The sequence below is a fragment of the Liolophura sinensis genome, chromosome 6 (genome assembly GCF_032854445.1).
Source record: "Liolophura sinensis isolate JHLJ2023 chromosome 6, CUHK_Ljap_v2, whole genome shotgun sequence".
Lineage (NCBI taxonomy): Eukaryota > Metazoa > Mollusca > Polyplacophora > Chitonida > Chitonidae > Liolophura > Liolophura sinensis.
Genome location: NC_088300.1, coordinates 74683136 through 74806192, shown reverse-complemented (window position 1 = coordinate 74806192; position 123057 = coordinate 74683136). Strand labels below are relative to the sequence as shown.

General features: G+C 41.4%; 10 protein-coding genes across 13 annotated transcripts; 4 read left to right on the top strand and 6 right to left on the bottom strand.

The window, feature by feature from the left end:
- The first annotated feature begins 35587 nt into the window (after window positions 1-35587).
- On the top strand, window positions 35588-36157 carry LOC135467554 (sarcoplasmic calcium-binding protein-like). The gene has a single exon (XM_064745325.1). It carries the CDS (start codon window positions 35588-35590, stop codon window positions 36155-36157), a length of 570 nt encoding a protein of 189 aa, XP_064601395.1.
- Window positions 36158-45209: 9052 nt separating this feature from the next.
- Window positions 45210-47005, top strand: LOC135467733 (tubulin alpha-1A chain-like). Its single transcript, XM_064745558.1, has 2 exons — window positions 45210-45438; window positions 45876-47005. The coding sequence occupies exons 1-2, from the start codon at window positions 45318-45320 to the stop codon at window positions 47003-47005; spliced, it is 1251 nt and encodes a 416-aa protein (XP_064601628.1). The 5' UTR covers window positions 45210-45317.
- Window positions 47006-51324: 4319 nt separating this feature from the next.
- Window positions 51325-53122, top strand: LOC135469403 (tubulin alpha-1A chain-like). Its single transcript, XM_064748040.1, has 2 exons — window positions 51325-51577; window positions 51993-53122. The coding sequence occupies exons 1-2, from the start codon at window positions 51457-51459 to the stop codon at window positions 53120-53122; spliced, it is 1251 nt and encodes a 416-aa protein (XP_064604110.1). The 5' UTR covers window positions 51325-51456.
- A 3620-nt stretch (window positions 53123-56742) lies between these two features.
- Window positions 56743-58508, top strand: LOC135466533 (tubulin alpha-1A chain-like). The gene is made up of 2 exons (XM_064744072.1): window positions 56743-56959; window positions 57379-58508. The coding sequence occupies exons 1-2, from the start codon at window positions 56839-56841 to the stop codon at window positions 58506-58508; spliced, it is 1251 nt and encodes a 416-aa protein (XP_064600142.1). The 5' UTR covers window positions 56743-56838.
- A 3935-nt stretch (window positions 58509-62443) lies between these two features.
- Window positions 62444-64242, bottom strand: LOC135469225 (tubulin alpha-1A chain-like). Its single transcript, XM_064747805.1, has 2 exons — window positions 63990-64242; window positions 62444-63573 (listed from the first exon to the last, which is right to left on the bottom strand). The coding sequence occupies exons 1-2, from the start codon at window positions 64108-64110 to the stop codon at window positions 62444-62446; spliced, it is 1251 nt and encodes a 416-aa protein (XP_064603875.1). The 5' UTR covers window positions 64111-64242.
- A 4561-nt stretch (window positions 64243-68803) lies between these two features.
- LOC135466797 (tubulin alpha-1A chain-like) lies at window positions 68804-70694 on the bottom strand. The gene is made up of 2 exons (XM_064744489.1): window positions 70445-70694; window positions 68804-69933 (listed from the first exon to the last, which is right to left on the bottom strand). Exons 1-2 carry the CDS (start codon window positions 70563-70565, stop codon window positions 68804-68806), a joined length of 1251 nt encoding a protein of 416 aa, XP_064600559.1. The 5' UTR covers window positions 70566-70694.
- A 12499-nt stretch (window positions 70695-83193) lies between these two features.
- Window positions 83194-90193, bottom strand: LOC135467764 (tubulin alpha-1A chain-like). The gene is made up of 4 exons (XM_064745603.1): window positions 90123-90193; window positions 85353-85567; window positions 84630-84852; window positions 83194-84323 (listed from the first exon to the last, which is right to left on the bottom strand). The coding sequence occupies exons 2-4, from the start codon at window positions 85353-85355 to the stop codon at window positions 83194-83196; spliced, it is 1356 nt and encodes a 451-aa protein (XP_064601673.1). The 5' UTR covers window positions 85356-85567; window positions 90123-90193.
- Window positions 90194-94626: 4433 nt separating this feature from the next.
- Window positions 94627-98525, bottom strand: LOC135466829 (tubulin alpha-1A chain-like). Its single transcript, XM_064744544.1, has 3 exons — window positions 98492-98525; window positions 96272-96496; window positions 94627-95756 (listed from the first exon to the last, which is right to left on the bottom strand). The coding sequence occupies exons 2-3, from the start codon at window positions 96390-96392 to the stop codon at window positions 94627-94629; spliced, it is 1251 nt and encodes a 416-aa protein (XP_064600614.1). The 5' UTR covers window positions 96393-96496; window positions 98492-98525.
- A 4010-nt stretch (window positions 98526-102535) lies between these two features.
- On the bottom strand, window positions 102536-104683 carry LOC135466820 (tubulin alpha-1A chain-like). Its single transcript, XM_064744524.1, has 2 exons — window positions 104443-104683; window positions 102536-103665 (listed from the first exon to the last, which is right to left on the bottom strand). The coding sequence occupies exons 1-2, from the start codon at window positions 104561-104563 to the stop codon at window positions 102536-102538; spliced, it is 1251 nt and encodes a 416-aa protein (XP_064600594.1). The 5' UTR covers window positions 104564-104683.
- Window positions 104684-107829: 3146 nt separating this feature from the next.
- Window positions 107830-122555, bottom strand: LOC135468232 (prestin-like). Of its 4 annotated transcripts, none has more exons than XM_064746368.1 (3): window positions 122522-122555; window positions 109001-111113; window positions 107830-108233 (listed from the first exon to the last, which is right to left on the bottom strand). In XM_064746368.1, exons 2-3 carry the CDS (start codon window positions 111071-111073, stop codon window positions 108192-108194), a joined length of 2115 nt encoding a protein of 704 aa, XP_064602438.1. In that variant the 5' UTR covers window positions 111074-111113; window positions 122522-122555; the 3' UTR covers window positions 107830-108191. The 4 variants fall into 4 exon arrangements, with proteins under 4 accessions (XP_064602438.1, XP_064602435.1, XP_064602437.1 ...); XM_064746365.1 differs by lacking the exon at window positions 122522-122555 and adding an exon at window positions 117224-117312 and having other exon boundaries at window positions 107831-108233; XM_064746367.1 differs by lacking the exon at window positions 122522-122555 and adding an exon at window positions 116470-116577 and having other exon boundaries at window positions 107831-108233.
- Window positions 122556-123057: the final 502 nt, after the last annotated feature.

The window sequence follows — 123057 nt, the reverse complement described above, 5'->3', positions numbered from 1 at the left end:
TTCGGACTGTGAGAGCATTGCATTTCACGATGGCCTGTCGGGTTGGGCGTGTGAAACCAGCGAACAGCATGCTGGTTTTTCAGCTTTGTTAGGTTGGGCGTGTAGGAGCAGTGCGTGTCCGCTGGTTTATGGGGTGGGGCTTCTGAGAGCAGTGCGCAGCCTTCTGGTTAATCGTGTTGAACGTGTGGGAGCAGAGTGCAGCATGCTGGTTCTTGAGGCTGAGACTATGGGGGCAATATGTGTGCGTTGGTGGATCTGGATGGGCGTGTGAGAGCTGAGAATAGCATGGTGGTTTTTCAAGTTGGTCAGGTTGGGCGTGTAGAAGCAGTGCCTCTACTCTGTTCAATCGGGTTAAGCGTGTGAAAGCAGTGCACAGCCTGCTGGTTGGTCGGGTTGCGCTTGTGGGAGCAGTGAACGGCTTGCTACTTGGTTGGGCAACAGCGTGAATAGCATACTGGCTGGTCAGGTTGGGCTGGTGAGAGCAGTGTGCTGCATGCTGGTTAGTTGGATTGCCAGTGTGAGAGCAATGCACACAGCATGCTTTTTGGTCAGGTTGGGCATGTGGAAGCAGTGAACAGCATCCTGGTTGTTCAGGTTGGGAGTGTGAGAGCAGTGCTTCTTTGCTGGTCGATCGGGTTGGGCGTGTAGAAGTAATGCTTTTGCGCTGGTTGATCGGATTGGGCGTGAAGAGCAGTGAGCAGTTTGGGAGCAGTGAACCGCATGCTGATTGGTCAGGTAGGGCGTGTGGGAGCAGTGCTTGTGCGCTGGTTGATCGGGCTGGGCGTGTGGGAGCACTGAAGAGCAGGGTAGTAGGTCAGGTTGGGCGTGTGGAAGCAGTGAACTGTATGCTGCTTGGTCAGGTTGGGAGTGTGGGAGCAGTGCTTGTGCGCTGGTTGATCGGGTTGGGCGCGTGGAAGTACTGTTTGTGCACTGGTTGATCGGATTGGGCGTGTAATAGCATTGATCAGCATTCTGGTTTATCAGGTAGGGCGTCTGAGAGTGGTAAACAGCATGCTGGTTGGTCGGGTTGGGAGTGTGAGAGCAGTGAACAGCATGCTGGTTGGTCAGGTTGGGAGTGTGGGAGCAGTGCTTGTGCGCTGGTTGATCGGGTTGGGCGTGTAATAGCATTGATCAGCATTCTGGTTTATCAGGTAGGGCGTCTGAGAGTGGTAAACAGCATGCTGGTTGGTCGGGTTGGGAGTGTGAGAGCAGTGAACAGCATGCTGGTTGGTCAGGTTGGGAGTGTGGGAGCAGTGCTTGTGCACTGGTTGATCGGATTGGGCGTGTAATAGCCTTGAACAGCATTCTGGTTTATCAGGTAGGGCGTTTGAGAGCAGTGAACAGCATGCTGGTTGGTCGGGTAAGGCGTTTGGGAGCAGTGAACCGCATGCTAGTTGCTTAGTTTGCCGTGCACGGCACATTGGCTGGTTAGTTTCGGACTGTGGGAGCATTCCATTTCGCCATGACTGGTCGCGTTGGGCGCGTGAGAGCAGTGCACATCATGCTGGCTAGTCAGGTTGAGTATGGCGTGTGAGAGCAGTGAACGGCATGGTGATTGGTCAGGTAGGGCGTGTGGTAACCGTTCTTGTGCGCTGGAGGATCGGGTTGGGCGTTTGGGAGCACTGAATAACATGGTGGTTGGTCAAGTTCGGCGTGCGGTAGCAGTGCACAGCATGGTTGTTGGTCGGGTTGGCGTGAGAGAGGAGTGAACAGCATGGTGATTGGTCAGATAGAGCGTGAGGAACCAGAGAACAGCATGCTGGTTTTTGAGGTTGGTTAGGTTGGGCGTGAAGGCGCAGTGCGTGTCGGCTGGTTGATCGGGTTAAGCGTGTGAGGGCAGTGTAAAGCCTGCTGTTTGGTCGGGTTGTGCGTGTGGGAACAGAGTGCAGCATACTGGTTGTAGCAGTTGGGCGTGTTGGAGGAGTGCAAAGCCTGTTGGTTGGTTGGCATGCTGACTGGTCAAGTAGGGCATGTAGAAGTTGTGCTAGTGCGCTGGGTGATCGGGCTATGCGTGTAGGAGCACTGAACAGCATGCTTGTTGGTCGGGTTGTGTGTGTGAGAGCAGTGCCTGTACGTTGGTTGATCGAGTGCAGTATGCTGTTTGTAGATTTTGGACGTGTGGGAGCAGTGCGCAGCATGCGGTTTGTCAGGCATGACATGTGGGAGCAGTGCACAGCATGCTGGTTGGTCAGGCTGGGCGCGTTGGGGCAGTTAACAGCATCTTGACCAACAGTTGGTTGGTCAAGATGGGCGTGTGAGAGCAGTGCACAACAGGATGCTGATTGGTCGGTTCCGGCGTGTAAAAGCAGTCAACAGCATGCTCGTTGGTCACGTTGGGCGTGTGAGAGCAGTGTGCAGCATGCTGGTTAGTCGGGTTGGGAATGTGGGAGCATTGCATTTTACGATGGCTGGCGGGGTTGGGCATGTGGAAACACCGAACAGTATGCTGGATTTTGAGGCTGGTTAAGTTGGGCGTGTAGGAGAAGTGCGTGTACGCTGGATGATCGGGTTGGGCGTGTGAGAGCCGTGAACAACCTACTAGTTGGTCGCTTTGTACCTGGGGGAACAGAGTGCAGAATGCTGGTTGTACATGTTTGGCGTGTGGGAGCACTGCACAGCATCCTGAGTGGTTAGGTTGGGCATTTGGGAGCAATGCACAGCATGCTGCCTTGCTTAGTTAGGTGTGTCGGAGCAGTGAACAACATCAGATTGATCAGGTTGTTCGTGAAAGAGCAGTGAACAGCATTGTGGTTGATCAGGCCAGATGTATGAAAGCAGTGAACAGCATACTGGTTGGGCGGGTTGGGCGTGTGAAAGCAGTGAACAGCATGCTCGTTGGTCACGTTGGGCGTATGAGCGCAGGGCACAGCATGCTGGTTAACTAGGTTGGGCGTGTGGGAGCAGTGCACAGCCTGTTGGTTGGTCGGGTTGTGAGTGTGGGAACAGAGTGCAGCATGCTAGTTGTAGATGTTGGGCGTGTGGGAGCAGCGCAATGCATTCTGGTTTGTCAGGCATAGCATGTGGGAGCAGTGCACAGCATGCTGGTTGGTTGGTTTTGGTGCGCGGGAGAAGTAAACAGCATGCTGGTTAATCGGATTGGCCGTGTGAGAACAGCGCACAGGATGCTGGTTGTTCAGGTTGAGAGTGTGGTAGCAGTGCTTGTGCGCTGGTTTTTCGGGTTGGGCGTGTGAGAGCAGTGCACAACATGCTGGTTGTTCGGGTTGTTCGGGTTGTGCGTGTGGGAAAAGAGTGCAGCATGCTGGTTGTAGAGGTTGGGCGTGTGGGAGAAATGCAAAGCCTATTGGTTTGATGGGTTGGGCGTGTGAGAGAAGTGAACAGCCTGCTCGTTGGTAAGGTTGGGCGTGTGAGAGCAGGGAACAACATGCTGGTTGGTCAAGTTGGACGTGTGGAATCAGTGCACAGCATGGTTGTTGGTCGGGTTGGCCGTGTGAGAGGAGTGAACAGCGAGCTGGTTGGTCATAGGGCGTGAGGAACCAGCGAACAGCATGCTGACTTTTGAGGTTGGTTAGGTTGGGTGTGAAGGCGCAGTGCGTGTCGAGTGGTTGATTGGGTTAAGCGTATGAGAGCAGTGTAAAGCCTGCTGGTTGGTCGGGTTGGCCGTGTGGGAACAGTGTGCAGCATGCTGGTTGTAGAGGTTGGTCGTTTGGGAGCAGCGCACAGCGTGCTGGTTAGTCAGGCTGGGAGTGTGGGAGCGTTGCATTTTTACGATGACTGGCGGGGTCGGGCGTGTGGAAACACCGAACAGCATGCTGGATTTTGAGGCTGGTTAAGTTAGGCGTGTAGGAGTAGTGCGTGTACGCTGGTTTATCGGGTTGGGCGTACAAAGCCTATTGGTTTGTTGGGTTGGGCGTGTGAGAGCAATAAACAACATGCTGATTGGTCAGGTAGGGCGTGTGGGAATTGTGCTTGTGCGCTAGTTGATCGGGCTTGGCGTGTGGGAGCACTGAACAGCATGCTGGATTTTGAGGCTGGTTAAGTTAGGCGTGTTGAAGAAGTGCTTGTACGCTGGTTGATCGGGTTGGGCGTGTGAGAGCAGTGCACAGCATGCTTGGCGTGTCGGAGGAGCATGGAGCACACTGATTGGTTGAGCTGGGCGTGTGTGAACGTGGTGCGCTGCATGCACGCATGAGCCGGCTTCACTGACATTGTTGACATTGTAGGTTTAGCAATGTCATGTAATGCTTTTACAGTTTGGCAGTTTCTCATAGCTGTTTCAATTCAAAAATTTTATCTACAGTACACAAATAATCTCGTATGTCTGATATTAATTAATGTTTAACAAAAACATAACACTTCCCTCTTTCTAAAATTATTTGTTTGATAATGGTCGCACAGTTTGGGAAATTTCTCCGGGATATTCTCAAACACATTGTCCATGATTTTTTTTTCACGAACTCTTCTCGGCTGATCGTTCCGTCCTTATTCAGACCCATTTGATGAAAGATATGTTCTACGCAACCCTGGTTGTGGATACCGAAACTCTTCTGGTAGAGGGTTATTGTCACTGACACTGAATCACTCGTGCAACCCTTCTTTTCTGTTACTTTAAATTATATTTTTTATGACTGTAATATGCGAGAGTCCCAGAGCGCAGCAATGATCTAGGATCCTCTCACCAATGCGCGCTGGACCTTCAACTCTTTCTTTCCTTGCCGCCGTAGGTGGGAAAGTCTACAGTAAACTGCAAACTCCAATCATAATGCTGACCGTCGTCGTATAAGTGAACTATTCTTGGGTACGGCGCAAACCCCAATCAAGTCAATAAATATGAACTTTTTGTAACTTTTTGCACCACCGTCATAGTAAATATCCTTTGTTGCCCGCAGACTGCCCAGTTTATGCGACAAAACAACTAGATTCACCACCCTTTTCTATGTTCAAATTAATGTGTTGCTGAACACAGGAAAGAGATCATCGATTGAGTGTCGAAATTGTCGCCTCTTTTCAACATATTTTGAGACATACAACTGAAAGTGTTCTTTGTTGAACGTTGTAATCTTACACATTGTATAAAATAGTCTTTGAAGATTGAGTCTTGCGTATGAAACTTTCATTGATTGTTGACTTTCCAAAAGAGGCTCTCGCTTCACAGTGGCATAAGGGTATCTGGTTGACACAGAGACAAATAAGAGTCTCTAGCTAGCACAGTAACAAATAAGAGTCTCTCGCCAGCATGGTGGCAAATAAGAGTCTCTAGCTGATATAGTAACAAATAAGAGTCCCTAGATAGCATAGTGGCAAATAAGAGTCCCTAGCTAGCATAATGGCAAATAAGAGTCTCTAGGTAGCAAAGTGGCATATAAGAGTCTCTAGCTAGCATAGTGGCCAATAAAAGTCTCTCTCGGGCACAGTGGCATAGCAGTCTCTTGCTGGAAACAAACAACTCTTATAATCAAATCCAGTTCTTGCTTATTGAGGTTTGTCTTTATGATATCTGAGCGGGTTTTCACCAGGTGTTGCGTGTATTTTTCTACTTCGAGCTTTGTTAATTTTTACCATCCCATGATGTGGCCGATTTCTGTCCTCAAAACCATCCCCCCCCCCTTCTAAAATAAAATTTAAATAGACAGTTGTTTAGGTATATGTTTATTACCGAAGGAAAACATTCCACTATATTCTGAACTAGTTACATGATAAAGCCATGTGCAAGACATCTCTTTACTAAAAGGTTTGTTTTCACGCGCAAACGTACTATGCATATTGTATAGGCTTATATGCAGAATGAGAAATCCGTGTGAATTGTGGGCATGAAGTATTGCTCAAAGCCTTGTCTCTTAGTTTTTTCAATTGAATCTTATATTATACCTTACATGCATAATCTCGTATGTCTGCTAGCAATTAATATTCAACAAAAACATTACAATTCCTTCTTTCTAAATTTCTTTGCTTGATAATGGTCGTACAATTCAGGAATTTTCTCCGGAATATTCTCAAACACATAGTCCATGATTTCCTTCACGAACTCTTCACGGCTGATCGCTCCGTCCTTATTCAGATCCATTTGGTGAAAGATATGTTCTATGTAATCCCGGTTGTAGATGCCGAAACTGTTCTGGTAGACGCTGTACTCAGTCAGGGATATCTCCCCATCGCCGTTGGCGTCAATGGCGTCAAAACTAAGATTACAGTACTTCTCGATCTTGTCTTTAAAGCCCGGCAAATCATGGTGGTACAGGTAGGTGTAGTTGTCAACGAGCTCTTGTTCCGTCACCTGGGGTTGGTAACCTCGAGGGCAATGGGTATCCCAGATCAGTTTGGCGATTTGCCTGGCTGGTTTCGCCCGATCCCCGTACATCTGTACAAGGTGTTCCGAGTAGCTGATATAGTCCTGCTCGGTGACAATCCCGTCATTGTCCGTGTCACGATAATGGAACAGTTTGCGCCATTTATTTTTAAGTAGTTCAGTAACAGTCATTTTTATCTTGAGAAGATTCGTTTCTGAAATTATACATACATAAATCATAAGTTATTATATATTTTACAGATGACTGAGATTTTGTAATTACAGGAATGATCGGCATGGCGTCTGTTTCATGACTGCCATTGTGCGCATGTCCACAACGTTTCTTAACAGAGTTGTAGTTGTGTCAAGGGTTTAAGAAGAACAGAGAGTGTTTAGCTGATACCTGGACGCCTCAGATTATATCTTGGGGGGATAGAGCTGGGTATTGAAGAGATAAAAAGGGGCTGTCTGCACAGCTGTTACAATTGGCGTTATGCTATATTTTTTTTTGCAGCGCTACTGTGTGGGAAATTGGAAGGTCGTGGGAAGTCATGAAAGCGAGACTTAGAGTTGACTATTCGGTGGACCGAGACGTGACATTCCACTGGTGTCTTTAATTACGGTTGTGCTTAAAAATTCTGACATTTTTCATCAATATGCATTGTTACTTATTATTATTATGTCGTACGTAGGAAGGTCTGCCAGCAGCCTGGGATCGTGGCATGTTTACCCCGAGATCTGCCCGGTTTCCTGCCACAGATCGCCGTTGTACAAGTAAAATAATCTTACGTACAGCCAAACACCAAAACAAATAAATAAATAAATTTAAGTGAATTTATATTAATGATTTAAAAACATATTTGTCTACATCACTCACAGCTTACCTAGTACACAAGACTAGGTCCATGCAACATATGTCGTCTAACCACTTGTGCTATATATAAATGGAAAAGAACGATCAAATTGGTGCTAATGCACGGCCTTCTAATCAATTTGTCACTGCTACCCCCGTCTAAGAGATATATAGCTCACATCCATCTTACACTTCGTACATGATGTGCAAGTTATCTTGGTCTCTTGGTGTTATTTTGAATAAAACTTAAAACTTAGTTTCTTGTCTTTATGTTATCGCTATTTGTTTGTTTTTTACTTTGTTCCACTAAGTCTCTCTATCTGAGAGAAAAGTTAGACTGTATTCAGTACGGGGAGAACTGCCTTACCTTGTTTATAAAGCCTGGCCGTCAATCCGGTCTGCTCAGCGTAAGACGTATGTCTAAACCCTTGTGGTCAGCCGCTTCTGTCTGCTCAAACATCGATGTCTAAACTATATGCTTAACTGCTTTATGAATATTCATGAAGTGCTCACTACTAACAAAATGCATCTGACAAGTGAGGATTTGCCCTGCATATTCATTCAGGTGTACAATCAGTTTTCTTAGTTTACTTGAAATCGAACATAATGTTTATAACCAATCCTTGTATAACAAGAAAAATATCATTATAAAGGAATACAACTCTTCTGGGTGGCAGGATTTTCATGATATTCTCCTGTTTTGTCACACTACAACCTGGATATTTCTATTCCCGAGCGATACGCTATTGTCGTTGTAATCATCTAGTGAAATTATGGTTTCTGGCTTAAAGTAGCCACTCAAAGCAAAGCCTTCGATATGGGGAGTAATATTCTGACCTAGATTATCTACAAATTGAGACTATTTTATGCTAAACCTTTCCTGGACCTTTCCACTCTGTCACCACCTCGGTAATTCCTTTTATGGTAACTGGTTTCACACGCTGTATTCCTTGTGCCTGAGTCCAGTGCTGTCGAGTAAAACTTAAACATTGTTTATGTTTTCCCCACTGATTTCGGAGGACTGAAAATTCCTTATCCGAAATATTGTGGATTTTAAAAAGAAAATTCTAAACTTTAAGAAGATAACAGGTGTTCATAGTGAACGAATAATGGATTGTTTTCAAAGACATAGATCTGAGTTGACAAAAAATGGACAGACGAAAAACAACTTTTTGGTTATTAGCTGGTGTGTTATTCATTGACAGTATTTAAAACTACTTTTAACCGAAAAAAACCTTTAGAAATAAAGCTTACAAAATACTTTTTGAAGGATTCTCTCTTTTTGAAAAAAATGCATTAAATCTGTATTGATATTTATTTTTCTTTAGATATACCGAGGTAATCGAGATGTTGGAATTTCCAAGAGCCTGTGAGGTGTGAAATCACCGAAAATTTACAGAAATATTTCACCTCTGAATTTGGTTATTATGAAATTTATTGGAATTACCCAAAACAACATTACTTTGCATAAGAAATTATGTTGATAAACGCAACTCAAAGGTAACTGAGATTATTATCAGTGAATATGTGAACAAATCCGAAGACCATATGTCAATTGGATAAAAAGTTTATTATACACTATACATTCATTCAATAAAGCAGATTTCATGAGAAAAAATGAACCTCATTTAGTAGCCACCCCTTCCCCACCCCGTGTTATGCTTTTAACCTTATTTATTAAATTATTATAAATAAAATTGTCAGAAATGACTTCTTCAGTAAGTTTTGTATGTTGTTAACATGGTTATAATTATATAATTATATAACCAAGTTATAATTACGTAAAAGTTTAAATTTACATTCACTGCTTTTTTTAAATAACTCATACATCATGATATCCTCGTCAAAATTTAGAAGTATGTATTTACTATCAAAGTATTTTTTCAATAAAACATTTTAAATAAAATATTAATCTACTGCACGGGCATACTTGTATGTATCCAAGCAAAAATTTCACATCCGACCACCTACATCTGTGTCTTGTATGCTATTCATGTTATTACCTTAAGGATATACATGTGTTTGACAAAAACAGGTCAGACACAGTATCAAAATTATCAAATTACAATCACAATGTACAATATACATGTATGTAAAGGGGAATAAGATGAAAGTCACATTAGTATTAGACCAACCAGCATGCTGTTTACTGCTCTCACACGTCCAGCCTGACCAACCAGCATGCTGTTCACTGCTCTCACACGCTCAGCCTGACCAACCAGCATGCTGTTCACTGCTCTCACACGCTCAGCCTGACCAACCAGCATGCTGTTCACTGCTCTCACACGCTCAGCCTGACCAACTAGCATGCTGTTCACTGCTCTCACACGCCCTGTCTGATCACATTAACAGTTCAATTAGCTTTAAAGGATTAATAAACTAATGTTCACTCTAAAAATCTTACAAACAGGTACTAAGTTCCAATGTATACGTAAAGGTGATCGTAGCTTCCATTCTTGTTACTTTTGAAATCTGTATAAATGAAGCAAAAGCTATAGAAGAAATTAAAATTTTGAACAAAGCTAAAAACACGTAGTGCAGAAGCTGAAGTAAAACAATTTACCTGGATGGACTGGCTATAAACAATATTTACAATGCCTGGATTGAGCAAATCATGCACAGACTACAACAATAGGCCTACTGGATCAGTGGAATGTTTGGAAGCTGGTTCATCAACAAACTGCTTTTCATGGATGTTTACAGGCCAATATTGTTAATTTTTGACTCCCTGATTTGTCAGATAACGATAATGATTATTCTAATTGCGATCAAAGTATTTAGCCGAGGCCAACTGTAAGTGTTAGTTCAGAGCACGGCATGCTGGTTGGTCAGGTTGGGCGTTATACAGCAATGCACTGCATGCTGGTTGGTCAGGTTGGGCGCGTGACAGCAATGCACGGCATGCTGGTTGGTCTGGTTAAGCGTAATAGGGCAGTGCACTGCATGCTGGTTGATCAGGTTGGGCGTGATAGAGCTGTGCACTGCATGCTGGTTGGTCAAGTTGGGCGTGATAGAACACTGCACGGCATGCTGGTTGGTCAGGTTAAGCGTGTGAGAGCAAAGCCTGGCATGCTGGCTGGTCAAGTTGAGCGTGTAAGAGCACTGCACTGGATGTTGGTTGGTGAAGCTGGGCGTGATAGAGCAGTGCACGGCATGCTGGTTTGTAAAGTTGGGCTTGATAGAGCAGTGAACGGCATGATGGTTGGTCAAGTTCGGCATGATAGAGCAAAGCACGGGGTGCTGGTTGGTCAGGCGTGATAAAGCAAAGCAATGCCTGCTGGTTGGCCAAGTTTGGCTTGATAGAGCAGTGCACGGCATGATGGCTGGTCAAGTTGGGCGTGATAGAGCAGTGCACTGCATGCTGGTTGGTCAAGTTGGGCGTGATAGAGCAGTGCATGGCATGATGGTTGGTCAGGTTGGGCGTGATAGAGCAATGCACTGCATGCTGGTTGGTCAGGTTGGGCGTGATAGTGCTGTGCACTGCATGATGGCTGGACAAGTTGGGCGTGAAAGAGCAGTACGCGGCATGCTGGTTGGTCAGGTTGGACGTGATAGAGCTGTGCACTGTATGCTGGTTGGTCATGTTGGGCGCGATAGAGCAATGCACGGCATGCTGGTTGGTTAGGTTGAACGTTTGAGAGCAAAGCATGGCATGTTGGTTGGTCAGGTTGGGCGTGATAAAGCAATGCAATGCATGCTGGTTGGTCAAGGTGGGCGTGATAGAGCAGTGCACTGCATGATGGTTGGTCAAGGAGGGCGTAAAAGAGCAGTGCACTGCCTGCTGGTTGGTCAGGTTGGGCGTGTAGGAGCAGTGAGGAGCATGCTGGTTGATCAAGTTGGGCGTGTCAGAGTAATCCACAGCTTGCTGGTTGGTCAAGTTGGGCGTGATAGAGCAGAGCACTGCATAAAAGTTCGTCAAGTTGGGCGTGATAGAGCAGTGCACGGCATTCTGGTTGGTCAGGTTAGACGTGTAGGAGCAGTGACAAGCATGCTGGTTGGTCAGGTTGGACTACAACAATAGGCCTACTGAATCAGTTGAATGTTTGGAAGCTGGTTCATCAACGAACTGACTTGCGGGGATGTTTACAGGCCAATATTGTTAATTTTTCACTCCCTGATTTGTCAGATAGCAATTATGATTATTCTAATTGCGATCAAAGTATTTAGCCGAGGCCCACTGTAACTCAGTGTTAGTTCAGAGCACTGCATGCTGGTTAATCAGGTTGGGCGTGATACCTCAATGCACTGCATTTTGGTTGGTCAGGATGGGCGTGTGAAAGCAATGCACGACATGCTGGTTGGTCAGGTTGAGCGTGTGAGAGCTAAGCATAGCATGCTGGCTGGTCAGGGTGAGCGTGTGAGAGCAGTGCACGGTATGTTGGTTGGTCAGGTCGGGCGTGATAGAGCAGTGCACTGCATAATTGTTGGTCAAGTTCGGCGTAATAGAGCAGTGCACGGTATGCTGGTTGATGAGGTTGGAAGTAATAAAGCACTGCACTGTATGTTGGTTGGTCAGGTTGGGCGCGAAAGAGCAGTGCACGGCATGCTGGTTGGTCAAGTTGGGCGTGATAGAGCAGTGAACTGCATGATGGTTGGTCAGGTTGGGCGTGATAGAGCAGTGCACGGCATGCTGGTTGGTCAGGTTAGGCGTGTAGGAGCAGTGACAAGCATGTTAGTTTTCAGGTTGGGCGTAAGGGAATAATGCACAACATGCTGGTTGATCAGGTTGGGCGTGTGGTAGCAGTGGGCAGCACATTGGTTGGTCAGGTTTGGCGTATGGGATTAGTGCGTGGCACGCTGGTTAATAGAGTTGGGAATGTGATAGCAGTGGACGGCATGCTGTTTGTTTGAGCTGGGCGTGTGTGAACAGGGTGCGCTGCATGCACGCATAAGCCGAATTCACTGACTTTGAGGCAAAGACCGGGATCAACCAGTTGTGTGTATGGTTGAAAAAAAAATTGGGTTTGCTTGGTCGAATAAGCACGCTGACAAGCCTCATTCAAATAGTTTCATGGTTTTTTTCCACTGCCTAGAAGTGTACGTACATGTATCACTAGTGTCACTGAGACTCAGTCACTCATGTGAGACAGTTTCCTGTGTGGCAGTTCATATCTATATGCTGGTGACCCCGGCGGCTAATTGTGGCCCGAGTATAACTTTTACTTGATCGTCACAGCAAATACCTGCATTTTACCCTAAGGCTCTCTTCTTTTTCCTGGACTGAAATTCACACACGTACATTCGTGTGCAGCTGAAAACTGGAGAGAAAAGGACATTATCCCAGGATAGAAATTATCACCTCTTTTCAACCTTATTTAAGGCGCACAGTTGAATGTGTTTTTGTTGAACGTTGTACAACGTTGTAGTGTTAGCAATATCATGGGATGTTTTTACAGTTTGGCAGTTTCTCATAGCTGTTTTAAATTTAAAATTTTTAACTACAGTACACAAATAATCTCGTATGTCTGCTAGCAATTAATATTCAACAAAAACATAACACTTAACTCTTTCTAAAATTCTTTGCTTGATAATGGTCGCACAATTCGGGAATTTTCTCCAGAAAATTCTCAAACACATAGTCCATGATTTCCTTCACGAACTCTTCCCGGCTGATCGTTCTTGTCTTTATTCAGACCCATTTGGTGAAAAATATGTTCTACGTAACCCTGGTTGTGGATACCGAAACTGTTCTGGTAGAGAGTTATTGTTATTGACATTCAACCACTCGTGTGAGACACTTTCTTTTCTGTTACTTTAAATTATATTTTATGTGACTGTAACATACGAGAGCTCCAGGGCGCAGCAATGGCACAGGATCCTTTCACCAATGCAGGCGTTGCGAGTCCAGCTCACGCTGTCTTTCTTTCCCGTCGTATGTGGGAAGGTCTGCAGTAACTTGCAAACTCCAATTATAATGCTGACCGTCGTTGTATAAGTGAACTATTCTTGAGTGCGGCGCAAACCCCAATTAAGTAGGTAAATATGAACGCGACTAAAGTAACTTTTTGCACCACGGTCATAGTAAATATCCCTTGTTGCCCGCAGACTGCCCAGTTTATGCGACAAAACAACTAGATTCACCATCCTTTTCTATGTTCAAATTAATGTGTTGGTAAACACAGGAAAAGAGATCATCGATTGAATCGCCTCTTTTCAACATATTTTAAGGCATACAATTGAAAGTGTTCTTTGTTGAACGTTGTAATCTTACACATTGTATAAAATAGTCTTTGAAGATTGAGTTTTGCGCATGAAATTTTCATTGACTGTTGCCCTACCGAAAGAGGCTCTCGCTTCCCAGTGGCATAAAAGTATCTGGTTGACACAGAGACAAATAAGTCTCTAGCTAGCATAGTAACAAATAAGAGTCTGTCGCTAGCATGGTGGCAAATAAGAGCCTGTAGCTAGCATAGTAACAAAGAAGAGTCTCTCGCTAGCATGGTGGCAAATAAGAGTTTGTAGCTAGCATATTGGCAAATAAGAGTCCCTAGCTAGCATAGTGGCAAATAAGAGTCTCTAGCTAGCAAAGTGGCAAATAAGAGTCTGTAGCTAGCATAGTGGCAAATGCGAGTCTCTAGTTAGCAAAGTGGCAAATAAGAGTCTCTAGCTAGCATAGTGGTAAATAAGAGTCTGTAGATAGCATAGTGGCAAATAAAAGTCTCTAGCTAGCAAAGTGGCAAATAAGAGTCTCTCGCTAGCAAAGTGGCAAATAAGAGTCTCTAGCTAGCAAAGTGGCAAATAAGAGTCTCTAGCTAGCAAAGTGACAGATAAGAGTCTCTAGCTAGGATAGTGGCAAATACGAGTCTCTAACTAGCAAAGTGGCAAATAAGAGTCTGTAGCTAGCATAGTGGAATATAAGGGTCTCTAGAAAGCATAGTGGCAAATAAGAGTCTGTAGCTAGCATAGTGGCAAATAAGAGTCTGTAGCTAGCATAGTGGCAAATAAGAGTCTCTAGCTAGCATAGTGGCAAATAAGAGTCTCTCGCTAGCATAGTGGTAAATAAGAGTCTGTAGATAGCATAGTGGCAAATAAAAGTCTCTAGCTAGCATAGAGGCAAATAAGAGTCTGTAGCTAGCAAAGTGGCAAAAAAGAGTCTCTAGCTAGCATAGTGGAATATCAGGGTCTCTAGAAAGCATAGTGGCAAATGAGAGTCTCTCTCGGGCACAGTGACACAGCAGTCTTTTGCTGGAAACAAGCAGCCCTCATAATCAAATCCAGTTCTTGCTTGTTGAGGTTTGGCTTTATGATACCTTTTTTTCAATCAGGTGTCACATGTATTTGTCTGCTTCGAGCGTTGTTAATTTTTACCATTTGTGGTCGATTTCTGCCCTCACCCCCCCCCCTCCCCCACCTTCCTTTCCTCCATACTAAAATTAAAAATAAAGAAAAGCAGTTGTTGAGATATTTGTTTATTACGGAAGGGAAACATTCGCAAACGTACTATGCATATTGTGTGTTTGTCAGACTATATGCAGAATGAGAAATCTATGTGAATGGTGGGCATGAAGTATTGCTCAAAGCCTTGTCTCTTAGTTGTTTCAGTTGTAAATCTTATATTATCTCTTACATGTATTATCTCGTTTGTCTGCTAGCAATTATTATTCAACAAAAACATTACAATTCCTTCTTTCTAAAATTCTTTGCTTGATAATGGTCGTACAATTCAGGAATTTTCTCCGGAATATTCTCAAACACATAGTCCATGATTTCCTTCACGAACTCTTCTCGGCTGATCGCTCCGTCCTTATTCAGATCCATTTGGTGAAAGATATGTTCTATGTAATCCCGGTTGTAGATGCCGAAACTGTTCTGGTAGACGCTGTACTCAGTCAGGGATATCTCCCCATCGCCGTTGGCGTCAATGGCGTCAAAACTAAGATTACAGTACTTCTCGATCTTGTCTTTAAAGCCCGGCAAATCATGGTGGTACAGGTAGGTGTAGTTGTCAACGAGCTCTTGTTCCGTCACCTGGGGTTGGTAACCTCGAGGGCAATGGGTATCCCAGATCAGTTTGGCGATTTGCCTGGCTGGTTTCGCCCGATCCCCGTACATCTGTACAAGGTGTTCCGAGTAGCTGATATAGTCCTGCTCGGTGACAATCCCGTCATTGTCCGTGTCACGATAATGGAACAGTTTGCGCCATTTATTTTTAAGTAGTTCAGTAACAGTCATTTTTATCTTGAGAAGATTCGTTTCTGAAATTATACATACATAAATCATAAGTTATTATATATTTTACAGATGACTGAGATTTTGTAATTACAGGAATGATCGGCATGGCGTCTGTTTCATGACTGCCATTGTGCGTATGTCCACAACGTTTCTTAACCAAGTTGTAGTTGTGTCAAGGGTTTAAGAAGAACAGAGAGTTTTTAGCTGATACCTGGACGCCTCAGATTATAACTTGCGGGGATAGAGCTGTGTATTCAAGAGATAAATAGGGGTTCTCTGCACAGCTGTTACAATTGGCGTTATACTATAGTTTTTTTTTAGCAGCGCTACTGTGTGGGAAATTGGAAGGTCGTGGGAAGTTATGAAAGCGAGACTTAGACTTGATTATTCGGTGGACCGAAACGTGACATTTCACCTGTGCCTTTAATCATGGTTGTGCTTAAAAATTCTGAAATTTTTTATCAATATGTATTATTTTGTCATACGTAGGAAGGTCTGCCAGCAGCCTGGGATCGTGGCATGTTTATCCCGACATCTGCCCGGTTTCCTCTCACAGATCGCCGTTGTACAATAAAATAATCATACGTACCGCCAAACACCAAAACAAATGAACAAAAAAAATTAAGTGAATTTATATTAGTGATTTAAAAGCATATTTGTCTACATCACTCACAGCTTACCTAGTACACAAGACTAGGTCCATGCAACATATGTCGTCTAACCACTTGTGCTATATATAAAGGAAAATAAACCGATCAAATTGGTGCTAATGCACGGCCTTCTAATCAATTTATCACTGCTAGCCCCCTCTAAGAGATATATAGCTCACATCCATCTTACACTTCGTACATGATGTGCAAGTTGTCTTGGTCTCTTGGTATCATTTTGAATAAAACTTAAAACGTTTGTTTCTTGTCTTTATGTTATCGCTATTTGTTTGTTTTTTACTTTGTTCCACTAAGTCTCTCTATCTGAGAGAAAAGTTAGACTGTATTCAGTACGGGGAGAACTGCCTTACCTTGTTTATAAAGCCAGGCCGTCAATCCGGTCTGCTCAGCGTAAGACGTATGTCTAAACCCTTGTGGTCAGCCGCTTCTGTCTGCTCAAACATCGATGTCTAAACTATATGCTTAACTGCTTTATGAATATTCATGAAGTGCTCACTACTAACAAAATGCATCTGACAAGTGAGGATTTGCCCTGCATATTCATTCAGGTGTACAATCAGTTTTCTTAGTTTACTTGAAATCGAACATAATGTTTATAACCAATCCTTGTATAACAAGAAAAATATCATTATAAAGGAATACAACTCTTCTGGGTGGCAGGATTTTCATGATATTCTCCGGTTTTGTCACGACACAGTCTCGATATTTCTATTCCCGAGCGATACGCTATTGTTGTCGTAATCATCTAGTGAAATTATGGTTTCTGGCTTAAAGTAGCCACTCAAAGCAAAGCCTTCGATGTGGGGAGTAATATTCTGACCTAGATTATCTACAAATTGAGACTATTTTATGCTAAACCTTTCCTGGACCTTTCCACTCTGTCACCACCTCGGTGATTCCTTTTATGGTAACTGGTTTCACAAGCTGTATTCCTTGTGCTTGAGTCCAGTGCGGTCAAGTAAAACTTAAACATTGTTTATGTTTTCCCCACTGATTTCGGAGGACTAAAAATTCCTTATCCGAAATATTGTGGATTTTAAAAAGAAAATTCTAAACTTTAAGAAGATAACAGGTGTTCATAGTGAACGAATAATGGATTGTTTTCAAAGACATAGATCTGAGTTGACAAAAAATGGACAGACGAAAAACAACTTTTTGGTTATTAGCTGGTGTGTTATTCATTGACAGTATTTAAAACTACTTTTAACCGAAAAAAACCTTTAGAAATAAAGCTTACAAAATACTTTTTGAAGGATTCTCTCTTTTTTTTAAAAAATACATTAAATCTGTATTGATATTTATTTTTCTTTAGATATACCGAGGTAATCGAGATGTTGAAATTTCCAAGAGCCTGTGAGGTGTGAAATCACCGAAAATTTACAGAAATATTTCACCTCTGAATTTGGTTATTATGAAATTTATTGGAATTACCCAAAACAACATTACTTTGCATAAGAAATTATGTTGATAAACGCAACTCAAAGGTAACTGAGATTATTATCAGTGAATATGTGAACAAATCCGAAGACCATATGTCAATTGGAAAAAAAGTTTATTATACACTATACATTCATTCAATAAAGCAGATTTCATGAGAAAAATTGAACCTCATTTAGTAGCCACCCCTTCCCCACCCCGTGTTATGCTTTTAACCTTATTTATTAAATTATTATAAATACAATTGTCAGAAATGACTCCTTCAGTAAGTTTTGTATGTTGTTAACATGGTTATAATTATATAATTATATAACCAAGTTATAATTACGTAAAAGTATAAATTTACATTCACTGCTTTTTTAAATAACTCATACATCATGATATCCTCGTCAAAATTTAGAAGTATGTAGTTACTATCAAAGTATTTTTTCAATAAAACATTTTAAATAAAATACTCGTATGTATCCAAGTAAAAATTTCACATCCGACTACCTACATCTGTGTCTTATATGCTATTTATGTTATTACCTTAAGGATATACATGTGTTTGACAAAAACAGGTCAGACACAGTATCAAAATTATAAAATTACAATCACAATGTACAATATACATGTATGTAAAGGGGAATAAGATGAAAGTCACATTAGTATTAGACCAACCAGCATGTTGTTCACTGCTCTCACACGCTCAGCCTGACCAACCAGCATGCTGTTCACTGCTCTCACACGCTCAGCCTGACCAACCAGCATGCTGTTCACTGCTCTCACACGCCCAGCCTGACCAACCAGCATGCTGTTCACAGCTCTCAGAGGCCCTGTCTGATCACATTAACAGTTCAATTAGCTTTAAAGGATTAATAAACTAATGTTCACTCTAAAAATCTCACAAACAGGTACTAAGTTCTAATGTCTCTGTAAAGGTGATCGTAGCTTCCATTCTTGTTACTTTTGAAGTCTGTATAAATGAAGCAAAAGCTATTGAAGAAATTAAAATTTTGAACAAAGCTAAAAATGTTAAGAAAGGCAAACATTTATTTTACATGTAACCTATGTTGATTCTTTGTTCAGGCAGAAAACACGAGGTGCAGAAGCTGAAGTAAAACAATTTACCTGGATGGACTGGCTATAAACAATATTTACAATGCCTGGATTGAGCAAATCATGCACAGACTACAACAATAGGCCTACTGGATCAGTGGAATGTTTGAAAACTAGTTCATCAACAAACTGCTTTTCATAGATGTTTACAGGCCAATATTGTTAATTTTTGACTCCCTGATTTGTCAGATAACGATAATGATTATTCTAATTGCGATCAAAGTATTTAGCCGAGGCCCACTGTAACTCAGTGTTAGTTCAGAGCACGGCATGCTGGATGGTCAGGTTGGGCGTGATACAGCAATGCAATGCATGTTGGTCAGGCTGGGCGTGATAGAGCAGTGCACTGCATGCTGGTTTGGGCGTGATAGAGCGTGAAGTTGGGCGTGATAGAGCGGTGCCCTGCATGATGGTTGGTCACGCTGGGCGTGATAGAGCAGTGCACGGCATGCTGGTTGGTTAGGTTGAACGTGTGAGAGCAAAGCACGGCATGCTGGTTGGTCAGGTTGGGCGTGATAGTGCAGTGCACTGCATGATTGTTGGTCAAGGTGGGCGTAATAGAGCAATGCACGGCATGCTGGTTGGTTAGGTTGAACATGTGAGGGCAAAGGGCTGCATGCTGGTTGGTCGGGTTGGGAGTGATAGAGCAAGGCAATGCATGCTGTTTGGTCAAGTTCGGCGTGATAGAGCAGAGCATGACATGATGGTTGGTCAGGTTGGGCGTGATAGAGCAGTACGCTGCATGCTGGTTGGTGAGGTTGGACGTGATAGAGCAGTGGATGGTATGCTCGATGGTCAGGTTGGGCATGATAGAGCAGTGCACGGCATGCTGGTTGGTCAAGTTCGGCGTGATACAGCAATGCAATGCTTGCTGGTTGGTTAGGTTGAACGTTTGAGAGCAAAGCACGGCATGCTGGTTGATCAGGTTGGGCGTGATAAAGCAAGGCAATGCATGCTGGTTGGTCAAGGTGTGCGTGATGGAGCAGTGCACTGCTTAATGGTTGGTCAAGGTGGGCGTGATAGAGCAGTGCACTGCATGATTGTTGGTCAATGTGGGCGTGATAGAGCAGTGCACTGCATGATTGTTGGTCAAGTTGGGCGTGATAAAGCAGTGCACGGTATGCTGGTTGGTGAGGTGGGACGTGATAGAGCAATGCACTGTATGTTCGTTGGTCAGGTTGGGCATGATAGAGCAGTGCACTGCCTGCTTGTTTGTCAGGTTGGTTTGTCAGGTTGTCGTGCTTGTTGGTTAGGTTGAACGTGTGAGAGCAAAGCACGGCATGCTGGCTGGTCAGGTTGAGCGTGATACAGCAATGCAATGGATGCTGGTTGTTCAAGTTGGGCGTGATAGAGCAGTGCAGGGCATGATGGTTGGTCAAGTATGGCGTGTGAGAGGAAAGCACGGCATGCTGGTTGGTCAGGTTGGGCGTGATAGAGCACTGCACCGCATGATGGTTGGTTAAGTTGGGCGTGATAGAGCAAGGCAATGCATGCTGGTTGGTCAATTTGGGCGTGATAGAGCAGTGCACGGCATGCTGGTTGATCAGGGTAGGCGTGTAGGAGCAGTGACAAGCATGCTGGTTGGTCAGGTTGGGCGTAAGGGAACAATGCACAACGTGCTGGTTGATCAGGTTGGGCATGTGGTAGCAGTGGGCAGTACATTGGTTGGTCAGGTTTGTCGTACGGGATTAGTGCGTGGCACGCTGGTTAATAGGGTTGGGAATGTGATAGCAGTGGACGGCATGCTGTTTGTTTGAGCTGGGCGTGTGTGAACAGGGTGCGCTGCATGCACGCATAAGCCGAATTCACTGACTTTGAGGCAAAGACCGGGATCAACCAGTTGTGTGTACGGTTGAAAAAAAATTGGGTTTTGTTGGTCGAATAAGCACGCTGACAAGCCTCATTCAAATAGTTTCATGGTTTTTTTCCACTGCCTAGAAGTGTACGTACATGTATCACTAGTGTCACTGAGACTCAGTCACTCATGTGAGACAGTTTCCTGTGTGGCAGTTCATGTCTATATGCTGGTGACCCCGGTGGCTACTTGTGGCCCGAGTATAACAATTACTTGATCGTCACAGCAAATACCTGCATTTTACCCTAAGGCTCTCTTCTTTTCCCTGCTGAAAACTGGAGAGAAAAGGACATTATCCCAGGATAGAAATTATCACCTCTTTTCAACCTTATTTAAGGCGCACAGTTGAATGTGTTTGTGCTAACGTTGTACAACGTTGTAGTGTTAGCAATATCATGTTTTTACGGTTTGGCAGTTTCTCATAGCTGTTTTAAATTTAAAATTTTTAACTACAGTACACAAATAATCTCGTATGTCTGCTAGCAATTAATATTTAACAAAAACATAACACTTAACTCTTTCTAAAATTCTTTGCTTGATAATGGTCGCACAATTCGGGAATTTTCTCCAGAAAATTCTCAAACACATAGTCCATGATTTCCTTCACGACTCTTCCCGGCTGATCGTTCTTGTCTTTATTCAGACCCATTTGGTGAAAAATATGTTCTACGTAACCCTGGTTGTGGATAACGAAACTGTTCTGGTAGAGAGTTATTGTTATTGACATTCAACCACTCGTGTGAGACACTTTCTTTTCTGTTACTTTAAATTATATTTTATGTGACTGTAACATACGAGAGCTCCAGGGCGCAGCAATGGCACAGGATCCTTTCACCAATGCAGGCGTTGCGAGTCCAGCTCACGCTGTCTTTCTTTCCCGTCGTATGTGGGAAGGTCTGCAGTAACTTGCAAACTCCAATTATAATGCTGACCGTCGTTGTATAAGTGAACTATTCTTGAGTGCGGCGCAAACCCCAATCAAGTAGGTAAATATGAACGCAACTAAAGTCACTTTTTGCACCACCGTCATAGTAAATATCCCTTGTTGCCCGCAGACTGCCCAGTTTATGCGACAAAACAACTAGATTCACCATCCTTTTCTATGTTCAAATTAATGTGTTGGTAAACACAGGAGAGAGATCATCGATTGAATCGCCTCTTTTCAACATATTTTAAGACATACGATTGAAAGTGTTCTTTGTTGAACGTTGTAATCTTACACATTGTATAAAATAGTCTTTGAAGATTGAGTCTTGCGCATGAAATTTTCATTGACTGTTGCCCTACCGAAAGAGGCTCTCGCTTCCCAGTGGCATAAGAGTATCTGGTTGACACAGAGACACAGAGTCTCTCGCTAGCATAGTAACAAATAAGAGTCTCTCGCTAGCATGGTGGCAAATAGGAGTCTCTAGCTAGCATAGTGGCAAATAAGAGTCCCTAGCTAGCATGGTGGCAAATAAGAGTCTCTAGCTAGCATAGTGGCAAATAAGAGCCTCTAGCTAGCATAATGGCAAATAAGAGTCTCTAGCTAGCATATTGGCAAATAAGAGTCTGTAGCTAGCATAGTAGCAAATAAGAGTCTCTAGACATCATAGTGGAATATAAGGGTCTCCAGAAAGCATAGTGGCAAATAAGAGTCTGTAGCTAGCATAGTGGCAAATAAGAGTCTCTAGCTAGCATAGTGGCAAATAAGAGTCTCTCGCTAGCATAGTGGCAAATAAGAGTCTCTAGCTAGCATAGTGGAATATAAGGGTCTCTAGAAAGCATAGTGGCAAATGAGAGTCTCTCTCGGGCACAGTGACACAGCAGTCTTTCGCTGGAAACAAGCAGCCTTCATAATCAAATCCAGTTCTTGCTTGTTGAGGTTTGGCTTTATGATACCTGAGCGGTTTTTTATCAGGTGTCACATGTATTTGTCTGCTTCGAGCTTTGTTATTTTTTACCATCTGTGGTCGATTTCTGTCCTCAAAACCACCACCCCCCTTCCTTTCCTCCAAACTAAAATTAAAAATAAAGAAAAGCAGTTGTTGAGGTATTTGTTTATTACGGAAGGGAAACATTCCACTATATTCTGAACTAGTTACATGATGAAGCTACATGTATGTGCTAGACGCCTCTTTACTGAAAGGTTTGTTTTCACTCGCAAACGTACTGTGCATATTGTATCAACCTAGTGTGTTTGTCAGACTATATGCAGAATGAGAAATCTATGTGAATGGTGGGCATGAAGTATTGCTCAAAGCCTTGTCTCTTAGTTGTTTCAATTGTAAATCTTATATTATCTCTTACATGTATTATCTCGTTTGTCTGATAGCAATTAATTTTCAACAAAACATTACACTTCCTTCTTTCTAAAATTCTTTGCTTGATAATGGTCGTACAATTCAGGAATTTTCTCCGGAATATTCTCAAACACATAGTCCATGATTTCCTTCACGAACTCTTCTCGGCTGATCGTTCCGTCCTTATTCAGATCCATTTGGTGAAAGATATGTTCTATGTAATCCCGGTTGTAGATGCCGAAACTGTTCTGGTAGACGCTGTACTCGGCCAGGGATATCTCCCCATCGCCGTTGGCGTCAATGGCGTCAAAACTAAGATTACAGTACTTCTCGATCTTGTCTTTAAAGCCCGGCAAATCATGGTGGTACAGGTAGGTGTAGTTGTCAACGAGCTCTTGTTCCGTCACCTGGGGTTGGTAACCTCGAGGGCAAAAGGTATCCCAGATCAGTTTGGTAATTTGCCTGGCTGGTTTTGCCCGATCCCCATAAATCTTTACAAAGTGTTCCGAATAGCCGATATAGTCTTGTTCGGTGACAATCCCGTCATTGTCCGTGTCACGATAATGGAACAGTTTGCGCCATTTATTTTTAAGTATTTCAGAAACAGTCATTTTTATCTTGAGAAGATTCGTTTCTGAAATTATACATACATAAATCATAAGTATATGTCAAATATATTATTTATTTAAGAGATGACTACGATTTTGTAATTACAGGAATGACAGGCATGGCGTTTGCTTCATGACTGCCATTGTGCGTATGTCCACAACGTTTCTTAACCAAGTTGTAGTTGTGTCAAGGGTTTAAGAAGAACAGAGAGTGTTTAGCTGATACCTGGACGCCTCAGATTATAACTTGCGGGGATAGAGCTGTGTATTCAAGAGATAAATAGGGGTTCTCTGCACAGCTGTTACAATTGGCGTTATACTAAAGTTTTCTTGCAGCGCTACTGTGTGGGAAATTGGAAGGTCGTGGGAAGTCATGAAAGCGAGACTTAGAGTTGACTATTCGGTGGACCGAGACGTGACATTCCACTGGTGTCTTTAATTACGGTTGTGCTTAAAAATTCTGACATTTTTCATCAATATGCATTGTTACTTATTATTATTATGTCGTACGTAGGAAGGTCTGCCAGCAGCCTGGGATCGTGGCATGTTTACCCCGAGATCTGCCCGGTTTCCTGCCACAGATCGCCGTTGTACAAGTAAAATAATTTACGTACAGCCAAACACCAAAACAAATAAATAAATAAATTTAAGTGAATTTATATTAATGATTTAAAAACATATTTGTCTAAATCACTCGCAACTTACCTAGTACACAAGACTAGGCCCATGCAACATGTGTCCTCTGACCACTCGTGCTATGTATAAAAGAAAATAAACCGATCAAATTGGTGCTGATGAACCGGCCTCCTGATAAATTTATCACTGCTACCCCCCTCTATGAGATTTATATCTCACGTCCATCTTACACTTCGTAGATGATGTGCAAGTTGTCTTGATCTCTTGGTATCATTTTGAATAAAACTTAAAACTTCGTTTCTTGTCTTTATGCTATCGCTATTTGTTTGTTTTTTACTTTGTTCCACTAAGTCTCTCTATCTGAGAGAAAAGTTAGACTGTATTCAGTACGGGGAGAACTGCCTTACCTTGTTTATAAAGCCTGGCCGTCAATCCGGTCTGCTCAGCGTAAGACGTATGTCTAAACCCTTGTGGTCAGCCGCTTCTGTCTGCTCAAACATCGATGTCTAAACTATATGCTTAACTGCTTTATGAATATTCATGAAGTGCTCACTACTAACAAAATGCATCTGACAAGTGGGGATTTGCCCTGCATATTCATTCAGGTGTACAATCGGTTTTCTTAGTTTACTTGAAATCGAACATAATGTTTATAACCAATCCTTGTATAACAAGAAAAATATCATTATAAAGGAATACAACTCTTCTGGGTGGCAGGATTTTCATGATATTCTCCGGTTTTGTCACGACACAGCCTCGATATTTCTATTCCCGAGCGATACGCTATTGCCGTTGTAATCATCTAGTGAAATTATGGTTTCTGGCTTAAAGTAGCCAATCAAAACAAAGCCTTTGATGTGGGGCAGTAATATTCTGACCTAGATTATGTCCTGAATTCCACAAAGCAAAGCTAGTCGGTAATGGTCATGGTCATTAACCAATAAAAATCAAGTGTACAAACTGAGACCACTTTTATGCAAAACAGCAGGCCTGGACCTTTCCACCTAGTCACCACCTCGGTGAGTCCTTTTATGGTAACTGGTTTCACACGCTTTATTTTTTTTTTGTGAACGAGTCCAACACTGTCGAGTAAAACTTAAACATTGTTTGTGTTTTCCTCACTGATTTCAGAGGACTGAAAACACTACTTTATCGGAAATTTGTGGATTTTAAAAAGAAAATTGTTAACTTCAAGAAGATATTAGGTGTTCACAATGAATGGATGATCAGACATAGATCTGAGTTGACAAAGAATGAACAGATGGATAATAACTTTCTGATTAATAGCTGATGTGTTATTCATTGACAGTGTTTAAAACTATTTTTAACCGAAAAAAACCTTTAGAAATAAAGCTTGCAAAAATAACTTTTGAGGGATTCTTCTTTCATAAAAAAATTCATTAAATCTATACTGGTATTCATGTTTCTTTAATATATCGAGGTAACTCAGATGTTGCAAGATCTATTAGCCTGTGTGAATTGAAATCATAGTAAATATATAGAAATATTCCACCTCTGAATTTGGTTATTATCAAATTTAATGGAATTATCCAAAACAACATTACTTTGCATAAGAAATTATGCAGATAAAAGCAACTCAATGGTAACTGAGATTATTATCAGTGAATATCTGAACAAATCCGTAGGCGATATATCACTGTACATTCATTCAATAAAGCAGACTTCATGAGACAAAAGTGAACCTCATTCAGTAGCCGATCCTCCCCCCAACCACCCCGTGTTTTTAACCTAATTCATTAAATTATTATAATTAAAATTGACTACCTGCAGTAAGTCTTATATATTGTTACCATGGGGATGTTCATAAATTACAATTATGTAAATGTATAAATTTACATTGACTACTGTGTTTCTTGATCACTCATACATAATGATATCTTCATCATAATTTACATTGACTGCTGTGTTTTTGATCACTCATACATGGTGATATCCTCATCATAATTTACATTGACTGCTTTGTTTTTTGATCACTCATACATGGTGATATCCTCATCATAATTTACATTGACTGCTTTGTTTTTTGATCACTCATACATGGTGATATCCTCATCATAATTTACATTGACTGCTTTGTTTTTTGATCACTCATACACGGTGGTATCCTCATCATAATTTAAATGTGTGTAATTACTGTGAATGTATTCTTTCACTGAAATATTTTAAATAAAATATTGATCTGCAGCATGGGCGTGTGTGGGAACAAGATAAAAATCCCATAAATTTAATTTAATTTTTTCCAAATAAAAATGTCACAACCAAATACCTGCAGTGTGTCTTGTAGGCTATTCCTGTTATTACCTTAAGGATAAACACGTGTTTGACAAAAACAGGTCGGACACAGTATCAAAGTTATAAAATTACAATCACAATGTACAATATACATGTATGTAAAGGGGAATAAGATGAAAGTCACATCAGTATTTGACCAACCAGCATGCTGTTCACTGCTCTCACACGCCCAGCCTGACCAACTAGCATGCTGTTCACTGCTCTCACACGCCCAGCCTGACCAACCAGCATGCTGTTCACTGCTCTCACACGCCCAGCCTGACCAACCAGCATGCTGTTCACTGCTCTCACACGCTCAGCCTGACCAACCAGCACCCTGTTCACTGCTCTCACAGCCTCAGGATGTACATGTGTTTGACAAAAAGAGGTCAGACACAGTATCAAAATTATAAAATTACAATCACTGGTGTTTTTCTTTTTTTTGTGCATACATTTATCCGTGATGATATCCTAATGGGTATTTTGAAGTGGGTATTTAGTATCAATCGTTGAATTGTGAATAAACTTATGACATGTTCGAGTCGCTATCATTATCCTTTTTTCAATAAAATCGTTTAAAAAACATACTTATCTGCTGTGTGGACATTTGTGAATGCACGTGCATGTAAAGCGGATCAAGATAAAAGTCACATTAGTGTATTAACGTCACAGTGTACATGTATGTATAAGGGAACCAGATGAAAGTCACATTATTGTAGTAACTTCAGAATCTACGTGTATGTATAGGGGAACAAGATGAAAGTCACATTAGTGTAGTAACTTCACAATGTACATGTATGTATAGGGAACAAGATGAAAGTCACATTAGTGTAGTAATTTCACAATGTACCGGTATGTATAGGGGAACAGGATGAAAGTCACATTAGTGTAGTAACTTTACAGTGTACATGTATGTATAGGGGAACAAGATAAAAGTCACATTAGTGTATTAACGTCACAGTGTACATGTATGTATAGGGGAACAAGATGAAAGTCACATTAGTGTAGCAACGTCACAATGTACATGTATGTATAGGGGAACAAGATAAAAGTCACATTAGTGTAGTAACTTCACAATGTACATGTATGTATAGGGGAACAAGATAAAAGTCACATTAGTGTAGTAACTTCACAATGTACATGTATGTATAGGGGAACAGGATGAAAGTCACATTAGTGTAGTAACTTTACAGTGTACATGTATGTATAGGGGAACAAGATAAAAGTCACATTAGGGTAGTAACTTTACAGTGTACATGTATGTATAGGGGAACAAGATGGAAGTCACATTAGTGTAGCAACGTCACAATGTACATGTATTTATAGGGGAACAGGATGAAAGTCACATTAGTGTAGTAACTTCACAATGTACATGTATGTATAGGGAACAAGATGGAAGTCACATTAGGGTAGTGACGTCACAATGTACATGTATGTATAGGGGAACAAGATAAAAGTCACATTAGTGTAGTAACTTCACAATGTACATGTATGTATAGGGGAACAAGATAAAAGTCACATTAGTGTAGTAACTTCACAATGTACATGTATGTATAGGGGAACAAGATGGAAGTCACATTAGTGTAGTAACTTTACAGTGTACATGTATGTATAGGGGAACAAGATGGAAGTCACATTAGTGTAGTAACGTCACAATGTACATGTATGTATAGGGGAACAAGATAAAAGTCACATTAGTGTAGTAACTTCACAATGTACATGTATGTATAGGGGAACAAGATAAAAGTCACATTAGTGTAGTAACTTCACAATGTACATGTATTTATAGGGGAACAGGATGAAAGTCACATTAGTGTAGCAGCGTCAAAATGTACATGTATAGGGGAACAGGATGAAAGTCACATTAGTGTGGTAACTTCGCAATGTACATGTATGTATAGGGGAACAGGATGAAAGTCACATTAGTGTGGTAACTTCGCAATGTACCGGTATGTATAGGGGAACAGGATGAAAGTCACATTAGGGTAGTAACTTCACAGTGTACATGTATGTATAGGGGAACAAGATGAAAGTCACATTAGTGTAGTAACTTCACAATGTACATGTATGTATAGGGGAACAAGATCAAACTCACATTAGTGTAGTAACTTCACAATGTACATGTATGTATAGGAAAACAAGATGAAAGTCACATTAGGGTAGCAACGTCACAATGTACATGTCTGTATAGCGGAACAAGATGAAAGTCACATTAGTGTAGTAACCCCACAATGTACATGTATGTATATGGCAACAAGATGAAAGTCACATTACTTTTTTTTTTTTTTTTTTTTTTTTGATTGGTGTTTTACGCCGTACTCAAGAATATTTCACTTATACGACGGCGGCCAGCATTATGGTGGGTGGAAACCGGGCGAAGCCCGGGGGAAACCCACGACCATCCGCAGGTTGCTGGCAGACCTTCTCACGTACGGCCGGAGAGGAAGCCAGCATAAGCTGGTCTTGAACTCACAGCGACCGCATTGGTGGGTCACTACGCTGCGCTAGCGCGCTAACCGACTGAGCCACGGAGGCCCCTACACATTACTGTATTAACGTCACAATGTACATGTATTTATAGGGGAACAGGATGAAAGTCACATTAGTGTAGTAACTTCAGAATTCAATTAGCTTTAAAGGATTTATAAACTAGTTTTTTTTCTCTAGAAATATCACACACAAGTACTAAATTCTATTGTATGTGTACAGGTGACTGTACCCTCTATTCTTGTCACTTTTGAAGTCTGTATAAATGAAGCAAATACCAGAGGAGAATTTAAACTTCTGAACAATGCTAACAAAATTGAGAAAGGCATATATTGGTCTTACATGTAACCTATGCTGATTCTTTGTTCAGGCAGAAAACACGTGGTGCAGAAGCTGAAGTAAAACAATTTACCTGGATGGACTGGCTATAAACAATATTTACAATGCCTGGATTGAGCAAATCATGCACAGACTACAACAATAGGCCTACTGGATCAGTGGAATGTTTGAAAGCTGGTTCATCAACAAACTGCTTTTCGGGGATTTTTAAAGGCCAATATTGTTAATTTTTGACTCCCTGATTTGTCAGATAACGATAATGATCATTCTAACTGCGATCAAAGTATTTAGCCGAGGCCCACTGTAACTCAGTGCTAGTCCAGACATAACTTCAGCCAGTTGCAGCCCAGGCTTCATTAAATGAATCAGCCAATTATTTGGTTCTAAACCTAGCATTTTGTCATTATAAGTTGTAAGTTATCAGCACAAGTCAATTTAATGTTTTTTTCTTCATTCTAGTAACATTTTTGCTAAGAAATCTACCAACTTTACAATCACACACAACTTCAATAAAGAAAACGTTGTTGTTGTTATTCAAAGTTTTCATCGCGCATCTTTTCAAAAAGTCTCAAGCCATTTTATCAGTGATAAACTTTCCATGTGTAAATGTTTTAGCAGGTGCTTATTTTCCTTTGACTGTCTTTACGACAGTTCACCTTTATTGCCATTGTACTTTGTAAAACTGATTGATATGTACACAACTGATCTTCCACGAAATGTAAAAGTTACTTTTTAAAGAAAGTGTGTACAGGTGGCAATAATATGCTTTGGAATAAAACGGCACATTTCTTTTACTTGCCAGCTATGACTATTAATCATTGAGAGGCATGTTTTGTTTAAGCGACTTTAAAAGTGAAAATTTTGTGTATGAGAGGAAAAGATTATACATCCATAGTATAAAACACGGTGCCTCTCGTTGCATAAACTCTAGTATCCAATGGCAGGTATTCAAAGATTTTTTCCTCATATTTCAACACATTAATAATTCACATTAATAAAACACAATAATAAAACCACAATTCTCTCACATTCTTTACCCTCAAATTTTACCCCTCTCTCCTTCTGCAATCCATGTATCAATCACTGTTTAAAATCCACGTTCTTGGGCCATCTGGTTTATGGTGCGAATTCACTTAGCTTTCATGTGCCCTCGTGTGCGAAGGATCAGAACAAAAGACAACAGGGGTCGTATCTCTGGGGACATTTGCACCGAAGACATTGAAGCTCAGTCATCCGATCAACAAAACAGTGTAAAAAACACAAAATCACTGATGCGTGGATTAGTGAAACATTAAAGAAGTCCAGTTATTGCAATCGCTCATGTTCCAGTATACAACCCAGTAAAGGGTGACTAAGCATATTGAGGGTCAAAATTCTGTTCCCTGCTTGTCAGCCAAATAATATGTATATTTATAACAAATGACCCCAGTTACAATATGTAGGCCTACACAATTCATTATCGGTATTTCGATCAGCAGTTTCCTTATATAAACTGATAGCGACCTTTCACCCTGCGCGATAAACTCCAGTGGTATAGACAGGGCACCATACAGGACAAACTCCAATGGTATAGGCAGGGACAACTGTATGTACTTCATGCATGTGTCTGGACTGCTGATTTACGTTAAGACGTTTGTCATATGGCCGTGGTTCCTCCGTGACTCACTTTTGTATTTTTCTGTGACTGACTTGGTTTCCTCTGTGACTCACTAGGTTTCTTCTGTGACTCCTTTGTTGAGATCTTTGTGGTATGGATCGTGTTTTGTTGAGATCGTGCATATAGGCATATATATGCCATCCACGTAGTACGCTGGCTCTTTTCAGGAAGCTCCGGTACTTCTTGTTATCGGCATCTTATAGCGCAGACTTCTTCGTGGAATGTTCCCAAAGAAAGTTTTAGCATGTTGGTGGAAGACAAGAGGGTTTGAGAGAGAGCTTTAAACTGTTCCAAAGGGCTCCAAAAGCAGTGGGAGCGGGGGAGTTTTTACAAATTAACATGGTCAGTTTTTAGCCCCCATCTAGTGTCTTCGGGATAAAAGGCAAGTATCTATAGCCACTATGCGACTGCTCATTCACGTGAAATAATTATTTGGTAATTTCATTGGTGTTTTACACAGTTCTCAGGAATATTTCACTGATATGACAGCGGTCGGCATCATGGTGAGAGGAAACCGGAAAAAGAACGGAGAAAAACCCACGACCATCCGTAGATTGCTGCCAGGCTTTCCCACATACCACCGAAGAGAAAGCCAGTGTGAGGAAGAGTATTGGCGAGAAACTATACTAAAGCTCTGAATTTAATCGGTATGGTGTCACTGCAGATCTGTTATAAAGCGACTAAAATCAGACTAAAGAGTGGCTACTAGGCCTGACTAGTGAGATTGGCCGAAAGTGAAGCTGATGCGTTTGACGAATGATCGAGTGCCAGTTGTCTGCCGATTAAGAGCAGATATCGCCCATCCATCAAGGTGAATTATTTAAAATAATGCTTTCGGCTTATGTTTACACTTTAATGGGAAAAAATGAATGTTTAAGATGTAAGACTGTCAAACGTTAGTGTTGTTTACAAATTACGTTTGAGGTCCTAAGTGTAAACATCCTTAATAGCCTCAAAAGGCCCATTGCCCTTCCAAATGTTAGGATATATTCTTAAAAGTTTGTGTACTATAGATTTTGACACCAGATTGTGTGCAACTCAGACGACAGTAAGTCTCTTACAGCCAGTCCACGTTATTACAGTCATTAAAGTTTCTGTTATAAAGATACTTATCTCCGGTTCAGAGAGTACATTGGTCCAACTTTCATGAGATACCTGCAGATACTTATTAAGATCGGGGTCTGATAACCTGATTTCCTTTCATATTTCTATTTAAAGCACATGTTTCCATGTCACATTTTATTAAAAAAAATGGATTTGTTTTCCCTTTTAAAAAATGCAATATTGAAAAGCAGCTGTCCTAGTTAAATATGAGCTCTGTACTAATCTCAAATGAGAACATTTGTACCGGATATGATATGTAAGTAATGTACGGAATACGCCAATTCTTGTTTGTAAAAGTCACATCTAGCATGCAGACCAGCTCCGAGTTTATCCAAAATTAACTACTATTTAGTTTCACAAACCAAACAAGTCACATCATTTTGTTCTGCCTGCAGTATACAGTATGTCCCTAATACACACACATAAAACGCAGTTATAAATAGCGCTTAAAATTGCCTTTGTTCTCTGTTTTCTTTATTAACAAATGGACTAATTTAAACTGATAAGCTTAGTCATATTAAGTTTCAAGCAACGCGTCCAAGAGGTTTAGTAAAACCAGCTCGACTGTCCAGGACTGGTGCTAAAATACATTGCCCAGGACTTTACCCAGGACTAGGTGCGAGAATATCCTGACCAGGACTTCACACCAGAATACGTACTGCCCAGACAATAGTGCCAGAACATACCGCCCAGAACATCGCGTCAGAACATACTGAGCAGGATGTCTTACAATAACATACTGACCAGCTAAAGGATTCTAAGCAAGGACTTTGCGCCAGAACACACTGCCCAGGACATCGCACGAGAACATACTGCCCAGCACTTAATGCGAGGATGAACTGCCCAGAACATCGCACCAGAACTCACTGCCCAGCACCAGAACATTCTGACCAGAACTTAAAGACTAGAACATACTCACCGGGACAAAGATCAAAACATACTGAACAGGACTTAAAGGCTAGAGCATACTCACCAGGACAAAGATCAAAACATACTGACCAGGACAAAGATCAAAACATACTGACCAGGACTTAGAGGCTAGAGCATACTGACCAGGACTTAAAGGCTAGAGCATACTGACCAGGAGAAAGATCAAAACATACTGACCAGGACAAAGATCAAAACATACTGAACAGGACTTAAAGGCTAGAGCATACTGACCAGGACAAAAATCAAAACGTACTGAACAGGACAAAGATCAAAACATACTGACCAGGACAAAGATCAAAACATACTGAACAGGACAAAGATCAAAACATACTGAACAGGACAAAGATCAAAACATACTGAACAGGACTTAAAGGCTAGAGCATACTGACCAGGACAAAGATCAAAACGTACTGAACAGGACAAAGATCAAAACATACTGAACAGGACTTAAAGGCTAGAGAATACTGACCAGGGCTTCAAAGCCAGAACATAATGACCAGGGCTTCAAGGTCAGATAATATTGCCAAGGAGACCTGACAATGTTTGGTGCAGAAAAAAACTCGAGTGGATAAACAATTGCCAAATCCATTATTAGGTCAGGACTAGGTTAGAGTATTAGGTTAGGTGTCTGTCAGTTTGGGAATATGGTGATGTTCCGAAACAAAGGTGTAGATTTAATGTACGGTGGGCTGGCTACTTGCCTACCTTTAACATCTCGTCTTCCATTGCCTATACTTTACCAGAAGAGTATCATTATTTTTTCAATATTGGAAACCCAAGATCACTCAAGAAACATAACTAAGAAGATCAAATGTACAATATTTAATGTTTAGTTTAATGCGAAATTATCAGACTGGCTCTGTACTGCGCCGTAAAGCGACGTAAAGGTTAGCGTGATCTAAAGATGTTTTTTTCTTTTGGAGTTTGAGAAGACTTTATGACAAAAAACGCCTCTGGCCAGCCTACTAATCTGATATCACATCTGCACGAACACATTTGCGAAAACCCTGTTCATTTTCTGTGAATCTCGTCAATTCTCATTAAACTTGTACCAAGTATACACCTAGATAAACCCTATTGTTTTTGATTGACCTTGGTTTATATATCAAGCTCGTTGGGAATGTGTCCATATAAACACTATATCTCTTGCCATGGAAATGTGTTTATGTAATTATGCCTAATGGATAATTAGTGCATTTGTGAGCCCAACTTAGGTTGATCTAGGTTCCCCCAATAAGTTAAAAAGGACCCATCAATGTATCGTGGCTTCTGGCGGCCCTCGTAGACCGCAATCGGATAGGACTAAATCGTCGTATATATATAAAAAAGATACAATCGGATAAGATGAAATATTCATTCAGCTATTGGGAACGTTTACAGCTTTTTAACATCTTTTTTACTACTTTTAGGCTGGCCTAGTAAAATTGATTTTTACAGTTAGCATAAGTTCGTGCCACATACCTGGTGCTTATGGGTTACGGGCTCAGGAGCTCAAGTTTTTTTTAAAATAATGATGGAAAATTGAGAAAATTGCCCTATTCTCAATTGCAAAGTTAATAAAGCATCAAAGGAAATAAGTTTGTTGTACATCAAGACAAGTGGTTTGTCAATCCAGACCACATGTACTGTGTATGATGCGCTACCACTTGACACAAGGAATCATGTTATTACTTATTTGCCTTGTTCAGCAGTTTTTCACACATTATCCCAGCCCCTGAAGATCTGTTTACTCAAAGTACATTATTTTTCAGAAGGATATAGGTCGAACTTGCATTAACATACATAAGTTAACCTACATAACGGCTGGAACACGTGCACACCATGCTGACCCAAAAAAAAAACAGCCTTAAGACAGCATTCGTCGAATAATTAAATCTCTGTTTTTCTGGCATTTAAAAAGATAAGCTAACTGTGGAATTACAACCATTTGCAACATATAAGGTGAGTAAAACTGGAGAGGAAAAGCGTTGCGTCTTCCTGCCTGAGCTTATTGTAACCTGTTTACTCTGTAAAGTTATTGCACTGTTTGTACGACGATATATAGTTTTGAATGACATTGAGTGGTACAGCGTCTTTTGGGGTTTGCTTCGTTAACTCTGCTACTGCTCCTCCAGTGATTTGAATTATTCATCCTCCCGTTTATCTATGTGTGTGTGTGTGCGTGTGTGTAAAGAATGATATCATATACATGTATGATGGCATTATTTAAACACAGATATCTTACAAGATTATTTTACAAGACTGATTGTATATAAGGTGCATCATGGTTTTTTCTACAGAACCTGTAACACTTCTATCAGGCCTTGCTGCTGTGATTTCACCAGAGTGAGATAATAAGTTGTGTTGATTTCAAATGCCATTGCTGTGTTTCCACCAGATCTTTAGTAGGCATATGTCTGGAAGTTAAGTCTTTAGCCCTAAGAGGTTCGCAGCAGGGTGGGGTGGGAAGGGGAGGGGGGGTCACAGTATCTATAATAAACTAGAATATCTCTGTTATCTCTATTAAGAGCTGGCTCATTCGGATAAAAAATATAGCCGGAGCTGATCTTATATTCCCCTTACTACTTAGGTATAAAATTCAAATTCAGCTTTCATTGCTTAAGATGTGACTTTAAGGCTTGTCAGACAAGATGTAAATGTCAGTGGCCTGCTACTCCGATGATCTGTGCAGCTCTCCCCCCCCCCCCATTCACACATTAATATGATCCAGTTAAGTTCATGAAATTTTCTTAAGGGTGACGTCAAACACGACATTGCTTGCTTCATTGATAACCATCAGACACTGGATATGCCTAAAGTGCCTGTAAACAATGGGGTAACAAAAACAAAAATTCAACGTGATGTCATTTACATTGTTCGACTATTTGCACCCCCTTATCTACTGTTCTCACAGACCATCACCTCGTAATCGTTCATACTGTTGCCATGGAAACCGCTAGATTGATCGACGTCCCTGAGCACCTCGTCAGAAAATGGCGGAAGTTATTCCATTACCGGGACGCTAACCATGACGGATTTATCACCGAGGAAGATTATGTGGATTACGCGGAGAACTTTGTTCAGAAGTACGGCGATAGAGTTCTGGCGGTACGAGAAGTCAAGGAACTATTATGGGACACTGCCAGTCTTTTTGCGGACAAAACAGGGGTGGATGAGGAAGGTTATGTGAAAAGTTTCAGCCATCTCTGGAAGCATGACCGCGAGTCTTTTATGGCGAAGATTGAAAAGTATTGCAATTTGGTATTCGACGCCATTGACTTGAATGGCGACGATTCCATTTCAAAAGAAGAGTACGGTTTTTATCAAAACTGCTTTGGGGTAATGAACACAGATTACATAGAGCTCATGTTCTCTTATCTGTACACTAATGGCGACTGTAAAATCAGCCGACAGGAGTTTGTCAAGCCAATCATGGATTATGTCTTTAAAAACGCACCTGAAGACATTCCAGTTATGTACGATGCGGAGAAGGCAGCCAACTTTCGATTCACATAAGTGTCCATGCAATATCCAGTGATTTGATTTGATTGGTGTTTTACGCCGTACCCAAGACTATTTTACTTATGCGACGGCGGCCAGCATTACTAGTGATTTGATTTGATTTATTTATTTGATTGGTGTTTTAAGCCGTACTCAAGAATATTTCACTTATATGACGGCGGCCAGCATTATGGTGGGTGGAAATCGGGCACAGCTCGGGGGAAACCCACGACCATCCGCAGGTTGCTGGCAGACCTTCTCACTTACGGCCAGAGAGGAAGCCAGCATAAGCTGGACTTGAACCCATCATATCGCCGGATATATCAATGTCTATATAGTTGTTATTGGTGGTTAAAATCTTGTGGTTCGTTCTCGTGCTCGAGAATTTTCAGTTATATGGCCGGATATCAGGTCTATGGATAAAGAAACTCATGGTAAAATCATATAATGCGATGTGTCATTATATACAGTTGTCATTGTTGGTAAAATTATATCGTGCGATGTGTCATTGTATACAGTTGTCATTGTTGGTAAAATTATATCGTGCGATGTGTCATTGTATACAGTTGTCATTGTTGGTAAAATCATATCGTGCGATGTGTCATTGTATACAGTTGTCATTGTTGGTAAAATCATACAATGCGATGTATCATTGTATACAGTTGTCATTGTTGGTAAAATCATATCGTGCGATGTGTCATTGTATACAGTTGTCATTGTTGGTAAAATCATACAATGCGATGTGTCATTGTATACAGTTGTCATTGTTGGTAAAATCATACAATGCGATGTATCATTGTATACAGTTGTCATTGTTGGTAAAATCATATCGTGCGATGTGTCATTGTATACAGTTGTCATTGTTGGTAAAATCATACAATGCGATGTGTCATTGTATACAGTTGTCATTGTTGGTAAAATTATATCGTGCGATGTATCATTGTATACAGTTGTCATTGTTGGTAAAATCATATCGTGCGATGTGTCATTATATACAGTTGTCATTGTTGGTAAAATCATACAATGCGATGTGTCATTGTATACAGTTGTCATTGTTGGTAAAATCATACAATGCGATGTATCATTGTATACAGTTGTCATTGTTGGTAAAATTATATCGTGCGATGTGCCATTGTATGCAGTTGTCATTGTTGGTAAAATCATATCGTGCGATGTGTCATTGTATACAGTTGTCATTGTTGGTAAAATCATATCGTGCGATGTGTCATTGTATACAGTTGTCATTGTTGGTAAAATCATACAATGCGATGTATCATTGTATACAGTTGTCATTGTTGGTAAAATCATATCGTGCGATGTGTCATTGTATACAGTTGTCATTGTTGGTAAAATCATATCGTGCGATGTGTCATTGTATACAGTTGTCATTGTTGGTAAAATCATACCGTGCGATGTGCCATTGTATGCAGTTGTCATTGTTGGTAAAATCATATCGTGTTATGTATCATTGTATGCAGTATACATCGTTGGTAAAATCATATCGTGTTACATATCATTGTATACAGTTGTCATTGTTCGATATATCATTACATGTATTTGTTATTGTTGGCAAAATCATATAGTTCGTTGTATCGTTGCACACATATATTGTTGCTGATAAAGTCACATAGTTTGATGTATCGTTATATATACATGGAGTTGTTATTGTTGGTAAAATTCCATAATGTTGTATACCAGTGTCTGTATAGCTGTTAATGACGATAACATCTTTATAATATTGTCTGTATATTTATTAATGATAATAAGTACCAATCATAGTATAGCTATAATAGTTTTTATGTTGGGACAGCGTACTGCTAAAGAAACGCATGTAGACTTTTCTCATTGGTTTTGAGCTGACTTAAAAGTTATCTCCCCGTTTTACACATTTATCTCCCATTATCAAATCTATTTACACGGCATGGCCCTATTTGCTAATACGCGGGCTCGTCACAGGTTAGCTCGTGCTGCATTGGTAATATTTACATATACGATAGCCTCGTGGCGGTGCCATAATCTTTTTTGGGGTTGTTTTCTGCTTGGACGTGAACCGAGGGCGGATGTGCATGCTGCATGACATGGCTAATTTCCGAAATCCCACATTCCTCTATAGTGCATTTTCCTGTATCCTATTGCCGTTTTTTCGCCCCTACCTTTGCGGGTTATAACTGTTTTAACGTGTTACCATTACAGATAATGAATAACAAAAATATTTTAGTTTGGGTTTAATATCGTAATTTTGACAAATTTGTCATTTTTACTAAATGACCTTATAACACAATTCTGCCCATTTTGTCACCTATTCTTTACTAGCCAACCGTTAGGTCTCTGGCCAATTCATTTCTTTGCATAGAATCGCATTACTTGGTGTATCTTTATTGTCGTTATTATTGGTTACCTTCACTCAAGGAAGAAAACAAAACTCTTCCACTATATATAGATAGAAAAAATGATACAGGACGCAGTTATCACGGAAAAATATGTACAAAAAATTCGATCAAGTTTTGAAAGCCGAAAAAATGAAGTTCATCACTCGGGACATGGCACTGATAGATAATTCATTCCGAGAAGCCATGTTGTAGAAGACACTTATGAATTTGACCATTCACTAGCGCTGAAAGCGTCACGTGATAAATGGCTGTCAGGTCAAAAACCTGACATCTCTAGATTCTCATGTGTGCGTATGCGGTATACATAAACCTGGCAACCAGCGTTCGACAGAGCGTTTACAAAGAACTGGACAGGTGGAGTAATGGAGGCTTCCAGGAGAATATTCCTACGCCAGTTTAGAAAAATAAATACATCTGTCTATTTAACTTTCCATTGCTGTAATCTGACATCTTCCACACTGATAAAAAAAATACGCCCGGATCTACGGATTTGTGTGTATTCTTGATATATTTATCAGCGGAGGAAAACATCTGTTTCAGTAAAAACGCATTTAGACTGGCTGATTTGTTTATTCACTTTACTGAGTCATAGTTATTTTTGCTGTTATAGCCTTATACACAGTAAATCAACTGAACAGAGGACAGTATCAACCAGTCAGAACCACGTCTGCTAACCTGAGGATTTTACTATTATACAAATAGAATTAATCTTGTCCTTTAATGCTCTTTCTAACAATTACCCAACATATGCATAGGTTGTGTTTCAAGAAATCAACCGATTAATGAATGATCTCTTCTAATTTGTGCCCGCTGTGTTCAGGACATTATTTTGTAACACTAATGTCAGAATGACACTTTGGATGCTTGTCCGGTTAGGTGTCCTGGTGACACAGGATTCAGCCACCCTCGTGGAGTATAAAACCCCTAAGGATAGATAGCACAGTCACAACACCTTGACTCCTGTGCCTCAGTCAGATCTCAAGAGACCTCAGCGAAGATATGCGAACGAAACCCAACACTGTGATGGAATGTAGTTCCTTTAGATTCAGCAAATACTTACGCTAAAGACGGAAACAATAAAACATTTTATATTTTTCTGATATATTTGAAATCTTTGGATAAAGATATGAACTGTATGTAATTGTTTTAAGATAAACCAAGCAATCACAATACATTAATTTATTCCGTTATCTTTCTCAACAGTGAGAGTGTATTAGCACCCACGTCGGCCAAGCCGAAGTCCAGATCGGAAATGCCTGCTGGGAACTGTACTGTCTGGAACACGGAATCCAGCCGGACGGTCAGATGCCCTCAGATAAACCCATCGGGGCTAGAGACGACTCCCTCAACACCTTCAGACAGACTGTGGCAGGCTAGCATGTTCCCCGGGCTGTCTTCGTCGACTTACAGCCAACTGTTGTCCATGTCTTACCTTTGTTAATGTTTTTTTATTACTCAGTTAAAGATTGCTGAAAAACACTTTTTCTGCATAGTTTTTATTGGTTTGACCCGCGTGATAAACTCCTCACCAGTACCATTTACGTTTATGTACCCATTAATATTGATAATGCTATTCTGACATAGGTTTGCGTTTCGTTGTGTTTTTAATTCGGCTTCAAGGTCGGCAACGGTTGTACCTGGTGGTGGCTAAGCCAAGGTGCAGAGAGCTGTGTGTATGTTGAACAACACGACAGCCATTGCTGAAGCCTAGGCTCGTCTTGACCACAAGTTTGACCTGATGTACACTAAATGTGCCTTTGTCCACTGGTACGTGGGATACGGTATGGAGGAGGGCGAGTTCTCAGAGGCTCGGGAGGATTTGGCCGCTCTGTGATTAAAAATCACAATTTTAAAAGAAGAATAACATTGTTTTCTTTACTTTATTTTGAAAATTTTAAATTTCTTTATTGTGCCCTTAATTGCTAACCAGAGTATGGAGCTTTAGTAATTATTCTACAGAACGGAAGTCATAGCAGCATGTAAAATACTTTATATGTTTTAAATTATCTATCAAAAGGTCAAAATATAATAACGCTAGTTAAAATATAGTCTAGTGTGTTGAACAAGTATTGAGAACGATCTATCGACCTCCTTCAAGATGCATAGAAACAAAACATACCCGTCTAAGGGCTACATTTTGTCATCCTTGTCCTGGTACGAGAAAAAGTGTACCGTGAGAAAGCCTGCGGTAAGAATGTGTTGCGTGAGAAAGTCTGCTGTTACAATGTGTTGCATGAGAAAGTCTGCGGTTAGAATGTGTTGCGTGAGAAAGTCTGCGGTTAGAATGTGTTGCGTTAGAAAATCTGCTGATAGAATGTGTTGCGTTAGAAAATCTGCTGATAGAATGTGTTCCGTGAGAAATCTGCTGTTAGAATGTGTTGCGTGAGAAAATCTACTGTTAGAATGTGTTGCGTGAAAAAGTTTGCTGTTAGTATGTGTTGCGTGAGAAAGACTGCTGTTCGAATGTGTTCCGTGAGAAATTCTGCTGTGATAAAGCAGACAAACCCACTACAAAATTTAGAGAATAAATTTTTCCATTCTGACTGATACTTCCATTTGCATAAAATATAATATAGTTTATCCAGTCATCAACGTTAATTTTTGAATAATACTACAGTATAGTTTAACGTTGTATGTAGCTCACTGTAAGTTTGTTAGACCTGACTTGGCTGGATTATGATTTATACATCCGTAATTCTTTTCTTTCGTGTTTTATTTCAGTCAAGCGAAGGTTCCGTAACGGAACTCAAACTAAATAGGCCACAACAGACGCTAATGGCCAGCCGTTTTGATATTCTAAAATTACAAGGCCAGATTTTATAGTTTCATGTCAGTCGTGGCCAGTTCATGGTTGTACATTTGTGGAATATTCTCTGGGTTAGTAGTCCATCATTTCTTTGACAAATTTAGCTCTGCTAATCAAACCATTTCCGTCAAGATCCATCTTCTTACAGATATGTTCTATGTAATCCCTGTTGTGGATGCCGAAACTGTTCTGGTAGACGCTAAACTCAGCCAGGGATATCTGCCCATCACATTGGAGTCAAAACTAAGATTACAGTACTTCTCGATTTTGACTTTAAGTCAAAATCGTTGTGGTATAGGCAGGTGTAATTGTCAACAAGCTCTTGTTCAGTCACCTGGGGTTGGTAACCTCGAAGGCAAACGGTATCCCAGACAAGTTTGGCAATTTGTCTGGTTGGTTTTGCCTGATCCCCATAAATGACAACCAGATTATCAGTGTAGTTGATGAAGCCCTTTTCGGTGACAATCCCGTCATGATCCGTGTCCCAGTAGTGGAAGATTTTCCGCCAAGTGTTTTTGTACACTTCCATTGTATCTAGAAAAGGAAAAATATACAATGTTAATACATCCGAGCCAATAATTTAAAGGGGCATAACTCTGTATGTTAGAATTCGAAAATGATCATAGGTTTCCTGCAAGTGACAGTGACTAACTTAGCCCCTGGCCAGATACGTGGCCAACCTCCGGTTAAGCCGTGGTATAGTTCTAGGGAACTACCACACCTGGCCAGATACGTGACCAAAGTCCTGCCTTAAGCCGTGGTGTAGTTCGAGGGAACTACCACACCTGACCAGATACGTGACCAACGTCCGGCCTTAAGCCGTGGTAGAGTCCAGAGGAAGCTGAATCCGAATTTTTGACACTATTGGTCAGCAGAGCCATACTTGCAAACGCGAGTGGAATTCATACGTGATAACACATCATGTAAAGATTTTTCCTATAAGTAATGTAAGTTTAAATATCAAAAGAAGAAAATATATATTTGCCACTTCAAAGTAGTGTGTTGGGCACGTTGTAGTAATGGCTTTCAGCTATTGCAACGATTTATCAACCACTGTCACGTTTCATTTTAAGAAATAATTTCTCTGCTATAGGTGTCTTTCGGCTGTTTTATAGATGATAACATTGCCAGGCTAGTTACAAAGTGCAGATTAAAAACCGTTCAGGTGTTGTACCCAGCGAGAGAAAAAAGAAAACAGCTTCAGTACTTACTGTTTCAGCTGGAATGTTGTGGACTATCAAGAACTTCTTTAGTCGTCTTAATGAGCTGTTGTTCACAGTTTTTTCGCACCAGGGTCTAGCTTAGCAGCCTTTGTCACAGCACAGAATTTTTTCTAATTTACACTGTTACACGTCATCGTTGTTCAAACGGAAGATTGTCTTAAGGGCTTTAGCTAAACGAATCAAACAGTTAACTCATATAATTGTCTTGTTTGTACCTGAAGAAAAGAGGAAATGTAAACAGAATGCATACTCCATTTGAAAGGCGGTGAAAAGCTATTTGTAAATTTGTGGAGGGCGTTTTTAATTATGCTTTAGTTTATGAGGGTGTGATGTATGTCTCACGAATATATCTGAATGTAAATTTGTTGTTTTTTTTTGTTGGTTTTTTTTTAATCCAGACACATGTGTTCAATCTAAAGTATGCCCATGTATATGAATATATTACAATGTAATAATATACGAAATGTAAATTAACAAAGATAATGACGGTTGTGCAGTCACAAGCTGCTATTCATGCATGGCGTGGATATCATGCCTTTTCACCAGCACATACACCTACACGTAACAAAAAAGAAATAATATCAATAGGCATATTGCCGATAATACATAATTATAATTATTTTATTCCTATATATATATATATATATATATATATATATATATATATATATATATATATATATATATATATATATATATATATATATATATATATATATTTATATATATATATATATATATATATATATATATATATATATATAGGAATATAATAAATATAATTATATATATACATTGGTATATATGTACCAATGATGTACAATTGGGTTTGCCCAGCAACGGTTGTGCAAGTCAGCGGTGATATCTGAAATTGGTACATAGTCTACACCCCGTTATACATGCCTTAGTACATATATGCATCGAAGGGGCCTCCGTGCATATCAGTTGATTAGTGCGCTAGCGCTGCGTAATGACCCAGGAGTCTCTCGCCAATGAGGTCGCTGTGAGTTGAAGTCCTGCGCATGCTGGCTTCCCTTTCGACCGTACGTGGGAAGGTCTGTCAGCAACCTGCGGATGGTCGTGGGTTTCCCCCGGGCCCTGCAAGGTTTCCACCCACCATAATACTGGCCGCCGTCGTATAAGTGAAATATTCTCGAGTAAGGCGTAAAACACCAGTGAAATAAATAAAGAAATATATCCATCGATACAAAGATTCAGTTGTCCATGTGTCTTCTTTTTGTCATCAGCGGATAAGTGGTCAAAATAAAGCGGATAAGTGGTCAAAATAAAGAGACGACTTCACTGCATAATTCATGTACTTGTGTCCATTAACTTACTGTGTCTTTGGAGTTTTATAGTACAATTAGTTTAAAATGTTTTCCCACACCATCAGTTAGTTTTTTTTTATTAGATTTTAATGCGTAGCATTGGACTTGAACTCACAGCGACCGCATTGGTGAGAGACCCCTGAGTCATTGCACTGCGCTAGCGCGCTAACCGACTGAGCCACTGAGGCCGCACTTTGTAAGCCGCTTGTCAAACATTTGACTCTGTAACCATTTGTTTTTGTTGGACAGCGTAAAATGCTTTGGAACAGGTTATAACTACATTTAAAAGTCAATAATATTCGGACAGACAGATGCTATTTTCCTCGGCTATATTGGTGGTCACAGTTTACATTCCAGAGCGTGCAGCAAACTTTACGTTATTAACTCTTAACGCATATGACGACATTAACGCATTGCCATATAATAACTCTAGCCAGACTTGCACTTTATCGTTCTATCCAGCTTTTCAGATCATTAATTTTCACGGCCAACTCAAACCTTCTTAACCCTTCAGAGGAAATGAAAACATTAAAGAGTCGCTACATTAAATGACTGGTTTTCTTGCCGCAGCAGTTGACTGAAATGATCTTAATGTTTGCAATAAGAGAGCCGTCATATGCTTGCAACACAAGACAAGAATTCGCACTACAATCGTTTCGCAAGAAGGCGATGTGTTAAAATATATGTGTTATATGTGTTGAACTCGTAAGACTAAAATATCGCACATTAAATGAACAATGGATTATGCCTGGATTACGTGTGAGGTGTGCTACTTGTACAGTTAGCGCATTACTCTATAACTAACAATACTGTTTCACGAAATGCCCAGATTAAATTAATCTATTAATCCCGTCCATAATGGGATTATCCCGCCATTACTAAACTGAGAACAACATACTGGCCGCGCGCGGACTACCTGTCCAGGCTGGTCCTGCGAGGGGCACTTAGCAATCCTTCAACCTCGATCTGGTCACACAATTACATGGAGAGTATAAAAAGCCGACTCTGCTGATACCAGTCACCACACCTTGACTCCTGTCCCTCAGGCATACCTCAAATACCCACCGGAAAGATCGTGTGAAAAAACCCTAACATCAACATGGTAAGTCAACACAGTATGAATCAGTATGAATAACCATTTGGGTAAATCGTTCAAAGTTTGTTCTCAGTTATCTGCAAAATTCCATACAATGAATTAATCAAATGAAGTCAAAGTTTTGCACGTTCCTGTTGATACTTACAATGAAATGAAGAATTCATGACAGGTTTGATAAACCATGCGCAAAGTCAACGTTTCTGGGATCTTAATCTGTTGTCTTTCACCAGAGAGAGTGTATCAGCATCCACGTCGGACAAGCCGGAGTCCAGATCGGAAATGCTTGCTGGGAACTGTACTGTCTGGAACACGGAATCCAGCCGGATGGTCAGATGCCCTCAGACAAAACCATCGGGGGTGGGGATGACTCCTTCAACACCTTCTTCAGTGAGACTGGAGCAGGCAAGCACGTTCCCCGGGCTGTCTTCGTCGATTTGGAGCCAACTGTTGTCGGTAAATAAAAATTTTCCTTCAAACTAAAGAAATACATTATTCATTAACATGGCGGTCGAGGAAAACTATTTCTTTACGCGCACAATCACCAGTTTTCCATCATTGAAACTCTTTTTGTTTTACGTGGCCTTTATTTGAGTTCTTATCTTCATCTTTCTACTGTCAGCATAAGTAGTCTAAGGCTGATGTTTTATTTTTTTCTGTAGCATCGACAATAAATAATATCTATTTTAATTTTAATTCAATGGACCAATGTGATATTTCTCCTCATAATTACAATTTGAATTAACCTTACGGTACAGTTTCCCATCAACCTAAAAACAGCATAAAATTCAAACATTAAAATTGTGACAAAAATGATTCGAGACTTTAAAGTGGATGACTCAGGGTTTTATCGTTTCGTTTTTTCAATCTCACGATTTTTTTCACATTATCAGATGAGGTTCGTACCGGCACATACCGCCAGCTGTTCCACCCGGAACAACTCATCACCGGTAAGGAGGATGCCGCCAATAACTATGCCCGTGGTCACTACACCGTCGGTAAGGAGCTCATCGATTTAGTTCTTGACCGTACCCGAAAACTGGCTGACCAATGTACTGGTCTACAGGGATTCCTCATCTTTCACAGCTTCGGAGGAGGCACCGGCTCAGGATTTACCTCCCTTCTTATGGAACGTCTCAGCGTGGACTACGGCAAAAAGTCCAAGCTGGAGTTCGCCGTCTACCCAGCACCCCAGGTGTCCACGGCTGTGGTTGAGCCCTATAACTCCATTCTGACCACCCATACCACCCTGGAACACTCCGATTGTGCCTTCATGGTCGATAACGAGGCCATCTACGACATCTGTCGCCGAAACCTTGACATCGAGCGTCCCACCTACACAAACCTGAACCGTTTGATTGGTCAGATCGTCAGCTCCATCACGGCTTCTCTCCGATTTGATGGCGCCCTCAATGTGGATCTGACCGAGTTCCAGACCAACCTGGTACCTTATCCCCGTATCCACTTCCCTCTGGCTACATATGCCCCAGTCATCTCCGCAGAGAAGGCATACCACGAGCAGTTATCTGTGGCTGAAATCACCAACGCCACATTTGAGCCAGCCAACCAGATGGTGAAGTGCGATCCACGTCATGGCAAATACATGGCATGTTGTATGTTGTACCGAGGTGACGTTGTTCCCAAAGACGTCAACGCCGCCATTGCTACTATCAAGACCAAGAGAACCATCCAGTTTGTCGATTGGTGTCCCACTGGCTTCAAGGTCGGCATCAACTACCAGCCGCCAACTGTTGTACCTGGTGGTGACTTGGCCAAGGTACAGAGAGCCGTGTGTATGTTAAGCAACACGACAGCCATTGCTGAGGCATGGGCTCGTCTTGACCATAAGTTTGATCTGATGTACGCCAAACGTGCCTTTGTCCACTGGTACGTGGGAGAGGGTATGGAGGAGGGCGAGTTTTCCGAGGCTCGAGAGGATTTGGCCGCTCTGGAGAAGGATTACGAGGAGGTTGGGGTCGACTCCGTGGAGGATGAGGGAGAAGGCGAGGCCGAGGAGTATTAGAGCAATTTTATTTCAGACAGTCTGCATTAGCATTTACAAAAAAGCAATAAACGAAGACCAATCCAAAATGGAATATCTGTGTATTTTGTTCATCTTGCACTTACGACTAATACGAAGATGGTAGGCCACCGAGTTGAGATGGTTAAAGTTGCTCTGTCAATGTAATGTACTACTGCTTGTTTGCATCCAGTTCCTTTCTTTTTTAACATGCAGCAATGATAGTATAAGCTGAACACTGGTGACTAAATCTTCGGCCAACTTACATTTTACGCGGTACACAAGTTTGAGTTGTTTCACAGTAAACGGGTCTGTGATTTAACAGTTTGAGTTAGAGCGAACTCTTCAAGCAACTTGTAATCTTCCTTCTGCCTAATGGCAAAGTAATCAAATGAAGGTGGACACCTAATAGCCTATGAATAGATTCGTACGATGCCCTGGTCCGAATAGGGCTATTGGATTCATTATTGTCTATCGTGCCCTTATTTGATAACTGAATGACAGTTTTTCCTTTTTATTGTGACAAGCAAACGCAAGACGCTGTTGCTTAACCGTAAAAAAAACACAGTGGTTCCAAATTTTTCAAGGACGTTGGGTGGATTGAATGTATTTCAGAAGCACACACAAGGGCTTTTTCAGTCGTTAGACTATATGGGTTATAATTTAAACAAGGTAAAAAGCACTACATCGCCACCATCCAAGAATAGATGAATGACTGAAAGAATGATTGATTAGAGTTTAACTCCACATTCATTTGTTGTTTAAAATGGTGTTTTACGCCATACTTTTTCACTTAAATACTTCACTGATATAGAAACCTGGGACGCCCCATTTCTCCAGCCATATTTAGTACTATATAGCGAAGGTCATTCAGTCCAAGCAACGAGTTAACAAGAGTTCATGGAACTATCTGTCTGTGCTTCGAAACAGACATTCCTATGTCAGTCGTAAACCAAGAAGGACGTTCCAGATCAATAATCGCAAGGCTAATACCCCAAACCACGTATAACATGAACGTCCAAAGAACTAAGAATGTGCAAACATAAGCAATTAACAGTTTTCAGAGATGTTGGGAAAGCGCAAGGTATGTTCTAAGCGACTGAGTGAAATCAGTATTCAAATCATCAGTTGCCGATAACAAAATATGTATCTCAGCTACGCTTTGATTGCAACTGTTCACGTATCCAACGTACCGATCTAATTCAACACGATAAATATCAAACCCCTAGCCCCGGGTTAAGCGGAATTAAACACAATCATGAAGCAGAGCGCCAGAGATTCTGTACACTCTGTCCATATTTACTTACAAGAGAATTATACTCATTGTAAAACTTAAGAAACTTGGAGTGAATGCGTTTGATGACACACTAGTTTTTGCAGTAATACCTTGAGAGGTTGATTAAATTGTCACACAAGACGCAGGATCTAACAAATGCTACAAGGCGAGATATGTACACCATATGCAGGACACTTTGATATATTGCTGTCCAAGTAAGGATACCTTACAATGTTAAAATTGAAACAATTCTTCGTGTCGTAGAGTCTGTGAGAGAGCAAACCGTTTTGGTCTCTGAAAATCACTTAACTGAAATCATATTCATTTTTTATTCATATATGTTTAGGGTCAGCATTCCGGTAGCAGAAAACTTGGGAGGGCAAACCCACGACTTTCCGTGCCGACCTTCCCACATATGACCGGAGGGGAAGCCAACGTGATCTGAACTCACAGCGTTGGTGAGAGGCTACTGAGTGATTGTGCTGGTCTAGCAAACTAACCACTCGGTCACAGACGCTTCATAGTAGTATATACTTAATGGGAATTCCACAAGACCCTATTCCCTGATAAACCTATACATCCGGGTCGGTCATACCCTTTCAAAAAATGGTACTTTTTTGCCCCGCTTGGCGCTTAGTACTGTGTGGTTAGAGCAAGGAAACAGGACTGGTTAGCCTGGTGTCAGTATAATGTGATTGATTTGGGTGGTCGTCATATGACTGGAAATTGTTAAGTACGACGAAAAAATCTCACGTATAAATTCATATATAGAAAAAAATAACAAAACGCCTACTCAACTTTCTATATTCTGTTATATTCTAGCTGGAGTTTCAAACTTCATGTTATTTTCAAAGAATATCCTTTCGATTGTGATCCTGAGTGCATCACTCAAATATCGGCATAGGCGGTAGAGGTTTTCGTGCAAGCGTTTGATAAATAACACTTCCTACCATGGCTGTTCCAGTAGTTAACACCACCCCCACCCACACCCTCCAACACACACACATTTAACAAAAAAGAAATAATATCAATACGCATACTGCGGGTAAGTCATAATTACTTTTTTTATCTGTCAAAACAATACAATATATACACAAAATCCGAACGCTCTTAGAGTGGGTTGGTCCTTTCAGCTATGAGCCTTTTTGTTGGCTGGGCAAATGGCCACAGATTACATTCAATGACTGTACCACATCATACGATATTAACTCTTCACACGTTGTACGACATTAATGCGGTGCAATGAGAACTCCAGACTTTTATTTCGTCATTCTATTTAGCTTTTATACCTTGCTTTTCAGATCAAGAATTTTCGTTGTTTTGTCGATCTTCTTCACGCTTCATAGGAAAGGAAAACAGTGAAGAGTCGCTAAATTATATAACGGGTTTAATTGCCAGTGCAATGAATCGATACAAATGAACTGTGTTCGTGATAAAGAGAGCAAGCGATACCCAAGAACACGGTATGTACACGATTTTCTCCAAATGGATTTCAAGTTGTATATGAAAAGCAGGAAATGTAAGATTACGATTTTAAAATATTCCTAAGATTGTTGAAATACTTATAGTGGTGCATTTCCGCAACTGTGACAATCTATTAATCTCTGTCACTATGCCGTATTACAACAAACTGGCCACTGCACTACATATTTTTCTTCCCTCTCGAGGAGCCACGATATAAACAATTTGTCCCCTCTTTAACCACAGGGGCTAAATGATGTCCCGTCAACCAAAGCATATTTTGTCCCGGAGTAAAATTCAGATGTGTACTGGAGCGATCCCCGCCAGACAGCCCTACCGTCAGGGTGAATCACCACTGTTCCAGGTGGCTTAAGTCGTCTGATTTATGATTTATATCAGTGAGATCATGCATGAAGAAATTAATTACCAGTCATCGGTTCAGTAAATGAGCCAACGCAACATATCATATCAAATTTAACTCCCTCCAAGCCCCAGGGTCACTCTATTCCTAGAATTTAGCAAATTAATTGGGGGCCTCTGTGGCTCAGTTGGTTAGCTCGCTGGCGCAGCTTAATGACCCATGAGCCTCCCACCAATGCGGTCGCTGTGAGTTCAAGTCCAGATCATGCTGCTTCCTCTCCGGCGGTAAGTGGGAAGGTCAGGCAGCAACCTGCGTATGATCGTGGGTTTTCCCCGGACTCTGCCCGGTTTCTTCCTACCATAATGCTGGCTGCCGTCTCATAAGTGAAATATTCTGAAGTATGGCGTAAAACACCAATCAAATAAATAAATAAATAATAATGTTTTACAAAGACGTTAGGCTGTGCGATTGCAGCGCAATGCAGTGGACAGTATGCACGCAATTTTTTGCTGCTGTGAACCTTGATTTTTTATCACTATTTTTGTTGCGAGTGTTTTTGATAAGGACTAAGTAGTCTTCTGACATTTGTTTCTATCAGTTTACAAGCATTGTAACTAATTGTTTGCTTCCGTATTATGTGACTGTGACTTGAAGGCTTAAACTATCGCGTATTAAACGAACAACCAGGATTAGGTAGATGCAGTATCTGTCGATTAAGCGCTGCACATCATAACTTACAATATTGTATAACAAATTCCCCAGATTAAATTAATCCGTTAATCCCTTACGGAGAATGTGTGTAAACACTAAACTGAGAACAACACACTGCCCGCCAGCGGGGTACCTGTCCAGCCCGGTTCCGCGTGCGGGCTCCTAGCAACCCTACCGCCTCAATCTGGTCATACAGTTACAGGGAGAGTATAAAACCTTAACCCTGTCGATACCAGTCACCACACTTTGATTCCTGTCCCTCAGGCAGACCTCAAGAACCCGCTGGACAGATCGTGTGAGCCAACCCTAACACCAACATGGTAAGTCAAGTCTACACAAGAGCAGCGCTCTGTTGGGATGAACGGGGAGAAGTTCATTTTTAGTTCATTGTGAAATTGTTTTCAATAAACTACCCAAATGTAGCTACAAACATTCGAAATCCCTAGTACTTACTATAAAGTGAAGGAATAATTTATGTCAGGATTAGTAAACCATACATCAAGTGTAAGTTTCTGAGAACTTTATCTGTTATCCGCTCAACAGAGAGAGTGTATCAGCATCCACGTCGGACAAGCCGGAGTCCAGATCGGAAATGCCTGCTGGGAACTGTACTGTCTGGAACACGGCATCCAGCCGGACGGTCAGATGCCCTCAGACAAAACCATCGGGGGTGGGGATGACTCTTTCAACACCTTCTTCAGTGAGACCGGTGCAGGCAAGCACGTCCCCCGGGCTGTCTTCGTCGATTTGGAGCCAACTGTCGTTGGTAAATATAGATTTTACTTCAAAGTAATCTAGTACATAATTTATTAACATTCACGTTTTGTTTAAATGAAACTGGGCGTCGTGACATTTTTTTGAGTTCTTTTCGTCAACTTCTGAACGATGTTTTCTAATTCTGCACCCACAAATGGGCTTGTAAAATGTTTTATTGTTTTTGTAGCATCGACAGTAAATAATATTTAATTTGATTAGAATTGAGTATACAAATGTGACATTACATACTTCATCTTGATATTTACAATTTGAATTAAACGTTCAGACATGCGGTACAATTTCGCTAAAAAACCAAATTGAAACTTCAAAAATATAAAAATAAATGACTTTAGCACCTATAGTGGATGACACAGGCACGTATCATTTCATTTTTTTAATCTCACTGTTTTTCTTCACATCATCAGATGAGGTTCGTACCGGTACATACCGCCAGCTGTTCCACCCGGAACAACTCATCACCGGCAAGGAGGATGCCGCCAACAACTATGCCCGTGGTCACTACACCGTCGGTAAGGAGCTCATCGATTTGGTTCTTGACCGCACCCGAAAACTGGCTGACCAGTGCACAGGTTTACAGGGATTCCTCATCTTTCACAGCTTCGGAGGAGGCACCGGCTCAGGATTTACCTCCCTTCTTATGGAACGTCTCAGCGTGGACTACGGAAAGAAGTCCAAGCTGGAGTTCGCCGTCTACCCAGCACCCCAGGTATCTACGGCTGTGGTTGAGCCCTACAACTCCATTCTGACCACCCATACCACCCTGGAACACTCCGATTGCGCCTTCATGGTCGACAACGAGGCAATCTACGACATCTGTCGCCGTAACCTTGACATCGAGCGTCCCACCTACACCAACCTGAACCGTTTGATTGGTCAGATCGTCAGCTCCATCACGGCTTCTCTCCGATTTGATGGCGCCCTCAATGTGGATCTGACCGAGTTCCAGACCAACCTGGTACCTTATCCCCGTATCCACTTCCCTCTGGCTACATATGCCCCAGTCATCTCCGCAGAGAAGGCATACCATGAGCAATTATCTGTGGCTGAAATCACCAACGCCACATTTGAGCCAGCCAACCAGATGGTGAAGTGCGATCCACGTCACGGCAAATACATGGCCTGTTGTATGTTGTACCGAGGTGACGTTGTTCCCAAAGACGTCAACGCCGCCATTGCTACTATCAAGACCAAGAGAACCATTCAGTTTGTCGACTGGTGTCCCACTGGCTTCAAGGTCGGCATCAACTACCAGCCCCCAACGGTTGTGCCTGGTGGTGACTTGGCCAAGGTACAGAGAGCCGTGTGTATGTTGAGTAATACGACAGCCATTGCTGAGGCATGGGCTCGACTTGACCACAAGTTTGATCTGATGTACGCCAAACGTGCCTTTGTCCACTGGTATGTGGGAGAGGGTATGGAGGAGGGCGAGTTTTCCGAGGCCCGTGAGGATTTGGCCGCTCTGGAGAAGGATTACGAGGAGGTTGGAGTCGACTCCGTAGGGGATGAGGGAGAAGGCGAGGCCGAAGAATACTAATGTAACTTTGTCTAAATTTGGAAGCATAACCAACAGCTAAAATGAGGACTTTGTATGGAATTTAAAATGACCAGCTGTATCAATAAAGATAATTCATGCTGACGGCTGTGTCTGTCAGGTTTTTATCTAGATAGAGTATTATTGTACCTTAGGTTGAAGTTATAGTCATTTGATAGCGTTTCTCACGACCAATAGCCGGCCAGTTGAGCATAGGCTGTTTCTGTCAGATTATGACATTCGTCGTAATGTTGCAGGATTTTAATCATCAGTGCTGTTGTATATTTTTGGTCATATCTAGACTGGAATAGTAAAGCGATGCGTTTCATTTTTGACAGCCTTTATACGGCAAAGAAACATAGAAAAAGTTTTGTTTGTTTCAGTGAAAAGATGTACTAGAAAGATATGTATCAAATGCAACAGAAGCAACTGGGCAACATTTCTGCTTCCTTTACATCGTAACAATCAGCAGTGAATGCCAGTGTAGTTATAACGTGTGTGATAAAGCATTTTCCCCATAGTCTTTCCATTTGTTCGCACCGATACTTAAATGTTAAAAGTTTTTAGTACTAATTCATCGGTTATGATTGATGGAACGGGGAGTCAATTTGAGTTGAAATTGTGAATGTAAATATTTATATATAGTCACTCGAGGATAATAAGTCAAAAGCAAAACACAACTTTACTTCGCTATAAACCAAGGAAACTTTATAGTACGAACTTTTGATCAAGTTTGATAAGTTTAATAAACAACACAGTGCGATTTTTCTACATATTCATGCATCTTTTAGAGATCACTTGTGTTCCATCAATGTGAAGTGCATATTTGTACGTCACGCGTCCAAAAGTTGAACCACCCACCTCTAGTAAGCTACTGGCGAACTTTCCCACTTATAAACTTACGTGCTCAAGAATTGTCCACTTGAGATGTACAGATATGCACACAATTTTGATGGAAGACAAGCGGCCTTCATACGCTTCCACACAGAAGACTATTTTATAACAAATCAGAAACCTTTCTGGATCTGATAGTTTAACCACTGGCTCGTTTTGATCACCAGGTGTTTGCCTGAAGACTGTTGGCAGTTCGAATCTCAATCTCGATGTTTCGGCTGAAGTCAGATTTGTCAGGTACATGTATTTGGAGAAGGACGTCGATTCAGTCAGGGCACTCCAGCCTCCTATGTATTCAAGCCGGAACAAATTCACAGAATGATTCATTACACATCAACCAAATAAAGAAAAAAATAAAATAAGTTACATTTGATGTCAAAGTAAAGCTGAGGACGGCAATGGCAGAGACCAGTTGACAGGTGACTAACCCTATGGAAGATGAGTCCGAGCAAGAAATCCCGGAGATACATATGGGGGGATCCCACTTGGTGCTCGCAACATTCCAAGAAGTCCTATCCTCGTCTCATGACCTCGTTCAGGCTTTATACATCCCTGATAAATTATCAGGGCACCGTTCTCTGTGTTCACGGAGGACAAAAATAAAACAATGAAAATGTAGATTTTCACTAACATTTCATAGAATTCGTAGTCTTTTGTGTCGTCTTTGTTCAGCATTGAGTTTTCGGTATTTATGGGTCTCAGCTGTAGCTTACTATCGGCTATCTTTCGCAAACAGTAAAACCTTCGATTTGGTATGTAACATTCATTGAGCTTATTACTCAAAATTAGCTGTGAACGCAGCTCAAAGTGTAACCGTCATATAAATGATATGTGCAATACAATTTTTGGAACAGAATTCTATGCGGAATGCACGTTAGCCACGTTGTAAACCCCAATATTTAAGCAAGACGACGTCGCGGCTAATGTACATGAGAAAAATTGCTAACTGCTGATCGGGAAAGGCATAAGCAGGGTAGGAAAAGACTTAGTGTGAATCTTTTTGAATGATATGAGGTTTCAAATCATCTACGTCTTTTTACGGAAGGTTTTAAAAATTTGAAGATAAATCTGATCAGTCGGAGTCCATCCAGCTGTGCAATTTGAGATATATCTGTATCGCATAAGGCATTTTTTTCATGCATTACTTAAGAATTTGTCGCTAAAATGACGCAGGTCGATATTTCTTGATTTAATTCCACAGCTGAATCGTGTATTATCTCGTTGTAAAGTGTTTCCAAGAAATATATTTAATGCGCTCTGTTTCAGGAACGTCGTGTGGAACTGACAAAACGTCTTTGAGAATGTTATATGGAAAATTTCGCCTAGATTAGACTACTGTTGTGAGATGTACGATTCAGCATCCGAATCGTTACTGAAAACTCGATTCTGTTCAATATCATGCTCTGAAAATTTGCACAGGTACAGTGAAAGGAACGTCACCCAGAGTTTTACAATTTGCGAGTGGTGAACTTCCACTGTAGCTAATAGAAGTGGGGAAGTTTCATGTTCGCTGTAAAATTGTCAGCTGCTACATGGAATCCAACCGCTGAATTACCTAAGCCGTCATACTTGTTAAATAGATGACAATACCAAGGGTGCTCCATTGACAATGTGTGAAATGAACAATTGCAATGTGTGAACAGTAATCAGATCAGCTAAAAATTGAGACTGCAGACTCGGGAATAATATGGTTGATAAAACTGAACGAGATGTGTCAGCGGCAATCAAAATTATTTAGAAAACTTGCACTTTGTACAACAAATAATTATATATGAAGAAACATTACTGGAACAAACCCAGTGTATTTAAATAAATAGATCATTTGGTTTGTACATGTAATTCATTGACAGTCAAAAGACATATGGCCCAATGTGTTCTCAGGCCTGATCTCAGGCTGGATGTGCTCTGCTCACATGTTTGTCCTCACATAGTTAAACATTCAAAGTATTTCCCTGTTTGTTTGTTTTTTTTTTGTTCTGGATGATTTATTAACTAAATATACCCCCTTGTAACTGCAGATGTATCGTTTTGACGAGAGGCAGAAATAACTTTACAATAGAGAATGAATTTGATGATTTAGTATAAGACTAATAAATGTCGTATAACAGGTTAACCTCATTCCAGTTAATAGTTTCTGGTGACAAAGAGCTTTTTCTTTAGATTATTAAAATACCATTGTTCTTCATCTCACAATTTGTGTAAGCAGTGTTCCAAGCACTAAATGTTAGCGGATTAATGGGTAATCTCTCGGTGATTGTGTTTAGGGTATTACGTTGTATCCCTGACCTCAGAATAACACTCTGTGTGCCTGTCCGATCAGATCCGCGGTTGGACATGGGTGTCCTAGCGACACAGGATTTAGCTGCCCTGGTGGAGTATAAAATCCCGCGCGAAAGGATAGCACAGTCACAACACCTTGACTTCTGTCCTTCAGTCAGACCTCAAGAGACCTCAGTGAAGATCAGTGAAGATCTCTGAAGAAAACCCAACACAACCATGGTATGTAGTTGCTTTACACACTCCTTCCATTTTCAAATGTGAAGCCAGTACGCGTGGTGAATGTAACGAAAGTTATTTCTATGATATGTACGTGGATGTATTAAGGAATGTTTAAACTAATAACCAGCATTAACGCTATATACCCTTCTATACGAGAAGAAGATTTATATATATTTAGTTTCATGTAGTGCAATAATTTATTCCGTTATCGTTTTCCTCAACAGAGAGAGTGTATCAGCATCCACGTCGGACAAGCCGGAGTCCAGATCGGAAATGCCTGCTGGGAACTGTACTGTCTGGAACACGGCATCCAGCCGGACGGTCAGATGCCCTCAGACAAAACCATCGGGGGTGGGGATGACTCCTTCAACACCTTCTTCAGTGAGACCGGTGCAGGCAAGCACGTCCCCCGGGCTGTCTTCGTCGACTTAGAGCCCACTGTTGTCGGTAAGTCTTATTTGTTTTTCAAGCCAGAAACCTTACAAGAGTGCAGCTTTCGTCCTCAAGTGTCGACTTGGTAACATTCCATATACATGTATCAGTTTGTATGGAAATATCCCACATATCAGCTTAAATGGTAGTATACCTGATATCAGTTTCATGAACATACCTGAAGGTTGATATTCTTGCACAAGTATTCGAAGTTTTGCTCACAATTCAGTTATTTCACGTGTTTCTTACCTACATTTCACACTTCCCCATATTACTTCTGTATATAATGTGTCTCCTTATCATGAAAATCACACTTGTTTCAACAGTCCAAATTTTAGCATGTTTAATCTTAACTCACTGACGGCAGAAGGCATAAAGACCAACAAGTTATTATAGCCAGTTCGAATCTCATGGTTTTTCCTCCCCTTGATCAGATGAGGTTCGTACCGGTACATACCGCCAGCTGTTCCACCCGGAACAACTCATCACCGGTAAGGAGGATGCCGCCAACAACTATGCCCGTGGTCACTACACCGTCGGTAAGGAGCTCATCGATTTGGTTCTTGACCGCACCCGAAAACTGGCTGACCAATGTACAGGTCTACAGGGATTCCTCATCTTTCACAGCTTCGGAGGAGGCACCGGTTCTGGATTTACCTCCCTTCTTATGGAACGTCTCAGCGTGGACTACGGAAAGAAGTCCAAGCTGGAGTTCGCCGTCTACCCAGCACCCCAGGTGTCCACGGCTGTGGTTGAGCCCTATAACTCCATTCTGACCACCCATACCACCCTGGAACACTCCGACTGTGCCTTCATGGTCGACAACGAGGCAATCTACGACATCTGTCGCCGTAACCTTGACATCGAACGGCCCACCTACACAAACCTGAACCGTTTGATTGGTCAGATCGTCAGCTCCATCACGGCTTCTCTCCGATTTGATGGCGCCCTCAATGTGGATCTGACCGAGTTCCAGACCAACCTGGTACCTTACCCCCGTATCCACTTCCCTCTGGCTACCTATGCCCCAGTCATCTCCGCAGAGAAGGCTTACCATGAGCAATTATCTGTGGCTGAAATCACCAACGCCACATTTGAACCAGCCAACCAGATGGTGAAGTGCGATCCACGTCACGGCAAATACATGGCCTGTTGTATGCTGTACAGAGGTGACGTTGTTCCCAAAGACGTCAACGCCGCCATTGCTACAATCAAGACCAAGAGAACCATTCAGTTCGTCGATTGGTGTCCCACTGGCTTCAAGGTCGGCATCAACTACCAGCCGCCAACTGTTGTACCTGGTGGTGACTTGGCCAAGGTACAGAGAGCCGTGTGTATGTTGAGCAACACGACAGCCATTGCTGAGGCATGGGCTCGTCTTGATCACAAGTTTGACCTGATGTACGCCAAACGTGCCTTTGTCCACTGGTACGTGGGAGAGGGTATGGAGGAGGGCGAGTTTTCCGAGGCTCGGGAGGATTTGGCCGCTCTGGAGAAGGATTACGAGGAGGTTGGAGTCGACTCCGTGGAGGATGAAGGTGAAGGCGAGGCTGAGGAATACTAAACTTAGGTAGTTTCACTAAGAAAGTATACCTTTATTTTGAGCTCGAAGATGACATACTCTGTGTGGAACTTGGAATTATCATTCTGCTGTTACTAACGAATAAAGGGTGTGTGATATAACTTTTGTCTTTATTCCCATCTATGTGAAAGTGCCCCAAGGGTTTGTTTCTCTTCAGTAAATCTTCTGTGATATAAATGGAAAGACGTTTGAAGTATCATTTTACACCAAGATTGTAAATCGAGAATGTACAAGTGCAATATATCGATGGAGTATGCCTTAGGATGCGATATCAGGTGTTGTCAGCCTGAGGTAAATGATGTTCAACGAATGCATTGGTAGGAAGGTGTTTTGTCTGCTGACATTCCAAAGTGCCGTTCGGCACCGCCCGAGGACAGGAGTAACTCCTTGCCTAAAAAAATGACAAATTTCACAATAATGGGACTGAACACTCAAACTGCGCAAATAGGTTTATCGGGTAATAAGAATCTGTGGAATTTTCACTGGTTATACTGTCATTAGGCTATGTACAAATCACTATTGTCGTCTTCGTAGCCGAGAGGCGGGTTTACTAGCAACGCATGAAGACTCAGGAGCCTCACATTTTTGTGGTCGATGCGAGTCCAGCTCAGACTGGCTTCCTATCCGGTACAGTGTTTAGAGTGCTTGTATTGTCATTAGATGTTGTATCAAAAATTAACTCGTTGCATAAACTAGATAGTATCCGGTACATTACACCAGGTTTTCCAAAATGATCTACTGAAGTACACTGTCATTCACACGTCATAAAGATCTAAGGAAAAACAAAATACTAATATTGCATCCCTACCAGTTACGTAAACAGAGCTGTGGAGTAAAATGTGGATTTCTAACATAAATGAATGAATGAATGATTGGGGTTCAACGTTGTACTTAATAATTTATAAGTCATATGAAAAATTAGGTGTGTGAAGACCCCAAATATCACACTCCATCAGTCTAACCTATGGCAAACGCATTATACTGTTATGTATGACTATTTAACGTTTTCATGTACTGTTAGTCTGCAGACCTTTGTGAAAGCATAACAGGCCCTGTTATATATGTACAGCGCTTTGTTTATTTTATTGGCTGTTCATTGGCTGTTAATTCTGTGTTTAAAAATAGTTGAATCCACCTGGAACGTATATAAGCCGTGTTTTCTGTGCAGAGTGGAGGTATTTTTGCTGCATCCACTGGGAGCCAGGAGAGTGTGCGACGCTCTCGTATCGAGTCCATTATATTTATATGAGCTGGTGATGCCAGTTTCGTTTGGGAGGACAGATTTTTATGCCGGCACCGTTTGTGTACCACAGTAGTACTGATGTCTGGTTTATGTGAATTTCTGCGGAAGTCACGTTTATTGGTGTTCGGATCTTTATTATGATTATACAGTGTTGACTGTGTAATTTGTTTAACACGCTGACCTCACCTGACCGACAAGGTCGTCAAGGACTCTAAACTGAAGTGTTCAGTTTTGCAAAGGACGTTCGTTCTGCCACAAGGTGACATTACTCTACGTCTCTGAACGGCTCGTTTGTGAGTTTCTGCGGGAGCTGTGACTGTTCTAAAATGGATTATACCTCCATGCCTGTATTTACCCCGTGTTGTGCTCTGCGGGTGTGACGTCATTCAAAGGCCTGACTGTTCCAGTTCTGTGTAACTTGTGTACTGTGTTCGCCTTCGCTAACCTAGCGAAGTACCTGACTGGGACAATTTGTGACTTGTGTGAATTGTGTGTTTATCCCATGGTCTTTACGTTGGATCTCCTGGAATACGTTCCTTGGGATGCAAAGGTGAACTGCAAACTTTTAAAGACCGGTAATACTGATGTGTATGTTTTTTTATGTTGTTGTTGTTGAACTGTCTGTAAAACTGTACGTCTCATTTTGTATATAAAGCATTGTTTACATTGTAATATTGAGTCACTGAGTCTGTTTTCTGTTGCTGTTTTCACTACCGTAACAATACCCACGCCGGGTCAACCAGTCATATTTTCTTCCTCTAGCCTCTCGATGCTGAGCTCCAAGCGAGGCAGCAGCAGGTGCCATTTTTAAAGTATTAACCGACCCGGGTTTGATCCCAGGTCTGCGATTCGTAACATGAAAGTAAAGCATGATGTATGTTGTGTCCAGTATAGAGCCTCAGCTTCGTACATATTCCTGATATACTCTGTCCGAAGTGACATTCATATGGCGGAAAGTTTAATATTTACCAGGACCAATGATTACTGACAAGCTTTTGTTCGGTTGTGATGACCGATTAGATACACTGACAATTAGACTGATTGACACATTGCTGTTTAACGCTGTAGCCAAGATTTTATTCTCTTCCAAGCCATGGGTGTTGGTAGAAGACGATGTCTTCAACGAAAGTTACATCCTCAGATAACGAGCGCTGTAAGTCGCTTATTGTCGCCAATGTCCCAATAAACAGTTACAGCTCGCGAGTACGCCATTTTCCCTACCTAATGTCATGAATGAACCATCATCTCGCCTGTTTCGTAAATTACGTGTCTCACACTGAGCGAGATGCCCGGTAATTGCTGGTTTGTGCTAGGAATATTTTTCAAGATTTATAATCAGATAGGCTCGTAATAACTGGATTGTTGTTTTGTTGAGCGAGGAGCATGTTAACAGGTTCTCGACACGATATTTTCGAAACCCTGTTAATGTGCCATTCCCGATTTTTGTCACACTATAATCCTGACCGCCGTTATATAAGTGAAATATTTCTGATACGGCATAAAACACCACAAACAAATAAATAAATGTGGCGTTACAGCCTAATCATTCATTCATTCATTCACCCTGCTATTCATTCTACTTTAGAACAGGGGAAAACCGACGACCATCAGCTTGCTGGTACGGACAGCCGTAGAGGAAGCCAGCATGAGCTGGACTTGAACTAACAGCGACTGCATAGGTGAGAGGTTCCTGAGTCATAACGCTGCGCTAGCCAGTTGACCAACTGATTAATTTATTTGATTGGTATTGTATGCCGTACTTTAGAATATTTCACTTATACGACGGCGGCCAGCTTAATGCTGGGAGGAAACCGGGCGGAGCCTGGGGAAAACCCACGACCATCCGCAGGTTGGTGTAGGACCTTACTACGTACGGCGGTAGAGGAAGCCAGCATGAGGTGGACTTCAACTAACAGTGACCACATTGGTGACAGGTCCCTGAGTCATAAAGCTGCGCTAGCGCGCAAACTGAGCCACTGAGGCACCCTGCTGGCAATGAGGTAATGCTTATTGGTTTTCCCTCATTATCATAACCCGTATGGGTTAACGGCTGAACCAACCCGCTGTGTACTCGTCGAATACAATATTCAGTTCAACAAAAACACATGTCACTTTCAAAATTTTCCCATTAAACTATCGAGACTAACTTTGACGTTACGCTATCCGATTCAGATTTTCCGAATCAATGACGTTTTTCTACAGCTAATTAACAGTGCCTGGATTTTGCTTATCACAATTAGATAAACCTCTGGGGTGGCTATCCAGAAAACGCACCATATATAAAAGCGGGCGTCAAGCCATTCCAGTAGCCTTTGCATCAAACAAATCCTCTTGGATGCTGCTGGTGGGCCTATTTCGTTACTACGCCGTGAGTTACTTGGAAAAGTGGACCCTAATTCGATCTATTAATGCATGACTTGCTTAACGCCAAATAACCGAAGCATGCAATAGGCGCATAAGCGAGGGTTGGCTTCAAACATGCGATCTCAATCCCTCAAGGTCGGACGGTGTCATGGAGCTAGCGCTATCACCATACCTCTGAGCAAGCTGGTCACTAGTTTTCCAGTTAGTCGAAAGTAGAATAGAGAAATAACAAAGATGTTTCATTTCGGAATGGTGTTTTTTTATTCCTTTCTAAAATATGCTGATGCAAATAGGCCCATGTTGAAATGTTCTAATACTCCTCAGCCTCGCCTTCTCCTTCATCCTCCACGGAGTCGACACCAACCTCTTCGTAGTCCTTCTCCAGAGCGGCCAAATCCTCTCGAGCCTCGGAAAACTCGCCCTCCTCCATACCCTCTCCCACATACCAGTGGACAAAGGCACGTTTGGCGTACATTAGGTCAAACTTGTGATCAAGACGAGCCCATGCCTCAGCAATGGCTGTCGTGTTGCTCAACATACACACGGCTCTCTGTACCTTGGCCAAGTCACCACCAGGCACAACCGTTGGCGGCTGGTAGTTGATGCCGACCTTGAAGCCAGTGGGACACCAATCGACGAACTGAATGGTTCTCTTGGTCTTGATAGTAGCAATGGCGGCGTTGACGTCTTTGGGAACAACGTCACCTCTGTACAGCATACAACAGGCCATGTATTTGCCGTGACGTGGATCGCACTTCACCATCTGGTTGGCTGGCTCAAATGTGGCGTTGGTGATTTCAGCCACAGATAATTGCTCATGGTAAGCCTTCTCTGCGGAGATGACTGGGGCATAGGTAGCCAGAGGGAAGTGGATACGGGGGTAAGGTACCAGGTTGGTCTGGAACTCGGTCAGATCCACATTGAGGGCGCCATCAAATCGAAGAGAAGCCGTAATGGAGCTGACGATTTGACCAATCAGACGATTGAGGTTTGTGTAGGTGGGCCGTTCGATGTCAAGGTTACGGCGACAGATGTCGTAGATTGCCTCGTTGTCGACCATGAAGGCACAGTCAGAGTGTTCCAGGGTGGTATGGGTGGTCAGAATGGAGTTATAGGGCTCAACCACAGCCGTGGACACCTGGGGTGCTGGGTAGACGGCGAACTCCAGCTTGGACTTCTTTCCGTAGTCCACGCTGAGACGTTCCATAAGAAGGGAGGTAAATCCAGAACCGGTGCCTCCTCCGAAGCTGTGAAAGATGAGGAATCCCTGTAAACCTGTACATTGGTCAGCCAGTTTTCGGGTGCGGTCAAGAACCAAATCGATGAGCTCCTTACCGACGGTGTAGTGACCACGGGCATAGTTGTTGGCGGCATCCTCCTTACCGGTGATGAGTTGTTCCGGGTGGAACAGCTGGCGGTATGTACCGGTACGAACCTCATCTGATGATGTGAAGAAAAACAGTGAGATCAAAAAAATGAAATGATACGTGCCTGTGTCATCCACTTTAGGTGCTAAAGTCATTTATTTTTATATTTTTGAAGTTTCAATTTGATTTTTTAGCGAAATTGTACCGCATATCTGAACGTTTAATTTCAAATTGTAAATATCAGGATAAAGTATGTAATGTCACATTTGTATACTCAATTCTAATCAAATTAAATATTATTTACTGTCGATGCTACAAAAACAATAAAACATTTTACAAGCCCATTTGTGGGTGCAGAATTAGAAAACATCGTTCAGAAGTTGACGAAAAGAACTCAAAAAAATGTCACGACGCCCAGTTTCATTTAAACAAAACGTGAATGTTAATAAATTATGTACTAGATTACTTTGAAGTAAAATCTATATTTACCAACGACAGTTGGCTCCAAATCGACGAAGACAGCCCGGGGGACGTGCTTGCCTGCACCGGTCTCACTGAAGAAGGTGTTGAAAGAGTCATCCCCACCCCCGATGGTTTTGTCTGAGGGCATCTGACCGTCCGGCTGGATGCCGTGTTCCAGACAGTACAGTTCCCAGCAGGCATTTCCGATCTGGACTCCGGCTTGTCCGACGTGGATGCTGATACACTCTCTCTGTTGAGCGGATAACAGATAAAGTTCTCAGAAACTTACACTTGATGTATGGTTTACTAATCCTGACATAAATTATTCCTTCACTTTATAGTAAGTACTAGGGATTTCGAATGTTTGTAGCTACATTTGGGTAGTTTATTGAAAACAATTTCACAATGAACTAAAAATGAACTTCTCCCCGTTCATCCCAACAGAACGCTGCTCTTGTGTAGACTTGACTTACCATGTTGGTGTTAGGGTTGGCTCACACGATCTGTCCAGCGGGTTCTTGAGGTCTGCCTGAGGGACAGGAATCAAAGTGTGGTGACTGGTATCGACAGGGTTAAGGTTTTATACTCTCCCTGTAACTGTATGACCAGATTGAGGCGGTAGGGTTGCTAGGAGCCCGCACGCGGAACCGGGCTGGACAGGTACCCCGCTGGCGGGCAGTGTGTTGTTCTCAGTTTAGTGTTTACACACATTCTCCGTAAGGGATTAACGGATTAATTTAATCTGGGGAATTTGTTATACAATATTGTAAGTTGTGATGTGCAGCGCTTAATCGACAGATACTGCATCTACCTAATCCTGGTTGTTCGTTTAATACGCGATAGTTTAAGCCTTCAAGTCACAGTCACATAATACGGAAGCAAACAATTAGTTACAATGCTTGTAAACTGATAGAAACAAATGTCAGAAGACTACTTAGTCCTTATCAGAAACAATCGCAACAAAAATAGTGATAAAAAAAATCAAGGTTCACAACAGCAAAAAATTGCGTGCATACTGTCCACTGCATCGCGCTGCAATCGCACAGCCTAACGTCTTTGTAAAACATTATCGAAAAACTGCACTTTCTCTGATAATTAACTTGATATTTATTTATTTATTTGATTGGTGTTTTACGCCGTACTTCAGAATATTTCACTTATGAGACGGCAGCCAGCATTATGGTAGGAGGAAACCGGGCAGAGCCCGGGGAAACCCCACGATCATCCGCAGGTTGCTGCCTGACCTTCCCATTTACCGCTGGAGAGGAAGCAGCATGATCTGGATTTGAAATGACAGCGACCGCATTGGTGGGAGGCTCATGGGTCATTACGCTGCGCCAGCGAGCTAACCAACTGAGCCACGGAGGCCCCCAATTAATTTGATAAATTCTAGGAATAGAGTAACCCTGGGGCATGGAGGGAGTTAAATTTGATATGATATGTTGCGTTGGCTCATTTACTGAACCGATGACTGGTAATTAATTTCTTCATGTATGATCTCACTGATATAAATCATAAATCAGACGACTTAAGCCACCTGGAACAGTGGTGATTCACCCTGACGGTAGGGCTGTCTGGCGAGGTTCGCTACCGTACACATCTGAATTTTACTCCGGGACAAAATATGCTTTGGTTGACGGGACATCATTTAGCCCCTGTGGTTAAAGAGGGGACAAATTGTTTATATCGTGGCACCTCGAGAGGGAAGAAAAGTATGTAGTGCAGTGGCCAGTTTGTTGTAATACGGCATAGTGACAGAGATTGATGGATTGTCACAGTTGCGGAAATGCACCACTATAAGTATTTCAACAATCTTAGGAACATTTTTAAATCGTTATCTTACATTTCCTGCTTTTCATATATAACTTGAAATCCATTTGGAGAAAATCGTGTACATACCGTGTTCTTGGGTAACGCTTGCTCTCTTTATCACGAACACAGTTCATTTGTATCAATTCATTGCACTGGCAATTAAACCCGTTATATAATTTAGCAAATCTTTACTGTTTTCCTTTCCTATGAAGCGTGAAGAAGATCGACTAAACAACGAAAATTCTTGATCTGAAAAGCAAGGTATCAAAGCTAAATAGAATGACGAAATAAAAGTCTGGAGTTCTCATTGCACTGCATTAATGTCATACCACGTGTGAAGAGTTAATATCGTATGATGTGGTACAGTCATTGAATGTAATCTGTGGCCATTTGCCCAGCCGAGAAAAAAGGCTCATAGCTGAAAGAACCAACCCACTCTAAGAGCGTTCGGATGTTGTGTATATATTGTATTGTTTTAACAGATAAAAAAAGTAATTATGACTTACCCGCAGTATTCATATTGATATTATTTCTTTTTTGTTATTAGCGCGCTAGCGCAGCGTAATGACCCAGGAGTCTCTCACCAATGTGGTCGCTGTGAGTTCAAGTCCAGCTCATGCTGGCTTCCTCTCCGGCCGTACGTGGGAAGGTCTGTCAGAAACCTGCGGATGGTTGTGGGTTTCCCCTGGGCTCTGCCCGGTTTCCACCCACCATAATGCTGGCGTATAAGTGAAATATTCTTGAGTACGGCGTAAAACACCAATCAAAAAAAAAATCTTTTTTGTTAAATGTGTGTGTGTTGGAGGGTGTGGGTGGAGGGGTGTTGTTAACTACTGGAACAGCCAGGGTAGGAAGTGTTATTTATCAAACGCTTGCACGAAAGCCTTTACCGCCTATGCCGATATTTGAGTGATGCACTCAGGATCACAATCGAAAGGATATTCTTTGAAAATAACATAAGGTTTGAAACTCTAGCTGGAATATAACAGAATGTAGAAAGTTGAGAAGGCGTTTTTGTTCTTTTTTTCTATATATGAATTTATACGTGAGATTTTTTCGTCGTACTTAACAATTTCCAGTCATATGACGACCACCCAAATCAATCACATTATACTGACTCCAGGCTAACAGGCCCTGTTTCCTTGCTCTAACCACAAAGTACTAAGCGCCAAGCGGGGCAAAAAAGTACCATTTTTTGAAAGGGTATGACTGACCCGGATGTATAGGTTTATCAGGGAATAGGGTCTTGTGGAATTCCCATTAAGTATATACTACTATGAAGCGTCTGTGACCGAGTGGTTAGTTTGCTAGACCAGCACAATCACTCAGTAGCCTCTCACCAACGCTGTGAGTTCAGATCACGTTGGCTTCCCCTCCCAAGTTTTCTGCTACCGGAATGCTGACCCTAAACATATATGAATAAAAAGTGAATATGATTTCAGTTATGTGATTTTCAGAGACCAAAACGGTTTGCTCTCTCACAGACTCTACGACACGAAGAATTGTTTCAATTTTAACATTGTAAGGTATCCTTACTTGGACAGCAATATATCAAAGTGTCCTGCATATGGTGTACATATCTCGCCTTGTAGCATTTGTAAGATCCTGCCTCTTGTGTGACGATTTCGGTCAACCTCTCAAGGTATTACTGCAAAAACTAGTCTGTCATCAAACGCATTAACTCCAAGTTTCTTAAGTTTTACAATGAGTATAATTCTCTTGTAAGTAAATATGGACAGAGTGTACAGAATCTCTGGCGCTCTGCTTCATGATTGTGTTTAATTCCGCTTAACCCGGGGCTAGGGGTTTGATATTCATCGTGTTGAATTAGATCGGTACGTTGGATACGTGAACAGTTGCAATCAAAGCGTAGCTGAGATACATATTTTGTTATCAGCAACTGATGATTTGAATACTGATTTCACTCAGTCGCCTAGAACATACCTTGCGCTTTCCCAACATCTCTGAAAACTGTTAATTGCTTATGTTTGCACATTCTTAGTTCTTTGGACGTTCATGTTATACGTGGTTTTGGGGTATTAGCCTTGCGATTATTGATCTGGGACGTCCTTCTCGGTTTACGACTGGCATAGGAATGTCTGTTTCGAAGCACAGACAGATAGTTCCATGAACTCTTGTAACGTTAACTCGTTGCTTGGACTGAATGACCTCCGCTATATATCACTAAATATGGCCAGAGAAATGGGGCGTCCCAGGTTTCTATATCAGTGAAGTATTTGAGTGAAAAAGTATGGCGTAAAACACCATTTTAAACAACAAATGAATGTGGAGTTAAACTCTAATCAATCATTCTTTCAATCATTCATCTATTCTTGGATGGTGGCGATGTAGTGCTTTTTACCTTGTTTAAATTATAACCCATATGGTCTAACGACTGAAAAAAGCCCTTGTGTGTGCTTCTGAAATACATTCAATCCACCCAACGTCCTTGAAAAATTTGGAACCACTGTGTTTTTTTTTACGGTTAAGCAACAGCGTCTTGCGTTTGCTTGTAAAAATAATTAGGAAAAACTGTCATGTAGGTATCAAATAAGGGCACGATAGACAATAATGAATCCAATAGCCCTATTCGGACAGGGCATCGTACGAATCTATTCATAGGCTATTAGGTGTCCACCTTCATTTGATTACTTTGCCATTAGGCAGAAGGAAGATTACAAGTTACTTGAAGAGTTCGCTCTAACTCAAACTGTTAAATCACAGACCCGTTTACTGTGAAACAACTCAAACTTGTGTACCGCGTAAAATCCAGGTTGGCCGAATATTTAGTCACCAGTGTTCAGCTTATACTATCATTGCTGCATGTTAAAAAAGAAAGGAACTGGATGCAAACAAGCAGTACATTACATTGACAGAGCAACTTTAACTATCTCAACTCGGTGGCCTACCATCTTCGTATTAGTCGTAAGTGCAAGATGAACAAAATACACAGATATTCCATTTTGGATTGGTCTTCGTTTATTGCTTTTTTGTAAATGCTAATGCAGACTGTCTGAAATAAAATTGCTCTAATACTCCTCGGCCTCGCCTTCTCCCTCATCCTCCACGGAGTCGACCCCAACCTCCTCGTAATCCTTCTCCAGAGCGGCCAAATCCTCTCGAGCCTCGGAAAACTCGCCCTCCTCCATACCCTCTCCCACGTACCAGTGGACAAAGGCACGTTTGGCGTACATCAGATCAAACTTGTGATCAAGACGAGCCCATGCCTCAGCAATGGCTGTCGTGTTGCTCAACATACACACGGCTCTCTGCACCTTGGCCAAGTCACCACCAGGGACAACCGTTGGCGGCTGGTAGTTGATGCCGACCTTGAAGCCAGTGGGACACCAATCGACGAACTGAATGGTTCTCTTGGTCTTGATAGTAGCAATGGCGGCGTTGACGTCTTTGGGCACGACGTCACCTCGGTACAACATACAACAGGCCATGTATTTGCCATGACGTGGATCGCACTTCACCATCTGGTTGGCTGGTTCAAATGTGGCGTTGGTGATTTCAGCCACAGATAACTGCTCGTGGTAAGCCTTTTCTGCGGAAATGACTGGGGCATATGTAGCCAGAGGGAAGTGGATACGGGGGTAAGGTACCAGGTTGGTCTGGAACTCGGTCAGATCCACATTGAGGGCGCCATCAAATCGGAGAGAAGCCGTGATGGAGCTGACGATCTGACCAATGAGACGGTTCAGGTTGGTGTAGGTGGGACGCTCGATGTCAAGGTTTCGGCGACAGATATCGTAGATAGCCTCGTTATCGACCATGAAAGCACAGTCGGAGTGTTCCAGGGTGGTATGGGTGGTCAGGATGGAGTTGTAGGGCTCAACCACAGCCGTGGACACCTGGGGTGCTGGGTAGACGGCGAACTCCAGCTTGGACTTCTTTCCGTAGTCCACGCTGAGACGTTCCATAAGAAGGGAGGTAAATCCTGAGCCGGTGCCTCCTCCGAAGCTGTGAAAGATGAGGAATCCCTGTAGACCTGTACATTGGTCAGCCAGTTTTCGGGTGCGGTCAAGAACCAAATCGATGAGCTCCTTACCGACAGTGTAGTGACCACGGGCATAGTTGTTGGCGGCATCCTCCTTACCGGTGATGAGTTGTTCCGGGTGGAAGAGTTGACGGTATGTGCCGGTACGGACTTCATCTGTTAAGAAAAATCATGAGATCTGCACTGACTAAAATAACTTGTCGGTGAACTATCATTGACGACGATAAGTAGAAACTTTAAGAATCATTGTGATGTTCATATCAGTGAGTGAGGAGTACTATTGAAATATTTTTGGGTGTTTTGTGGTGTTTGCCATGTGTTGGGGTTGTAATTAAGAATATTTCACATAGAAGACGGCGGCCAACATTATGATGGAGGGAAACCAGGTAAAGCCCAGGGGAAACCACGACTATCCGAAGGCTGCTGACAGGAATTAAAACGTACGACCGGAGAGCAATTCAGCACGAACAGGACAAACTCACTGCTATCACAACTATTGAAATCCGGGCAATTCTAAACTGTAGTTGCAAACCAAATGACACAACAAGCAAAACAGAGCTAAGCGCAAAAAGCCAAAGGTGTACAAGAATAGCATTATTAGTGTTAAACGGTATGCCAATGCCACTGATGTATAGGATATTATTTTTAGTTCAGAAAAACAACTTACCGACAACAGTTGGCTCTAAGTCGACGAAGACAGCCCGGGGGACGTGCTTGCCTGCACCGGTCTCACTGAAGAAGGTGTTGAAGGAGTCGTCCCCACCCCCGATGGTTTTGTCTGAGGGCATCTGACCGTCCGGCTGGATTCCGTGTTCCAGACAGTACAGTTCCCAGCAGGCATTTCCGATCTGGACTCCGGCTTGTCCGACGTGGATGCTGATACACTCTCTCTGTTGAAATGATAAAAGATTTAGTTCTCAGAGATATTCATGCTTTACTGATCCTGTGGAGAACTTTGTTTAACTTTTTTGTAAATATCAAGGAATTTTGAAACTCTTAACGTTATTTGATCATCTTAATACACAAGTAGCGTAACTTTGAAAAACGAAAGGCTCAGATTTACTCAATATTCCGGCACGGCGTTTTACCATCAACCTGAACGGTTCTCCTGGTGATGGCAAAATAGAGTGCCAAAAAATTGAATCAAAAGGAGCCTTTCGTTTTTCGGAGTTACACTAATTGTATTATTACGTTAAACTAATCAGCGGAACACAAGGTTTATTTGATAATCTTATTGAACATAATTTTTCACCTTTCACCTTTCAGTCATTTACCCAAACAGATGTTCACCCTGATGTTGACTTTCTGTCGAGATGCTCTCGTGCAGAATTGACTTACCATGTTCGTGTTAGGGTTGGTTTACACGATCTTTCCGGTTGGTACTTGATGTCTGCCTGAGGGACAGGAGTCAAGGTGTGGTGACTGGCATCGACAGATCCGGGCTTTTATACTATACCTGTAAGTGTGACCAAGCCGAGGCTGTAGGGTTGCTAGGTGGACCGGACCGGACTGGTAGTCCGCAGGCGTGTTATTCTTGGTTCCGGGGTTACGGGGCATGTATGGGATAAAGGAATTAATCTGAGGAATTATGTGGAACAGTGTCGTCAGTTATAATGTACTACGCCAATGAGATTGGAGTAGTACTCCCACTTATTCCTGGCCGGTAGGTCCTTTGATATTCTCAGTCTTGGAGATATGGAAAACAAATTTCCCCTCTTAGAACGTTAAGTGTGAGTGCACCTAGCTTTAGCGAGGAGGGAATTCACTTTGTCTGGCTGGCAGTTCTACTTTTGCTTCTATAGACGTTATGCTAATTTTTGATCAAACTATAAATATCAAGTGAAGAATGAATGTGTGTGGTAGTGATGATATTGTAGTCTATCTGCCAGTAACTGATTTCCTTTATCCTTTGTCTATAAAATAAAGCTGAGATGTGATGGTAGTCTCTCAGGATTTAAGGACTTACGACTTGTGCAACAATGGCGGAGCAGATGACTTGATCACATAGGATAGTTCGATAAAACGCCTGGACCAAAATGATACCCGATCAGCCTAAAATATAATGCTGTAATGCATTTTTCCTGGGTCTTACAGATAAACGGTATTTGTCACAAATCATTTCATAGGAATTACAGGATGTGAGACTTCCTGACACTTAGGAAAGCGGTGGTTCACGTTGACCACTCGGAGCGCTGCCATGTCCATTTGGACTTACTCATGCACAAAATATACTTTATATATGTATGCTTGGGGCTTCACGTCGTACTTAAACAATTTTTTCAGTCGAGGAGTTATAAGGTGTATATACGTATACTGTGTCTTCTTGTGGCAAGGCGAGTCCATGTCGTCAAAGAGCCGTCGCCAATCAAGTATCATTCCGAAGACACCAGATATAACACCGTACCCGCATTATACTGACACCGGGCCAACGGGTCATGTTTGGTGGCCCTAACCACTCAGTGCTGATCGTCAAGGAGGCAGCGACAAATGCCACTTTAAAGTCTTGGGTGTGCCCCGCCCCGGTTTTTTTTCCAGGTCTCCAACATTACAATAATTAGACCACAGAACGATGTCCTTAAGCTCACGCGGTTGCTGTTAACAGGCCAATTCTAGATACAACAAGTATTTATAAGATATCCCCAATGGCTTTATTTTCACACAAAATGTTCCGTAGACACAATATTTATGCAATGTTAGTCTGTAAACTGCATTTAAAATAAATGTTATGTCAACTAGTTCCATTTAAAAAGCCCTATTAAAGTTGGATCTGCCGTCTATTTTGTCGACGGGATTATGTATTGACAAGCCGTGGAAAGCTTTGCCAAATCCATGCATTAGGCCTACCGACTGAGTTTTTTCAAAGGCCATCGCATGACTTAATCTATGATTATCCCTTCATGTACACCTCTTAATTAGCACCCTGAAGATAAAGTTAATCAGTTTTACATATATTTTGAGAGATAGCCTAGGCTAGCGGAGCTGTATCAAATTCTGGAAAAGCGTGTGCAGCATAGATCGGCTGGCCGATACATCGATTGGGCCGATTTTCGCTCACATACCAACCACGTAGATGGCACAAACGCGGACCCTTCTGGTTCGTCTGACACGAATTGGATATCTATGGATTTATGGTAGTATCAGTGGAGAATTAGGCTCGGTTTCGTAGTTCACAGACTATTAATTTTTGTAGCCAAATCAAGCGATCCATACGAGGACCCATGCAGTCCGGTCAGCCGATTGTGAGTTACAATGACAACAGTGAAAGCAACAATGGCGCTAACCTTTTATGTGCCAATGTCCACTGCCATACTAGGCCAGTAACAGCGCATGCTTCTAAAGCCATGGCTTTACCTGATGATGGTTGTTCGGTCCCATCGTGAACGTCTTCGAAGAATCTCTGCACCAGAACCTGTATACTTCATTGTAAAAACGAACAGAGCAAGTTCCGCGATCCACTCTGGTTGTAACTCAGAGGTTATTGTCGGTATAAACCTCAAATTTCGCCCCAACCAAATTGTCACAGAATTCCTTGGTGATCGTGCAATCAAGTTCTAGCAGTTCTAGCTTCATTGAACTGTAGTTGCTCATGTTTAGTTCATGTCCATGTAAGCTACGGCTGACATAGAAGAGAACAACATTCGTCTTCCCCTGTTCCTGTGACAAGACAGCCATTCCTTAGGAGAAACATCGGTCTCAAGCGTGAAAGGTTTCGTCAAGTCTGGGTATCCGAGGACAAGTGCGCTTAACAGTTTCTTTTTATGAGTGCAGATCTCCATGGTGATTTCCTCCCTTGGCTCTGGATTCGAAACTCGCTTAGACCTCCTAGTCATTACATACCTATCTGGGCGTCCATGTAAGCTGCGGGTAGCTATCTGAGAAAGTGAGACGCGTAACTGCGATAGTAATCCGCCATTTCCCAGCGATCAACCGCTCTCGTCTTCCGTGGTCTGTTGCTATTCTCCGCTTTGACACCACATGACCCAGAAACCGAATCCGTCGTTTCATCATGTGAGATTTCTCGGGTTTAACCTACAAATTAAGTAACCATATCAAGTCACTCAACCATCTACTCGAAAGATGTCGCTGGAATCAAGATACCATGAAGATATATCAGGAGGAAAGGAAAATTCTCGTCCCCAAAGATCTTATACATCATGCGCATGAATGTTGGAGGTCCGTTGTAGACTCCAAAAGGCATCCTTGTGAACCCTTGTGAAAGTCCACCGGTTCCAACTCGAGAAGGCCGTTTTAGGGTTACGTCCCTTCCTCCATACACTTCTATCAATCCCTAGCCACCGGAAAGCGCGATCACGCAATTCGAAATACGACAATTGCGATGAGCCTAAATTCAAGCGACATAGTTCGGGTTTGAGGTTTGAGGAACAGCTTCTGTTAGACGTAACTTCAGCTCAGTTTCCCTTCTCGGTTCAAATGATTTGTCAAGGTTTGACATTCTGTCGTAAATGTCCACAAGCTCTAGAGAACAAGTCAGAAAATCCTTATCATGCTGATGATATGAGTAGAATCGTTGTTGTAATGAAGCGATCTCATGCACTATGACATTACGATTACATGCACTATTATTTTAGAATCACATGCACTATCACATCACGATCACATGCAATATTACGATCACATGCACTCTCACATTGTGATCACATGCAATATCACATTAGGGTCAAATGCATTATGATGATATGCACTATGGATTACTGTCACATCCACTATCACATTACGATCACATGCAATATTACATTGCGACCACATGCACTATCACATTAGGATCACATGTACTATCACACTGCGATTACATGCACAATCACATTGCTATTAAATGCACTGTTACATTGGGATCACATGCACTATTTCATTACGATCACATGCATTGTTACATTACGATCACATGCACTATTATATTACGATCACATGCACTGTTTCATTACGATCACATGCATTGTTACATTACGATCACATGCACTATTACATTGCGATCACATGCACTATGACATTACGATTACATTCACTATTATATTAGAATCACATGCACTATTACATTACGATCAAGCGCACTATGACATTACAATCACATATACATCCACACCGTCCTGGATAACCCTACATTTTAACTGCACTTCTCCGTGCCCGCCTGACGCGTGAATTCATCTTTAAATAACAGTCTTTGTCTCACGTACCTCGACAGGTGTAATAGTTCCCCCAGACACTGCCAAGTTTTTAAGTCCGCAGGATGTTCACCTACCTGGACATGTGCAGTAGTTTTTCCGGTCACTGTCAGGTTTATAAGTCCTCAGCATGGTGATGTACCTGAACATCTGCAGTAGTTTTTCCGGACACTGTCAGGTTTCTAAGTCCTCAGCATGGTGATGTACCTGAACATCTGCAGTAGTTTTTCCGGACACTGTCAGGTTTATAAGTCCTCAACATGGTGATGTACCTGAACATCTGCAGTATGTTTTCACTGTCAGGTTTATAAGTCCTCAGCATGGTGATGTACCTGAACATCTGCAGTATGTTTTCACTGTCAGGTTTATAAGTCCTCAGCATGGTGATGTACCTGAACATCTGCAGTAGTTTTTCCGGACACTGTCAGGTTTATAAGTCCTCAGCATGGTGATGTACCTGAACATCTGCAGTAGTTTTTCCGGACACTGTCAGGTTTATAAGTCCTCAGCATGGTGATGTACCTGAACATCTGCAGTAGTTTTTCCGGACACTGTCAGGTTTATAAGTCCGCAGGATGGTCACCTACCTGGACATGTGCAGTAGTTTTTCCGGACACTGTCAGGTTTATAAGTCCTCAGCATGGTGATGTACCTGAACATCTGCAGTATGTTTTCACTGCCAGGTTTCTAAGTCCTTAGCATGGCGATGTACCTGAACATCTGCAGTAGTTTTTCCGGACACTGTCAGGTTTATAAGTCCTCAGCATGGTGATGTACCTGAACATCTGCAGTATGTTTTCACTGTCAGGTTTCTAAGTCCACAGCATGGTCACGTATCTGGACAAATGTAATAGTTACCCCGGACGCTTTTAGGATTTTAGTTATTTATTTGATTGGTGTTTTACGCCGTACTCAAGAACATTTCTTTTATACGACGGGGGCCAGTATTATGGTGGGTGGAAACCTTGCAGAGCCCAGGGGAAACCCACGACCATCCGCAGGTTGCTGAAAGACCTTCCCACTTACGGCCGGAGACTAAGCCAGCATGAGCTGGACTTGAACTCACAGTCATTGCGCTGCGCTAGCCCGCTAACCAACTGAGCCATGGAGGCCCCTTTTAGGATTTTAAGTCCGCTGCATGGTCACGTTACTCGATAGATGCAGTAGCTCCACTAGACACTGCCAGGTTTCTGTCCACAGATTCTTTACGTGTCTGGACAGGTGCAGTAGTTCCCTCAGATAGTGCCAGGTTTTTAATTCGCAATATGGTCACAACAGGTTTTGTTGTTCACACGGATACTGTCACGTTTTTAATTTAGGAGGTTGATCACGTACCTGAACTAAAGCTCTCCCTGCTTTCACACCGGGTTTCCTGACTTTTATACGTTTTCCTATTACCCCGTAAACTTTGAAGCCAACTGATAGGGTTTTTTCTAACAGCTCATGAAAATGATTACATTATGTTATTATCACTATTACATTATTATAACAGTAAATCAAACGCCCCCAGCACCATAGCTTAAACAGAATTAGGTAGAAAAATGCAGTGATGTTAATTGCAAGGTAGACGCCACTGATAAGGAATTATTTAAAATGCTGTTTTGTGATCGCCTTTAGTAAATAATAACATGACAACGATGCAAAGGGACTAGGCCACTGGTGTGCTTTGTCCACCAGCAGTCCACTACTGGTTTATGAAGGAATGCAATGTAAAAGACTACATAAGGATGTATATATATATATATATATATATATATATATATATATATATATATATATATATATATATATATATATATATATATATATATATATATTATTACCAAACTTGTGTGGGAAACCATCTGCCTTCGCGATTACCAGCCCAGGTGACTGAGCAGGAAGTTATTGACAACTATACCAACCTGTACCACCATGAATTGCCGGGCTTTATAGACAAGATCGAGAAGTACTGTTATCTTAGTTTTGACGCCCTTGACGCCAACGTTGACGGGGGGATATCCCTGGCTGAATACAGCGTCTACCAGAACAGTTTCGGCATCCACCACCGGGATTACATAGAACTTATCTTTTTCATTAACAGAGCTGAATTTCTCAAAGAAATTATGGATTACTGCTTCCTAGATGAGTCAGAGAATATTCCAGAAATGTACGACCACGAACCAGCCAAGATATTCAAGAAACTGTTGTGACCTATTTAGTTTGAGTTCCGCTACAAAAGGCTCGCTTGACTGTCATATAACAGGTTTACGGGGGAACAGAATTTCTTCGGAAGAATATGAACGTTAACCATATCAATGTGTAAGGCTTGGGTTGTTACATGTCACTGACTGAATGCAATTTTGGTGGCGAGTATGAGTGATGAGTGAAACAGACTATAGGATATAATTCACAGGGGTGTAATTAAGCGGCATCACTCATCGTACTAATCTACTTGCGTATCTCATACACATGCCTATAACTATCGCGACACAATAGTGATGTCACAGTTTACTCTCGTTGATCACCTGGAAACCAAAGCTTTTCATCTTTTGGTAAATTTCGGCTGCGAAAAGGCCCACAAGGCTTAGTCCATGACATCATCAGTGTCACCGATACAATGCCACCAATATCAGCGGTATTATCGCGTGTTATATTGTTATACTTGCCTTTTTTGGATTGGTGATCCGCAGATATGAAGTTTCTTTCATCTAATGCTACTCATTTTGATCGGTGGGAAAAGCTGAGATACTTAACTAGGTACTTGAAATATCTCTTGGTTTAGCCGCAAGAGAAACAGCGATTGCTTGATTCAGGTCGTTTAATAATGAGCTATAGCGGTGAGCGAGCGATGTGCTAGCGGTGAGTTAGGAATGGGCATCACTATGTCAGAGGCCATGTACCTTAATCAGTGTTTGTAATATAAAAAGTGTAAGTGAAATTAAGCCTAAAGCAAACAAGGCAAAGTTATTCTAAATACATTCTACACAAAACATAAATGTGTTTAGGACATTGTTCCTCAGTTGATGAAACATGTTTTATCGATTTAGGTGCTATGCTATGACTGTAAGGACACGATCAGTTTCCAGGCAATATTGTAACATTATCATAAACAATACAGTTCTCGGGGTTATCTCCTTTGTACCGTACGCGGACAAATCTCATTACATCTCTCCTTTTACTTTAAAATCTGTGAAACACATTGGTCGAGGAGAACAGATACAAGCTTTATATGACAATAGTATGCAACCAAAATAAGGAAAACACACACTTGCATTCTCTGCATTTTAAACACCTCTACAACACTAATGTAAACAAATCAAGATATTTAGTATAGATACAGGACCCTAACAATGCCCTAAAGAAAAGGGCCAAATTCCAATCAGAGATGTAGGCGCTTCAGTGTTCTGATTACACGCCCAAATGACGTTTACATTACATTAGGTTCTGTTACAGGATCTGGCAAGGTACCTCTTGCTGATTCTTCAACACGTTGATTTTTTACAATTTATTTCAGCCCTTTCAGTAGCTGGAACTACCAACTCAGAATTACCACTAGAACTTGCTCACAAGGACTACATGGTACTTGAAGCAAATGTTTCCGGTGACGCCTATAACCCCCCCCCCCCCCATTTTCCCCTTCAACAAGATACGATCTGGGATATCCAGCTGCCTGGATAACTGTGCCCATAGCACCCCACTGCTTATCAGAATCTAGTTTCATGCGTACAGGATCTCCTGGATATAACGGAGGAAGATCTCTGGCACCATGTCTTCTATTGTAATAGAACGACTGATCAAACTTAGCTTTACAATCCCTCTACGACATCTCTGACTTACTGGGCCACTTGGAATTCTAGGGATTGTGGAAGAACTGGCACTGTAGTGCGAACTTGACGTGATAACATTAGTTCGTTCGGGCTATAAACGGTCGCGGATATCGGAGTAGCTCTATAGGATAGCGACGCTAAGAACGAGTCATCCTGACAGAGTATTTTTAGCACTTCTTATAGCTCTTTCAGCTTCCCCATTCGACCGATGGATATGAGGGCTACTTGTCACGTGATCAATTTTGTACTGATATGTAAACTTTTTAAACTCACTACAAGCAAATTGGGAACCGTTATCACTGGCTAATGTTTCAGGCATTCACCACCGCGACATATATTTCAATTTCCCTATCACTGTGAACTATTTAGTTTGCGACAAGTGAGCGATTTCAATGTAACGGGAATAATAATTAACCACAACTAAATAACTGTCACCTTTAAAGTCACATAGATCAGCGGCAGCCTTTTGTCATGGCCTCTCCGGCAATGGAGTAGACTTCATTGTCTCGTGACCTTGAGCACTGCGTTTAACTTGACAGAACTCTCAGTTTGTAATAACTCTTTCAAGACTATCATTTAATTCCGGCCACCACACGGTTTGTTTCGCCCTTTCACGGCATTTACTCAACCCTTGATGCCCATGATGAATCTTTTCAAGAATGGTTAATCGTTTGGCTTCCAGTATTACAATACGTGTGCCGTGCACAAGTAATCCGTCTATTACGCTAAGTTCACCGCGTACGGAGTACAGGTCACCAAGATCATTTCCTACATCCTGCAGATGCCTTGGCCAACCTCTACGATATCGCTGTCTGCAAAGTAGGATCTTTGTCACTTTCAGATTTAATTTCCTTAAGGAAAGGATCACTGATGGGCAAGTTTGCACCCACCTCTTGCACATATGCAACTACCTCTGCTTCTGTGTCTGACGTTGCAACTAGATTTAACGCAGATCTCGAGAGAAGATCTGACACTACCAGACACTTGACAGGCACATATTCTGCATTGTATCTCATTAGTCTCAGCAAAAAGTGACAGCGAATTGGGGTTTCATTAACGTTTCTATCATTAATGAGTGGCACTAATGGCGTATGGTCTGTTATCAGCCGAAAGTTGTCCAGACCGCACAAATATTTGTTGAATTTCCCACAAGCCCAAGTGCTTGCCAGGCACTCCTCAATTTCAGCATAATTCTGTTCAGCCACGTATAATGGACGTGAACAATACACTACGGTTTTAAACCCATCATCATGTTCCTGAACGATTACACCTCCAAGACCATACTGGCTTGTCTGCGCTTACAGCTGTGGGCTTACTGACTTCATAAAACGCTAGCACAGGCGCTTCTGAAATTAACACTTTCAGTTTCTCAAAAGCTTCTTGCTGTGACTTGTGCCATGTCCAAACTTTCCGCAACAAATTATTCAGTGGACTGGATATCTGAGTCATATTTGGGACATATCTACTCAAACAGTTAAACAGGCCCATGACTTGTCTAATTTCTTTTTAACATTAGTAGGCTGTTTGAGATCTTCACTTGTCCCGGTCTTATCAGGTTGAGGCCTAATTCCATCCTTTGACACCATATGCCATAAGAAATCTACACTTTCTTTCCTGAACTGACATTTGTCTTTGCTGAGCTTTAGACCTGACTCCAGAATTCTCTACGACACGTCTGTCCCGTTTACTTCTAAAATTGTGTGCGAGGGCAAGAGCGAGTTATTGGTCTTTACCTGCCCTAAGAAAAAAGTTTCAACAGGTTTGCCTTCAGCAGCGGTTACTTCTTGAAGGCGTTTTTTCGAACAACGTGCCACAAAATTTCCAAATCTTCAGTAGCGCTTACAGGATTTGTCCTTGGCTGGGTAATGAGATCTAGCGTGCTGGTCATAACCACAATATTGGCACTTCTGTCTGGTTTTATTATTTCCTTTATTGCGGGTCTGCCCCTCTCGACTTCTCTTGCGTTTGAAAGTTTGGTTTGAGCCTCTGGAACCAGGATTGTCTCTATCTTTCACTTCGCTCACACTACAGACAGCTGTATGGCCTGCTAGGGATTTAAGCTGTTCTTCTGAAGTTTCATGTGCCCAACACAGATCAACCGCTTTCAACAACGCCAAGTCTCTTTCCATTAGCAAACTTCTTCTGAGAGTGTTGTCCCGAGTACCAATTAAAATTTGATCACGGAACAGTCCGTCTTTTAAATCACCGTACTCACAGCTGGCTGTCAGTGACTTCAGATCAGTTACAAATTGGTCAACAGTCTCTCCATCACTAAGGTGACGACATCCAATTTTTAGCGCTCAAACGATGGCTTGTAATTTCTTTCTATCGTCTTCCGATGGAGTCATTGTGTTGAGCACTTCAGTCGCGTTATCTCATATAACGTGCAGGAAGACAACACACTGAACCGTCTCTGACTTTTCGCCGACACCGGAGACTATTCGGTACATGTCCCATCGTTGTTTGAAGCGGTGCCAATTTTCGCTGATGTTACCACTGGAAAGATTCAGCGGATCAGGTGGTTTCAAGGAATCCATCACTGTTACTCCTCAGCCGAACAACTCTCAGTGAGCTATTCACCATTATGAAGTGAAGGCCTCGAATCTTTCTGACAGAGTTTGCACCAAACTGCAAATTTTGACCGCTGCCAACACGTAAGGACACGATCAGTTTCCAGGCAAAGGCATGGAGTAATTTATCACCCTAAAGCAGACGTACATGTGTCGTTATATTAGCACAAACAATACATCGGGGTTTTCTCCCTTGTACCCTACATAGACAGATCTCATTACATCTCCCCCTTTCAGTTTACATTAAAAGACAGTACCTGGCTAAAACACATTTCAGTGGAAAGCAGCATACTCAAGATTTCTAAAAAGTATCATACATGTACTTTATTATTTTGGTGAGATTTCACAGAGTAATATGTAGAACAAAATGACAATACTGTACAAATGGCTGATGTGAGTCGAGGCAGCCATCTTGAGAATTTTATCCATTCAAACACGTTGCTATCAGATTGCGCGGTCTAAGCTGTGACGTAGCCTTTACCCATTCACTCCATTAAGTTATATATGATAATACAGAACTATAAAAGATAGCAAAATTATCGCAATGCCGTATTCAAGTCGAGATGCTTTCTCTGACGTCTGCGATAACTAAGTCTGCAAAAGTGAAGCATTAAATCCAGCTACAGTCGAAAGCCTAGATCAGCCTCAGTGGTGCTTAGATTTATTTCCATTTCTTTCAGAATTGAACATGAATCTAGTTGTACAACAATCCTACTGTAATTCTGTAAACATTTAATAGGGGTCAATATCACCAGCACAACCCCGCTGGAGGCTACGACCTGAACCAGGGTCGTTGAACCTCCTTGTAAGTGATATAGTAGTCCTTCTATACCCACAGTTCAAGCAATGGAAGAAATATTCTTCCAGTATATACATTTTTCCGAGAAAACTATATTTATCACTTGAGCCTTCATCGCGGTAGTCCACAGCTTTTATCTGCCATAGGCTAGGCTTACTGCTTAGACTATTATACGGAAATTACCTTTGATGTTAGAGAGCTAAACGTTAGGGTAAACGTGACGTCACCTGGCTCTCGATAATTGAGACGTGTTGAAGCTGTGCTAAGGCGAAGTTTCACTAAACTTTTACTGGGTTGAAAAAATCTGAAAAAAAAAACATTTAATGCCGGTTTAAGATAATTTGAATGGTGGTCTTTCAGTGGACATACAATTAGTCAGGTGCTGTCCTTCACTTTAAATGTGTCGAGATTTTCAATAAACTTAATTCACTGATTATACATTCCTTGCGCTGGCGTAGACGTAAAGCTTATTAGTTTGGCTTAATTATAATAACTGTGCTTTAACAAAAATCAGTACGCCGTGTGTTTCTCAAATATAATCCTATATTGTGAGTCCTTCTGACCTTGGACTTGGTATCATACCTTTATGACATGTGTTTTTGCATTGTGAATTAATGCCGTTTCTACGGGAAATCAAAAGTATCAGTTACTGTTTCCCAGAGTAATTACAACAACTCTGCTGCAGGTATCAAAGAAGCAACCGTCAAGCGAATCCAATAGCCTTAATCTGACCAAAACACCACACGCATCCAACTGTAGGTTACCAGTTGTTCTGGGTGCCTCTTCAATTCCTTCGGTCACCGTTTTGTAGAAAGACCATCAGTTATTTGAGTTAACCCTAACTGGCGTTTTAACTCATAAATTTGTCTGGCATCAAACAGGCGATCCTCGTGTAACGCGTTCACCGGCTATGAAATCATCTTGTATCATACAAACACAACTTAAGTTTTTCCTACTGACGAAAACATATGATAAAAATAAAAAAACTCTTATAAAAAGATAATATATTTATTACTTCCAAACAAATATTCATGCAAATTTGCTCGTGTGAGAATGTTCTAATACTCCTCAGCCTCGCCTTCTCCCTCATCCTCTACGGAGTCAACCCCAACCTCCTCGTAATCCTTCTCCAGAGCGGCCAAATCCTCTCGAGCCTCGGAGAACTCGCCCTCTTCCATACCCTCTCCCACGTACCAGTGGACAAAGGCACGTTTGGCGTACATCAGGTCAAACTTGTGATCAAGACGAGCCCATGCCTCAGCAATGGCTGTCGTGTTGCTCAACATACACACGGCTCTCTGTACCTTGGCCAAATCACCACCAGGCACAACAGTTGGAGGCTGGTAGTTGATGCCAACCTTGAAACCAGTGGGACACCAATCGACAAACTGGATGGTTCTCTTGGTCTTGATGGTAGCAATGGCGGCGTTGACGTCTTTGGGCACGACGTCACCTCTGTACAACATACAACAGGCCATGTATTTGCCATGACGTGGATCGCATTTCACCATCTGGTTGGCTGGTTCAAATGTGGCGTTGGTGATTTCAGCCACAGATAATTGCTCATGGTAAGCCTTCTCTGCGGAGATGACTGGGGCATATGTAGCCAGAGGGAAGTGGATACGGGGATAAGGTACCAGGTTGGTCTGGAACTCGGTCAGATCCACATTGAGGGCGCCATCAAATCGGAGAGAAGCCGTGATGGAGCTGACGATCTGACCAATCAAACGGTTCAGGTTGGTGTAGGTGGGACGCTCGATGTCAAGGTTACGGCGACAGATGTCGTAGATTGCCTCGTTGTCAACCATGAATGCACAGTCAGAGTGTTCCAGGGTGGTATGGGTGGTCAGGATGGAGTTGTAGGGCTCAACCACAGCCGTGGACACCTGGGGTGCTGGGTAGACGGCGAACTCCAGCTTGGACTTTTTGCCGTAGTCCACGCTGAGACGTTCCATAAGAAGGGAGGTAAATCCAGAGCCGGTGCCTCCTCCAAAGCTGTGAAAGATGAGGAATCCCTGTAGACCTGTGCACTGGTCAGCCAGTTTTCGGGTGCGGTCAAGAACCAAATCGATGAGCTCCTTACCGACGGTGTAGTGCCCACGGGCATAGTTGTTGGCGGCGTCCTCTTTGCCGGTGATGAGTTGTTCCGGGTGAAACAGCTGGCGGTATGTGCCGGTACGAACCTCATCTGATGGAGAGGAAAACAATATTATGTATAGATTTTAAAAATTTCGCCATTCGCCACATTTACATTTTGTGTCCCTCTAGAGTTTCCTTTAAAGTAATATTAAGAGGGAATTTGCCATCAGTTCGATTTAGTCTCGACTAAATGCAGTGTTGATTTAGACTATGGTGTAATTTCCACAGCAACGATGACATTTGGTAACCACACCTGAATTACAGGAAGACGGTTAATGCAGTGGCAAACGTGTGTAATATTGCAACGATTTGTTTGCAGAAAATATATAAGAAACTTTTCATAATTGTGGCTTACCGACAACAGTTGGTTCTAAGTCGACGAAGACTGCCCGGGGAACGTGTTTGCCTGCCCCAGTCTCACTGAAGAAGGTGTTGAAGGAATCGTCCCCACCCCCAATGGTTTTATCTGATGGCATCTGACCGTCCGGCTGGATTCCGTGTTCCAGACAGTACAGTTCCCAGCAGGCATTTCCGATCTGGACTCCGGCTTGGCCGACGTGGATGCTGATACATTCTCTCTGTTGACAAATATTGTTTGAGTGAATAACTGTACAATGAATAATAAATACTATTTATTTATTTTATTTGTGTTTTACGCTGTGTTCAAGAATATTTCACTTATACGACAGCGGCCACCGTTATTGTTGGAGCAAATCGGGCAGAGCCGGAGGAACCCACGACCATCCGCAGGTTGCTGGCAGACCTTCCCACTTACTGCCGGAGAGGAAGCCAACATGAGCTGGACTTGAACTCACAGCGACCGCATTGGTGAGAGACTCCTGGGTCATTACGCTGTGCTATCGCGCTAACCAACTGAGCCACGGAGGCCCCTCGAATAATAAATACCGTTATCTGTGTATTGGATTGGTATTTTACCGGTGTATCTTAACACCATTAATTACAGTTCATACAGACTTCCGAACGTATAAGTAAGGCACGTTGCAATGCTCGGCTGTTCGGGTTGTAAGTACTGGCTTCACATGTGGAAATGCAAAGAGAGTGTAAAGGAACTACATACCATGGTTGTGTTGGGTTTTCTTCACAGATGTTCACTGAGGTCTCTTGAGGTCTAACTGTGGAACAGGAGTCAAGATGTTGTGATTGTGTTATCCTTAGAGGCGGGGTTTTATACTCTTTCAGACCGGCTAAACCCTGTGTCACCAGGACACCCGAATCCAAACACGGACCAGACCGGACAGGCACCCAAAGTGTTGTTCAGACGTCAGTGTTGTCCTGAACACAATGGACACATAACACATAACAATGGATTATTACATTAAGCCGTTAATCACTTAATGCACCGTGTTTGGAACGCAACTTATACAGATTAACGTAATTGTTGGAAAGAGCGCAATTGGTTTCCATTAATTTTACTTGATAAGTCTTACGCACAAATGTGTTACTGCCACTCGATTGCAGGTTCACCCGTTCTCCAGTAGAAACTGTTCCCTTGTTGTCACATCTCGTTGATTCTCTGATCTGTTCAACAAGAGGATATTTACTTTATATATGCACCAAATATAATTAAGGATGCACAGCACTGAGAGTAAAACCAGAGCAGCCACGACAGTTGCATACCTAGCAAATGATCACACATAACTAATGAAATACGACCTCTTGTTTATTTACCTCAATCAGGGTTTTATTTTAATTGTCCATGTAAATGCTTAAATAGTATTAAATAAGGCAACAACTCCATGCGCTTAGTATGCCAAACAGTGCTTGGACTGCCCCGTGTTCCTCTCTTTCCTTATCACTTTTCACGTTGGAGAAAATATTTTTGAATTTATTGTACCTCAGTAAATACATTAAACAAACCACCGTTGCTTAAGTCAGTACAGCGATAAACGTCAATCAGTTTTTATCTAGGGGATATGTTCATTTCAATTGAAATAATTTAACAGTATAATAATTTGTAGTGAAATAGTTAAATTCACTGAGTCAAAACCTTTCCCAATGCGCCCACAGCGGACTGTCGAGTGAACAGATGTCGTATTTGGCTTTTCTTTCGGTCGATTCCACAAGTCTTTCGTCTTCGAAATTTGTTATTTCTGCACATATATACTCTACATATATACACAGACAGACAGTTGACAGAGAGGGTAGTGTGCAGTGACATTCGAAGAAGATAAACATTTGCTTACAGGAAACCCACCAAATGCGAAATGCCTAGAGAGTTATTTTATGGATTTTCATCTTAATATTTGAACATCATATTTTGTGTTTCCATTTTGTATTTATATATTTGATGTATTAATATGATTGATTGATTGATTTATTTGATTGAACATGGTCTCATTTCTAGGCAGAAATCTCATATAAACGAACTTTGCGCTCACTGGATCACTGCTTGTCTTGTTAACCCGGAAATAAGGTTTTTGCAACAACCCCACTCTGCCGCAGTCTCTCAGACCCGGCACGTAGGCCACAGACCCCGACTAATTTTCCAAAAGTGACAATGTTAACGTTTAGCGCTGTAGCTCAGCCCTAAACATTCCGTGTCCTCTCGCCCAAAATTTTAATTTTTATCAATAAATCTCATACCTGCTCAAAACTCAGACAGTTTCCAGCATTTTGGTACCAAGCATGCGCCTGTACACCAAAAACGACAGGCTGGCAGCAAAAAAATACTTCACACCCTAAAATACACAGAACTACATTTGGAAGTTGTAATGGGGGTCTGTGTCCTATCACACCAGCCAACTTTTTTCAAAACCAATAATTTTTGCACCACATAATTGAACGAAGTTCAAAGCTCTGTAGTGCACATACGGCTCAAAATATCTCAACCAGGTCAAATGTTTTGGAAAGCTGGCATGTATGTCTGCAAGAAAAATGAAAAACTTCCAAAAAAAAGGACGGTTTATAGGCTAGGTACAATTTTAACAAGTCGTAAAGCTATGGGTCATAATTACAGACATTATAGTCTTTTAAATCTGGTTAAATGAATGATAAGTAATTCACTTGAAGATGAATTCTTAAGCAGCGGCCTTCACTACCAAGAAAACAGATGATATGGTTAAATACGCGACCTTCCTAGAAACAGTATTCCACCTACACATAAACATGAAGTCATTAGGGTTGTAACTTACAGATATGGTAAGATATCCATTCGAACAGGTTCAAGTTATACTTAAGTATAAAGTTGTCTACTAGTCTACTTCACAAATTCTATCTCCATTCCATTCGCCATCTATAGCAACAGATTAGTTCTAACAGGTCATCTCATAGCTCATTTGGCATGTGGAAATAAAACCATTACCGGTGGCCTACAATGCTGGCCAACTAGGGCCTGTCCTTCAATGAATTCCGTGCGCAGTGAATAAGACTGTGTTCTCGGGCATTGCCAGTAACATAATATCGTTTTAGATAAGGAAAGAATTTACACTTGCACAGACACAAGTGAACGGCTCGGTCAACCAAAAGACGGTTTATAGGCTAGGTACAACCCGGCGGGCAAGCAGGTCTGCCAAAGACTTTTTACTCATGCTCGCACCGTACTACTTTGTTGTTCATAAGAAATCGAAATGTTGTCGTTGTTACACTGTACAGTACATCCTTTTAATTTAAGTGCGGTAACATATCCGTTCAAGGTGATTCTATAATCCTCGTGATATAAACGCAAGTGTCAGAATGTCAACACTCTCTATAAGTTTTAAGCTGATAAATCGTGTTAAATATTGTAAAATGTGATTGCCCACACCTTAAAAATATTAAATCGAGTAATGGCTACATGGAAGGTACATAATGTTAGATTAAAAAAACTTTAAACATAAAATGCCTCATATACACAAAAAGTTGTTGTTGACGTAAGAAAATGGTACATAATTGTATTCCTTATATAAACTGTTAAATTTCCTAAACAGCAGAAGGCTTAACCTAGCATTTTGAATATTTTCATACTTCCACCACAGTCACTATGTTGGAATTAGCATGATTAAATTTGTATACAGCATTTCAATTTTAGGAAAGTATTCAGTTTAAAACCAAATCAATGTATCAGGGTGACAGCAGCTTTGGATATTTTCTTATAATGTAGTGCAGTATTCAACACGAAACTCTTATCTCACAACAACAGAAGTGAGCCGATGTGACACGGCTCAGCGATATGTAGTACTGCATGGTTCTAGACTGCACTGCCCCATGCGACGTCTAAAAAGTGCTGACATGAAACAGCCTACACGCCACTGAACACCACCATGTAGATCCGAATCTGAACCAAAGATGTCCTGCCGTTCCTGTGTAGAATATGGTTGGTATTCTAGGGCGTGAGGAGAACGCAAATGCCTGAACTCTGTGCAGACTGATGTGATGATGATGGCTGTAGTTTTATGGCGACGAGCTCCATTATATTAAATGGTGTGCGCCAAGCCACTGGTATATATGTTCAACACAACATATCCATTATAGCTACACCAAATGTGCCCACCCTGACGAAAAAATCTGTTTGTACATGTTCTTAACACTTCTGCATAAATAAATACAGCTGGTACATCTAGACGATGAAAATAATTTGCTACGACAAATCAGTTGAGTTGTTGTTTCCATTTCATATATTTTCCATACACAAAGGAAGTCTTATATTTAAAATACACAGGGCTGACTCCACAAATCACCCGATAGATTATAATGATACATAATACATCCCCATATTATATAACTACACTGATTGTGACCTATACCAAATTAGACTAAAACATTCAAAGCAAAACAAGAAACAAAATCACCCATAACCATGAAAATATACGCCATTATGAATCTACAAAAGACACACGTACATGGACAGGGTATATAACTAGACCTAAGTAAAACATAATCAATGTCTCCCATGCAAACAAGTGTACATTATGTGCATATTGATATATCTTAATAAAGATGTACAACACTCATACGCTGTTAACCACAGTTAATAGGGCTTACCCGTATGTTACCTATTAGATGAGTATAGACAATCTTGCCTAAGTTACATTAATGTCATATACACATACATGACATGACCTGATCTATGCTTGGATAGAACTTAATTTTGGCCACCGATATAAGACGTTTAGATTGTTTCAGCACCTTGATAAATTAGTATGGAACCATGGAACTAAATTTTCTGGCACCTAGTTAGAACGAAGGCCAGAACTTGAAAACTATTTTGACGGATTGATCCTCTATGGAGATACATAAACCCTACAGAAATGTGTCCCGAATGCAGTTTACAGAAGAAAAAAATTAGCACAGAAACGACGCCAGAATGACAGACCGGCTCAGTATATAGACAGGATTACCAAGGAGTCGGCTACAAACTGAACCATGTAACATACATGTTCATCATAAACTACTGCATGGACACCCATCAAGAACACTTACTAAATAAATCGCGTCTCAAACTACTCAGAAATGATAATGTACTGTATCAACTGTTTTTACATCACTGGTTCTGTATCAACGAGCTCACTGAAGAAGAACGCGTCCGAAATCGCTCGGCTCGGAAGTCGTATTGTTCGAGCAAGACACAACGGCAAGACAATCTGTGTCGGTAACGAACTGAAAATAGCCTCCGTGGCCAACGATTCCGGCCTATTTAAGAAGCAGACCTGAAATTATTTCTGGATGAGCCTATATATAGATAGAAATGGTTTTTCACATTGGTTTCCTTTGTGGATGTTAATTTACAATAATTTTTTCCTTGCTGAAACTTACATACAGCCTGTCGGCCATTGCGTCTTCACATCTATAGAGAAAATTTACTATAGAGGCATTAACGTATAAAGCTCGTTATCGAGAGGTTCATCCTCACCTCCTGAAGAGGTGATCCCAATTTTTGCTCTTCTCCTGCTGCGCCCTGAGGACCACGCTCTGGTCTGTTGCTGGTTTGCTAGACCTGCACAGATGGTGAAGCTCAGACTCTGTCTGCTGTTTGTGGCTCTTCATAATTTATTTTGACTGTGGATCAGTCAACCTTTGGCCGTTGATATACACGTTATATTAATATTAATACATCGCAGTGTACTCAGTTAGGAGTAGACATTTTGCAAAGCTCTACATGTGACATTGTTTCTCACAAAAAAATTACACTATCATAATAACATAAATGTTAAATGTTTCATTTTAACTATACAATTGTTTTTGTATGCCGAACACCAGGCCGGGTCACGGAGTTGACCTTAATCCTAGCGCAAATGTAAACCAGATTAAAATTTACGATGAGTTCACGAGTGATCTCTAGTTATGGGATAAGATAGATTGTTTTGCCCTCCGCCTTCAGATCCCCATTATTTACTCATTGCATGGTATGGACGTGTTAAACTTCTTAATGGTAGAAGCAGTAAACCAGTCATGGCATCAAATTATACCACAAAGTTTCAGCAATTTTTGTCTTAGGTAGAATATCAATCTATTCCTGTTTTCCTTACAGAAATGGTAATATTTGATATCTGTTTCATCTTATTGTAATAAGATATTAGCTCAACGCATTTCATTAACGTGACATAAGCATTGCCTACATGAATCGCAGAATTGCTCTCACCCATGCACACCACTAGGATATGTTGACATGTGAAATATTTTGTAAATATGGTGGCAGGACGTTATTGTAATATGACAGCACACGACCTTGAAATAGGCATTATTAATTTCATTACCCAAACGTAACACACTTAAAGATATGTCAAAATGAGACACGGTTTCTCTAGTGCTGATGGAATATAGTAATTGTTATAGTACAAGTAATATACACGTTATTAATAAATATCTCCAGAAGATGTCAATTTATGTACTGCACAGTAATTTTGATGAGGTTGACAGGAAAAAATTTTCTTGTATTTCTGGAAACTATACACAAACTATGATTTGATTTCTAAACCTCCGTTCGACCTTAAACTGATCCGATTTTACACAACTTGCAGTCGATATCGAAGTGTTAGGGGATATATTTGTTACATTCAGCGAGTGACTATAAGTTTAGCGGACATGTGTTTAGAGAAACGACTCCATAAATATATGCTGTTCATTCAAACTTTTTAAAAAATATAACATGTGTTGTTTCAACATAGGTAACGTTCACTAGTTTGTCTGATGACCTATTGTATCTTATACATGTACATGTCATTCGTTTGATCTAGTTTTATAGTGAATTCAAGGTGTCTTGGGAGAAAGGTCATTCACTCGGAACCGGTTTGATATAGCTGTACTGAGAAATATCATTGCCCACCATGCTATCCACATCAATCTCTCCTGCTAGCGTAAATCGAGGAAAAGTATTATGAATTCAAAGGATGGATGATGAGTAGTCTACACTGATACTAGTTTAATCCGTTCAATATATTCTTTGTGTGGATGCTAATGTATTGCGCCGTACACTACGCATGCGCGTAATTATTACGCCCCGGGCGCTAGACTTGGTCATAATTCGAATTGTCGTCCCTTGCCAGGTTTGGTCGTAATTCTTACGCGCCGGGTCTGAGTGATCGCGAGAAAGGGGGGGTTATAGTAAACTGTCAGCCCTTGTTAACAAGACAAGCAGTGATACTGTCACAGCAAAGTTCGCTTATATGCGATTTCCGCTCAGAAATGAGACGGTGTGTTGGGTGTTTTTGATCAGTACTCAAGGATATTTTACTTATACGACAGCCGACAGCATGAAAGTGGGAGAAAGCCGAACAGATGGTGGGGCAAATCCACAATGATTCAAAGGTTGTTGGAGGACTTTTCCAAGTTCGACCACAGAGGAAGCCAGCATGACTTGGGCTTGAACATCATGGACTTGTATCATTGTGATGTGCTATCACGTTAACGACTAGGCCAGGATAATAAACCAGCCCAACCTCCATTTAATACGAAGAAAGTTTAAAATATGACAAAAAGTCAATGTACTCAGCCGCGTATACCATCTGGCCTACACTGAGATAAAAGGTGGGCCATGTTAAATATGTTTTCATCATGTTTGTATGCCCACTATTTCTTGAGGCTCAGTATCTCTACTGTCCCTTGCGGAAATAATGCTGATACAACAAAGTGTCCAGGTTATCTTCCATTTCGCCCACATTTCTTCAGAGTTTATCTTCATCTTAATAGATGGAAAGTTTGAGTGAGATAATTTCCACAACTTCCTAGTTTTCTGTTGAAAGCTGATAGGAAATTGCTTTTGAAATTACTGAACTTGAACATCCACTATGGTTAACGATTGGTGTAAGCATGTCTGTTACGGCGCCTAGATTCACATTTTCGTGCATTACACATCTGTGTAAACCACCGACCTTGGGCGAATTACTGGAGGACTCTCCTAGTCGTGACACGTGTCCTATTGGTAAAACTCGAGCGGTCTGCAGAGCACTTGGTACAAGACTACAGAAGAAAGAACCGTCTATCACAGATTGCCACAAAGACAGAGAATAATTTAGGAAATTTCCTTTCCGTAACTAAACTATACCGCTCACATCTTGTGTTACCTACAACGATTTAAAACAAACACCCCAACTTCTCGACCACATCACGCCACCGACATAATCTAGGTTTGTTTAATTTTTTTCAAATGACACGTTAATGTTTACGGCCATCCCAGCACTAGTATGCATCACGTCCACAAACCAACCGCTTCTGAGGCTTAATGATTAGACCCTCCCCCTCGAAGTCGAGACCTGGGGCCAAACCAAAGATCAAAGCGCACTTGTTGCTGCCTCGCTTGGTGGTCGGCGCTAGGAGGTTAGACCAAGAAAACAAGTCTGCTTGGCCGTGAGTTAGTATAATGTGATTGGGTTGGGTGTCATGTCTGGTGTCACACCTAACATTTAATAGTTCTGGTCAGTAGACTTTTTCAATCTAATTAAACTTATGGAAGAACAAGACTGATATTTTCATACGGGTAAGCTAAATATGGCTCCCGGGTAAAGTGGGCGTCCCTAACCATGAGGAACACGAGGTTCGGACAATTAATCGATTTCTAAAGGCTTATTCTGGTAACAATGGGCGCGGTCGACGGAGATCCTGTGGCCGTTTGCGTTTCCTTATTAACTTGTGGAACTATAAATTTGACAACATCACTTAAGAGAAAAGTTACGAAACATCTAATTTACCAACTTTTGTGAAAGTGGTACTAATTGTTTCCATCAATATGATTATTATGCGGGAGAAAGTTCGTCAGTAAGTTACCAAAGGTTTGACAAGGCCGTCCACCCATAAAACTGATGAACATTGTATATGTTAGCAGTTCCTGGGTATGGCGTTAGGCAACAATTAAAATAAGAAAAAAATATTTGCAATATCTAATAACAATTTACCTATTTTAATTGAGCAGGTTCGCAATTCGCTAGGTATTATTAAAAAAGGTGGATATATGACTGTGTGCATAAAAACAGCTTAAGGGCCACAAACGTTGTTACTACACTGTTCAAAGTGTTTATGCTTCCATAGGAAGAATAAAGAAAATGTAAACATTGCCCAGTTGTTTCTGTTAGATGAGAGATAACTTTTTCTAAGGCTTGACAATGTGGTCGCTGTGAGTGCAAGTCCAGTACATGCTGTCTTCCTCTTCGGTCGTGTCTGTCTGGGAATGTCTGTCAGCAACCTGCGGATGGTCATGGGTTTCCCCCGATCTCTATCTGGTTTCCTAACGCCATTATGCTGGCCGCAATCGTATAAGTGAAACATTCTTGAGCACGGCGTAAAACTCCAATCGAATCGAATTGAATTCTAAAGCGTAACCACTCTTAGGTGTGTACTGGAGCAGCAATCTGGCCACAATATCCCTCTGCGATGGTCGCTGTTTGACCATTTAAAACAGAATCAAGACCACGAGCCTCTTTTCAAACGAAACCCTCCTTAGTGTCGACCTGAGACAAGTGAGACTAGTGAGTTTCAAGTTTTCGAATGTATAAACACAGCAGGATATGCTGAATTCTTAGAATCACCTAAATCCCAATGGCCGTTTATTTCTGGAATACACAACCAACCTGGCAGCATGCGCGCTGTACATCACACAGCTGCTTTACTATTTATCTGTTTGCTATTCTATATACATTAAACTCAATCGCGCATTCACATAAACCTAGTAGCATTTGAATATCGTGACTTCAATATCCACATACAGATAATACGCAAGACATGAACCACTTTTATACCACATATGTATTTAAAAAAACAATCTGTCACACTTTGGTAGATTTGGACACTCTTCATTCGCAGAGCGTGTATTTTGTCACCTCAGTGTGATAGTTTTGTGTTTTGGTTATTACTACTAAGTTCTTAAGTTCTTCCTAGTACAGTATGTAATGGGAGCGGGGGTTGGGGGGTTAGTTTCAAGACATTTAATATTCCTCGGCCTCGCCTTCTCCTTCATCCTCTACCGAGTCGACTCCAACCTCCTCGTAATCCTTCTCCAGAGCGGCCAAATCCTCTCGAGCCTCGGAGAACTCGCCCTCCTCCATACCCTCTCCCACGTACCAGTGGACAAAGGCACGTTTGGCGTACATCAGGTCAAACTTGTGATCAAGACGAGCCCAGGCCTCAGCAATGGCCGTCGTGTTGCTCAACATACACACGGCTCTCTGTACCTTGGCCAAGTCACCACCAGGCACAACAGTTGGAGGCTGGTAGTTGATGCCGACCTTGAAACCAGTGGGACACCAGTCGACAAACTGAATGGTTCTCTTCGTCTTGATGGTAGCAATGGCGGCGTTGACGTCTTTGGGAACAACGTCACCTCTGTACAACATACAACAGGCCATGTATTTGCCATGACGTGGATCGCATTTCACCATCTGATTGGCTGGCTCAAATGTGGCGTTGGTGATTTCAGCCACAGATAACTGCTCGTGGTAAGCCTTCTCTGCGGAGATGACTGGGGCATATGTAGCCAGAGGGAAGTGGATACGGGGATAAGGTACCAGGTTGGTCTGGAACTCGGTCAGATCCACATTGAGGGCGCCATCAAATCGGAGAGAAGCCGTGATGGAGCTGACGATCTGACCAATTAAACGGTTCAGGTTGGTGTAGGTGGGACGCTCGATGTCAAGGTTTCGGCGACAAATGTCGTAGATTGCCTCGTTGTCAACCATGAAGGCACAGTCAGAGTGTTCCAGGGTGGTATGGGTGGTCAGGATGGAGTTGTAGGGCTCAACCACAGCCGTGGACACCTGGGGTGCTGGGTAGACGGCGAACTCCAGCTTGGACTTTTTGCCGTAGTCCACGCTGAGACGTTCCATAAGAAGGGAGGTAAATCCAGAACCGGTGCCTCCCCCAAAGCTGTGAAAGATGAGGAATCCCTGTAGACCAGTACATTGGTCAGCCAGTTTTCGAGTGCGGTCAAGAACCAAGTCGATGAGCTCCTTACCGACGGTGTAATGACCACGGGCATAGTTGTTGGCGGCGTCCTCTTTGCCGGTGATGAGTTGTTCCGGGTGGAAGAGTTGGCGGTATGTGCCGGTACGAACCTCATCTGGTGTAGAGAAAAGGAAAGGATAGTGTCACTCATCGTCACATTCACATTTGCTATGTTCCAACTTAAGAGTAATATTAAATCTGGATGATTCCATCAGCTCGATCGTCGCATATATATAGCGTTTGATCGGACTATGATGTAAACCCTACTGTAGGAACTTGGTTAGATCTATCAGCAGTTTTAAAAAGGAATTTCGAGCTTTAGCCTAAAATTGTAATCCAAGTTCAGCTTTTAAATATACTCATGATATGGATAAAAAATGACCCCTTATTATATGCTGGGGTGGTGTAATTTTAGCTAGGTTTGAGTACCGAGCTTAAAACGTCAAGAAGGTTAAAGTTTTATTTAACAGACCCTGATCTTGTATTATTTTAGGCTTAAGCCACCGTAAATATATCTCATGACGAAGGTCAATGAAATGTATGTCTTTCCACAATGCAGAATTACGTAACGATATATGTGCAAAGATATTTCAGAAATTATTCAGTTTAAAGTATAATTGTGACTCTTACCGACAACAGTTGGCTCTAAATCGACAAAGACTGCCCGGGGAACGTGTTTTCCTGCCCCAGTCTCACTGAAGAAGGTGTTGAAGGAGTCGTCCCCGCCCCCGATGGTTTTATCTGAGGGCATCTGACCGTCCGGCTGGATTCCGTGTTCCAGACAGTACAGTTCCCAGCAGGCATTTCCGATCTGGACTCCGGCTTGGCCAACGTGGATGCTGATACATTCTCTCTGTTAATACAAACATGGCTCTCTGTAATTGTACTCTCTCTCATCTGAATTCTATTATTTTACTGTCTTTCACTTGAATTATCAATAAGGTATTAACGTTACGCAGATAGACTATTTGTAGGAAAAATCCCGTTTGAGCACGAGAGTACAATGTCCAAAGGTTAAAATATTTTCATATGCGTACGTCCATATATACTATACAGTCCTACACTTACCATGTTTGCTCTGCGTTTGCTTCACTCGTCCTTTCCAGGTGTTCAGAGAAACTGGAGTCAAAATGTGTTGAATTGTATCACGAGGGTCGGAGTTTTATACTCCTCGCGTTGCTTGGATAATGCAGTGTTTCGAAGGCCTAAGCCTCCTAAGCCTGTCACCAAGTAACAGCCTGATCCGACAAGTCTGCAGTACATTTACTGATGTCAAACAGGGATTCCCTGGTTAAACCCCATGCGGCCACCCCCACACCCACCCCACCCCTCTACAACGACTCGTATTGCATTCAGATCACAAACTGGAATATCGGATTAACAACCTATAAACAGGCAGGACACATGTGCTCACACTATCCCAGAGATTACTGGAAACTCATTAACAAAATCACCAAACAACAAACACCGAAAGAAACACCTCGCCTCCATAGTTTTTTTAAACAGTTTAGTGATTTGAACAAGTCGTATGACAATACAGGTGACGCAGAATATATGCCTACAGTTGCACCTAATCATGACAGTGGCGAGGAATTAAACAGATCAGTGACGTACAGTGAAGTAATAAACGAGGTCAGAAAACTAAAACAATCCTAACAAAAGTCTCGGTATAGATGGTATATTAAATGAATACATATCCTCTATTATATATATTTCATTACAAGTATATACAGATTGTTCAACTTGATGTTAGACACCAATTTACTACCAGAAACATGGTTAGTTGGGATAAGACTTATATACAACAACAGGGGAGATTGGAAGGACCCCACCCAATAACTACAATTGAATGTGGAAAGTTTTCACATCATTGTGAAATTGTGAAATAATCGACTTGGCGACTGTGTGAAAAATAACACTATTCTCCTGGGGAATCAAGTTGCTTTCAGGAAAGGATACTCCACTTCCGCTTTATTTTTACGCTACATGCCCTCAGAGATTACCTTAAAAGGAAAAAAAAGGTCTTTTGTGCATTCATTGGTTTAATAAAAGTCATTTGATAAAGTCTGGCGAGTCGGCCTGTGGAGTATATTCATGTCATCTGGATTAAATGACAAGCTTTTAATGTTATATCTAACATGTATAAGAAGATATTGTATTGAGAATGGTCTCAAATGTTTGTGCGTGATGCGGAGGTCGCCAGGCAGAGAATTTGTCCCCAATTCTTTTCTCATTGATTATAAATGACTTAAAAACACCAATATTTCCTAGTTCCTCACATACACACGTCAGCTACAAACTGATCAGTGCCGTAAAAACTGAGCTAATCTTTCATTCATATCCTCAAAAGGTCAATACTACCACTTGTTCAAGACAGATATTTGCTTAAAAAGCTATCTAATTATTTTACCTAAAAGCTACTCCCTGCCTAAACCAGACTTCGTTTGTGTTATCGTCGTTTGCCAGTTGACACCGCTAGATGGCGTAGTTTACCAAAAATAAGCGTAAGTAGACGCTCTGTAACTCAAATGAAATTAGAGATGAACTACACTCTCTTTTGGCATCTCCTTTTTTCAAAATTATAGAGAAAAGTATTTCCGAAAGCAATACATGACTAAACAAACACAACTGCCCGTTTTGTTAAACTTTCTAGTCAGAAAATAATAATATGCTAAGAAATGCCAGGAAAGACATATTATCACATTTCCGAAAGTAATGTTTCTTTTGATTTGTAACGTACAGCCATATTAAACACGACTGTGAACCTGGGGTTGCTATTGTTGTCTAATATACTAGGATTAATTCTACTTTTACCTTTGTAACATTGTTATTTGTATACTCAATATTTATGTGGATGATTAATCCGCGATCTATCAGAGATAATGGAGACTTAACCTCCATTGTCACACTGTGACCAGAGTGTAAGTGAATAACGTTTCAAAGGTTATTCCTAGTTTTCAGTAGGTGCTGTATACCTAATTTTATCGTCTAGCCCTACTACATTCACATATACACAGTCTATATAAATGTATACTCCCAATCTTTGGCTCAAGTCTGGCTCGCTCTGGTCTCCTCTCTAGTTGTACGTGGGAAGATCTGTCAGCAACATGCGGATGGTCTTGGGTTCCCCGGCTACCTTCCACCATATTGCTGGCCGGCGTCGTATTAGTGAATTATTTTTGAGCATGATTCACATCCATCAAATAAATAAACAAATCTAGAAGATTGTCCTGGTATCATAATAAAATGACATCTGTAACTGAATCAAAGTAAAACCTCTGTTTTAAATGATTTTCCATTCTGTATTCTGAAAGCAGGTAACGCTTTCTATTAATTTGGTGTCAGATATTGCATCACACTATTTTTGCTTGTTATACTCACTAACTTCTACGTCTACATGACATAAAGGTAAATGTATTCTTAATTATTTTCATTCAACATATTCAAACATAAATTTCCATACACACACAAGTAAGAATAAAATGACATTCAAAGCCATTTTATTGATTGATTTATTTATTTATTTATTTATTTTACAACAAAATTGAACGAAAAAAATAAATCTCGTACCCTTAGACTTACAAAGCTTCGTCGGAAAATGCCATCACATGTTAAACAAATTACTAAGCTATCATAATAATCTATTAACTTTTCTTATTTTTGTTTATAAATATTTCGATGAACTATTTGCATTGTCTGCAGCAATCGATAATGACTTCTCCGGTACACAGTACAGACAAAAGAAAAACATAAAGCGACGTCAGCCAGAATGTAGGCGTGCGATATGACTAACTGGTACAGAAAAGCTTACATTTGTAAAGAAAAGCTTATATATCCCCGTTGTTACCAGGAAATATGGATTCTGAAATTCACAACCGGCCAGGTTTAGCCCCTAATATGCCCTTATCATGAGAGAATACATGGCAATCGTTTTTTTTCTGTAGGCCCGTGGTTATAGAGTGCTTGCGTGTTGAAATCTATACCCGGAGAAGAATAATGATACTCACAGGCTACTTTGGGCATGAGAGGCAATTTACGAAAACTAGCCTCATCCGCGCATAAATTTGCATATTTAACGCATTCCATGATTCTCACTGGGCGTTGGTTTCTTTGCCATGACCGCTGTAAAATATTGTCCGATTTATAAAAAAAAATCTTGGTTCTAGGTTCTATCTGAGTAGCGACAGGTTAAAGTTGTAAAACAATCGGATCCGATTGCCTATATACGATTTGCTTATTTTAAGGACTGTTATGACTCAGACCCAACGTGGGTCAGGTTTTCTCCAGTTTGCTAATATACTGAGAACTAATCTGAGAAGAAACTTACAGGTTACTGTGTGTTTGTGGGAGCTGATCCGTGAGTAAGTTTTGTGTATCTAGCTGCTTTAAAAATTTAGTTTTTAGAAAATCAATGTGCATGTACCTTTGTAACCTCAGATTAGGTTTGAAAAACTCCGGCTCACTGCATAACCTTTGCATATGTCTTGATTTCCTGTACTCTAATTGGCCGTGGTGTCCTGCGCTTCAAATATTGTCTGATTTTTTTAGAAGACTTTGTGTTCAGGTTATTTGAATGTTGAATTAATTTTATTAGCCTGAGTTCTCTTGACCGACTCACACGTGGAGTCAGTCATTTTGTTTGAGCTTGATCACATGATGTGAAGCTTTTTCGTTGCCTCTTAGATCTTTCTGCAAAATAATTTTCACCTTGATAATTGAGTCTGAACATGAAGATGTATTGGTCAGTAGGTGATCGAAGAAAATGTGAGATGGGTATCACCCGGGCTTTGCCCGGTTTCCTCCCACCTTGATGCTGGCCGCCGTTGTATAAGTGAAATATTCTTGAGCACGGCCTAAAACACAAATCAAATAAATAAAAAAAAGTATGAGCAGAGAGGCCGCTGGTATGATGGGCTTACGTATCAAGTTGTCGTTTCTGTATAGTGTGAAGTCACTTGTCAGAAGCCGAGTGTCAGCCGTCAAGTTGTAAGGTCACAACGGGTGTTCATTTCATTAAAAAAAAAAACAGGTCGACTGCACTGGCGATTTTGCCTAAGGCGGAGATTCCATACTTTGAAACCACATTCTATCTTTTTTATGAATGTCATAATTAATGGGGTGTACTGGTATGTGTTTTAATAGTTTTTGATGTCGTACTAATGTTCCCCTTTTATTAATTGCTTTAAAATAGAAAACCATCATTTTATACAATGACAATAGAAGCATGTTCCACTCAAAATCAGCAAACACGGGGCCAGATGTATTTCTGGAAAGTTCTAGGATAACGATGTGGTCATGTGAAAGTCTCTGAAGTATTGCCGGTCAGTGTGTCGGGGTGAAAAGGTCTCATACAGATAGATGTAATTCGATGTGCTTAAAACTGGATAATACGCCACTCTCATGGAGATAAGGCTGGGATAAATGGGTATGATCAGTGGCATCCCCATATACATCCCCATATACATAATGAATATGTAAATAGTTATAATCAAAGCGCAACGATATGTTGATATGAGATATGTTTATTTTGACAGCTTTTAAATTTTTTATTCATTTATCTCATTCGTGTTTTACGCTATATACTCAAAAATATTTTACAAAATATTATTAAATTTTATTAAATATTTAATACAATGGCGGCCAATATTATGACGGGGAAACCCACTACCATCCACATATGTATGATATGGTTGAGATATTGCCAATGTAGCGTTAAGCCATAATCATTCATTCATTCATTCATTACCATCCACAGGCTGCCGCAGACCTTCCATGAGGCTAGCATGGTACACGACGTGGACAGTTATTTAATTAATTCGCCTAGACCGTTTCTTTGGTTTTTACGTCATCAGTGAAATCTCTTGATTGCTTCTTCTTTGCATGCACTTTCCTAGTTCGTTAGTGGTTTCTGTTATATGTTGTTTTGGAAATAGGTCTGGCGATTGTTGATCCGGAGCGTCCATTATATTTGAGGGCTGATGTACCAGTGTTTGTTTCGCAGCCTACATATCGAGGTTCTGGTGTTAATTGTACATAAAATTAGCTTGAATATCCAGAAAAAATCCTCACTTTGATCAACACAACTTCATGGCTAATGACCGCAAACCTGTGCTCCAAATAAAACTAGTGTTTCGCTAGAAACTTGTTCAGCTTACATTTTCCACCCTGGGCTGCATTAAGAATGACGCAGTTGTTCTAGATGTTATCTTAAAGCCTCGAGGATAAATCACTCTAAGTTGCATTTGAAACCTATCCCCAACATTCTTAAAGGAAAAGACTGCATAACAATGAAGTGACCACCAGGATAAAGGCGACTGAAATTTGTATCTAAAATCTTTTATTTTTGTTAGATGTCTTTTTTGTCCACAGAATTCAGTGTTGTTAAACATTTGACCTGTAAGATGAGATTTTTGGACCACAGTGCCAGCGGAAACGTACTGATGTCATCACCTTTCGACGTTTAGATTCATTTTGTTGTGGGGCCTTGAGGCAAGATTGTTTAGAAAACATTATTTATGTAATTTTTTGTTTGTGGGTACGGCAAGGAGAAATATTAAAAATTACATTAAAACCTTTGTATGGAGTGGGAAAAACGCCTTGTTACTTCAAACTACTTAAATGCTTGACATATGGTTCATAAAACCCGCTGTAAAATTCCAACCGATGAAAAGATTAACTTTTTTTAAAATCAAGAAATAAATAAAAAAATAAATGTCTGAAAGACGCCTATCTCTGTTGATTTCTTTAAAGAGACAATCGAACAACAAAAATAAAAGCAAACAGAAAACATAAGTGTATAAAGTGTATAAAGGAAATTAAAGCCCATGTCTACCCATGTACATTCATTATTTACGAGCACGGATATTCCATAAAATTTATTCACCGCGGGTAACTCTAATATTCCTCGGCCTCGCCTTCTCCTTCATCTTCCACGGAGTCGACTCCAACCTCCTCGTAATCCTTCTCCAGAGCGGCCAAATCCTCTCGAGCCTCGGAGAACTCGCCCTCCTCCATACCCTCTCCCACGTACCAGTGGACAAAGGCACGTTTGGCGTACATCAGGTCAAACTTGTGATCAAGACGAGCCCAGGCCTCAGCAATGGCCGTCGTGTTGCTCAACATACACACGGCTCTCTGTACCTTGGCCAAGTCACCACCAGGGACAACCGTTGGCGGCTGGTAGTTGATGCCGACCTTGAAGCCAGTGGGACACCAGTCGACAAACTGAATGGTTCTCTTGGTCTTGATAGTAGCAATGGCGGCGTTGACGTCTTTGGGAACAACGTCACCTCTGTACAACATACAACAGGCCATGTATTTGCCATGACGTGGATCGCATTTCACCATCTGATTGGCTGGCTCAAATGTGGCGTTGGTGATTTCAGCCACAGATAGCTGCTCGTGGTAAGCTTTCTCTGCTGAAATGACTGGGGCATATGTAGCCAGAGGGAAGTGAATACGGGGATAAGGTACCAGGTTGGTCTGGAACTCGGTCAGATCCACATTGAGGGCGCCATCAAATCGGAGAGAAGCCGTGATGGAGCTGACGATTTGACCGATGAGGCGGTTAAGGTTGGTATAAGTCGGACGCTCGATGTCAAGGTTTCGGCGACAAATGTCGTAGATTGCCTCGTTGTCAACCATGAAGGCGCAATCGGAGTGTTCCAGGGTGGTATGGGTGGTCAGGATGGAGTTGTAGGGCTCAACCACAGCCGTGGACACCTGGGGTGCTGGGTAGACGGCGAACTCCAGCTTGGACTTCTTTCCGTAGTCCACGCTGAGACGTTCCATAAGAAGGGAGGTAAATCCTGAGCCGGTGCCTCCCCCAAAGCTGTGAAAGATGAGGAATCCCTGTAGACCAGTACATTGGTCAGCCAGTTTTCGGGTGCGGTCAAGAACCAAATCGATGAGCTCCTTACCGACGGTGTAGTGCCCACGGGCATAGTTGTTGGCGGCGTCCTCTTTGCCGGTGATGAGTTGTTCCGGGTGGAAGAGTTGGCGGTATGTGCCGGTACGAACCTCATCTGGAAATGATAAAATATAGCGTGAATAGCACAGCAGTTCAATTCACTAATTCAATTGGTATCTACCTTGAAAAGCTCTGCACTGTATTAAAGTACATATATATATACATATATGTACATATATGTAGAATCTGAGTCGTTCTGTCCTTCTTCTATGTTTAATTCAAAGTAAAAATACAGTTTCGAAAAATACAGCAAAGCTCGACTGAAAAAAATGCTCAAAGTGTAATGGTGAAGTCTACCGTGCCCGAGTATTCTCCTATACGACAATCTAGTCCAGACAAGAGAGCATGTTTGAATGTTTAGATGAAGTCTCTTAACAGAGAGCATGTCTGAAGGTATGCCTGCTGTCTCTAGACAGACCGTTAAATCGATACATTTTTAGTCTTTACTGACATCTACATAAAACGCTTGAAAAAAGTACATTGTATCTATATTTTACAATCTGACATCTGGATAGGATTTTAAACCGCCTAGAAAGAAATATATGTATATGAAACATCGCATTTTGTACAGAGCATTTGATATTGTATATTACTTTTCCATTCATTCGGGAACCTAATTCCCCCATATAATCCCCGTATAATCTTGTATGCGGCTGCAACATTTTCCTGGATCTATCCCAATTCCTTAACCCATAAACCTACCAGCCGTCAGATACGTGGTTTATTCTTAAGTTGGGCATTAACACCAATTTGTCGATGAAGAAATAATAATTTGTAAAACATCAGCGCTATGAGTCAAAGCATGCAAAGATGTTTTGGATTGCACACTTACCAACAACTGTTGGCTCTAAATCGACAAAGACTGCCCGGGGAACGTGCTTCCCTGCCCCAGTCTCACTGAAGAAGGTGTTGAAGGAGTCGTCCCCGCCCCCGATGGTTTTATCTGAGGGCATCTGACCGTCCGGCTGGATTCCGTGTTCCAGACAGTACAGTTCCCAGCAGGCATTTCCGATCTGGACTCCGGCTTGGCCAACGTGGATGCTGATACACTCTCTCTGTTCAATACAAAGAGGGTAAATAATTAAACATATATAAAATAATTATAATGTATCTGATATTTCTTATTTTCTACATAGATTAACGCGTGTATTGTAAAATAAACTGAAATTATGAATATTTATTTATTTGATTGGTGTTTTACGCAGTACTCAAGAATATTTTACTTATACGACGAAGGACAGCATTACGATGGAAGGAAACCGGGCAAAGCCCGGGGGAAACCCACGATCATCCGGAGGTTGCTGACAAACCGAAATTATGAATAGATAACATCTTTACAGACTTTACAGAATCACATAGTCATGCACTTACCATATTTGTTCTGGGATAGGTTTACAGTTCAGAACTGAGGTCTCTTGAAGTCTGCCGGTTGGATGGGCGTCAAGGTGTAGTGACGGGTTTCATCAGCGTAGGGCTTTTATACTCTCCCCTTTGCCACGTTAATCCATTGTTACCAGTGGTTCCGACCACGGCAACGGACCTGACAGGACAAGTCACAGATGCAGTGTGTTTCTCGCAGTCTAACGATACGGCGTCGCATGCGTTAAATGTAGAATTAATGGATTATCATTCTTTGACTTAATCCGGGCAGATTGTTCTTTTGTTATAAGGTTACTTGTGGACGCCAGGATTTGGCAATGGTGAAGTAGTCGTCTGTCGTAGCGGTTGTATGGCTTTGTTTATGTATACTGACACGAAATATCTGTGGGTGAAATGCCCTTGTTTTAAGTGTTGTGTGTTTTTTGTGCACAAGGAAATACGATTGCATATGGAAATTGTGTTATCTGACAGCTGTGCATATCTTTGTGGCGTGCCTCAAAGTCCGTCAGTCCAGTTAAGAGCTCTTGAAATGGAACTCCTAAACGGTAGTAACTGTCGGACTAAGGCCACACCACAAGGGGTCATAAACTTCCGGCGTTTGGTTTTAGCCATTGTCAGATTTCTTCAGGTATTGTGTCTTTAAGTATGACACATGACGTTTTAGTATATAACAATGACTTACAGCCCAGATAGTGAAACCAGAGCAACGACAACAGAGTGATAAACAGCAGGTTAGGGATGTTTTTCAGTTTACATCAATTAGAATTTTATAATAACTGTTCATCTAAATGATTATATAGTAGCAAATTACACGCCACCTAGCACCATGCCTTGTGCAGGATTACGTAAAAAAAATGCAGTAATTTTAATTGCAGTTTACTGGACGTCACTGATTTGGAATTACTCAAGATACTGTGTTGTCAGCACATTTACGATCTTTGTTAGCTTAATTCAGTTAGGCTTTTATTTAGTCTAACATTTCATGTAAATGCTTATATGGTAGCAAATTCCACGCCCCATAGCACACCATGGCTTACAGAATGGGCGTTACAACTATCAAGTGTTTAGTTTGACCCACCGCATGGACGTCACACGTATCACCTGTTTATGGCGACCCACCTTGTATGATGTCACGTGTATGACGTGTTTATGATGACCCACCGTGTGTGGCGTCACAAGTATCAAGTGTTTAGTATGACAAACCGTCTGGCTGGTTCCCCCTCTCCTTGACGTCGTATGGCGCTAATCGCTTCAGCATTCAATGTACGCAAAATATGTCATTGAACCAGATTAGAACTATCACGTGGGCGTCACCAGTATTACATGTTTATAATGATCCACAGTGAGGGAGATCACGTGTTTCAAATGTTAACAGCAAGATTTCTTTGAAATTAGGTACATGGATAAAGTGCTGGTACACTTGGGTTTTGTCATGAGATCCGGTAAGGCCCAAGAAAGATCCGGCCATGATGGGGTATGAAAAAGTTTCATGTAACTATATTAATTGTTTGGTATAACCTAGCCACAGTCTCACCTAATGGCAGATCCAGTAGTCGCTCTCTGTTCTGACTTGTCTTTATTACACCAGAAGTAACACCGGAAGCCCACATCAGAACGGAGAAGTCATAGTTTGGTATATATCAGATTCGTGATTTCAAAAGATTTCAATTCTCCAAAATTCGGAAACAGGAAGTCGATTAAACCTAAGGGGAAGGATCAGGGAGTAAGTGATACTTCTGACATATAGACTAAACCATATGTGTGGGTACAAGATCGTATTTTAGTGAGACTGGATAAAGCTACGGATTGAACCTTGTTCCGGCACCTGTCACACGATTTAGTCAGTTTCAGCAGTATTTTGGATTGAAAATAACCGTCTTCGATATTTAAAAGAACATATACTGATGACGAGTATAGCCACTACTGCAGGTGCTAAGGTCATGTCGTCTTATTGTTTGACAAATAAGCTTTCTTTGGAGGAGGAACGGCATAGGAAGAGGAGGAACGGCATAACAAAGTGAGGAATGGCATAGCAGGAAGAGGAACAGTATAACAGCAGGAGGAAGCGCTGTGGACATGAAGGAACAACGCAAGGAATTTCTCCAAAAATTCGTTTCAATTTTATCAGTTGCAAGATTTTCACATTACTTTTACAAGACATCACAGGCCTACATTGAGAGTCTTGGACAAACATTATACAACTTCACTTGTGTCAAATCAGTATTGTATAAGAAATTATTATAATTGTAGTATTTATTGTATATCTGTATCTTTCAAACAACTTTCCAATCTTTGCAGTGACTGAAATATTCTTGAGCACGGCGGAAAACACCAATCAACCAACCAATCAATCAATCAATCCATCAAAATTGGGCCATGTACACGTTATATTGTTTAAGGAGTACTGTATATAAGTTGAACGCATCATTATGGCAAAATCCATATCCACATTGATTAGCGCACCAGAGAAACACAAATTGTGTAATGTTTTTAACAGATCTTCATGAGCTACTGATGAACTGTCACTGTGGACGTGTAAATTTGTACCTCGCACAGTGTTTTTATTTAGCACGTAATAACTCGAAATATGGTTTTGTATACTTCATACCCACTAATTCAAAATTGCATACATGTTACACGCAATAGCTCAAAATTAGATTTCGAGCACTTTTTACCCACTGGCTCAAGATTATGATGGGTCCCAACTTGTCGACTGGATTCTAACCGACAGTACAATATACATGCACATGGTCCTTGATTATTTCATCATTGTATCACATGTACATAATGTTTCAAAGTGATTATAATACAATGCTGGCTGTTACAAGGGCAATCAAAAATACGGGATAAATGATCCCCATTATTCTACTCGGTGTTTTAAAAATACAAATAAAAACACATGAATGGCAAAACTTCCAGTATTAATTATTTATTGAAAAAAAAATAATAAGGCCTAATTAGGTCGTAACTTCAGATATCCAATTACTGAGTTATTAAATGCTGGAACAGTACAGGCTTTCATACATGTTTGCATTAGGCCAGACTATATTATTATATACGAGTGTGAGATGTAAATACGTGATATGGATTACTTTATAACAGGATGCGTTTTATTTGTACTGATCTTCATACACTGCGCATCTACGGGAAATAGCTTACAAAACTAACAACACAAATGCATATGAGTATAAAAACTATAGCTTAAACCTTGAAATTCTGACTTTCGTCACCGTCATCTCCGGACTGCAATTGAAACAAACCAAAATAAATGTTAAAAAAGTTCTCCAAATATATATTTATATATAAAAATGTTTTGTGTAAACCCAGCTAGAATACGTGTATCATATACAGATTGATCTTCCACGCTGTCATAACTATAACTTGCTGCATTCAGTCTGCTGTATACAGCGATCCCCAGAGCCTATACTAAACAGCTAAAACCTACTTTGACATATAGAGGATCGCAAATAAAGAAAATGTATTTATTTGATCGGTGTTTAAAGCGGAATGCACGAGTTTATCACTTGTCCGAAGACGGTGTGTTTTATGGCTGAAGGAAACCAGAAGGCACACAATCCCTTAATGAAAAAGCACAGTTTTCTAATTCTATTTATATTCCACTCCAGTCGCTATGACATATTATACAGATTGTGATAAAGTTACAAATGTATTAGGTAAATACCATGATTATATGGTTTTGAATTCCAGTTCCCTGTGCATGGTTAGAAACAAACATTACAACTGGAATAATACACGCACAGCATATATGGTAAACCTGTGCAGATGAGATTCATTTAATAAAGGCTCACCACAGAGGGCCAGGAAATACACGATTAAATAAATCCAGGTGCAATTTTTGCGTTATTCGAGGTCAAGGTACAATGTCTGAAAAGCAGATGTTCAACTCAAACCGTGCTCTTTGATCCAAGCTGAGATTATACAGACAAATGCACAGAGAACATTTTGCTTGAGGATGGCGGAGAAAGCCATCATAGCTTAGTGACGATTACCTCTTCGTCTGATTCATTCAGCCGAACAGCCTGGACAGCGTCATAGACGTCCAGGAAAACATGATCCTTGGGAACGGCGTCAAAGAAAGACCCTCCCTCAAGGGCCCGCATCATCCTGAGAGAACACCCGTAGAGGAACACTGTGACGTCAGCAGTCTTCATCTCGGTGATCACCTGACGCAACATCTTTATACCAGCGATGTCAATGTAGCTAAATGGTTGGCAGTCAATGACCACGTGGTGTATGCCGTCAGAAGCTAGTTGCGCCGCATTAGCTTTACCATTGTTGCTGTTTTCATTTTTCGCGTTCCCTTCACTTGAGCTGGATTCGCAGGAAGTTAGACTCAACTTCTCCGCTTTCGCCCTTGCTTTCATGAATTTCTTGGGATTTATTGTGGCCTTGTACAGGCGGGATCTAAATATCTCTGCGGTAGCATAGTACAGAGACGCCTCAAATCTGAACACCCTCACACCTGGCACGCTGTTGATGCCTTTCTTCTCCGCCGAGGCGTAGACATCCTCTTCCGCAGCTTTTCCCAGCAGATAGCCTTTGGCAAACTGGCTCTGTATAAGCACTGTGAAGGCGGACAGTCCCACTCCTACAACCAGACCGATGTCAATATCGATGAGGACAACTGCCAAGAAGGTTCCAAGCCACGAAACCAGGTCGAAAATATTTACTTTCCAATAAAGTTTTAAATCAAAAACTTGCATGAAAAGTCCTTTCATAGCAACAACGATCATGGCGGCGAGCAGTGAAACTGGAAGTGATTGAAAGAGAGGCCCAATGGCCATGATGACGAGGAACAGGAGAGCTGCCGTGAAGACACCACACAGTGTTGTTCTGGCGCCCATAGAGCTCTGTAGCATCGTTCTGGGTGGAGCCACGCACGACGGGAAACACAAGAGAAAGCTACTGATAACATTAGTCAGACCGTAAGCGATCAACTCCTGATTGTCGTCAATCTCATAAGAGTGTTTCTTGGCCATTAATTTAGCCATTGCGATCGTCATGGCAAATATGAGAATGGCAATAACAAAGGAATCTACAGCAAAATTGCCAACCTCGTCCAAAGGAGGTACCGCTGGTGTAGGAATACCAGGAGGAATCTGGCCGACTATGGTAACGCCAAAGACTTCGCTGAGTCTACCAAAATGAGAGATAATAGTTCCAATAATGACAACGATTAGATCTATTGGCACGGGCATTTTCATCTTTGATTTGAAGCGCTCGTTGATGCACTCTTTTACCAGCACTAGTACAATTATGGATATAACAGCTATAAGGAGATCAGCAACGTTTGTCTTCGTTATGTCGCGGAAGATAGCAATATATGTACGCACAATCTTGCCAGCTCCTTGAATACTTCCCACACCAAACGCCAGCATTTTGGGCACCTGGCTGGTGGTGATGTGGACTGCAGCACCAGTCGTGAAGCCGCTTATGAAGGAATCCGATAGGTAAAGGGTGACAAAACCAAGGCGCAAAATACCCATGCCAAAAAGAATAACTCCGGCAAGGAAAGCTGTAGCCGCTGTGATGCTTACCCTATACTCCAGACCTGCGGCTTCCATCAGGCTATCTATGTCTGCGGTGTCATTTGATAGAGTGGAATTAAAACCGGCTAGGTCGAACTGGAAAGTTTCCATTTGTCGTGATGTTATTGCTGCCACCAGAAGACAAATTACGGCGTTTGTTCCAAAGGAAACGTGAGTGCTTGTCCCAAAAATCATGTAAAAGAGCACTGGCCAGAAGGATGTGTACAGACCGTAGATGGGTTTGAGGGAAGCCAGGATTCCGAAGCCCATGCCCTGGGGAATGTGCATGATGGCTACAGTCAGTCCGGCCAGAATATCTCCCACAATGTACTCCCTCAGCCTGTACTTCCTGACCACGCCAATGATAGGCAAGATTGTGGTAAAAAACTTCCACAGCCTGGTCTTAGAACAGTAACACTGAGCTCGGATCCTGTCCGGGACAGTCATCTGCTGTTTGATTTCGTCCGGGTAAAGCTTGTCAAAATCTTCCTGCTGGTAGACCCGTCGTGAGATCACCAGTTGCTTTTTAACCATGATGACAGCCCTTATGTATTGTTCTTCGTGTTCAGGAGTTCTGTAAAAGAAATATTCCACAAATATGTTAATAATGTAATATTCTGTAATGTTTTGCAGCAGACGTTCGTTTTATCCTGACGGTTTACTGACCAATCAAATGTTGATACTTTCTTAACTTGGCTCACAGGAAAACACTCAAAATGCCAAACCAAAACTTGCGCTTCATTAAATCTTCAATTTGCTTCTGGAAGCTGACAGCCTTCTCTCCATTCTTTCGGAATAGGAAGGTAGAGCAACGCTTTATCTATACGTATTTGTAACCCCAAGGGCACCTGCTCAGGTTGTACAGGTTCTCATATCAAAACAATGCCGTTTTCTGCAGAACGAGACTTACCAGTGATATTACTTCTTAAAAACACGACAACTACTATTTCCTCAAATAACCACTATATTCCAATGGAATTAACTCGCCTTGCAAAGTGTTTCCTCACTTATTGTTAAAAAGGCACTATTGAATGAAGAAAAATGCTCGTTTTTACCTGTTTGCTTCAACTATCCTCCTGTTCTACATGTGATAATTGAGCTTCACACGTCACTTCTAGGTCAGTAACGGCTTTTTAGTTCAATACAAACTGTGTTTAGGGACCCCAGATGTCCTCATATCTCCCATTAGAATTCAAAAGAGTGAACCATGAATATACTGTCAAGCCCCAGATATAACCCCGTCTACAGGTTGTATTTTAATACTGTTTATCACATGTGAGTGCAACGAAATAGCAAGATCTGAATTTCTATTTTGAATGACACTGAAAATAGGGTCGAGAGAGATTGATATCAACTTGTACTGGGGACAGGTCCAAAGGAGAAAGGACACACTGCCTCAATTGATTTCAATGGTTCACTGGGCACCAAATGTCTCCGAATATGTTCACCCACAATAAGAAAACCAAATGCCGAAATGACATCTTTTATTTAATGAACGTACTGGAATTTTAAAGACCAGACAGACACATCCTTTGACCCTACTACTGGCCAGTTAGGAAATTTACAAATGAATGTGTCACGCTGTTCACATAAAGTGCATTTTGCCATATAGCTCTCTCGGAAAAGCTTACAAATGTAAAATGTGCGTGTGCGTTTTTCACCTTAGTGAAACAGGTCTACATTGCTGAAAATTGCCAAAGATAAGAGTAGATGATGCAGTAGATTTAAGCACATGAAAAACTAATTAATCATATTCAACCGTTCCAGTATGTACCATGACTCTGCAAATAATATGAATATGAAACTGAGTGCACCAGCACTCGGCGAAAACAGAATAGCCAGCCAAACTCCTATGTCGACATCATCATCAAATTTATCACGTGTGCACATCTATACAACAATAGAACTACTTGTGATTGTGATGTTGTGATTACTGAGCATGGCGGCTAACCAGTGGTGTTTGAATATCTGCTTGACCCCAATTACACTGAAAATATTGTGCTAGTGGTCATGGTTAACACTATTCCACCAAGGTTGATGTCCGGGTTCATTCATCAGTCAGCCGCTTTACTTAAAGTCGGTCAGACTTTCCACGTCAATACAGACGTGTGCAAAGATTCTCTGCCCACACAGACGTATGCATAGATTCTCTGCCCACACAGAAGTGTGCATAGATTTCCTACCCACACAGAAGTGGGCATAGATTCTCTGCCCTCACAGAAGTGTGCATAGATTCCCTGCCCACACAGAAGTGTGCATAGATTCTCTGCCCACACAGAAGTGTACAAAGATTCTCTGCCCACACAAAAGACTGCATAGATTCCCTGCCCACACAGAAGTGTGCATAGATTTCCTGCCCACACAGTAGTGTGCATAGATTTCCTGCCCACACAAAATGTGCATAGATTCCCTGCCCGCACAACAGTGTGCATAGATTCTCTTCTCACACAGTAGTGAGCATAGATTCCCTGCCCACACAAAGTGTGCATAGATTCCCTGCCCACACAGAAGTGTGCATAGATTCTCTGCCCACACAGAAGTGTACAAAGATTCTCTGCCCACACAAAAGACTGCATAGATTCCCTGCCCACACAGAAGTGTGCATAGATTTCCTGCCCACACAGTAGTGTGCATAGATTTCCTGCCCACACAAAATGTGCATAGATTCCCTGCCCGCACAACAGTGTGCATAGATTCTCTTCTCACACAGTAGTGAGCATAGATTCCCTGCCCACACAAAGTGTGCATAGATTCCCTGCCCACACAGAAGTGTGCATAGATTCTCTGCCCACACAGAAGTGTACAAAGATTCTCTGCCCACACAAAAGACTGCATAGATTTCCTGCCCGCACAGTAGTGTGCATAGATTCCCTGCCCGCACAACAGTGTGCATAGATTCTCTTCTCACACAGTAGTGAGCATAGATTCTCTGCCCTCACAAAAGTGTGCATAGATTTCCTGCCCGCACAGAAGTGTGAATAGATTCTCTGCCCACACAGAATTGTACATAGATTCCCTGTCCACACAAAAGTGTGCATAAATTCTCTGCCCACACAGTAGTGTACATAGATTCCCTATCCATAAAGTAGTGTGCATAGATTTCCTGCCTACACAGAAACTTGAATATAAAGCGTCCCAATCCATACAGTTGCGTTTGTAGCTTTCCGGACATGTAGAGGCGTTCGTACAAAGGCCCATGCATAGGGTGCATAGTTCCCCGTCCATAAAGCTTGATTAGCTTCCCACCCAAGGAGAAGCATGCATATATAGGTTCCCACCCATAGAAAAGCGTGCATATATAGCCACCCATAGAGAAGCGTGCATATATAGCTTTCCACTCGTACGAAAGCATGCATATCTTCCCGCACATACCGTGCAGTTCAACGTCCATTTATGAGCTTGCGTGCAGCATACAGACGCGCGTATAGTTCCCCCGCCCATAGCTCTCCGACCATACGGAAGCATGCATAGCTTCCCCGCCCATCCAGGTGCGTGGAAAGCTTCCCTGGTCATGCAGAAACGTGCGTAGTTTCCCGCCCATACACGAGCTTGCATAGCTTCTCATCCATACCGAAGCGTGCGTATATGGCTTTCCCACGAACACAGAAGCGTACGTAGTTTTCCGCCTATTCACGATCTTGCATAGCTCCACAGAAGTGTGCATGTAGAGCTTCCCCGCTCATGCACAAGCGTGCATAGCTTCCCCGCTCATGCACAAGCGTGCATAGCTTCTCCGCTCACACAGAAGCGTTTCCCCGCCCATTCAGACGACATTTTACCGGCCGTGTGTGTTCCGTTCTCATGTCTAATCCGGATCAGGTTTAAGATAAGAAGAGGTCAGTCGTTATCTGTATGGTGCTGACCTCTATACTCAGGGTCAGCGGGAATGTCCACGAGGCACCGTATTAGGCATGATGACATAAACAATACTAGATTTCTTGATCAGTGATTGATATCACCATGATGCGTGCTGTTGCTTCTCTCGGAGATTTGTTCTCCACGGAAATTAAACCCTGTTCGCAAATACATGGGAGACAATCAAATGTGTCGGTTCTCTGATACAACAATTAATGCCAACCTCTACGTTTCCGATTGGGAACTTCTCTCCGCGGTAAAAGTATTTCACTGTGGCTGTAATATTTTCATTGTATTTTATATACGCATTCCTTTGTTGTCTCCGCATTACCATTCTTTTTTTCTTGCGTCAGTCTAACGTTTTACAATAATTTTATCTCTAAACAAGACACAGACGACCACGGAATGATGTAAATATCCAATATACGGAGTACATATATAAACCACCTATGTATAATTTTAAAATAATGATTCATCCAGTTAAAGCTGGATTAATACCCCACTGGTCTAAGACTAAGTGGCAATACTTAAGATAGAACTGGGATGTGGCTGGGGTGTGACTTGAGTATAATGAGGGTCAGAACTGAAAATGAAATATTTCAACATGCTAGCAGCAATCACTACGTATAAGCTTACTCTGTGTTGTTCGTTTCACAGTTTCCGTGCCGTCTTGCACGAAGAAGAGCTATGCATAGAATAAACCTAAACCAGTTATATCTGACACATGGGCGTGATTTACTGAATTGGGACTAAACATATGCGGGCCTAAGTTGCAAATTGTTATGGGCAAATTGTTTACGTATTACTTGCGCATATAATGTGAGAGGACTGTGGTCAAGTCTGCGTTGGACCCAACTTACCATCGCGCGGAATTTGACTGGAAGATACTAAAAACATATAGACAATCAATGAGGAATCACTACTTGTTTACATCTCTTGCATGCACTGAATAAAATGCCTGTATATATTTTATTGATGTTTGTATCTTTACAGCAATTTGGCTGCGAAAAAAAAGCATAAAATGATATTGCAGTTTTACCACATTGCAACGTAACTATACGGTATATTTGGCATAGATCTACAGTAGAAGAGAGCTGTTTACACGCAAATGCACTGTATGCCGAACAGTGAACTTCCCTGTAAATACACTGCTTCTTATTGCAGTACACCCCAGGTAACCTGACCACTTTGGATTACATCATTGTCAGAGTCAACTGATTAATTAACGAAGATTTTTCTACTAAACAATGATTTAAAATTTTGTACGTGGCTTATGTATTGACGTATGTATAGAAACGTATATCAATGCGATGCCCACGGTGTTAGAGTTTGGCCTGTCGTCCCAAACACGCCCATGGAAAAAAACACCACTGCATGTACATACTGCTGTCTGTAACGGTTTTCCTCTTAGTAAAAACTATTAGTTATTAAGCTTTTCAAAAGGATGTATAACATGATACGAGAATTATTTTCGACCTTTGTCAAACAAATCAGTCGGAGATGTTGAGCAAAAACAGCTTTTATATATTAAAACATAGTAGGTCGATTGGTAACTGTTTTTCAGTGCAGACAGTTGTTGAAACGCTTTGGATTTAAAGTTAACTGTATGGATGAAATAAATACGTGGACGGTCCCTTGCATGCGTTTCCTCTGGGCTCTCACAAAGTGATATTCCAGGTGCACGGGTAAATGGCTATCTCGCACTAATATACAACGATCAGGTGCGCCTACTCTACTGCAGTTATCTCTGTATGCTGTAAGATGTTTGCTTGTTTGTAAATATGTAAACAGTAGGACGATAGGGCCTGTTACATAATGGAGTAACTCAGTAACTCAGCAACGCTATGATGGTGGAGAAACATTCAAAATTGTGCCTGATTTACACTAAGGAACATTAACCGCTGTTCACACCACGCCACGTTTAACCTTCCCTACTGTTAAACAAGGGGAATCGAATGTTCCTCCAGGCTAAAAAACATGTCCATGGACTGGCACTAACCAAAACGATCCCAAAAGAAAAACACACAAACTTATGAAAAGCACATGTTATGGAATAGACTAGGAAATGCGATTACCTTTCATGAACTATAATGCTGGGCCTGTTTTAGTTGGGCGACACTCGAAGTGGGATAGATAATTACAAAGAGACGACAAAGATGACGTCGATTTACCCAAGGCAGTTCATGTACGCAATGCTGTTCTCGGTTTAACAAAACAAGGAGTGCTTGACGCTGGATGGGATGTCTGAAATTGTCAATAGAACATGGTATCTACGGGACCTATAAGCCTGTACCATGCGTGAGTAGCCGGGGCGGGGATGGGGTAGGTAGGGTGGGTAGGTAGGCTGTTGTTACTTCCAGTCTTATGTAATACAAAATGGAGAACCGATAAGCGTGATCAGGCAGTAGCAGATCATGGATTGTTCGTGTAAACCCTATCATGTATTTTTATACTCGTGATTGGAAAGAAAGATTGCAGTTAAAGAGAGAACAGTTGTCTGACCCTAAAACAGAAATTGCAAGAATTATGTCATTGTTGTTGATTGCTTCCTGTATCATAGTAAAGGCTCCTCGTGGTATAAATATGCACACCACAGTATTATAACGGAAGCTTTAAATGTTCAACCTCAGTGAAAATACCGGAATAGCTTCAATCTGCATGAAAGAAATCCTAAAATTCAACAAAATCGTACTTTTATCAAGTTTTGGACATATGCGTTCAAAATTTTCCACCAAAATCTGGTGACTGTTTTTTTTTCCCTCGATCTTTTCCGTCACCTAGATATAAATGAAATTACATGAGAGATAAGTTCACGAGCCTCCCACTTACCTTAACGTTTATGTTGCCCCGCGCACTACAGGCTAGTACCCTTTTACTGTAACAGTGTTTAATGACTGTATTGTCTAATACAATCCGACAGTACCCACGCGCGTGATGACAACGACTGGGTGGGCTTATCACGTGAGTGACAGACATCTAGTTTTCCTTAAACGATACAAGGTCCCGCCCCTTGATCCTATCGAGTCCTGAAGGGTGGAAAGTACACAATATACTGTTTCTAAACAATTGGTACCTAACTCCTTCATATACAATATATCTATGTGAGCCCTTAGGCCAAATGCCGCAGAGAGATAAAAATCTATAGCCTGTTTCTTTTGACTTTTTAATTAAAAAACAGTACTCTGAAATTTAGAAGACAATTTCATAACATCAACTCTAAAACCATACTACCGTGAAATCATAATCTACAAGCGTTAAAATAACATTAATTTGTTAAGATTATATTATACTAAAACGTGTAAACAATTTCAAATATGGCAGTGCTGGAAACAGGGTTTACAGTAAATTCGATGGCAGTTTAGGTAACTAGTGTCGCCATCCATCAAAACATTTGACTCCGCCCAATATCCAGTATGCCACTATCACAGTATGCCCGAATATTATGACACCTGAGGCAATTCGCTCATGGTGTTGTAAAAAATCAAGCTTTCGGAATTTAAAATTAGGAATAAAAATAGCACTCTTGACTGCTATTTTATCAAATCATGTGTAAAGCTTGTGGTGTTACGTGTTACTAACAAAAGGCAATTTCGATAGTGAATGCGACTCATTTTACCGACAGCTGAATATAGGCGATAAACGAAAGAAAATATAGGGGGCCAGATCAACGGACTGACCACAGCGAGGCAGACAACAACAGGTGGAAATGTTCACACGTGGCGAACGGTTTAAATAGGGTCATTCATTTACAGTTTGGGAATTCAACCGTGTGACTTCAACACTGTAAGATTTCACCACTTCCATACTGTAGCCATGAGAATTAACGAACGAATATGTTCTTTTGTGTGGTCTTGTATGACCACAATTAAGTTGGTGGTCTTGAATGACCAGTTGACCACAGTTAAGTTCGGTTGTGACCATGTGCCTTCCATCCACATACGAAGTACTTTATATCTGAGTGTTATTTAGCGCCATTCTTAATAATATTTTCACTTACACGATCGGAGTTAGTTTTATACGTGCAGAAAACCAGAGTGCTTGAGATAAACCACCGGCACTGGGCAAGTCACAGGCGTGAGGTGAACAGATAAGCACAACATATTGTGGAGAACAAGTGGTTTTCAGGGATTAGTGGGCGTAAATGGTTACTATCGTGGTCAATCTCTTATAGTTAACAAGGCCCCACCAACATTAAGAGTGGAGGAGTCTGCAAACTCTCTGTCCAAGGTAAGATTTGAACCCGTTCCTCCTGTTTAATATGAAGTTTATCACACAGTGATTTAGCCTTGTGTCACAAGTAAGGTGAAATACTTCAGACGTCCCGGTTATCTCCACCCATAAAACTGACTGTTATCGTATAAGTGAAAATTACTGAGTTAAAGAACAGTCAAACTACAAAATACTACATTATAGAGAGCACAAGTATCGCAGCGACGGCAATGTGATAGTTGACGAATGGTCACATTGCGTAGTGACGGCAATGTCATAGTTTACAAATGGTCACATTGCGCAGCGACTGCAATGTGATAGTTGACAAATGGTAACATTTTGCAGCGACGACAATGTGATAGTTAACAAATGGTCACATTGCGCAGCGACGTCAATGTGAAAGTTGACAAATGGTCATATGTAGCTGGCGAAATCCGGCATTCCTCAGTTTACTCCAACTCCAACAGAACTGGGTAAACAACAAAGTGCAGTTAATTAAAATATGTTAGACGTCATTGGTCTAGTGTTATTAAAATGTTGTCTTTACATTTAATTTTTAAAAAATCACATGAAAACAATGCAAACGAATCAGGCTTCTGGGACTCGTAGTCAACCAGCAGATCATTTGTATGTAGGAACACGATATAACAAACTACAACAAAGATAGCAAAACAAGAGAAATCCGACCTCTTTTCATGTTATACACAGCTAGAGGTTTTTTTTATTCTAACTGCTCAACATGCAGAAAGATGAGAATTTTCCATATTTTATGAGGTATGAAATCTGGAGAATAATTTGCTTGAACTGGAGACATAGGAGAAATTTGTGGCATTGGGCGTCAATAGAGATATATTCAGTATCATTACACACAATAGTCGGGGAAGTAACAGACTCTCCCTTACCAGGGATTAACTTCAGCTTGACTCAGGCAGGAAGTACATTTGTTTAAGTTGGAACAGAACTGACGTCAGTGCTCTTTCTGGGCAAGTTTAATGTTTCGCTGGGCTAAAGCCGTAGTGTTTTTTATACGCGATAATAATGTCACAATGACGTGTACGTTTTTTTTTTGTTTTTTGTTTTGTTTTTTTTTTTGAAAAAAAAAAAAAACCTTTTGAATGTATGCTGCTTGGGTTTTTACGTCGTACTTAACAATGTTTCAGTCATATGACGACAAGAAGTTATCAGGTGTGTGTAAAAATACTGTGTCTTCTTGTAACAGGCTCTGTCAACTTTCCTCCCACCATAATGCTGTATAAGTAAGATATTCTTCAGAAATAAATAAATAAATCTTGTCGCGGGAAGAGTTCATGTCGCCAATGCTCCGAATCTTCACCCAGTCACATTATACTCACACTAGGCCAAGCAGTCCCGTTTCCTTGCTCTAACTTTTCTGTTTAACAAGATAGCACTCGTTATTCCATTAGAGCATATTGCATATTGCATATCACATCAGCCAAGAGGAATACTCCTTGAAGCGCATGCCTCGCCCTCTACCTTTCGCTTTACACCACTGCCACCTATAGACAAACTTGAACTTTGGAGTCTGAGAGACGCACATAGGCTTGTTTGGACTTAGCCTTATCACTTGTCCCCTCCTGCGGAACTATTTAATCAGCATTCATCAATAAAATTGTTTCAGGATTTAGTTAGAACCATGTTGTAATACTCTAGATAAAGAGAGTGCTTGCGAATAAAGTATTTTTACAGACAAAGGTTGAGACGGATTGTTTGTGTTTTCTGACATCACTTCCTGCCTCATCATCGTGACCTCAGTGACCTCGGCGTTGTTCAAGATATCTGTACAAAATTTGCTATTGGTGGTAGTGATGTACAGCGAAAGGTAGAGAGCGAGTATGGTTAAAAGATCGTACTTCACCGGTTTTGTGTGACCATTTGCGAACTATGACATGTCGTTAGACAAATTTTCTGTGCGTCACTGTTGTTGGACAGTGTTTCTGTGCGTCACCGTTGTTGGTAAAAGTTTCTGTGCGTCACTGTCGTTAAACACATTTTCTGTGTGTCATTATTGTTATTGTTGTTGGATACGCTTCCTGCGTGTTATAATTGTTGGACACGGTTCCTGGGTATTACTGTTGCCGGACACTGTTCCTGGGTGTTACTGTTGCCGGACACTGTTCCTGGGTGTTACTGTTGCCGGACACTGTTCCTTGGTGTTACTGTTTCTTGACACGGTTTCTTGTTGTTATTGTTGTTGGATATGTTTCCTGGGTGTTTTGCTTGTTGGAGGCGGCTTCTGAGTGTGATTGTTGCAGTTGGACGGGGTTAGACACGGGTTTTGTTGTTGGAAGCGGTTCCTGGGTGTAACTTTTGTTGGTCGCGGTTCCTGTGTGCTCTTTCTTGTTGGATGCGGTTCCTATGTGTTATTGTTGCTGGACACACTTCCTGTGTGTTACTGTTGCTGGACACTGTTCCTGGGTGCTGCTGTTGTTGGATACGATTCCTTGGATGTTATCGTTGTTGGCTGCGGTTCCTGTGTCTTATTGTTATAGTACGCGGTTCTTGTGTGATATCGTTGATGGACATGGCCCTTGTGAGATATTGTTGTTGGACATGGTTCGTGGGTGTTGTTGGACGTGGTTCCTGAGTGGTGGTTTTGGTGGATGCGATCCGTGGGTGTTGTTGTGTTAGACAGATTTGCCGAGTGTTATTGTCATTGGAAGCGGTTCATATGTGTTATTGCTGTTGGATATGGCTCCTGGGTGTTGTAGTTGGACACAGTTTGTTGAATACGATTCAAGGTTGTTGTTGATGTAGGATGCGGTTCCAGTGTCTTATTGTTATTGGACGTGGTTCCTGTGTGTTAGTATTATTGAACGCAGTTCGTGTGTCTTATTGTACAAGGTTCCTGGGTGTCATTGTTCTTTGACACGGTTCGTTACTGTTGTTATACTCGGTCCCTGGATATTATCGATGTTGGACACAGTTCCTGGATATTATCTGTGTTGGACACAGTTCCTGGATATTATCGATGTTCGACACAGTTCCTGGATATTGTCGATGTTGGACACAGTTCTTGGATATTATCGATGTTGGACACAGTTCCTGGATATTATCGATGTTCGACACAGTTCCTGGATATTATCGATGTTGGACACAGTTCCTGGATATTATCGATGTTGGACACAATTCCTGGGTTTTATTGTTATATACATGTGACAACCTTCTCCCTGAATATGTTTTCTCGTTAAATCGTTGAAAACACAATTTTTACACACCATTGACTTTGAACGACTTTTACTTTTATTCGGATTATTTAAGATTCCTGTTAACCTTCCCAAATATATCTTTTATGTGCACTTCTCACGAATCGTTGTTTGTAGAGCATTCCTTCAAAACCATTAGGCCCGGTTGATGTATGTGCAAACGATTTCAAATGTTAAACCATTTGTGTACCGTCTGCAACAGTTCCCAGCGCATGCTCTGATGTATATAGGGCCGATAAATTTCTGTTAATTATACGTTAGTTCTTTCTAAAATTCTCGACCTGTTCCAATTCTCTCACAAATAGGTGACCTCATACATCTTGTCACATGAATACCAGGGTGACACGGTATTGTGATATCTAAAGCCCTCAGTGTTAAAATTGCACGATGACATATCGTCATCACATGGAGGTACTGTAAATGACTTTTTATTCGCGGGTATAACCTTTGGCGGATCTTAGCACAATTTTTGGACAGCTGATAAACGAAAATCAAATTTCAACACAGAAACGTCAAGTAATAAAACAACTCAAGCATTCAAGTAACAATGTTATCATTTAAACTTACTTATACCTGTAAGATGTGATAAAAATTCTATACAGTACGGTAACTTGATCAGACAAATGAAGTTAATCCTCCTAAACTTTTAATCTTTTGAAGGCTGTTGAAGATCTTAATAGGACGAAGTCCTTACCTGCTTTGTGAGCATATATTCGTGTCACTTACTCCGGGAGACGACGAAGGATTAAATGTGATATAAATAAAACCCACTGTTTATTTCTCATGCAGATTTGAGTAAATTTCTCAGAAATGATCATTATGAAAAGGAAGTCTGAAGTGCGGAAACCCCCAAGCGATGTATCGGGCGCGTCGGAAAGGTGATCTAGTACAATCGATAAAAAAAACTGCCTCTCTCATCGAATGTATATCGTATCATGTACAGTATCACGCCCAGTACAAATTATCAATTTGTATGTCCCTAACCGCGGCAATAAATCAACAACAACATCGCAATGTGGCAATACTTAGGCGGAGTTAAGCCTCCTTAAAAGAAAGCAAGATTAACTGGCGATCAAAAGCTGGATTTGTGAAAGCCGGAATACGTTCTTATTAGGTATTTCTAATTAACGTGTTTGAAAAAAGTATTAGAACTGTAGTGGTTTTTAACGAATTTATAACTGTAACGTATGCGACATTAATAAATTTCTTACATGGGTTTTATATTCGATG

What these genes read in the sequence shown, in the direction of transcription:
- LOC135467733 (XM_064745558.1), top strand. Translation starts at nt 45,318, where the DNA reads ATGCCCTCAGACAAAACCATCGGGGGTGGGGATGACTCCTTCAACACC. An exon ending in TTTGGAGCCAACTGTTGTCG is followed by an intron (nt 45,439 to 45,875) that starts GTAAATAAAAAT and finishes TCACATTATCAG; the next exon opens with ATGAGGTTCGTACCGGCACA.
- LOC135466829 (XM_064744544.1), bottom strand. Translation starts at nt 96,392, where the DNA reads ATGCCCTCAGATAAAACCATCGGGGGCGGGGACGACTCCTTCAACACC. An exon ending in TTTAGAGCCAACTGTTGTCG is followed by an intron (nt 95,757 to 96,271) that starts GTAAGAGTCACA and finishes TCTCTACACCAG; the next exon opens with ATGAGGTTCGTACCGGCACA.
- LOC135469403 (XM_064748040.1), top strand. Translation starts at nt 51,457, where the DNA reads ATGCCCTCAGACAAAACCATCGGGGGTGGGGATGACTCTTTCAACACC. An exon ending in TTTGGAGCCAACTGTCGTTG is followed by an intron (nt 51,578 to 51,992) that starts GTAAATATAGAT and finishes TCACATCATCAG; the next exon opens with ATGAGGTTCGTACCGGTACA.
- LOC135466797 (XM_064744489.1), bottom strand. Translation starts at nt 70,565, where the DNA reads ATGCCCTCAGACAAAACCATCGGGGGTGGGGACGACTCCTTCAACACC. An exon ending in CTTAGAGCCAACTGTTGTCG is followed by an intron (nt 69,934 to 70,444) that starts GTAAGTTGTTTT and finishes TTTTCTTAACAG; the next exon opens with ATGAAGTCCGTACCGGCACA.
- LOC135466820 (XM_064744524.1), bottom strand. Translation starts at nt 104,563, where the DNA reads ATGCCCTCAGATAAAACCATCGGGGGCGGGGACGACTCCTTCAACACC. An exon ending in TTTAGAGCCAACAGTTGTTG is followed by an intron (nt 103,666 to 104,442) that starts GTAAGTGTGCAA and finishes TATCATTTCCAG; the next exon opens with ATGAGGTTCGTACCGGCACA.
- LOC135467554 (XM_064745325.1), top strand. Translation starts at nt 35,588, where the DNA reads ATGGAAACCGCTAGATTGATCGACGTCCCTGAGCACCTCGTCAGAAAA.
- LOC135469225 (XM_064747805.1), bottom strand. Translation starts at nt 64,110, where the DNA reads ATGCCCTCAGACAAAACCATCGGGGGTGGGGATGACTCTTTCAACACC. An exon ending in TTTGGAGCCAACTGTCGTTG is followed by an intron (nt 63,574 to 63,989) that starts GTAAATATAGAT and finishes TCACATCATCAG; the next exon opens with ATGAGGTTCGTACCGGTACA.
- LOC135468232 (XM_064746368.1), bottom strand. Translation starts at nt 111,073, where the DNA reads ATGGTTAAAAAGCAACTGGTGATCTCACGACGGGTCTACCAGCAGGAA. An exon ending in TGAATGAATCAGACGAAGAG is followed by an intron (nt 108,234 to 109,000) that starts GTAATCGTCACT and finishes TTTCAATTGCAG; the next exon opens with TCCGGAGATGACGGTGACGA.
- LOC135467764 (XM_064745603.1), bottom strand. An exon ending in CTTAGAACCAACTGTTGTCG is followed by an intron (nt 84,324 to 84,629) that starts GTAAGCCACAAT and finishes CCTCTCCATCAG; the next exon opens with ATGAGGTTCGTACCGGCACA.
- LOC135466533 (XM_064744072.1), top strand. Translation starts at nt 56,839, where the DNA reads ATGCCCTCAGACAAAACCATCGGGGGTGGGGATGACTCCTTCAACACC. An exon ending in CTTAGAGCCCACTGTTGTCG is followed by an intron (nt 56,960 to 57,378) that starts GTAAGTCTTATT and finishes CCCCTTGATCAG; the next exon opens with ATGAGGTTCGTACCGGTACA.